Source organism: Strongylocentrotus purpuratus, unplaced genomic scaffold (genome assembly GCF_000002235.5).
Source record: "Strongylocentrotus purpuratus isolate Spur 01 unplaced genomic scaffold, Spur_5.0 spur5_scaffold_19, whole genome shotgun sequence".
Lineage (NCBI taxonomy): Eukaryota > Metazoa > Echinodermata > Echinoidea > Camarodonta > Strongylocentrotidae > Strongylocentrotus > Strongylocentrotus purpuratus.
Window position 1 is genome coordinate 30,654,901 of NW_022145604.1, and position 110,543 is coordinate 30,765,443.

At 39.8% G+C, this 110,543-nt stretch overlaps 2 protein-coding genes and 1 long non-coding RNA gene across 3 annotated transcripts; all 3 read right to left on the reverse strand.

Moving 5' to 3' along the window:
- Positions 1-23,745: 23,745 nt before the first annotated feature.
- LOC100890082 (coagulation factor X) lies at positions 23,746-31,132 on the reverse strand. Its single transcript, XM_011666863.2, has 3 exons — positions 30,185-31,132; positions 27,570-27,722; positions 23,746-23,999 (listed from the first exon to the last, which is right to left on the reverse strand). The coding sequence occupies exons 1-3, from the start codon at positions 31,077-31,079 to the stop codon at positions 23,983-23,985; spliced, it is 1,065 nt and encodes a 354-aa protein (XP_011665165.2). The 5' UTR covers positions 31,080-31,132; the 3' UTR covers positions 23,746-23,982.
- Positions 31,133-31,149: 17 nt separating this feature from the next.
- LOC100890163 lies at positions 31,150-87,497 on the reverse strand. The gene is made up of 33 exons (XM_030989916.1): positions 87,427-87,497; positions 85,107-85,285; positions 83,995-84,237; positions 83,368-83,581; positions 81,502-81,636; positions 80,749-80,875; positions 79,367-79,511; positions 78,784-78,900; positions 77,996-78,268; positions 77,236-77,389; positions 75,212-75,358; positions 74,726-74,843; positions 73,721-73,871; positions 73,016-73,144; positions 71,646-71,891; positions 69,228-69,387; positions 68,642-68,769; positions 67,420-67,692; positions 66,338-66,463; positions 65,323-65,499; positions 61,625-61,810; positions 61,124-61,288; positions 55,562-55,696; positions 54,940-55,094; positions 53,918-54,065; positions 46,989-48,077; positions 45,910-46,062; positions 40,857-41,021; positions 38,050-38,184; positions 36,097-36,251; positions 35,139-35,286; positions 31,197-31,273; positions 31,150-31,158 (listed from the first exon to the last, which is right to left on the reverse strand). Exons 2-33 carry the CDS (start codon positions 85,267-85,269, stop codon positions 31,150-31,152), a joined length of 5,946 nt encoding a protein of 1,981 aa, XP_030845776.1. The 5' UTR covers positions 85,270-85,285; positions 87,427-87,497.
- Positions 87,498-87,527: 30 nt separating this feature from the next.
- On the reverse strand, positions 87,528-91,644 carry LOC115926211. Its single transcript, XR_004065024.1, has 3 exons — positions 91,445-91,644; positions 90,980-91,046; positions 87,528-87,600 (listed from the first exon to the last, which is right to left on the reverse strand). It is a non-coding gene; the product is annotated as an uncharacterized LOC115926211 (long non-coding RNA).
- Between the last annotated feature and the right edge of the window lie 18,899 nt (positions 91,645-110,543).

Consider the following 110,543-nt stretch of genomic DNA (forward strand, 5'->3'; position numbering starts at 1 on the left):
CGACGATAATCAAATGCAAAATGCATGTAATACATTACAAACAATATTATACATGTATAGAAAACAAAATATAGCAAAACAAAATTTAAATAAGCTCGATGTGCCTCGACCCATCAAGATGTACAATACACTTATTTCGTTGCGTGTTCATAACGCGTTCTATCTCATGCTGATATTTTAATTTCTTTTTAAATGATGAAAACGATAAATAACCATTTAAACACCTAGTTGAAAATATATAATATTTAGCATATAAAATATCAAAATTAAAAGAAGAATAATTTCCACCTGGTATGCCAAATACAAAATCATTAAAAGATAACATTATTTCACTTTTGAGAGTGTATTTTTCAAAATCATCTAAAAATCGACGATTGAAGGGGCATTCCCAAAATAAATGGGCAATAGTTTCAGAGTGTTTTGAACAAAAAGAACACAAATTTAATATACCAACAGTTTTCAGATACTTGTTAACACCAAGGATATTATGAAGAATTTTATATTGTAAATATCTAAGTTTTCTTGATAAAGAACATTTAAAAGGAATCATATAAATTTTGTCCCAAGTAACAATTGGTTTTGAAACAATGTTCCTCCATTTGTTTTGTGAAATAGGAGTTTTAAAGATTTTCTCAACACAGATTTTATAAATAAATTTACATCCTTTCGTTTCCTTGTTCAATTTTTTTGTTGTCAAATTTAAGCATCAAGAGTTGCATGATTTGTCTGTTTGTTATGTTTGGCCAACTGCTTAGGCCATGCGCTGCTGCCAGGGAACTGCTCCGGCGGTGCCATTGTAGTAATGCTTGAGGTACAGGCGCTGGCGCTTGGCAATCTTGGTGGTGTAGTTGCCAGCAAGCCTCTGTTGCATGTCATCCAGCACGCCCCCCTCTCTCCATGCACCCGGGATGATGTTGTGCTGGTCGTCCTCTCTGTCCATCATGCCATTCTGCTCAGCGAATGCCTGGTCTCTCAGGAGGTTGTGGATGCACAGGCAGGCGAGGACGATGGTCTCCACTGTGGAAGGCACCTGTGCCATAGCACTCAGAAGACACCGGAATCTGTTTGCAAGAATGCCAAAGGCATTCTCCACACATCTCCTAGCTCTGGAAAGTCTATAGTTAAATATCCTCTCCTCCATGGTCAGTGGCTTGGCACCAAAAGGCTTCATCAGGGTGGTGCGTAGTGCAAATGCAGCGTCAGCAATCACGAAATAAGGGATGTCTCGATCGTCATGAGGCAGTGGCTCATCTGGTGGTATTCCAATGTTCTCATCGTCAATTGCCTCTTTCAGACTGCACGTGTTCCAAATCTGGGCATCAGAACTCGCACCACCTGCTCCCACCTCCACCCACCGGAACTTGTAGTTGCCATCAACCAGGGCAAGGAGTATATCGAGTTGTACCCCTTATAGTTGTAGAACTGGGAGCCACAGTTCGCGGGTGCCTTGATGCGGATGTGCTTGCCATCTAAGGCTCCCAGGCAATGGTGGAAGTTCCACCGGTCGGAGAAGGTCTGGGCAATGCCCTTCCACCCCTCTGGAGTAGATGGGTTGCTGATGGTCTCCTCGCCATACTCAGCGTAGATGGCCTGACACACGTCCAACACCAAGAGTGAGATGGTGTTGTGGGGTACATAGAATAGGTACATCAGGCTGTGGTAGGAGTCCCCACTGGCAAGGTAGCGCATGGTGATGGCGACCTTCAAGCCTACTGGAAGGGCCTTCCTGTACCAGGTATCATACTTCTGTAAGCGAGGAGTGAGGCGGGTGACCATTTCGGCAAACATGGCAGGTGTGATGCGGGTGAAGTTGCGGAAGCCCTGAACATCCTCATTGCGTAGCAGGTGCATCAGATTACCATAGGCACCCTGGTGTGGTCGCAATGTGATCCAGTGACGAACCCAACACATCCTCTCTTTTCTCCTTTCAAGGATGGTTGCATCTTGGCCATCAGGATCTTCATCTGCATCTGATTGTGTTGGATGGCCATCAAACAATCCAGCAACACAAGGCGGCGTTCTCTCTCCATCTTGAGTGACCTGTGAAAGTCTACAGTTGAAGAACTGACAATGATGAGGATGCTGGCAGCATCCAGGGTTGCATACCCAAGTGAAGACCATTTGGCATGGGCGACATCCGCCGAAATGAAAGAAGACATAGGTAAAAATTCCGCATATTATCCGTATCTCAACCGTAACATACATATCCAATCCGTAACATCCGTATCCCATCCGTAATATTCGTATCCCATCCGCAAGCATACGCAATTACCGCAAGTCCTATCGTAAGATCCGCAATATATATGTCAAAAATACGTTAAACATACGTAACTCCTACGTAATAGTGTTTACGTACCCCTATGTATCCGCAGGCATCCGCACACCCGACAAAGTGTGCGGATCAGTTACGTATCTAACGTATCCTGCGGATGAGTTTACGTATCTTACGTATGAGTAACGTATTTTACGTATGGATAACGTATATTCTGCGGATGCTTACGTATATTTCATCCGCAGCAAAATTTTGAGATTTTCAAAATTCCGCTGCGGATCTGCGTATGTCTGCGGATCCTGCGGATTGAATTACGGATGGATACGGATGCTTACGGATGATACGGATCCTTGCGGATGCTTACGGACTTTTATCCGTAAGCATCCGCAGCTACCGTAAGTGGCCGTGTGACTGTGCCATAAGGGGGTGTCGGTGTTAGGCCTCCCGCGCGAAGCGCGGAAGCTTAGACGTTTCCCTAAATTATTAGGAAAAGAAGACGATTTATTGTACCGTTCTCGACTCGTCTAAATGAAGTTTTCCCCTCCTGCGCGAAGCGCTGAAATGTTGGCGTTTCATCAAAATATAGAGAAAGGAAGACGATTCGTCGTATCGTTGTTGACTCTTAATCCTTGTTTGAATTTAGTTTCCCTGAAAATGTTAAATCTCTGATTTCTTTAGCTGATATTATAGGAAAGTGAAACTTCGAGAAAATACAAGTATTGTAGTTGTAGTCACTCTCGAAGTCGTCACAGCGGATACAAAGTCACAGTTCGTAGGGAAAAAAACTTGTTGGCCGACCGACAATATACATCTCACCGACTTCAAACTTCTGCATTGATATAGTACACGAGGATCGAGCAAAAATACCGACACAGCTGACCCGACACAGCAACATATATTTACCCGTGTCTTTTTTGCTTCCTTGACGAGACGACTCCACCCAACGACCCCCCCCCTTTCTTTTACCCCCAATCCTGCTTTCCCAGGCTCTTACCTCCCCCTCCTCTCTTTCACACCCCCCCGTTTCTTTTGTTTCCCTTTTCTCTTTTTTTCCTTTTTTTTCCTTTTCTTTCTTTTCTTTCTTTTCCTTTCTTTTCCTTTCCTCCCTCTTTTTCTTCTTCTCTTTCTTTCTTCTCTTTTTCTTTCTTTTTTTTCTTTTCCTTACTTTCTTTTCTTTTTCTTTTCTTTATTCTTTTCTTTCCCTTGCCCTCTCTTTTTTTCCCCTCCCCCTTTTCTCTTTTTTTCCGACGGCAGCGCAACTTTACCGATAATATCCTGAGAGGTGGGGGGGGGGGGGGGGGTGTCGCACCCCACACCCCCCCCCCTTTGGTTACGCCCCTGTAATGCTTTACTTGCAGATGGTTTGTGCTTGCTTGCATTGAGGTCATTTCAGGTCTTACATATTGATGAGCTGTTTGAAATTAACTAGGAGGTATGCGCGTATTGGGGAATGTGGCTTGCTGCTCTACTTTTTTTTAAAACTTCTCACGACATGGAATGAGTGTTCAGTGTACATCATATGGGACGTACAGTGATAGACGAAAATTATTTCAGTATATTCGACATGACTTCTAGGTAACTCCTTTTTCCTCCCACATCCTTATCCTTTCTTCTTTCTCTTGCGTTTAGAAAAATTGTACGAAGCGCATTATAAATGTAATGTATTATCAGGTGGGCTGTATATAATACAGATCACCTTATGTTTTCGTTAGAATTTTGTCTTATTTCTAACCACTTTTTTGTTAGCACGATAACTTGAAAATGGCTCAATCAAATGCCTTGAAATTTGGCACACATAATATAGGCATGAGGAAAGAGCACAATAAGGTTTTCAACCTTGACCTTGATTGATAACGTCATCCAGGCACCATTTTGTGAAAATCAAAATATGATCATATCTTCATAACGAAAAGACATTTCTCATTCATATTTACCAGGATCAAGGTCAATATCAGTCCGGTCAATTTCACGCTAAAAAACGCGAGCGTATGCCATTATTAGCAAAAGCATTTCATAAAGAATCGCGCGCGTTTTCGTTTGTCACGGCCGAACGCAAAATAATTCATCCTAGATTCTTTTTTGACACAGTATTCCTCATGTTTTCCCGAACAATTTGATACCATGTTTATCTCTTTATGACCATTAATAAGGGAATGAGCGTGCGCGCGTGCCCATGTAATACATAGCATATATGGGCAACAACATGCCTACACAAAACCCTTATGACTCTTTGGGATGGACAGGAACCCACAATTTTTTTTTCTTCATATTTAGATAGAGTATGAGTCGGAGATGTGATTTTATGTCTCATTTGGCCATTAAGTATATCGTGTCATCCAGGCGCGGATCCAGGATTTCTTAGGGGGGGGGGGGCCCAAATTTGAAATTTTGCGAGCCAAATATTGGTACGTAATGGTGACCAACAGTGACATAATGCGGGGGGGGGGGTCGGTGCAGGGAGGGGCGAGTTTCCCCCTCCCTCCTCCGCGAAACGCGGAAGCTTTGACGTTTTATTAAATTATTAGAGAAAGAAGACGATTCGTTGTACCGTTCTCGAAAAAAATTCTCGTCTGAATTAAGTTTTTCACCTCCCGCGCGAAGCGCGGAAAATTTTACGATTTATTTAACTATTAGAGAAAGAAGACGGTTCGTTGTAGAGTTTTCGACTCTTAATCCTCGTCTGAATTCAGGTTCCCCCCCCCCCTCTGCGCGAAGCGCGAAAGCTTTTAAGTTTATTTCAATCATTAGAGAAAGAAGACGATTCGTTGTACCGTTTTCGAAAATAATCCTCGTCTGAATTTAGATTGTCCCCCTCCCGCGCGAAGCGCGGAAGCTTTTACGTTTCATTAAATCATTCGAGAAACAAGACGATGCGTTGTACAGTTCTCGACTCTTAATCCTCGTCTGAATTCAGTTTTCCTCCTTCTGCGCGAAGCGTGGAAGCTTTTACGATTCATTAAAGTATTAAAGAAAGAAGACGATTCGTTGTACCGTTTTTGAAAATAATCCTCGTCTAAATTTAGATTTTCCCCCTTCCGTGCGAAGCGTGGAAGCTTTTACGAATCCTTAAATCATTAGAGAAAGAAGACGATTCGTTGTACCGTTCTCGACTCTTAATCCTTGTCTAAATTCAGTCCCCCCCCCCTCCCCCTCCTGCACGAAGCGCGGAAGCTTTGACGTTTCAATAAAATATTAAAGAAAGAAGACAATTCGTTGTACCGTTTTTGAAAATAATCCTCGTCTGAATTTAGATTTTTCCCCTCCCGCGCGAAGCGCGGAAGCTTTGACGTTTCATCAAAATATTAAAGAAAGAAGACGATTCGTTGTACCGTTCTCGACTCTTATTCCTTGTCTGAATTCAGGTCCCCCCTCCCGCGGAAGCTTTTAATTTTCATTAAATCATTAGAGAAAGAAGACGATTCGTTGTACCGTTCTCGAAAATAATCCACGTCGGAATTTAGTTCCCCCTCTATCTCGCGCGAAGCGCGGAAGCTTTTATGTTTCGTTAAATCATTAAAGATTCGTATTATAGTTTTCGCCTCTGGATCCTCGTTTGAATTCAGGTTCCCCCCCCCCCCTCCCGCGCGCAAAGCGCGGAAGCTTTGACGTTTCATAAGATTAAGAGAGAAAGAAGACGATTTGCTGTACCGTTCTTGATTCTGAATTTCAAAGATATTATTTGTCTGCTCCTTTTTCTTCCTACGCCCCCGCCTGGCTACGTGCCTGCGGTCCCATAAACATATTTTGATACCTTGTCCGACCCCGCAAGCTCAGGGGTTTAAGGCAATAACTTACGGTCAGATAAGCATTCAGGGGCCCGCCTTAGGGCCCCTGGTGGGGTCGAGACGGCGGAGCCGGCCCCGGAAGTTCAGGGGTTTTAGGCGTTTAACTAAGGTCCGATGAGCTTTTTTTTGTATATCTTATTTTTTTTGTGACACTGGCAGGACACTTTTGGCGTGGGGTACAGGGGGCAGAGCCCCCCCCCCCAAATCAGGGGTTTTAGGCATTAAATTACCGTCAGATAAGCATCTATGGGCCCCCGTAGGGCCCTATAGGTGGAGTCCATGGGGGCAGAGCCCCCGGAAGCTTAGGGGTTTTAGGCATTTAATCCAGTTCAGATGAGCATATTTTGATGCCTCATTATTTTTTAACACGGGCAGTTAACTATTCTCTCTTTCTTGCTCTCATTCTATTTTATTTCTCTTTATTACACTTTTTCAAAAAAAGTGTAGGGGAGTGGAGGGAACTCGAGGCTCCCGATTCATGCCGTACCTCGGGCCCTGACATGTAGGAATCTCAAGAATCACATTTCTTGCCTGGCTGTAAATTTAGGAATTTGTCATTTTCCAACAAACACATACAAACGTATAATTTACTAAAAAGTGAGAAAAAATCTCGGAAATTTCAGCATTATTTGTAATCCACGGTTGTGGAATTAGAAATAAACCACGTTTGAATTTGATTTCCCCCATCAGTACGCAAGTATCTCCTCTTTTCCTTTTTTATTTCCCTTTCCTTCCTTCTCTCTTATTTTTTTGATTGGGGGGGGGGGGGGGTCAACAGCCTGGGAGGCAAGGCTCTTTCGGCCCCCCCCCCCGATCTCCTTCTTTCCCCTTTTCTTTTTTCTTCCACTTTTTTCTTTCACTTTCTCTCTTCTTTCCCATTCCCTTCTTTTCCTTTCTTCTCTCTCTTTTTTTTTTTTTTTTTTTTTTTTGCGGGGGGGGGGGGGGGCCAAGGCCCGCTCGGCCCCCCCCCTGGATCCGCGCCTGGTGTCATCATCATATTGACCTTGGAACTCAAAATACGAATTTGCATATTATGACGTCAGCATATTTATGGAAAATTGATTGTATCTCTTTAAATATTGATTGATTCTCTTCTTAATGTTAATATCTTGTAGTTGAGGCAATTGTCTACAAGTTAACTGCATATTATTTTTCATTTTGATGACAACATAGTGAAAATTGCGATTAAAGGTAACTTGACAGATTTTCTTAATTTGCGTGTTAAGCCTGTGGAAGGTACCAATTTAGTTCAAATCATGGATCTACATGACATTAATCTTTGAGCACTATCTAGCTTATTTTGTGCTCTATGTTCTCCCAAATTTTGGTATGTTATAGCTGAGACTATGGGCTATAAAAATTGTGTCTTTTGTTCTTTGATCAGATGGTGGGATCATGTTGAAATTTTCAATTGAAAGTTAAATTCGCAAATGTTGTAGAACATTGTAGGAATTATGCATATGTCACGTTTGTCCTATTTGTGAAATATAAACGTTAGCAGTTTTCTAGTATTCAAATTAAACAAGGAAACCCTTTACTTTCTATACTTTACTGTCAGCCACTATTGAGTGACTGACCAATTATTTTGCTCTGGTAATAAAATACATTATATGAGCTTAAAGGGTACATGAGCATTTGTCCACATCAATAACCCACTTCTTGTTATGGCCCAAAGTAATCCGATTGAATCTATGCGCAGCACAATCTAGGTAAACATGACGGGTAGAGCATTTCATGGAAGAAGATGAAATTGTGAAAATGCATTCTTCGTTATGTCAATTAGGGTCAAAGGTGTAACTGCTTATTGTATGGGGTCAATTGTCATATATCGTCTCAATCTATCTTACATAGATCCATAATGGTCAATATACTACACAGTTGAAACTTTTCATATGGATAGACCTTAAAGGTAAAGACCAGTTATGGTCATGCGATTGCATTGTGACAGAAACGTTGTGGAGTCGATCAGAAAAGGTTGATCATCTAGCATATAAGTATTGGTGTATACTGCAAGGTTTTGGAATCATCAAAATGATAAGAAATTTGGCCCAGTCTTCGTAAAGTTACAAGCACTGTACACAGAAAGATGTATATGGGAATATACGCACACGTGCGCGACATGTGCGTTGGCTCTCACAGACCATGTAGATAAACTAATTTACCAAACATATCAATTAGTAGGCGGTTTCCCGGCAAAATTGTTATCATCATGTATTAGTCAAAACATATTCTTTCACATGATTGGTAATAAGAGCTTCCATTTCATATTTTGAAATTGGGGCGTTTTCAATACTGGTTTTTACCTTTAATAGGAAGAGCATTTTAGAAGATAATATAAAATCGTGAAAATACATTCTTCATTATTTAAAACATTAGCATACGTATAACCTAAATTGTCAAAGTGACAAATTCAAGTTATTGTTATTCCCATTCATTATTCTGCCATTAATTTGTTCGCAGGATATCTCATGAATGAATAAAGCCATTATCATGAAACTTGCCATGATGATTAATATTAGCATAACTTGGAATTGTGACACTTTTCAGTAACTCAAAATCATCGTGACGTCATCCAGGCGCTATTTTGTGGAAATCGACTTTTAATCATATCATAATCATTCATAACGAGTCATCAAAACTGAACCATATTTAAAACACACGAACTTCAGATCAAGGTTCGACATAAAATCTCATCAAAATCCGCGCGCGTCTGAATTTTAAAATGCTCAAATTCACTTTTTAATCAAAACAGAGTATGTTCTAGGCCATTTAAAGAATTTCGAAAATTATGCACGTGCGTTTTTGCGTGTAACGCCATTACACAACAAAGAAACGCAATTTTTTGTTCTTTCATGATATTTCATAACGGAATGCGCGTCCGTTTAAAGTTGAAATTCAAAGAAAATCCCAAATATGTCAACTAATGTATGACTAGAAACTGGTAATCTAACAGATGGCCATCGTACAAGTTATAGGTCAACTACAGATCGGGTGATTTATAAAAAATACAAATACAACCACCTCCATAGCAGCTGGGATATACCAGAGATTTGCCGGAAAAATAACGATGTTTTAATGACGTCACTATATGGACCAACATTGCCCAAGCAGACGACATCCCATAGAGAATGAACATAATTGCAAAGCTATTATTTGTCAAATTATAATGAGTTAAGTGTATATAAATGTAATGGCATGTCAAACCATTCAAAAGGGGATATGACCCGATTCTGATAACTAAAATATTTTGCATGTAAATACACAGGATTGGGGTTAATTAACGATCAAAGAAACCAGACTTTCAAATTGAAAACCCCCTGGAATGATATTAAGGACGGCATTTGTTCCCTCTTGAAACGCCGAACATACTCCGATGTGTACAGCTGAATATACAATGGCGTCTTATTTTGTTTACAAGCGACAGATTCCTTTATTTTTGTATCGCTGCATTTGTCATCAAAATAAAACCATGCGCGGGGTTAAGAGTGAGGCAATAGATTATACATTTAGACTGACGGTAGTGAAGTAAGAGAAATGACTCAAGAAACGATGAAAACACAGGCACTGAAAATGTGTGAGATGTCATGGGGCATCGTCTGCTTGTGCAAGTCATGTCCATACTGTGATCTCACACATCTCAGTAGCGTTCGGAGAGCTCTTCCGGTGCTATGCCCATGCTGTATTTAGGCCCTAAGCGTTTTGTAATTTATAATAATCGTTACTTCGAATATTTCCAAGCATTGAATTTTGATAACCTTGTAGAATCAAAGTTTCAACTTTGCAATAATTGAAATAAATTTAGTTTTTAAAATCAATGAATATCAACTTTAAGATAAATTGCCGTGTGCACGAGCACATGTATAGGCAAAAACATGATTCACAAAATCCATCACAGCTCTTTGGGATGCACCTAGACCCCCAATTGTTCTTTTATTTTGATTATATGAGTCGGAGATATGATTTCATTTCTCATTTGGCCATTAAGTACATTTTAACGTCATCATAATGGCCTTGGAAGTCAAAATACGAATTTGCATATTATGACGTCAACATATTTACAGAAAATGATTGTATCTCTGCAAATATTGATCAATTTTCTTCTAAATTTTGATACGTTGTAGCTGAGACAATTCTTCACAAGATTATTACCAATATTTATCCATTTTGATGACGTCATTAGATTGTTTGCTTAATATGCGTCTTATGCCTATGGGAGGTGAATGATACTACATTCCAGTCTAGACTTGTTCATTATGTTGCGTATGTAGTGCGTCGAAATATCAGTTCAATGATTGGTAGGCTCTGCAATCAGGCGAAGATTTGAGCTTGTTTAGTAAATAAATCATATAACAATTGTCTATCGAATTCATGAAGGGGGCGCTATACCACTTTTAATCATTTTCATTTAAAACAAATAAATCATCATCATCAATATCTTTATTATCGTATTTATGAATATTATCATTAGATCATCATCGGCACACTTTCATGATACAAAAATAGCATACGTATCACCTAATTCGTCAAAGTGACGAATTAAAGTCTAGTTATAATTGTTAATCATATCATTATTATCATCTGTATTATCAGCATATTCTACAATGGCAGTAGTATAGTATAGTCATGTAGAAGTAGGCCTAGTAGTAGAGGTATCATTCTGATCCTTATTATCCTGATTATCTTTTGCAATACGTCTATATAGACGATAAACTCACGACAATTTACAATTGTCATGAATCATTGTCTTTAAGCTTACCATTAAATGTATCTGGTTCGAATTTTGCTCAGGTATTTGGTACGTGATGATTTAAATGGTAGAAATGAACTTATGTCCTATTCATTCTAGTCTTATTCATTTGCATTATGTTTTATTCATTCAAGTTCTAATGTTTCTGACTGTTTTCAAGACAATATTTTTTTGTCGATCATAGTTCTATGTAGCTTGATATCTCACGGTAATTTTGAGAGAAAAGCAATGCAAGCAATGATTTCTGAATTGTAGCGACAATCGCGTTCGCCTTTGCTGTTCTTCAATAATATTTGACAAGCAGTATTAATTAATTTTTCAAGAACTCAATATACATTCGTTTAACAGTTGATTACCCTCGGTTGATTCTTTTGTTCGGATTATTTGGCGGGGAAAATGTATTATTGAAAATGTATTAGTGAATGTAATATTATTCTTATTTGTTCATCGTCTCTACGATGCCCTTTGAATCAAAAACAGCTTTTAGTGTTAGGCTTCCTGAAAGAGATTTCAATTGTTGTTAAGAATTTTTTGGTTGCACTCTGTAGATTATGATCGTGTGTTTGATCTTTTTTTTCAATACAAGATCAAACACATGAAGAAAATCTACTGGCTGCATGCCAATAAGTTCTTGACAACAATAACAACATGTGAGCTAGTGCTATTCGGTGTGGCGTACACTTGGCAATCACATGGTAGATAAAATTATGATCATCAGTACTGGGTCAAATAAATTAAAGAGAACTGAATTTGAACCCGGGCCATAGGCTACCCCCTCTCGTTCTCTCTCCCTCTCTCTCCCTCTTCGTCGCCTTATTTTTCCCTCTCTTACCTCCCTGTGCATTTGTATGCCTCGATAATACAAAAAATAAACAATAAGATTCTTCCTCTCCCCCTCCTTCTTCCTAGTACATGTAGTAGGAGTAGTACTAGAAGCAGTATCACAATAATAATGACAACAATGATTATTATGGTTGGTGGTGTTACTAATGTTATTTTTGTAATTATTATGTTTGTTATTGTGATTATTATCCTCATCATGATTATTATCGTTAATATAAGTTATTATTGTAATTATTATAATCATTACTATTGTTATCTTTATGATGAATACGAACGTGATGATTTTGATGACGATTAGTATAAGTATATAGTATTATTATAATTGTATGGGACATGACTTTTTTCAAAACTGGATTCTACATTCCCGTCTTTCGCGAGCAATATCTCCGTCTTTTCAGCTTCGTTTACGCTGAAATTCGAGTATGTTGTAGCTGAGACAATAAGCTATCTTAAATTTGCCCTTTATTTTGTCTCAAATTTTAGTTAGACCAGCCCACCTATTCTTGTTTAAAACAAGTATTACAAATCTAGTTATTATTATTGTAATCATCATTAAATCATTTCATTTCATCTACATTATTTCATGAAATGCATTCAGAAAATGAAGAAAAAAAAAAACGAAAATAACCCGTGAAAAAAAATATTGTCGGCGAAGCATTTGTCGTAGTACTAGTAGCATTTGTATTTTATGGGACACTTTTTGGGCGGAACAATTGTCGGCGGAGCAAATGTCACCGGAGCAAGTGTCGCTTCAGGCGGAGCAAATGTCGGCGGAGCAACTGTTGGCGGAGCAATTGTCGGCGGAGCAAATGTCACCGGAGCAATTGTCGGCGGAGCAATTGTCAGCGGAGCAAATGTCGGCGGAGCAATTGTCGGCGGAGCAAATGTCGGAGGAGCAACTGTCGTTCGAGGAGCATTTGTCACCGGAGCAATTGTCGCGTTTTGCGGAGCAATTGTCGGCGGAGCAAATGTCGGCGGAGCAATTGTCGGCGGAGCAATTGTCGGCGGAGCAAATGTCGGCGGAGCAAATGTCGGCGGAGCATATGTCGGCGGAGCAAATGTCGCGGAGCAATTGTCGCGTTTTGCGGAGTAAATGTCGGCGGAGCAATCGTCGCCGGAGCATGTGTCGGGTTACCGCCCTTTCCCTCAGAAAGTGCCTTTTTTGTTGGTGTCCCCCCCCCCCCATACACACACACACACACACACTTTGGAAGTCGGCTCTTGGTATAGGGATAGAGTCTCTCAACCTTCCAAATGTCCTCTCTTTTTTATATATTTTTTTATATCATCTAAAGGCTAAGCCATATACTCCACCAAAGGATTGATTAACGTAGCCAGTGTACACACACAGTCAATAAATCCTCACAGCTAGGGGAGCTGGAAAGATTTGAGTTGTCTCAACATGTTAATTCTCCTGCTAGCCTTGGAAAGCATGGTGCTTACATCCGGCTATTCCATATTATGAGATCTGATTGCACTAGGATACCTCGTATTTTACAACAAGTATATTCATTCACAAAGACTAAGATCGATTTTAAGTTGGACTTAACTATGGCAGGCCGTTCATGCCACTGTTTTATCTCAACATTTACTGGCATTGGTCTCTCAATTAGGGACGTACAAATCATGGTCACAAATTTACAGAATTTACATTTGTTGATAAATCATTATTGAAGGAAAACATTATCTAAAGATCATAACTCATGCTGTGACTGAGCGGCCTGTCATAGTTATGTCCAACTTAAGTCGATCTTAGTCTTTGTGAAACACCCCTGCATGTTTGCCTATTTCAACATTCGGTGGTAGTATATCCAAAGGTGACTCCCATCACATGTCACTTACGATAATAGCATTCAACTTCATGTTGTTTGTGTGACACCACGTATATACGTGCTAAGTTCGTAATAATAATAATAGTTCGTTCTTTTATTATAGCGCATTTCAGGACCGAAGGCCTTCTCAAAGCGCTTTACAATGTACTATGTACGTTCATGAAGGCTATTCATGCTTGTATTTTGCTTGTCAAAGTTGCCCTTTATGCAAAGATCGAGGCGTCCGGGATTTGGGAAAAGAGGGGACACAATTTGTTACTTTCCAAACTGCTGAGAAGCAAGCAAAGTAAAGAAAAATAACAAATAACAAAAAGAGGTCATCACCCCAACAATAAAAAAGGAGGAGAAGGACGCTTTGGGCCTTGCAGAAGGGGACAGAGGGTATTCACTTGAGTTCAAAGGTTATTGTTTCTCTCTCTCTATATAATATATATCAATCTGCCACTGCCACTGCTCCCAGCATATGTTGGAATATAATGCAGTCATTATTGGAGGGAACTTGAGCGATTCCCATTTTTTCGAAAGAGAGAGGGAGAAGGAAAGAGAGAGAGAGAGAGAGAGAAAGAAGGTGAGAGAGAGAGAGAGAGAAAAAAAAAGAGGGAAAGAGAGAGGGAAAAAGAAAGAAGGAAAGAGAGATTGTAAGAGATGAGATAGGGAGATGAGGGAGAGAGCTGAGAGAGGCAGCGGGGGGGTGGGGGGGGGGGGGGGGAGGGCTACACAAAATTATATACATTATATTGTGTTGAATTTGAAAAATGTATATATAATATACAGAAATTTTGACAATTAAAATGGGATGGTATATAATTAAGAAATTCTTAATTAAATGTCGAAATACAAGGGGCTGAAGTGAAAGTGGAAGTTTGAATGTTCATATAACTCAACAAAACCGGGGTCCCGTTCAGAAGAGTTCAAAGGTTGGTAAGGGGGGGGGGGGGGGGGGGGGGGTAACAAAAAAAGGGGGTAAACAAATATACATGTACAGTATATTGTGTTGAAGTGACAAATGTATAGGGGCCTATGTTGACAATAAATATGGGATGGTATCTAATAATATCGAAATGCGAGGTACTGAAGTGTAAGAGGGAGATTGAATGTTCATAGAATTCAACAATAGGCCTCGTTCAAAAGAGTTTAATTTAATTGTAGCAATATAATTATGTGCAATATTAACTGTCATGATGATTGGCATAGCGGGTTTCTTCCATTCATTCGTATTTTGATATTGCATGTGCTTTTATCCTTCCTCTCACTCCTTCATCCCTTTTTCTCTATTCGAACTTGCTACTTTTCAAATTTCCTTTTCTCTTCTTCAGTTCTGGTCTTTCCTCTCTATTTTTATTTCACTCCCATTCCCTCTCTCTCTCAGCTCTATGTCTCTCTCTCTGTCTCTTTGCCTCTTTCTCTCTTCTTCCTTCTCTCTGTTTCTCTCTCTCTCTCACTTTCTGTCTCTCCCTCCTCCTCTCAGCCTCTTTCTCGTCTGATGATGTTTTACAGTACAACATTCTATAATCATGTTTTTCTTACTGTGTCCAATAACACCTAAGGAATTCCAATTCTTTTAAATAATGATAAATTAATGATAAATTATAATTGGTAATTATAATTATCAGTATGGTGTATGTCATGTATTTCAGCAATATAATTACGTGCAATATTAACTGTCATGATGATTGGCATAGCGGGTTCTTCCATTCATTCGTATTTTGATATTGCATGTGCTTTTATCCTTCCTCTCACTCCTTCATCCCTTTTTCTCTATTTTAACTTGCTACTTTTCAAATTTCCTTTTCTCTTCTTCAGTTCTGGTCTTTCCTCTCTATTTTTATTTCACTCCCATTCCCTCTCTCTCAGTTCTATGTCTGTCTCTCTCTGTCTCTTTCTCTCTCTCTCTCTCTCTCTCTCTCTTTGCTCTCTCTGCCTCTTCCTCTCTTCTTCCTCTCCACCTCTTTCTCCTCTGATGATGTTTTACAGTACAACATTCTTTAATTATCTGCTATTCTTACTGTGACTAATAATACCTAAGGAATTCCATTGTTTTCATGTGCAATATGTTTATATATTATACTGTACTCATATCACACTTAGCACACTGCCAAGACTCCAGTTTTAATACTTTTGAATACTTTTGAATACTCACTATACCTTCTGAATGGAATTTGTATTGCATTTTATCACAATTTTCCAATGTTACAGTTAATTTAATTGAACTCACGTACAGGCGCGTACGCAGGATTTTTTCAAGGGGGGGGGGGGGTTAACATTTTCAAATCGGGCCGATAATTTCGCACTCGACTCAGCCAGCAGCTGAATAAGCGGGGGGGGGGGGGGGGGGGGGGTTAGTCTCGAAATTTGAAAATTTGACATTTTGCTCCGTTGGGGGTAAGGTCACCTTTTTTAGGTCAGCCATGGGAATATTTTTTTTTTTATAATTTATTTATTTTAAAAAAAAAAAAAAAAAAAAAAAAATGGGGGAGGGGGTTTTTTTTTTAGGGGGGTTTATACACATAAAAATACCAAAAGGGGGGTTTAACCCCCGAACACCCCCCCCCTGGGTACGCGCCTGCTCACGTATCTGTATACACTTTATTTGTTTTTATGTAAACATTTATTCATTTTCGTTAGAAATATTTCATATCTTGTATTTTTTTTTAATCCTTTTTGTTTGTTACTACTTTAATGTTTTGATTTAAACATTTATTCATTGTTATATATTTGTTCTCATTTGCTATGTTATCTTTATATGTATATGTACACATGTTTTTGAATGCTTTTTATATTGATGTAAACTTGCATTTTTAGTCCTTGGACTTTTTGACAAGTCAAGAATAAAACCTTATTTGAATATTGAATCTTGAATCCAGTTTAAAGGTTCATGATATCTATAATGATTATCCAGGGAGGTGAGACTCCCTGGTTTCTCTACATTCTGTCACGTAGCCTATTGTTCCAAAGTGCTGGCGTTGGAATGCGGTGTATACGTGAAGAAACCGCGCTCTCGATCCGCTTCAGTTCAGTAACTGAAAGCATGCTGAAAGCATTATGTTCCTGTTAGAGTTACACTGACTTTGTTACATGGAGTAAGAACTTTTAACACGCTCAACCATTTGTAGGTAACTAGTAAACCGAACATTTGAACCTTTGAATAAATCAACCATGGAAACGCCTTCCATTGGAAGTGAAATAGAAGAAGGTACCCTTGCCAGTGAAGGGCGAGCTGCTCGTGATAGTGGAAGTCGTACAATTATCTGGTGTGTACCTCGCTCTGTTTCTACGGCTCTCACAAAGTGTCTTAGTTTCATTGAAGGTATCCAAGTTTGGCTAGAACCCTACAGCTACTGCCGAACCACCCGAGTGATTATAAAGCAACAGCTAGACCTTGATGTACCGGCCGAATACGAAGGGAATGAAGAGATTTATAAACGAATGGCTGATCACTTAAGAGAGACTGGGCAGGGGAACACAACGATACACGAAAACCTATCGTAAGTTTTCTTTATTTATGCCCCCATGCACCCCTTTCCCCCCACCCCCAATCGAATGTTGAAAGGAGCAGGGGAAAGAATAAAGGGAATACAGGACTGGGACAATTTGAGAGGGCGTAAATTTCCTGTTCTATAACTTTTAAAGACTGTGAGAGCATTAAGGACCACTATTGAGATGGTTCCAAATAAGCTGTTTTCCTCTTTTACAGATTTATCTGTAATATGGTAAAATATGTTTAGTGTGTTGCAGGATTTAGGCCCTGTTTCATAAACTTGTTATCATTAACACATTTCTATGAAAATTACCTCTTAGCCAATCAAATGGCAAGATTTCAGGAAGTCTTAAGACTTATATCTGTTACAGTTATTGTAACTTGTCATTAAGAACAAGTTGTATGAAACAGGGTCCTGGTAGCTAGCCATTTTCAGGCCCGGCCGACGAAAGACTCATTTGGGTGATAGACAAATAGTTTTAAACGTTTTTTTTCGTGCCCCCCTTTTCCCTTCATTTAACAGTTATGCATCGATCGGTCGTTTTTTGGAGCATTCGGTAAGCCGTCATGTCTTGGTGAAGGATATGGCCTTTGCTCTGTCCCCGAACAGTACAAGTTCCTTCCAAAGGGCTTCAAGCATATCTTCTTAATTCGACATCCTCTTAGAGTGTTTAATTCGCTTCAAAAATCGGTATTTGGCCAACTATCAGCCTTGGGGATGTTGAAAGGCGAATCCGCAGTTGAGGAAACGTTCGACCTAGGACGCGACTACCCATTCCCAAACGCAGGAGGTGGCTCAGTGCATAAAGATCTTTATGACATGTGGAAGTATGTCAAAGAAAATCTAGACGCCGAATCCATCGTAGTCGACAGCGACGAGCTTTTGACGAATCCAGCCGAAATACTTCCGAAGATCTGCCTAGCGGCCGGGCTGCCATACGACGAATCGCTCTTGAAGTGGGATGGGTCTTCCGAAGTGACGAAGAGTTGGATGGTTCCTGCGGACGACATCGTAAGTAAGCTGGTGTACTTCTACGACAGAGCTATCAGGAGCAGCGAATTTCTGCCGGCAAGCAAGATGCCATCACGTGACGACGTTCGACCTGACGTCATTAGATGTACCGATCAGGCTATGAAGTATTATGACGTAATGTATGAAGCTAGAATCAAGGTCTAAGTAATGTTTATCCATCATATACCTTGTTCTGAATTGCTAGCTATAAGCGTGAATCTATATACTAATTAGCACATGGGATTTACTTTCTTTCTGCCCACTTTTATTTAGATTCTTCTGAAGAGAAGGGGAAAAAATCTTTATACGTGACTCTAAATTCTCCTACATACTCCTATAACAGCGGCATGTGTACATTATGTCTAATCTAAGCAATTATCATAGAGAGGGCTGTACATCATCAACTTTCTGAGTTCATTGCGGATAATAATATCTTGAACTCTAATCAGTCTGGGTTTCGAGCAAAGCATTCTAAAACAACAGCTCTCATGAAATTTGTAAATAATTTATCATGGAACATTGAAAACAGAAAGATCTCTGGTGTCGCTTTTATCGACCTTCGTAAGGCATTTGACACCGTTGATCATGATCTATTATTATCAAAATTAACTGCTATTGGATGTTCTCATGAATGTGTAAAATGGTTTAGATATTATTTAACCTGTCGTAAACAGACTGTTCAATTTAAAAGTGCTAAATCTAATCAATTAAAAGTATTGATGGGCGTACCAAAGGGATCTATATTGGGACCTTTATTACTTGCCATCTAATACCAAATAGTTTATCTGGTGGTAATGTGGATATGTATGCAGACGATACCACTTTAACCGTAAGTGGAAGTAGCGTAGCTGAGGTTGAACAAAAACTTTATTTCGCCTTGCAAGAATTAATGGTATGGATTAATCAAAACCACCTTGTACTAAACACAGAAAAAAACGTGCGTCATGGTCGTAGCTTCGCGTGCAAATTTGAATAAAATAACAACTTTTAACGTTTCTTTAAATGGAAAGGCATTGAAAAGAATTAACGTCGTCAAATGTCTTGGTATATTAATTGATGAAGAATTGAATTGGTCCAAGCACGTTGACAAAGTAACAAAAGTAACGCAAAGAAATATCAGTGTAATAAAACGAGCTAAGGACTATTTACCAATAACATTTTTAAACTAAATGAAGTTGCTGTATAATGCACTCGTATTGCCTCACTTTGATTATTGTTCCTCTGTGTGGTCAAATCGGTATTAGGAACAACGGATAAACTCAAGAAAGTTCTAAAACGACCTGCTAGAATAATTTCAAACAAAAATTACGAGACTCCATCCAGTGAATTGATTAGCAATCTGAAATGGATGCCAATTGAGAAACGGTTTGAATTTCAGCGTGTTAATATGATGTATAAATGCACATATCATTTGGCACCATCCTATTGACAAGAACGTTTGATTAAAGTAAGTGACATTCATCAGCATATTACGAGGCAGGCAGTTGAAGGTTTACTTTCTGTGCCAAAGTATATAACAGAACGCTTTAAACATAGCCAGGGGCGGATCTAGCTTTTTGCTAAGGGGGGTTTGACCAAAATAATGACGATGCAGAGCATCGTCCACGAGCCGCGTAGCGGCGAGCCGATTTTTTTTGGGGTGTTTATTTGAACCCGTAAGTGATGTTTTCCTGGCATCTATTAACACAATGGAGACCATAAAAAGCAGTGCATGATAACGTCTTTTTAAATCAAGTAAGAGCTTAATACACAGTTATATCCAGCCTTTTTATCATGTGTTTGGTTAAGTTACCAGATGAGTTGAATATCTTCTCACAATATTTGCACTTGAAAGGGTTTCTCTCCAGCGTGCGTTCTTTTTTTTTTTTTTTTTTCTTTCTTTCTTTTTTTTTTTTTTTTTTTTTTTTGGGGCCGCCCAAGGGGGGGGGGGGGGGTTTGAACCCCTAAACCCCCCGTAGATCCGCGCCTGATAGCCCCTCGTTTCTTCAATTATAGCATAGAATCAGTTGGACAGATTATTGGGAATGGCAAGCTCTGGGAACACCTTCAAACACATGTTCAAACAACCTTGCATTATCGATCCCCAATAAGATTTTGTTTAGTGTCTGTTTTCTTAGCACTGAATGTAGGACGATATAATGCTTTTCACACTTAAAGAATGATTTCATACCATGTATTATCAGTTATAAATACATTTTTATTTGTAATGTTATTTAAGAGTGTACATTCAATTGCTATACTAGATTACATGCATTAATTTTTCATATTATCCATTAATTTACTATCCTGTAATATTTTTTGTTGTTGTAAATATGTATATAACAATTGAACTCTCAAAGTATATGTTGCCTTTTTCAAGGAATACTTACCGAAATATGCTAATAGTTACTTTTCATCGGATTTAAAAACTAATTACTGTCTATGCTATAATATTAAATTAAAATATTATAATTTTGCAACAACGTTTTCTTGAATGAAAAAGCAAAGCAAAACAAACAAACAAACAATTCTTCTATTACGAGGATACCAAATACTTCGTATGTATGTTTATACACGTTCTTACTTATTGTTTATTGCTGTTATGAATTTGTATTCAATATTTTGTTATTAATACACTGTCGCTCATATAGGTGGAATATTTTTTTTTACCCCAATTTACGGAATTTTTAAAAAATATTTTAAGAATTATATAATAGATCTAGATAAAAGTATACATTCTCAGATTTTATTGAATAATAAGTTGCAAATGTGTGTTTTGCGCGACTGCTAAAGCATGTGTATGCTTCTATGCTTATCAAATAGGGGACCTACGCCCTTAAGTCATAAATGACAGTAATGAGGATTAATGCCCCCACAAAAGGGGACTAATATAGCACATCGACACGGTTTTGATCCTAGAGCCTCACAGTTACGAGGCCATTGCTTTGTCGCGAACTTTTTTTTCCTACGAACTTTTATACCTGGCGCATGCTCACATACGAACTGTTATCTAAACATTCTTTTTCACTACATATATTCATTGGACCATTTGGAATAAAAATACGACAATTTTTTTTGGAAGAGCCAGCTTATTCCTTATGTTATCTCTTGTTATGATAATTTATTATGTATTTCATTGTTTTTTTAACTTATCATTTTTGTTGTTTTATTTCATTTCTTACTACAATTAAACTATTTTGACTCCCAAAACAACCACCTAAACTTTAAAAAAGACCCAATAACCAATGTTTAATCTATTTTTTGAAAAATGACATTTTTGTACACAAATCACAAAAATGAGCGAGTGACATGCAAAGACAAAAGGTTACGTGACCTTGTAACTGTACGTTCGATTTTCATTTTTTTTTTTTTTAAGATGCGCAAGACTCGAAAGAAAAAAGTCAGCGAGCGGCGGCGCGCCATCCATATGCCTTCCCGAGCAATCGGACAAATCGTGGAGGGGGGGGGGGGGGGCATAATACCCCCGGCCTTATTAGGGTTAAAAAGCAAATTATTTTTGAAGTGGACCTAGCCCATACAGTTATTGGCGGAGATATGACCATCCCAATAAAAAGAGGTCAATAGGAAATCCCTTTTATGTTACTCTGGTTTATAACATTACGAACCAGAGCAAAAAAACAGTGATTTCCCATTGAAATCTATTTCTTCTGATAGTCATATCTCAGCCAATACTTACCATATTCAATCGGTTTTCGAAATTTGGACATTAATTTTGATGCTCTTTCGAAAAATTTGGAAACTCTAGGAATAGTTATTGATGACGTTTACACTTGACCACTCCATGTAGTGATCGCCAAGTTGCCTACTTCGCGAACGACCCACGCATGAATATCTTAATTGTCCCCCGTTGTTTCAGATAAATCTGTGAACGTATATTAATGGCGCCATATATTTTTATACTAGAAAATGGGTAGTGGTTTAGGCTCATGATTAATATCTTCAGTCCATTCTATGGAGAGGGGGGCTGGATCTTAAACAATCCTTAAGTTCTTCAGTTGGTTTAATGAAATCTGTATATCGTCATAATGTAAAGAAATATTACCGTGTCATTCTCTTTCATACAAAGACCCCCCCCCCCTTTCATCCCTCTCTTTCTCTCTCTCTCTCTCTCCCTCTCTCTCCATCTCTCTCTCTATCTCTCTATATCTCAAACACACACAAGCACACACACGCACACGCGCGCGCACACATATACATTTTTTTTTTTGTCTATAGTTTTTTTATTGATTCCAAACAATACAAATCAATCTAAGAAATAAAATACAGTTGTTTTTCCTTGACATGAATTCAAAACATTTTTCATTACATAAAACAAAAATAAAATCAGTTGTAACCCCATCCAACCAAACACACTACTACCCCCCCCCCCCTTCCCACCATGCAGACAGACAAATAGAAATAATCTATTTAAGAAATAAAAATAAATCATTTAAACGAGGCTACAATAGCCACAATGGCCCAGTGGTAAAAATTCATGAAAATTTCATTTGCTAAATATATTACTCATTGCGGATGTAGTATCGAAAATAATATCGCTAGTGATTTTCGTTTGTCTCGCAATGTGGTCAATAAGGAATCTAAAAGATCACGACGTTTCGTGCGCCGCTGCAACACTTCGTCAGGTGATAAAAAACATGCTTGCTTACATTATTTTTTATATTGTGTTTTAAAATACAGCTTTCTAAATGAAACGCAGATGTATGGTTGCATGCATACGTAGTGTTTGTTACTGTTTATATATATATATATATATATACGATACAATACAATACAATAAACATTTAGGGCGCCATTCCCATAAGGCTCAGAGCGCTAACATCAAATAATATTATTGGTCTTTACTACATGTAGTAATTAAAGGCTACAATTAGATATTCCATATAAAATATTAAATTCAATTAATTAAATTAAATAATTAAACATAGAGGAGAATTCATGTAAAGAGATGAGTTTTCAGAGCCTTCTTAAAAATATCGATAGAGGCAGATTGTCTGATGGACATGGGGAGATTATTCCACCCTTTGGATGCTGCTACCGTGAAAGTCCTATCCCCGGCTTGGACACGTGTAATTGGATAATTTAGACGGAGGTTATCATTTGTATATATATAGCCTGTCATATGTAAATAGGCGCACAGTGTCATCATGTATCCCTTTAACAGTATATTTTATTACATAACATATTATGACACTAGTAAAACAATGCACTGCATTTCATTCATTAAAACAAAAACAAGAAATCTAAATCGCAATTCAGAGGTTTTGATTATGATATTGTCATATTTTGTAAAAAAGTTGTCGACGTATTCGATAACTTTATCTAAATATTTTTATAGCATTGTATACATGAGTAAATTGTCATTCACAACTTTACGTCAGTATAATTTTATTCTATCAAAACTACAATTAACACGGTTGTCATTCAAATGAGTTTAATCATAAAGTCTTTGATCACGCAATCGTTTATTTATTTAAAACAGTTAATGAAAAAAATATTTATAACTACATTCGCAGTTTGTGGGCTGAATAAGAGATTCTTTCAAAATGGACATGCATATCAATAATACACAAAGTAGGACAAAGCTAATAAGATAGATCTATGATAAATTTATTTGGAATTAGATATCATAATTTAGATTTAATAATCTGGGATCAATAATAGTTTTGTTTCAATTAAAAAAATATATATTTTGAGAATAAATCGAACGTTCTTACTATCCAAAATCATTGGAGGATAGGATTAGCAATTCATGAGAAGAATTTTTTTTTTTTTTTAATTCGGTGTTTCTCTCAACATTTACGCTCCTGGCTCAATTTTAAGAAGTACAAAATAATTGTGGGCATATATTTATAATTTAAATCACTAATCGTTATATCCAACAATTGTTAATCACACCAAACATACAGTGGTTCGAAATTTAAGTAGATATTTAAGGAATAGAAGTAGAAAAACACAACATCTCTCCTTTCATCCATGATTATTGCATTGTCGAGTTGGGTCGGACTGAACATCATCAAGCTCCAGTAACCTCTGAATACAAAAAATAGAAATATACAGTAATTAGAGGCTAACATACAATTTGATTTTTTGATAGAAACGCAATTTCAGTTTGTAATATTGAAGGCTGCTTTAGAATGTCATAATCTGTTCATGAACAAACAGTCAAATTACTCCGCTATCTTCTCTAAATATCAATAAAAACTAATTTTTAGAATTTCATGGAACTGTACTTTTTAGGTTTGTATTTACGCTGTTGAGCATGTATTCTCTTTTCTTGTTTTTTTTTCACATGTGCGCCTTGAGGATTTGATTCCAAGTGGATTCGATTCTCATACATTAGTATAATCACTAATATTATACTTTAAAATATGAGTGCATATTGCGTGGGAATGTTCCAATTTAAGAAATAGAAATTAATTAAAAATATTTGTTGTGAAACCTTTCTACGAAAATGCATTTTAACACTTGAATTTCACATCGGATTGACCAAAAATGTATTCGGCATTGTCATAGACTCATGATTAATGAGCAATATAATGTTGTTCACCGATATGTGTCCAGGCTACTTTTTAGTCAATGATGACAAATGATTACTGATATGATCATTTCATACAAAATTACGCCAGAATATATAACCACACACGACTTTCAAAGGTGCAAGGTGATTGGTCGAGTAATATTTGAAAAAAAAACTATAGTACCACCCATAGCTGGGAAGAAGAGAGAGAGAAGATTGTATCTGATCTGTCAGTGCTTTAATTCATGGAGTCAGGGGCGTCTCCAAAGGGGGGGGGGGGGGTGCGACACCCCCCCCCCCACCTGTCAGATTATTGTGGGTAAAATTGCGCTGCCGTCGGGAAAAAAGAGAAAAGGGGGAGGGGAAAAAAGAGAGGGAAAGGGAAAGAAAAGAAAAAAGAAAAAGAAAAAGAAAAGAAAAAAAAGGGAAAAAATGGAAAAAAAAGGAAAAGAAAGGAAAGAAAAGAGAAGAAAGAAAGAGAAAAAAGAAAAAGAGGGAGGAGAGGAAAGAAAAGAAAAGAAAGAAGAGGAAATAAACGAAGAATAAAGGGTAAAAGGGAGACAAAAGAAACGGGGGCGAAAGAGAGGAGAGAGAGGGGAGGTAAGAGCCTGAAAGAGGAGGAGTGGGAGTAAAAGAGAGAAGGGGGTTGTTGGGTGGAGTCGTCTCGTCGAGGGAGCAAGAAGGACACGGGTGAATATGTTGCTATGTCGGGTCATCTGTGTCGGTATTCTTGCTTGATCCTCGTGTACTATATCAATGCAGAAGTTTGAAGTCGGTAAGATGTATATTGTCGGTCGGCCGACAAGTTATTTTCCCTATACGAACTGTGACTTTTTATCCGCTGTGACGACATCGAGAGTGGCTACAACTACAATACTTTTCTCGAAGTTTCACTTTCCTATAATATCAGCTTAAGAAATCAGAGGTTTAACATTTTCGGGGAAACTAAATTCAAACAAGGTTTAAGAGTCACCAACGGTACGATGAATCGTCTTCCTTTCTCTATATTGTGATGAAATGCCAAAAAAAAATCCGCGCGGAAGGGGAAACTTCATTTAGACGATTTCATTCTCTAATAATTTAAGGAAACGTCAATGCTTTCGCGCTAAAGGGGGAAACTGAATTCAGACAATTAGGGCTTATTAAGAGTCGAAAACGGTGCAACGAATCGTCTTCTTTCTCTAATAATTTAATGAAACGTCAGAACTTCCGCGCTTCCGCGCTTCGCGCGGGAGGAGAAACTGAATTCAGACAAGGATTAACAGTCGAGAACGGTACAGCAAATCGTCTTCTTTTCATAATAATTTAATGAAACTTCAAAGCTTTCGCGTTGAAGGGGGGGGGGGGGATTCATCTAGACTAGGATTAACAGTCGAGAACGGTACAATAAATCGTCTTCTTTTCCTAATAATTTAAGGAAACGTCTAAGCTTCCGCGCTTCGCGCGGGAGGCCTATCACCCACACTCCCTAATGAGCGCTCTTTAAGTGATTCGCTTGCCCACTACCGCACTCCCTAAAGTAAGATCCTATCTCCGCGCCTGCATTAAAGGTACTATGTCCCTTTTGCAGCCAACCTCAAATTCGGTAGAACTTTGCAGGAATTATGAATATGTCATGTATGTCTTATCTGGGAAACTTAAACGTTAGCAGTGTCCTCATATTCAAATTATGCAAGGAAACCCGTTTACTTGCTAGACTTCACTGTCAGACACTATTGAGTGACTGACTGGCGTTTTTTCTTCTTTGGTAATAACATACATGAACAGAGTTGTAAAGGGTACATGAGCATTTGTCTACATCAATAACCCACTTCTTGTGATGGCCAAGATGAAACTGATTGAATCTTTGAACAGCATAAAACGTATGACCATTCGGTACAATTGTCTGAAAATCAAGACTATTACTTTTGGGCTCTATAGCCCTAAAGTCGATTTGACAACTAATAGTCGTTATTTTCCCACTTGAAGACATTTTCAAGCCCCACCTTTTTTAGGGAAGTTCTAAATTAGTATTATCTTTTAAATGCAGTTGGAATTTAACTTTTTCATTTTTTGGGCCTGCAAATGGGACATAGTACCTTTAAAATATATCAGCTATGATGCTGACTAAGTTGACGAAATAATTCGTATATTTATGTCGTCGAGGAAAATGACCATTTGCGCATATGCAAGTACTACAGATATTCCATAGGAAAACAAATTTAGCCTTCGGCCCCGGGTTTATAGGTTTAAATTTGTAGATATTGGACATTTAATTTTTATCGGTAATTGGTCGCTAGTTTTGTTCATTTGTTATAAAAATATTATAACCCATCAAGACGAATACTGTATTCGTGTTCATGAAAGTTATGCATATAATTTATTCACCGAAAGCACACTCTCTGATACAGGTGTAAATATTCTTTTCAGGGGGCAAACAAAGGGCATTCATGAAGCACCTCCATCGTATCCGGACACCTACCCCTGGACGTCCATACGCATGCACGATCATAGGTTAAATATAAGTTCCGAATAGACAGGTTCGTAGTTAGCTTTGTTACATAATGACCCCCAAATATCCACAGTTTTGTTACACATAGACACGTCCCACTGTGTGCATTTCGGAATGATCACTGCCAACGTCATGAAGGTGGTTCTAGAACAACTACCCCCTGGACAACCACACCCGGATAACCACCCCAGTCAACTACCCTCTAGGACAACTACCCCCAAGGGTAACCACCCTCTAGGACGACTCTCCCCCAGGACAACTACACCCCCCCCCCCCTGCGGACGAGTTGTCCAGGGGTAGTTGACCTAGGGGGTAGTTGTCTTAGGGGGTAGTTGACTGGGGGTGGTTATCCGGGTGTGGATGTCCAGGGGGTAGTTGTTCTAGAACCACCTTCTTGACGTTGGCAGTGATCATTCCGAAATGCACACACTGGGACGTGTCTATGTGTAACAAAACTGTGGATATTTGGGGGTCATTATGTAACAAAACTAACTACGAACCTGTCTATTCGGAACTTAAATTTAACCTATGACCGTGCATGCGTATCAAAACTATCTGTCTTTATTCGCTTTGGTTCCACCGAGCCACTTACGTAGTTGGAAGTTTGCCCTGATGACTTGTTCTCCCTCCTCATCATTGACCCTGGCCTCGCACGAGTAAACTGCAGAGAAACTATTCTCTATGGCGTCAAAGTGTAAGACTAGTCCAGAAGGTAGAAAACGCACTCCTTCCACAAGGTTTCTCACTGCGAATAACAAGAGAGAAATTAAAAGGATTGTATGACTTTTAAAGTCAGATTGGAACATCAAATGTTTATATACAACACTAATCATTATGAAGGGGCAATGGGCATAGTATTATGGTTCAATTAATTTCCCGGTACTATGAAAGGTATTATATTTTTGATCAATGAAATCCTGTTCAGTGATTGGTCAACAAAGCATCATGTGACCAAACATAACATTGCTATGATGTAACCGTGACGTCAGCCATGGTATAGTGCACTATACCATGCCACTATACCATGGATGACGTCATATATATGCGATCGATCAAGATCAATGTGCTATCGGTCACGGTCGCAAAACTGTGCTGCTCTCACTGCACTCTTCACTACTTCAGTGACAGGAAACATTATTACCATTATTATTTATATGAAGGTTGGTTTGAAAAATATAAAACAAATATATCATGCACTATTTCAAGCCACGAGTGAAATTATGGATTCCTCGGCGACATAAATAGCATTATATACCTCACTTAAGTAATCCAGTAATCTGATTGGTCGAAATTGCATTCATAAACTTTAACTGTTCCCGAAAATTCCCGGTAACCATGGTTAAAAAACAGTTCAAAATCCCAATAACCATGCTTATTGGGAAAATAGGTCAGTGTCCATGGTTACCCCATAGGTTTACATGTTAAAAATGGTCTGAGCGATCGAGGATACCGTACGTGTGCGAAGAATTGGTCGGTAATTTCAATACAATTGAATCTCGATCGATCTTACCGACAATTTTATTTTGCATTGTTGACATGAAGACGATAATAAACTTTCAAAAACAAAAAAACAACATCTGCCGATAGATCTTGATCTAAATTCGTGCCAATATGCATTGCAAAAGTAAAAGAAGGGCCTGTTTAATGGAGCAGCCGCGAAGCATCCACCACGCGAAGCCGTTTCAATCCATTTTAATGTATATATAAGAAAAAAATGCTATGAATGGTAACAGAGCGCGATAGACGAGCGGTTTATGGCGCTGATTTTATTTACATCACCTTTTGTACGCAAGAGATCGAATCCCATCTTCGAAAAAAGTTTTTTTCTTTTTTCTTTTTTCTTTTTAATTTTTTTGTTTTTGGCATATAAAAGTATTAATGACTGCTTTAATATTCGAGAAATAGTTGTTTTTATACGCTCTCGGGAAGGTTACAATTGGGCTATCACCCTCGGCACGCCTTGGGTAATAGCACAATTCTAACCTTCCCTTGAGCGTATAAAAACAACTATTTCTCTCAAAGCAGTCATTATACCGGAGTGTTGGCTCAGTCAGTAGAGCGTCCGCCACACAACCGGGAGGTCGTGGGTTCGAACCCCGGCCGCGTCATACCAAAAGACGTTAAAAGATGGGAGTTGTTGCTACCTTGTTTGGCGTTCAACAATATGGGATAGAGCAACGTCGATCTGGCGCTGCTCAGTGGCTGCCGGGCTCACGATCAATTGGGCAAAAAGAATTTCCGTTTCGGTTTAATAAAATTTGGAGTGGACTATTAGGCTATCATTAATACTATACTATTGTCTTCGTGGCTACGCCCCTCAGAATATAGTGCTTTTCCTGCCACTTCTATCCATAATTTCAACTAGAGCCTCTCAGTACATGGTATATTTGTTTATCATGATTTTGCATCAAACTTTAAAGACAAAGTTGAGTACCTGTTATGCGATTACAATCTCGAAGTTATTTTGGACGGTTAAAATGTTGTAGAAAGAAACAATTATTGTGCGGCATTAATTTTTGAATCATCAAAAATTATGACAGATTGACTAAAATCACAAACATTTAAAATCAATGACCACAGACATGGGTGCTTGGGACCACACAGCATTTAGCATTAGACTCTGACCCACAATTATTGTGAATTATTTCTAGTCATATTCGATGCATGAATACACTTCAAATCCAATCTTTTTTTCATTGGACACTGCTTTATTGGGATACAAAACATTGAGAAATGCTCCAAAACACCTTTCACACTTGTACAAGAACTTTCCTTAAAGAAACAAAACCAGACTTAGCATTTCTTTAAAAACTAAAACGCAATAATTATGGGAGTATGTCAGATGCAACGGCGTCAATTCCTCCTCAGTAAATGTTGGCATAATAGACGAATTTATCACTTTACATCTGGGCTTAATACTATAACCAAAAAAACTTCAGGCACTGTCAGTCTGTCAGTGACTCCAAACCGACCACTTTGGGGTGCCATAATTAGGGGTAATTTAAATTTGTATTCGTCTGCACTTGGTGTAGCTGGTGTCGGTCTGGTGAGGTGTCTGCAATACCCTACACATTTGACGGACATGTCGCTGCATGCCTGCATGGACCGAATGTCGGATCACCTGTGTGTGTTGTTACTAAACCCATCTAGTACTGTTTGAAATCAAAACATGTATTCTGATAAGGTATGTAGAGAGTAACATGTTACCTGGTCTGTTATTTATGAACCACTGAACAGACGCATCACCTCTGTTAGGGAAACACTCGAGGTCGACTGCGCTACCTGCTGCAACAGTCAAAGTGCTAGGAGATCTAACTGTAAAGGCCAGTGCCTCAATGGGTTGACTCTCGTTGAACCGTCTCGCCACGTTCGAAGAATATGCAACTGTTACATTCTTAGAACGTAACCAATGAAGATATCTAGAGACGCTTGTGTAGAACCCGTATTCCCCCTCAAAAGCACACCCGATGCCCCAGCTTACAATACCCAGTTGATACCACCGTCCATCATCATGACGGAAAGCAAATGGACCCCCAGTATCACCACTGCAAGCGTCATGCAGCGCAATGGGGTAACCAGCACAGAACATGTTGTCAGTAAACTCTCCTTCATCTTCGTCAACACTCTCCTCGCAAGTTTGCCGGTCAACAATAGGTAACTCCACCTCCTTCATAAACCGACTGGTTGAACTTTTAAGAGACTCTTGTCCCCATCCGGTCACGCGTCCGTTGTTATTGGTCTCCATGATACGACTGGCCAGAAGACTAGGAGCCAGGCATATAGGACGAATGTAAGGAGTAAACTCCCACAGTGGTGGGTCGATCCGTATCAGGGCAATGTCATTATCAAAGTTTGTCTTGTCATAATCCTCATGCACAATAATTTCCGCTGGCTGTCGACTCTTTTCAGACTCTTCTGTAAGGTATGAATCATAATCACCAAAAAATAAATTCATGTTTTCCTTTTGAATCAAGTTTCCATGCTTGTCAAACATGCTATGCGCAGCAGTCAAAATCCACCTCTGGTCCAGGAGTGTCGCACCGCAGATGAAGGTCCATGGATCCCGTGCATTCTCAGGCCTGTATTCCAAGATTCGGACCATGTAGGGCGCCGAACCATGAATTGCTGTATTTCCTCCGACCACACGGCCTGAGCCTCTGCCTGCTGCGGTGTCATCGATGCTGCTCCAGTCGATTGAAGGTTCATCGACAGCGGAGACCACGGAGCGATCAACTACCACTGGGGAGGGAGTAGTTTGAGCTTTGCTCTCTTGCCAGAACGTAATCGTGCCGCAAACTAGAAATAAATCAACAACAGGAAAGTACTTGTGGTCATTTTACTTAGAGAAGTGATCATAAAGCTCTTTACAGCATATCAATATATGACATTCAATAAATAAGTAGCGAGTTATTCCCTTTGAGTGAACAAATATATATAATATATATACCTAATATTAGCTTTCCTTAACTATGTTTATAAATTAATAATAGTAGAGGCTGGTAGTAGTAGTAGAAGTAGTATAGCAGTAGTAAAAATAGTATAAAAATAGTAGAAGAAGCAGTAGTAGTAGAACGCAAGCAATAGCAGTAGTATTAGTACTGGTAGTAGTATAGCAGATGTAGTAGTAGTTAGTAATAGTAGTGGAAGTAGTAGTAGAAGCAGTGGTAGATCCAGGAATTTCCAAAAGGGAGGCCGAAACCAACGTGTGCGCTAGCCAACGGTCGCTCTCGAGTTCTAGCAATTCAGCTTATTTCATGTTTTTCTTCTTCTTCTTCTTATTTAGTAGCGAGTTATTCCCATTGAGTGAACAAATATTTATATCATATAAACATACTATTAGCTTTCCTTAACCATGTATACAATTTAATAAAAGTAGAGACTGATTTAATAGTAGTAGGAGCAATAGTACAAGTAGTAGTAGTATAGGGAGGAGAAGTAGTAGTAGCAGCAGTAACCAGTAATAATAATAATAGCTCGTTCTTATAAAGTAGTAGTAGCAGCAGTAACCAGTAATAATAATAATAGCTCGTTCTTATATAGCGCTTTTCAGGACCGAAGGACCTCTCAAAGCGCTTTACACACACACACACACACATATATATATATATATATATATATATATATATATATATACAGGTATATTTATTATTCCCCCGGTCATCGGATTCAGGCTTACCTGCACACAATGTATGCACATTCTCCACTCACTGGGGAGCATTCCAGCCAGGCGTCATTTTTACAAGCGCACACTTGCTAATCTAAGCACATTAGCTTTCGCATCCTACCGGGTACCCATTAAATATCTGGGTGGAGAGTGGCAAATGTAGATCAATGTCTTGCCAAAGGACATTAGTGCCGCGGTGGGACTTGAACCGCGTAACTTGTGATCCACAGTCCGGTGACATATCCACTCGTCCACGACACCTCTACAGCGGTGGTAGAAATATAGCAGTATTAGAAATAGTAGTAGAAGTAGTAGCAGAAGGATCGGTAGTAGTAGCAGCAGTACGTAAAGCAGTAGCAGTGGTGTTAGTTCTAGTATTAGTACATGTAGTAGTAGTAGTAGCAGTAGTAGTAGTAGTTGTAGTAGTATTAGTAGTTAATAGTAGAGGTAGTAGTAGTAGTAGTAGTAGTAGTAGTAGTGGTAATAGTAGCAGAAGTAGTAGAATCATTAAACAGCAGCGGTAGTAGTAGTATAGCAGTAGAGGAATTATTAGCAGAAGTAGTAGTAGAAGGATCGGGGGTGCTAGTAGTAGTTGTAGTAGTAGTAGTAGTAGCGGTAGTAGTAGTAGCAGCAGCAGAAGTAGTAGTTAGTTGTAGTAGAAGTAGTAGTAGAAGCAGGGGTAGATCCAGGAATTTCCAAAAGGGAGGCCAAAGCCAGCGTGTGCGATGGACAAGTCGCTCTCGAGTTGTAGCAATTCAGCTAATTTCATGATTTTCTTATTTGTGATTTGTTTCTTTCTCCTTTTCTATCTCTCATTCTATCTACGTTTCTTTCCTTTCTCCTTTTTTCCATCGTTCTATCTCTTTCCCTATTCTCTCTTGTCAGGTCCTCACAAAAAGGGGAGGCCTGCGGCTGATTCTCCCCCCCCCCCCCATCCTCCACTGAGCAGTACTGTAATAGTTGAATAGTAGTAGTAGTAGTAGTGATGGTAGTAGTCGAAGTATATGTATTAGGTTTCTACTACGCAGGGGCGTCGATTCCGGGGGGCAGGGGGACACATCCATACCGGAAAATTTGAAAAAGTGCAAAAAGAAAATGTAAAGCAAATACTGACTAAAGACTGCAACGTACTTTTAGGCTCTGGAAGGTCCAAGAGTGCAGCATTTAGACTAATCAAAATGCAAAAATCTTTTCGCTCGGTAGCTACGCCCTTCTCGCATAATATCCTTCAAAATGTACAAGTAAATACTGTAAAAAATCTCTACTCCTTTGGTTACACCGTGATACCCACTCGCCTCCTCCGTAACGTAAAACGTAAAATGCTAAAACTGGTCAATAGTCTTTAGAAAAAAGCCCTAGGGCACTCTACACAAAACTATTGATCAGTTTTGGCATTTTACATATATGCGTGCAATATCAATGGGAAGGATTTTGGCACACAAACTCGAGTGGTGCGTGAGCAGACACCCTGGATTCACAAAGGAGGATTGTCGACAAACCTAGGTTTGTGAGAAAAAAAACGCGTCAAAACGCGTCATATGACGTACATATATAAACCTAGGTTTGTCGACAAACCTCCTTTGTGAATTCGGGCCAATAGGTCTCGATAGCGTAAACAAACTTGATAACCATGATTGGTAAGTCGCACATGTATTCTATGACCCTTTTCGGTATATAAAAGTTATAATGACTGCTTTAATATTCGAGGCGTAGTTGTTTTTATAGGCTCTTGGGGGGGGGGGGTTACACCGTGCCATCACCCCTCGGCACGCCTCGGGGCGATAGCACGATGTAACCTCCCCAAACTGAAATTACTCCATGTCTCTCATAGCAGTAATTATTACTATAATAGAAAGAAAGAAAAAAAAGAATAGTTATCTGTCACAAATGAAGTGTCAAAATATGCTCATCTGACCTTAATTAAATGTCTAAAGCCCCATAACCTGCTGGGGCTCTGCATACAAGACCCCAACAGGGGCCCTAACACCCTGAATGCTCATCTGATCATAATTTAATGCCTATAGAGCTTTTGGGGGCTCCGCCTCCAGGACCCCACACCAACTAATGACCTGCCAGTTTTACAAATAAGGTGTCAAAATATGCTCATCTGACCTTCATTAAATGTCTAAAACCCCTTAGCCTGCAGGGGCTCTGCATCCAAGACCCCAACAGGGGCCCGAACACCCTGGATGCTCATCTGATCCTAATTTAATGCCTATAGAGCTTTTGGGGGCTCCCCCTCCAGTACCCCACACCAACTAATGACCTGCCAGTTTTACAAATAAGGTGTCAAAAATATGGTCATCTGACCTTAATTAAATGTCTAAAACCCCTTAGTCTGCGGGGGCTCTGCATCCAAGACCCCCAACAGGGGCCCTAACACCCTGGATGCTCATCTGATCATAATTTAATGCCTATAGAGCTTTTTGGGGCTCCCCCTCCAGGACCCCACATAAACTAATGACCTGCCAGTTTTACAAATAAGGTGTCAAAATATGATCATCAGACCTTAATTAAATCTCTAAAACCCCTTAGCCTACGGGGGCTCTGCATCCAAGACCCCAACAGGGGCCCTAACACCCTGGATGCTCATCTGATCATAATTTAATGCCTATAAAGCTTTTGGGGGCTCCGCCTCAGGACCCCACACAAACTAATGACCTGCCAGTTCTACAAATAAGGTGTCAAAATATGATCATCTGACCGTAATTAAATGCCTGAAACTCATGACCTTCCGGGGGCTCCCCTCCTCCTCCCCACACTTTGGTAAAAGTTAAGCGGGGCCTGCATGTAACACGTAATAGTGGTGTTGATGCTTTTTTTTCCTTTTATTTGTCTCCCCCCAAAAAACGTTTTTGCTCATTACGCCACTGGTGATACCAACGGATTTTAACTCGCAATTCGCCCCCCCCGGTCATGAAAAAAAAATTGGTGCCCCTGCTAACACGACTATGGGGAATGTTGACATGCATCAAAGGCGTTGATCCTAAGCCCTACCTGTAGTAATGTCAATCTGAGGTGGATCAGTGAAATAAAGCCAGGCATGTACTCGACCCTTGGTTCGTCCGAACTGGTCACGGGCAACGCAGGTGTACTTCCCTTCATTTTCCTCCCTTATGTTTATCAGGTAGAGGTATCCTCGGCGCTGCCAGATTGAAGAATCATATAAATAGAACACATGAATCTATGAAAATACATCTTTAATTATTTATAGGCCTAACTGAATTCATGAGAGAAAAAGGAGCCCAAGAGCCTATTCATAGCAATTTTAGATTTTGTTGTATATAATATTTGTTTAATTGATGAACATAAAAACATTTTGTCGTTATCTTAATAAACATATTTAGATTTTTTCTTGACAACATACAAATTGTGATGGACTTGAACTTGCTTCCTCTCATTCTTTCAAAAGTGACGTGTGTTCATGGATAAAGGAAACTTTTCTCATTAGCGGGGGACAATGCATCAAATATCCTCCAAATACGTCCAACTCCCTGACTGGCATAATCATGGTGTTCGCGGGAGCTTTCAGTTTTGAGAATATGCCTTTTATTCAAGAAACAAATGATAAGAAGAAAAAAAACAGAACAGTTCTTATATATCGCATTATACTTTGGAAAGAGGTCTCAATAGCTAAAGAAAAGTAAGAAAGAGATGAAACAGTTAGAAAAACACTTTTCATCAATTAATCTGGCTCATGAACGATAACGTAAGAAGAAATTTTCTTTAAATATTAATACAAATATATATATAATCAGTGTTTCTTCATTAGCTAATTTAAATTTCAATGTTCTGACCTCGAACAAGCACATAATTAAATTTCTTATCTTAATCTTTCATATGAAAGTAATTCCAGTTCGAAATTGCTACATATATGGGCCATTTACAAAACCTATTGAATTTTTGATATTCCAGTGTACAACTGCCCTTAATTTAAAAAAATTTAGTAACTCACGATGAGAAGGTTTCGTTGTTCCACCGGCCGCCCATCCTTCTCCCAGATGACACTCCATGTGTTTTCTTTGGGGGAGCACTGGAACTGATGACCGTCACCGATATTGACATACGCATTCACGGGAACGATTCCGAAGTAGCTCCTGGAGTTGAAAGCTGTCAGCAATGTAAATGAAAGCAAGGAATGTAATGAAATGAATAAACAGTGGCGTATCTAGACATTGGCGTCGGGGTTGGGGGAGGGGGGGGGGGGGGTTCGGAAAGGGTCCAAAACCAATGATGATCCATGTATTTCAGCAAGAAAATCATTTTTCCCGACCTTGTTCCGTGTGGACGGGCGGAGTTTCTATTGCGACAGACGTTATCATTGTGTATATTATATTATTTTTAACAATTTTTATTTAGGTTTTATTTCCACATTAATTGCATATGAAAAGAATTTACAAAGTAAGGCATATACAAGGTAACAAAACATGTACATAATATTCGATTGATACAACAGTAGTAAAAACGATGTAATGGCAAGTCATTAAATACATATGATGCTAACAATTATCTGCAGTAATGAGGAGGAAACCTTGGAAGCATTATGCTTGTAATTAAGGTTCCCTTTACATAATACATAAAAACAAAACAAAAGAACAAAAACGGGTGTGTGGTGCAGCCAGCCAACACGTGTTGATAATACCGATGGTATCTATCATGATGACTTTAAACATTTTCATACTGGAGTAGAAGTGTATGTTTCAAGTGATGTTTAAAAGTAATTAAACTTGGCAGCTGTTTGAGTCGAAATGTCTAAGGAGTTCCAGTACACAGGACCAGTATAAATCTTTTTTTTTTTTATAGTAAAGTTGTCAGTTTGTGTAAGTAAAAAAAGGAAGACTGTCGGGTTGGATAATTATGAAGTTGTTGATTCTTTTGGAATGTCGACGTGATGGCATGAGGAAGTTCGTTAGAATTTAATTGAAACATAAAACAGCCTAAAAAGATATTATACAGGTCATGAACTTTCAATATTTTATTTTTTTTAAATAAACTATTAGTGTGGCTTAACCTATTAGTGTGGCAGATTATTCGTATGACGCGTTTTTGAAGTATCAATAATTTGTCCAACTGGTAATTAAACGAATTCCCCCATGCAAGTATGCCATAGTTAAGATAAGGCAAGATAAGCGTCGAGTACAAACTTTTCGAAATATACTAAGGAAAAGACATTTTTAATTTATTGATTATTCCAATGTTCCTTGATAGAGTTTTACTTAAATATAAGTTGTGTTCTTTCCAAGAAAGTTGATTGTCAATGATAAAACCAAGGTATTTTGACGAATCAACTAAGTTTATAATTGTTTAATTGATGTAAAAATTGCCAGACAATCCCGAAATAGAGTTGCTGAAGAGCATACATTGAGTTTTATTTAAGTTCAAGGAAAGTTTGTTGGCACAAATCCACTCTTCAACAAGTTTTATTTCAAGATTTACGTTTTCAAGTAGTGTATTGGGGTTTTTGTGCGAGAAAAACACAGAAGAGTCATCAGCAAATAATATAAACGACAAAACATTGGATGAGAATTGAAAGTCATTCATATACAATATAAATAGAAGAGGCCCAAGAAGGAATCCTTGTGGCACTCCACAAATTAACTGTTGAAAGGCTGAGTCTGTTTATGGAAACGTATTGTTTCCTACCCCTGAGGTAGCTTTCGAACCACTCCAAGGCCCTTCCTCGTATACCATATAGAAGTAACTGTGATCATTCTTTTTACTTCTTCCTAATTTGAAGTTGGTCTCGGGTGGCCCCTTCAAATGCACGTGTGTGCAGGAGGTAGAGATGAGAAACTTCATACGATTCACTTCTTTTTGTATGAACAATAAACTTAATTCCTAGTATAGACAAACCAATTCTAAGACATTCTTTTCTATCAGGAACGATGTTTGAGAAGAAGGAACTTACTTATATTGGCCTCAGATCTCATGCATTCCATGTCCCCGGAGAATACAACGCATGCGTAGTGTCCTGCATGTCGTGCATTGAAGCTTGGAATGAGAAGTTGGTTGAGCTGGTCGACGTAGAAACCGTCTACAGCACCTTTGAATTTGATAAAAACCAACCACGTTATGTTTTATTTTTGTTTTTTGTAATTACTTTGAAAATGCATCGCTCTGTAATATCCTTACCAGATTGACATGAACGCAATATAAACACATAATAATAAAGTCACGCCGCCAAACCGACTCCATACCGACTCTTAATACCTCAAATGACACTTAATCGTCTTTAAAAGGTAATTTCCTCATGAAAATATATAGCGGTTTGTATTATCTTGTTTCCACGAAATTGACGTTAATTTCGTATTGGGTGAAAAAAAAAGGATCTTTAATTAATTTCTCATCCGGCACCCCTAGAGATCTTAGAAAAACGCTGCTCTTAACCCTGACACCTTTATATAGGGTAGGTGTAGGAAATTGGACCCTTAAGCATATTTGCATAATTTACATAAACATGAAAAATGTTACATATACAGAAAGTTTTGTATTCTCTTCAGTAACTTCTTCTTTTTATTTGGTAACAAAATTGTGGTCATGATGTAACTGATTAATAAGATAACAATGATTAATGTCGTCATCGCCAAACATGTGTAGGTAATAAAGGCCAGTTACATATCAAGACATTTTAAGTACAATTTGAATGAAAATGGGATTGTTATAGTTAGTTCAAACAGTTTTTGAAAGAGATACATGCAGCCAATGAACTTACTGTAATTGTGAAACGATTTTAAAACAATGTGGCCACTTAGAATACTCCCAAAACCTGTTTTGTATATAAAAAAGGTTTACAGTCTATACAAACCAGCTCGCTGATCTAACATTTTTATTCATATTGTCCAGATACCTCGTGAGTCTTCTCATTCTATAATACATCCCAAGTTGGCCACCCAATATTCAAATGTGCATCTTCTTTTTTTATCTTCATATATTGAATTTAAATCCAACTACATTGTACCACATACATCTGTGAATCTTGATGTACACCCCCTCATTTTTTTTTCTCTCTCTCTTTCTCTCACTCTCTCTCTTTCCCCTTTCACCAATATTTGTTCCACCATATTCGTATAATTATGTATCCATTGAGGGTAGTCATGCTATCAAGCTTTGCTAACTTTGTCAACCCTCCTGTTTGATGTTTTCGATTAGTTACTTTATTCGAATTATATTCTTTTGAAATCTGTAAAATTTGCAACGTTTTGTTTGTTATATATTTGTGAAAATGCAACAGAAAATCAAACAGAAATAAATAAATCAAATGTGGCCCAAAACATTTCTGTACATGGACAATTAACCAACCAGCATTGGGTCATTGACTGTCCTCGGCATACTCGACATTCACAACAAACGACCCCCATCTTGGACCTGGTGTCCCCCATTGCCTGCACACATTTCTAATCAGACACCTTTCATAATGTGCATGGCAACATCCATTCACAACACAAAATGGCCATAGGATTTCTGTGATGTTTGGCACACTTCATAAACTTCCTTTTAACACTACTTTATAAGAGCCACCTCTAAATATCTGCATACACCACAACATTCAGTGAAAATTGTGTTTTTATTTCAGAGGAAGGTTTTACGATCAAAATTTCTTACCTTGGTCAATTTTGCCAATTTTCTCAGAAAAAGAATGCATTTTAGTCTTCGAAATGAATTAGATATATGCAATAGTGTTGTTAGTGGCCACAGATGGCTCTCTATAGCAATATTGACGCCAACACGGAGAGACAATGATGGGTTCAAGCTTGGTGGTCTCCAATTCCCTACGGTCTCCAATTCCCTACACCTACCCTAGGCCTATCTCGTGGGTGTGTGTGGAAAGTGTATAATTATGTGTGCATAGGAATTACTCAGTGTAGAATTATTTGGGACTATTCTCGAGCTTTCACTGGTCTCCTCCTCTCGCTCTCTTTTGTGGGGGAAAATTCAATGAATTCAATATAATTTATTGCATTTTCTTTTCTTTTTTTTATTTGTGGGAACTGCCCCCTACACTAGCCCCCGCTGCGTACAGTCATGGTTCAGTGGCAAAGCAATGGCCTCGTAACTGTGAGGCCCCAGGATCAAAACCGTGTCAATGTGCCATATTAGTGCCCTTTTGTGGGGCATTAATCCTCATTACTGTCATTTATGACTTAAGGGCGTGGGTCCCCTAGTTGATAAGCATAGTAGCATACACATGCTTTAGCAGTCACGCAAAACAAACACTGGCAAGTTTTTATTCAATAACATCTGAGAATGTATGCTATCATCTAAATCTATTAGGAATAAAAAAATTGTCAAAATAGCGGAGACTTTTTTTTTTTTTTTGGTCTCGAAATTTGAAAATTTGACATTTTTTTCGTTGGGGGGGGGGGGGGTTAAGGTCACTTTACGTTAGCCGTGGGTATAATTTTTTTTTTTTTTTTAAAAAAAAAAAATAAAATAAAAAAAAAAAAAAAAAGGGGGGGGGGTTTTAGTTTTTTTTAGGGGGGTTTACATACACAAAAATACCAAAGGGGGGGTTTGAACCCCCAAAATCCCACCCCCCCCCCTGCGTACGCCCCTGGACATAGGCCTACATGGCTCTCACGGACTTTTGTGGACAGCCGACGATTTACTTTTTAATCACTATTTTGAAAGCAAATGAAGTCTCAGGATTACCGTCTTGTACCATGTTACTTAACCTGAAGGGGATTTTTTGTAATCAGTTTTGGATGATGTCCCTACCTGAATCCAACCTTTGCCCGTCTTTGAACCATGTCAATGTCACATCTTGGTCCCTGACCCGGCACCTCAGCTCTAATAGATCTTCTTCAGCTACTTCTAAATTCTGAGGTTCTTCAAGGAAGGCCAGGTCGGGATTACAAAATGAAGCGGTTTGAGTCCCACAATCTGCAGATGATAGATTATTAGAGGTAACGTGAGTTGATAAACAATACTCAAATTCATGGGTGCCGATATGTATCCGTGGTTGAGGGAATGATAGGTGCCAAATATATTTTCCCCACTCCTGTGGTGACAAAAAAAAGGAAAACATAAGACACATAATAATCCTATCATTATTTGTCCCCCTTGTGGGAAATATTGCCCCACAACCCTGCCCCGACTGAGCTTATCCAGGCTATGCCACTGAGACATTAAGTAGAATAAGCTGGCCCATTATCATAGGCACTTAAAGACTGAGATTGATTGCTATTTTAGAAACTAGTAATTGTTTATACGCCAATAATGTTTTTTATTTGTAGAAAGTAGTTTTTAGTAGGACTTATGAAGCTACACATTATATAGCCTTAGCCATATACAGGGACCCAGGCCTAAAGCTCTTCAATTTTAGCCAATGAAGAGTTTCAAGATTTTCGTTTTTCAATGAATTATCATACTTTGGGATACTAGTTAATACCAATATTAATAAACCTACCTTTATTCATCCACAATCTTGATTTGCTGAAACTTTCCTAACACCGGAAACACAATGAACCTAGTTATTACCCGGAGAGGGGTGGGGAGGGAGGCACTTTAGAATTGTGTTTTGTTTGGGGGATAGGGGGCTTGAACACTCTCGGACCTTGAAGGTCTTTGTGTCATGGAGCGTACAAATAGGTAATACAGTTCCAATATGATTTACTGTTTGAGTTTTATAATAATTCAGATATTAAAAACCGATAGTGTTTATATTTCGTACGCTTAAGTATTTATTTATACAACTAAACACTATGTCCTTCTCTGTATTCATATTACGAGCTATAATTCATAGAAAAACGAAAATCTTGAAACTCTTCATTGGCTGAAATTGAAGAGCTTCTGGATGCCTCGATATGGCTACGGCTATATAATTAGTAGATCCACAAGTTCTACTAAAAGCTACTTTCTATACAAGATTTGGAATCTCGCCTTCTCACCTTCTTGAACCTGAGATGTCGAGAAGACGAGATTTGGAATCTCTACTTTTCATCTTCGTAGACCAAAAAAGGCCGAGAAGACCGGCTGCCGGATCACGCCTTAACCTTCTCTGACCAAACAAGTCGAGAAAACGAGGAATTATCTCGTCATCTCGGTGGCACGTTTAAGCTTCCGTACTCCACTAATCGCGCAATCCCCCATATTTCCGTTTAGCCTTAAAAAAAGGGGGCATTCGGTTGTCCTCGGGCGACCGCCCGCTCGTCATTTTCGGGCCGCTCGTATTTTTTATTCTTTTGATAATTATTATATTTTTTTAAAAATAATTATTATAGTTATTATTATTATTATTCCATATTATTAGTATTATTATTATTATTATTTATTTTTAAATTTTTTCAAAAATTTTAATTTTTTTTAAAAATTAATTAATTATTTTTTTTTATTTATTTATTTTTTTAAATTTATTTATTTATTTATTTATTTATTTTTTAATTTTTTTTTTTTTTTTTTTTTTTTTATATTTATTTATTTATTTATTTTTTTTTTTTTGGGGGGGGGGGGGGGGGGGGGGGGGGGGGGGCAATTTTAAAGGTTAAACATACCATTTTCCGTCTGTTGCAAGGATCAATATTTGTCCCGTCGCCATATTGGTCTTTCCAGTAGCCTACGCAATTCTGTCTTACACAATGTTCATTGTATATAATAGACGTCGCACCTTTTACTGAATAAAAATTTACCGCACACCCAACCAAATAAACAATTTTTCTAAAAGAAAGCAAACTGATGAAAGTTTCAATAAAATCTGACTAAATATAAGAAAAGTTTGAATTTTTGAAAGTTGTAATAACTATACGTATGGGCACTTCAAATTGGCTAAAGCGGTAATGTCAATGTGTTCCAACATATAAAATGACTAAAATTTAAATTTTTAAACACTTTATTGCTCAGGATGGTCTTTTCTTTTTAGAGTACCTGTAATAATATGCCGTCTATAATATATTTTGAATAGTGCCCCAAGGGAAAAGGAACTTACATGAAAAACAGAAACTAATGATATTTGTTTACGGTTCGGCAAATGGTAGAGTTATCCAAGTCCTACGTCACAATCCACTGACCAAAATATCAATTTGAGATTCGCTTAAACTTAGACCTCGTTTACAGTGAGCAAAAGGCCTAGCACTGTAAACGCGCAAAAGGCCGCGCATTTGGCCCTGCTCTGGAGGTAGTCTCGGCCGCGGCCAGACCGAGACTGTAAACGCACGCAGGTCACTGTAAACGCAAGTAGGGCCAAATGCGCGGCCAACTGTTACCCCGAAAGTGAAAGCTCGCCGTGTATAGGAAATTGGGGAAAATATTCACTGCAAATCGCGCACGACCGGATCTGCACTATGACCCCCGGCGCCCCCCCCCCCAAACAAAAACAAAATAATAATAATAATAATAATAATCGTTTGTTTACATGCAGAGCGCCACACTGACAAAATATTGAAAGGTTACCATTTAGGCCGCGACCGAGCCTGCCACTGTAAACGCACAGAATTGCGGGGCCGAGTAGGCCTGGCCTAGCACTGTAAACGCGCAAAAGGCCAAATGCGAGGCCAAACTGGCTGCGCATTTGGCCCTGCTCTGGAGGTAGTCTCGGCCGCGGCCTGGCCCGGCTTTTTTCACTGTTTACGCACGCAGGACCAAATGCTTCTCACTATCTTAACTGGCTCTCAACAGAGGGGTTAAATTATATTACATTGTTATGTTATTTATGTTATTTGTACTTACTGTCTATGACATGTTAATGTATTGTTATATTTATACAAATGTGAGCTGTAAAACGATTTTTATGCCTTCATTTTATTTTGTGCATGACAATAAAGAAATTCAATTCAAAATTAAACTCATTTTAAAAGGTGCTGTTCTCAAACTTGTCTTTTACCATATTAAAGCGTTTAAGACTTTGTATGACTTAATGCTTGACATCCAAATGAAATTCTTATTTAAAAAATGGGAAAAATCAAATTGATAACAAAAAGAAAATGAAAATGAAATTGAAAAAAAAAAATGAAAATGAAGAAGAAAAGAAAGAGGTTGCAAAAAAAAAAAAGAATTCGCCCACCCACCCGCTCCTCCCCCAGGAGAGTAATCGATGATAACCAAATAACTTTTTTTTTTTTGGGGGGGGGGGGGGGGGGGCCTTATCGGGATACAGAATGAGAGGAATGGCTAGGTCTACTTTCAACGTTGAGGGTGTGTTATTTTATCAGCTGATTGGGCGCGCGACGCGGAAACGGTATAGAGGCTTGACTACCAATGACCGCGAACGCGTATTACAACTATCTTTATTTATTTAATGAATCCAACCTTTGCCCGTCTTTGCACCATGTCAAAGTCGCATCTTGGTCGCTGACCCAGCACCGCGGCTCTAATAGATCTCCTTCTTGCCCGCATTGCTAAAGCCCAACAACTGACCTGGTTCGAATGTTTTTATTTCCTATTTCAATGTCATGCTTTTGATGTCTTTTTATACATGATTTTAATGTAAACGCAATATGTAAAATCCCACAATGAATTTTCATGTCATTATTGGACGAAATAAAATTGAATTGAATTGAATTAAATTAAATTCGTTCACGTTTCCAGCGGGAACAGCGTACGCTAATTTCGCTAAACGCTTATGCCTAGGTCACATTTGCACTACGGCTAGGATACGGCGGCCGTACGCCCCCGAAATCGAGTGATACTTGCGGCGGCCGCCGAAAATGTGCGGTGGCCTTAGGGTCACCCTGGGGCGTATCCCTATCTTAACAGGCCGTTCGGGCCGACGTTGGATTATAACTAGGGGTTATAACTGTTTTCAATTCAAGTGATTAGACACGTCGTAGCCATGCCGCAGAGAGTTCAACGGCAACGGTACGTAGAGCGTACGATAGCCTTGCGTTTTATATACTCTAGGGATGGGCAGCATCAGTCTGGCCAAACGGTCACATTGCGGGCATCTTGCGGCTACCTTGCGTCTGCCTTAGTATTTGTTAAAAAGCTACGGCCGCCGCAGGGACGCCCTAATGCGACCGTGCGTCATCACTTCAAAAGCCGAACGGCAGTTGCAGATTTTCTTTTTCCACAAATTCAAAGAAAGCCTTGCGGCTACCCTAACATTTGTGACCACTACCGTATGTGACCGTAGGAATGCTGCGGCCAGGCGCGTACACAGAAGGGGGTTTTGGGGGGGGTTAAACCCTCCCTTTGGTATTATTCTGTGTGTAAACCCCCCCCCCCTTAACCCCCCAAAACCCTTCCCCCTTTGCAATTTTTTTTTTAATTTATTTTTTTTTAATTAAAAAAAATAAAATAAAAATAAATAAAAATATTCCCATGGCTGACCTAAAAAAGCTGACCTAACCCCCCCCCCCAACGGAGCAAAATGTTAAATTTTCAAATTTCGAGACCCCCCCCCCCCCCCCCCCCCAAAAAAAAAAAAAAAAAAAAAAAAAAAGTGTCCTCTTACCCCTGGCCGAGTCTTTGCGAAATTTTCGCCCCGATTTATAAATGTTAACCCCCCCCCCCCCTTGAAAAAATCCTGCGTACGCGCCTGGCTGCGGCATTCCTATAATTGCTATTTGCCGTAGTTATTTTAGACCGCACGGCTGCCGCGGCAAATGTGACTAGGCATTACTTATAGAGACTCATGTTGGAACAAATAGGCAAGAAAGACTAAGGAAGAGACGGGAAAGTGACATCCTAGAAGCACCTACCAGAAGGCATGTAGAATTGCTCAAGATAGGAAATGTTTTTTTCTTGAACATGTTTTTGGAGCCAACGTCCTCAGGGACATAGTGACAGCTTAGCTTAGCTCAGTATTTATTCGCTATGGTTCCACAGAGCCACTTACGTAGTTGGAAGTTTGCTCTAATGACTTGCTCTCCATTCTCATCATTGACCCTGGCCTCGCACGAGTATAATGCAGAAAAACTATATTCTATGGCGTCAAAGTGTAAGACTAGTCCAGAATTTTGGATACGCACTCCTTCCACAAGGTTTTTCACTGCGAATAACAAGTGAGAAATTAAAAGGATTGTATGACTTTTAAAATCAGATTGGAACAGCAAATGTGTAGATACAACACTAATCATTACAAGGGTCAATGGGCATAGTATGATCGAATGTTCAATTACTTTCCCGGTACTATAAAAGGCATCATGATTTTGCAACAAAAGTTGAGTACCTGTTATAAGATTACAATCTAGAAGTTATTTGGGACGGTTAATGGTGTTGTAAAAAGAACAATTATTGTGCGGCATTAATTTTTGAATCATCAAAAATTGACTAAAATCCCAAACATTTAAAATAAATGGCCAAAAACATGGGTACTTGGGACCACACATCATTTAGCATTAGACTCTGATCCAAAATTATTATGAATCATTTCTAGTCATATTCGATGCATGAATACACTTTAAATTTTTTTTTCATGGGACACTGCTTTATTGGGATAAAAGCATTGAGAAATGCTCCATAACGCGTACAAAAACTTTCCTTAAAGGAACAAAACCAAACATAGCATTTCTCTAAAACTAAAACGCAATGACTAAACTCTTGTGGTAGTATGTCACATGCATCGGCGTCAATTCCTCCTCAATTTTGTTGGCATACTAGATGAATTTATCACTTTACATCTGGACTTAATACTATAACCAAAACAACTTCAGGCACTGTCACTGACCCCAAACCGACCACTTTGGGGTGCCATAATTAGGGGTAATTTAAATGTTTATTCGTCTGCACTTGGTGTAGCTGGTGTCGGTCTGGTGAGGTGTCTGCAATACCCTACACATTTGACGGACATATGTCGCTGCATGGACCAAATGTCAGATCACATGACTGTGTGTGTGTTGTTACCAAACCCATCTAGTATACTGTATGGAATCAAAACATGTATTCTGATAAGGTATGTAGAGAGTAACATGTTACCTGGTCTGTTATTTATGAACCACTGAACAGACGCATCACCTCTGTTAGGGAAACACTCCAGGTCGACTGCGCTACCTGCTGCAACAGTCAAAGTGCTAGGAGATCTCACTGTAAAGGCCAGTGCCTCACTGGGTTGACTCTCGTTGAACCGTCTCGCCACGTCCGGAAAATATGCAACTGTTACATTCTTAGAACGTAACCAATGAAGATATCTAGAGACGCTTGTGTAGAACCCGTATTCCCCCTCAAAAGCACACCCGATGCCCCAGCTTACAATACCCAGTTGATACCACCGTCCATCATCATGACGAAAAGCAAATGGACCCCCAGTATCACCACTGCAAGCGTCATGCAGCGCACTGTGGTAACCAGCACAGAACATGTTGTCAGTAAACTCTCCTTCATCCTCGTCAATACTCTCCTCGCAAGTTTGCCGATCAACTAAAGGTAACTCCACCTCCTTCATAAACCGACTGGTTGAACTTTTAAGAGACTCTTGTCCCCATCCGGTCACGCGTCCGTTGATATTGGTCTCCATGATACGACTGGCCAGAACCCCAGGAGCCAGGCATATAGGACGAATGTAAGGAGTAAACTCCCACAGTGGTGGGTCGATACGTATCAGGGCAATGTCATTATTATAGTTCGTCTTGTCATAATCCTCATGCACAATCATTTCCGCTGGCTGTCGACTCTTTTCCGTCTCTTCTGTAAAGTCTGAATCATAATCACCAAAAAATAAATTCATGTTTTCCTTTTGAATCAAGTTTCCATGCTTGTCAAACATGCAATGCGCAGCAGTCAAAATCCACCTTTGGTCCAGGAGTGTCGCACCGCAGATGAAGGTCCAGGGATCCCATGCATTCTCAGTCCTGTATACCCAGATTCGGACCATGTAGGGCGCCGAACCATGATTTGCTGTATTTCCTCCGACCACACGGCCTGAGCCTCTGCCTGCTGCGGTGTCATCGATGCTGCTCCAGTCGATTGAAGATTCATCGACATCGGGGACCACGGTGCGATCAACTACCACTGGGGAGGGAGTAGTTTGAGCTTTGCTCTCTTGCCAGAACGTAATCGTGCCGCAAACTAGAAATAAATCAACAACAGGAAAGTACTTGTGGTCATTTTACTTAGAGAAGTGATCATAAAGCTCTTTACAGCATATCAATATGTGACATTCAATAAATAAGTACCGAGTTATTCCCTTTGAGTGAACAAATACATATAATATATATACCTAATATTAGCTTTCCTTAACTATGTTTATAAGTTAATAATAGTAGAGGCTGGTAGTAGTAGTAGAAGTAGTATAGCAGTAGTAAAAATAGTATACAAAATAGTAGAAGAAGCAGTAGTAGTAGTACGCAAGCAGTAGCAGTAGTATTAGTACTGGTAGTAGTATAGCAGACGTAGTAAATTGACAAAAGACTTAACTCCGTTTCGTTGACAATCAGCCATGCATGAAGTCTTTCGTCCACGGCTGAATGTCAACGAAACGGAGTTTAGTCTTTTGTTAATTTCGTTTGTTGATACGGCAGGCAGCCAGTGAATTCGACTTCGTTTAATCAAATTATGGAAATGCAAGCACTTCTTTAAACAAACATAACTTTGTTATTCCTAGCTCATTTTTCCTGATTGAGGTGTCATATGAAAGGGCAGAAACTCAACTTTCTAGAAATGGGATTTTCTTCTTGAAATTCGGATATCGTCCGCCAAATGATTTTTTGTTTTCCTCTCTTTTCAAATTGATTTAAATCAATCATGCAGAAAATGAACTTCTAGAAATCTGATTTTCTCTTTGAAAATCTGCTACCGTCTGACTTTTTATTACCCTTTGTTCAAATTCATTTTTATCACCAATGTATGAAATATGCATCCGATGAGTCCCATCAAATGAAAGAGGAGGATCTAAGCTTTACAAATATGTGTCATTTATCAATTATAATCGTGATTAAGTTATGATAAAACATCGATAATTCTCGGTTTCGTTTTTTTCTGGGACGCACTGTATATACCTAATATTTGCTTTCCTTAACCATGTTTATAATTTGGTAATAGTAGAGGCTGGTAGTAGTAGTATAGCAGTAGTAAAAATAGTATCAAAAGTAGTAGAAAAGGGATCGGGGGTAGTAGTAGTAGTAGTAGTAGCAGCAGCAATACGCAAGCAGGAGCAGTGAAATTTAGTACTGGTAGTAGTATAGCAGATGTAGTAGTTAATAGTAGTAGTAGTGGAAGTAGTAGTAGAAGCAGTGGTAGATCCAGGCATTTCCAAACGGGAGGCCGAAACCAACGTGTTCGCTAGCCATCGGTCGCTCTCGAGTTGTAGCAATTCAGCTAATTTCATGATTTCCTTTTTTGTGATTTGTTTCTTTCTCTTTTTCTATCTCTCATTCTATCTACGTTTCTTTCCTTTCTCGTTTTTTCCATCGTTCTATCTTTTTCCCTATTTTCTCTTGTCAGGTCCCCACAAAAAGGGGAGGCCCGCGGCTGATTCGCCCCCCCCCCCCCCCCATCCTCCACTGAGCAGTCTATATAAGTAATACGCTAAGGCTCCGCGGGGGGCGCGACGTCTCCGCGAGCCTTTGTATTCTATTGTTTTTTAATGAGATCGCCGACCGAAGTTGGCGCGGCTATCTCCTCCTGAACCCTCCCCTCGGGGGACCCGTGCCCGGTGCCATCGTCCGCGGGAGAGTCTACTCTGTGGAATTGGCTATACTCCGCCCGAGGTCCTCCTCCGTGTCGACGTCCAGGGCGAAAACAGACGCGATATGCATAATGCAGGATATGCGTGACGACAGAGATACCTCATGGATATTCAACATAACATCCGTAGACACACGACCGATGACTATATGACTATCCACTCACATCAAGTTGCGTATTAAATGCACTATGCACAGGGTCGGGATTACCCGAATGACTATCCACTCACATCAAGTTGCGTATTAAATGCACTATGCACAGGGTCGGGATTACCCGAATAAAGCATCTTTCTATAGGATGGGCTTTGTACTAGCTGCATGCGCTGCACTGCACAAGCGAGATACACGGGGCTAATTCCCGTCGACGTCCAAACTTAGAGACCTATTTCCATCATGATTGCAGCGATTTTTATATAGTTTTCGTGAATGGAGGTATGAAATCAAAGCTTATTTTGTGATTATTACGGCAATCTTTACTGAATTTTGATTATCATTTTCTAAAGGAAAGTTTTCACAAGAAAACCATTGGACTGACAGTTCAGTCGCAAGCTGCCTTCTATCATACAGTACACACAGTGCAGCTGCGCTGTTCGGGAAGTTCCAACACCTGCACCGCAGGCGTCCGACGCCTGCGGCGCCGGTGTTTGAGTCTCCTGGAGTTACGATGCAGTGTGTGTGAGTTCAGCTGAACTGAGCTAGAGTCGAAGAAATTTGACACTTTGAAATTGTTATGTGTTGGTTTGCATCATTATTGCCGCGATTTCAATATAGTTTCGTGAATAGATTTACGAAGCCTGAGCTTAGAATTAGTAAAAGTATTACTAATGTCTACGTATTTAAACGACTGTCTGATTTTCTTGTGAAAATTTTACTTTGAAAAATGATTATCGAAATTCATGGTCAGAAATAATCACAATCTAGGGTCTATTATGTTACAGTTCTTGCATCAAATCAATGCATGAAAACTTAGTTATTGAACTAGAATTTTTTTATTTTTTAAATAGTCTAGGCAATTATGAAGTAGGAAGCCTGAAACCTTAGCCTACTAAACAAATCTCAACAAAGTGTAGGCCTATCCTTTAAAAGAGCCCCCGAAAGTTGAAAAAGTAGCCCCCGAAAATTTCCCAAAAATTTGAAATGGAGCCCCCGAAATGAAAAACTTAATTTTTTGCCTGCGCCCCCCTCTAGAATCCCGCAGATTTCCGCGGGTCCTGAGTTGAGTGTATATATAATATAGGCGTGGGGTCCACGGGTTTCAAGGGGCCATAAACCCCCAAATTCCAAAAGCTCGGGGGTTACGTTCTTCAAAGTTGGGGGGGGGGGGGAGATCAGATCGCAGCGAGTTGAGCGTATATATAATATAGGCGTGGGGTCCACGGGTTTCAAGGGGCCATAAACCCCCGAAAGCTTGGGGGGTTTAGGCGTTTAATTAGGGTCAGATGAGCATATTTTTAATACTTTATTTGTGACACTTGCGGGACACTAATTGGCGTGGGGTCAATACGTAGAGTTGCGTAGTGTTGCGTACCAACTACGCTGGCCTACGTTACTATATGCTGGGGGACGGAAAGGGGTACGCAAGATGAACGAAAACAATTCAACATGTTTAATTTTTTTCGCGTACTTTCGACGTAGAAACTTGACGCAGAAAGTACGCCTTTTTACGCAACACTACGCTACATGACTACGCAACAGTACGCTACCCTACGCCAGATCGACAAAGCAGTAAAAGCTTTCCACACAGTAAGCAACCATAAGCAAACATGTACGCCAGCCTTCGCATAACCTACGCATGGACTATTTTCCCATTAATACGCAGCCTAATTTCTGCGTAGTCGGTATGCCACACTACGGAACTCTACGCAGTTCAAGTGGCTTAAAAAATAACTACCGGCACAGTTGGATCTTTTTTTAATTTTTTATATAAGGCCAAATTAAAAAAAAAACATGTTTAGCGTCCTGTTTTTTTGAAAAATGGGAAGGAGGAGGCCCTTTTTTTTTTTTTTTCTTTCAAAATGGCCGCTCCGTACATTTTCCCTGACATTTGGGCTATTTTTCAAGATGGCGGCCAACAATTTTTTTTTCTTTTTTTAAATCAGAATACATTTTAGCAGTGCTTTTCATGTTTTTTTTCTTTCAAAAAAAAAATGAATAAAAAAAAAAAAAAAAAAAAAAAAATAGGAGGCGGCCCCCAAAAAGGAAGCAGGCGACGCGGGGACGCTGTTTTTTTTCTTTAAAAAAATAAAAAAAATAAAAAAATAAATAAAAAAAATAAAAAAAAATAGGAGGCCCCCAAAAAGGAAGCGGGCGGGGACGCTAAACATGTATATTTTTTTAATGGCCTGAATGGCAAATAAAGTTCTTGGTGGTTTTAATTTAGACAGTCTCTATGTATCTATTTACACCCCCCGCCCCCCTCTAGAATCCCGCGGATTTCCGCGGGTCCTGCTAGTACTGTTATAGTTGAATAGTATTAGTAGTAGTAGTGATGGTAGTAGTCGAAGTATATGTAGTAGGTTTCTACTACGCAGTGGCGACGATTCCGGGGGGCAGGGGGACACATCCACACCGGAAAATTTGAAAAAGTGCAAAAAGAAAATGTAAAGCAAATACTGACTAAAGACTGCAACGTACTTTTAGGCCCTGGAAGCTCCAAGAGTGCAGCATTTAGACTAATAAAATCTGTACTCTGTTGGTATCACCGTGATACCCACTCGCCTCCTCCGTAAAGTAAAACGTAAAATGCTAAAACCGGTCAATAGTCTTTTGAAAAAAGCCCTAGAGCACTCTTCACAAAATAATTGATCGGTTTTGGCATTTTACGATGGGAATGGCTCTAATCACGACTCAAAATTCGATTAATCAGATGGCTGGATTAGCAAACTTTTTCTAAAAAAAGTGTTGGGGGTTGGAGCCCGAGCCCCCTAGCCCCGCCGCTCCGTGGGCCCTTACATGTTGGCTTCTAAATAAGCATATTCTAACACATTTGTAAATCACTGGTATTGAATTAGAAATAAACCACATAAATAGTCTTTTGAAAAAAGCCCTTGGGCACTCTTCAAAAGAATGACCGGTTTTGGCATTTTACATATATGCGTGCAATCTCAATGGGAAGGATTTTGGCACACAAACTCGAATGGTGCGTGAGCAGACACCCTGGATTCACAAAGGAGGATTGTCGACAAACCTAGGTTTTCGTGCGTCAGACCAATGTATCAAATAAAATGACACTTTGATGTCAGCGCGCATCGTGCATATTCTCTTTTCGTGGGTCACGTTTCGACGCGTTTTTCCAGGTTTGTAAAAAAAAAAAAACAACGCGTCAAAACGCGTCATATGACGTACATATATATATAAACCTAGGTTTGTCGACAAACCTCCTTTGTGAATTCGGGCCAATATGTCTCGATAGCGTAAACAAACTTGATTACCATGATTGGTAAGTCGCACATGTATTCTATGACCCTTTTCGGTATATAAAAGTTATAATGACTGCTTTAATATTCGAGGCGTAGTTGTTTTTATTGGCTCTTGGGGAGGTTACACCGTGCCATCACCCCTCGGCATGCCTCGGGCGATAGCACGATGTAACCTCCTCAATCTGAAATCACTCCATGTCTCTCATAGCAGTAATTATTGCTATAATAGAAAGAAAGAAAAAAAAGAATAGTGATCTGCTAGTGTCACAACTGAAGTGTCAAAATATGCTCATCTGGCCTTAATTAAATGTCTAAAACCCCTGAGCCTGCGAGGGCCCTGCCTCCAAGACCCCAACAGGGGCCCTAACACCCTGGATGCTCATCTTATTATAATTTAATGCCTAATACTCCTGAGCTTTTGGGGGCTCCGCCTCCAGGACCCCACACCAACTAATGACCTGCCAGTTTTACAAATAAGGTGTCAAAATATGATCATCTGACCGTAATTAAATGCCTGAAACTCCTGAGCTTCCGGGGCTCCCCTCCTCCTCCCCACACTTTGGTAAAAGTTAAGCGGGGCCTGCATGTAACAGGTAAAAGTGGTGGTGATGCTTTTTTTTCCTTTTTTTTTTCTCCCCCAAAAAACGTTTTTGCTCATTACGCCACTGGTGATACCAACGGAATACCGATTTTAACTCGCAATTCGCCCCCCCCCCCCGGTCATGAAAAAAAAAAATTGGTGCCCCTGCTAACACGACTATGGGGAATGCTGACATGCATCAAAGGCGTTGATCCTAAGCCCTACCTGTAGCAATGTCAATCTGAGGTGGATCAGTCAAATAAAGCCAGGCATGTACTCGACCCTTGGTTCGTCCGAACTGGTCACGGGCAACGCAGGTGTACTTCCCTTCATTTTCCTCCCTTATATTTGTCAGGTAGAGGTATCCTCGGCGCTGCCAGATAAAGAATCATATAAATAGAACCACTTGAATCTATGAAAATACATCTTTAATATGTATAGGCCTAACTGAATTCATGAAAGGAAAAGGGGCCCAAGTTCATTCATAACAATTTTATCCTCTTTTTGTATATAATATTTCGGATAAGTTAAAAAGAAAAAGAAGAATGTATTTACCTTCACAGAATAAGTAATAAACCAAAATGGATTGTTTAATAAATGAACATAAACATTTTGTCTTAAACTTAATATACATATTTAGATTTTTGGCTTGACAAGGAAAACAATTGTGATGGACTTGAACTTTTCTTCCTCTCATTAATTTCAAAAGTGACGTGTGTTCATGGATATATGTGGAACTTTTCTCATTAACGTGGGACAATACATCAAATATCCTCCGAATACTTCCAACTCCCTGACTGACTAATAGAAAGTCACTGTTTGTGCAGAATCATGGTATTCGCGGGAGCTTTCAGTTATGAGACAATGTCTTTTATACAAGAAACAAATAATAAGAAAAAATGACAGAACAGTTCTTATATATCGTATTATACCTTTGAAAAAAAAGGTCTCATCAGCTTAGGAAAAACGTAAGAAAGAGATAAAAACAATTAGAAAAATGCTTTGCATCAATCAATCTCGCTCATGAACGAAAACAAAAATTATTTGGATATTAATAAAAATAGAAATATTGAGTCTTTCTTTATTGGCTAATTTTAATTTTCACGTTCTGACCTCGAATAAGCACATAAATGAATTACTCTTATTCTTTCATAAAAAAGTAACTCTAGTTCGAAATTGCTACATTATATGGGCCATTCACAAAACCTATTGTGCAACTGCTCTAATTTAGGAAATTATTAACTCACGATGTGAAGGTCTCCTTGTTCCAGCGGTCGCCCATCCTTCTCCCAGATGACACTCCATGTGTTTTCTATGGGAGAGCACTGGAACTGATGACCCTCATCGATATTGACATACGCATTCACGGGAACGATTCCGAAGTAGCTCCTGGAGTTGAAAGCTGTCAGCAATGTAAATGAAAGCAAGGAATGGAATGAAATGAATAAACAGTGGCGTATCTAGACATTGGCGTCGGGTTTCGGGGGAGGGGGGGGGGTCGGAAAGGGTCCAAAACCAATGATGATCCATGTATTTCAGCAAGAAAATCATTTTTCCCGACCTTGTTCCGTGTGGACGGGTGGAGTTTCTATTGTGAAGGACGTTATCATTGTGATTTGTACAATTTTAGATTTGATGTATGATATAAAAGTAACTGTGATCATTTTGTTTTTTTCCTGACTTGAAGTTGTTCTGGGGTGGCTCTCCCTTTGCCCCTTTAAATGCACATGTGTGGTTGAGGTAGAAATGAGAAATTTCATACAATTAACTTCTTTTTGTATGAACAATAATCTTAATTCCTAGTATAGACAAACCAATTCTAAGACACTCTTTTCTATCAGGAACGATATTTGAAAAGAAGGAACTTACTTATGTTGGCCTCAGATCTCATGCATTCCCTGTCCCCGGAGAATACAACGCATGCGTAGTGTCCTGCGTGTCGTTCATTGAAGCTTGGAATGAGAAGCTGGTTGAGCTGGTCGATGAAGATACCGTTTACAGCACCTTAGAGCGAATTTGATAGAAACCAACCACGTTATGTTTTTTTTATGGTCTCTTGTTACTTTGAATATGTATTGCTATGTAACATCTTATACCAGATTGGCAGGAAAGCAAGATAAACACATAATACCTACAACGTAGTCACGCCGCCAAACCGACATCATGCCGACTCTTGATATCCCAAATGACACTAAATTGTCTTTAAAGGTAAAGACCAGTTTTGGAAACGCCCCACTCTCAAAAAAATGAAATGAAAGCTCTTATTACCAATCATGTGAAAGAATATGATTTTACTAATACATGATCATACAAAATTTGCTGAGAAACCGCCTACTAATTGATACATTTGGTACATTATTATATCTATTTGGACCTGATAGATATAACGCATGTGCGCGCACGTGTGGGGGTAGTCTCATATACATCTTTCTGTGTACAGTGCTTGTAACTTGATTTCTTATCATTTACATGATTCCAGAATCTTGCAGTACACACCAGTGCTTATGCTAGATGATCAACCTTTTCTGATCGATTCCACAACGTTTCTTTCACAATGCAATTGCATGACCATAACTGGTCCTTATCTTTAAAATATCTTTTATTCGTGAAAATACATAGCGGTTTGTATTATCTTGTTTCTACAAAATTTACGTTAATTTCATAATGGATAAAGAAATCGTCTGTTCAGAGCCAGAAGGGCATTTGCTCTGTGTAACAGTATATGAAATAACGCCCTTCTGGCTCCAAACAGACGAAATGATTTTCAATTAATTTCTCACCCGGCACCCCTAGAAATGTTGAAAAAAAGCTGCACTAGACCACGACACCTTTTCATATATATCATGGGTGTGTGAGGAAAGTGTGTACGTGTGTATAGGAATTACCTGTCGGTGTACAAATATCTGGGAATATTATGGTTACAATTGTTCCTCCCCCTTTTTGAAATGTTATCGGGCTTTCACTGGTCTGCTTCTCCCTCTCTCTCTCTCTCTCTCTCTTGTAGGGGTATTTTTTCTTCTTCATTCTCAAATATTCGAACTTACGAAACAGTATTTGCAATAATATTTTCGTTCGATTCTGGTTCTGGTTCTGGTTCTGGATTTTACTCCGACAAAGCGGGATCCCGCATCACGTCAGAGGGCTGACCTGGGGGTTGACCTGGTGGAGTTATTTCCGATTGGTGTTTGTGAAAAAATCGCAGAGCCTTTTCTTAAAAATGTCTATGTTTGGGGCGTCTAGGATGTCATGAGGCAGGTCGTTCCAATATTTAACAGTCCATGGGAAAAAGCTATTTGAGTAAATTGTTGTGTTGGTTCTAGGTCTCTGGAAGGATGATGGGTGTGTGCGTCTAAGTTGGCGAGATGGTCTGATTAAGTAGGGGTTCCAGTCAACGTCTACGAGGTTTGCGTTGATTTTGTACATCATATTGAGTCTGGCAATCTTTCGTCTGGTCTCAAGGTCAGTCCACTGGAGAGAGGTTATCATGGCTGTCACGCTGGATTCTCTTGAGTAGTCGGTGAGGCACATTCTTGCAGCAGCTCTTTGGACCATATCAAGCTGATGTTTTTCCTTTTGTGTGCTAGGGTACCATGCAGTCGTGCCGTACTCTAGTTTGGGTTGTACAAGTGTTAGATAAAGTCGTGATTTGACGTCAACAGTACATGCTTTAAAGTTGCGTCGGATGACTCCCAGAACCTTCTTAGAGCTCTTTGTGATGTTGTTAATGTGAGAGTTCCATTTTAGATCGCTGCTGAAGGTGATGCCCAGGTAGGGGTGGCTGGAAGTCACCTGTAGAGAGTTGTTACATAGTTTATAGGGGGTAATGTTTGGAGATTTCTTTGATGTGAAATGCATGGTAAAACATTTGTCCGTATTAAAAGCCATCTGCCAGTCGGAGCCCCATTTGGAGAGGGCGTCAAGATCCTTTTGAAGGATTTGGGGGTCCATTTCCGAATTTATTTCCCGGTAAATTAATGCATCGTCAGCGAATAGACGTATCTTGGTACCTTTGGATATACAGTCAGGCATGTTGTTAATGTAGATTAAGAAGCACAGAGGGCCGATGACAGTTCCCTGGGGGACACTTGATGTAACCTCTGCGGCTGAAGACAGTTTCCCATCAAGTATAACTCGTTGTTTTCTTTGTGTTAGAAAGGTTTTAATCCAGCCAAGTTCTTTTCCTCTTATCCCGTAGTGGTGGAGCTTCTTGAGAAGTCGTGTATGCGGAACACGATCAAACGCTTTTGAAAAGTCCAATAGAACAGCATCGACTTGCTTATTTATATCAAAGTATTTTGCGATGTCGCTGATTGTAGTTACTAGTTGAGTATCACACCCCCTTCTTTTACGAAAGCCGTGTTGAGAGTCCACAAGAATATCAAGTTGATCTAGATGTGACATGATATTACTAGTAAGGATATGTTCAAAGATCTTACAGCAGATTGAGGTTAGTGCGATCGGTCTATAGTTACCGGGTGAGTTTTTGTTGCCCTTTTTGAAGATAGGTGTGATGTGGGACATAAGCCAGTCGGTCGGTAGATCACCTGAGTTAAGGCTTTGGTTAAAGATTGCTGATAAAATGGGAGCCAGCTCCTTGGCACACTCTTTGAGGAATCTAGCTGGCAATTGATCAGGTCCAGATGCTTTATTGGGTTTTAAGTCGGACAGAAGCTTTTTCACACCTTCTGGTGTGATTGTGATGGAAGGCATTTCCGGATGGGGATCTCCAGACATATCAGGGATATTTTCAAGGTCCTCTCGTGTATAGACTGATTTGAAGTAGCTATTCAAAATTTCAGCTTTTTCTTGGCTGTCGTCAGTTGTATTCCCGTCGTTGGTAGACAATGGAGGGACACCTCCGTTGTCAATACGTTTTGATTTAACAATTTTCCAGAATTGTTTAGTGTTTTGGTGCAAGTTTCCAGACATAGTGTTTTTAATATAGTCGCCTTGAGCATGTCGAAGTTCTTTTTTGTAGTTAGTTCTGTGGGCTTTGAAGGCTAATTCGTCGCTTTCAAGTTGGGTCCTTTTTTGTTTGTTATACAGTTTCTGAAGTTTGCGTCTCATTCGTCTAATCCTGCCATTGAACCAGGGTAAGTTGTGTCTGCTTGAAGTCATCTTTGTGGGGATATGCTTGTTCATCAAAGTCGTTATGTGCTCAGTGAAGTTAATCCAATTTTCTTGAACAGATTTTTGGTTTAAGTTATCAATCATGGTTTTCCCAAAGGAAACTAAGCTTTCACGCACAGATATAAAATCTCCTTTTGTGTACTGGAAGATCTTTCGCTTCGGTGGGAGCTTTCTACGTGGTTTTACATCACATAAGATTTCAACTACTTCATGATCACCCAACTTTGGTAGAGTTCTCACATGAGTCACAAGAGTGGGGTTGGTAGTAAAGAATAAGTCCAAGGTCTTGTCGCGACGTGTGGGGATTTTGACCGTCTGAGTAAGGTGAAATTTGGTGCTGATGTCCAAAAGAAGGTGACACTGGGTAGAAATATTGCTACCAGGTGCGACTGTGATGTTCTTCCAGTCAATATCTCTCATGTTGAAATCACCTCCTAACCAAACAGAACAGTTACTGCCGTAGCTGGAGTGAAGTTTGGAGATTGACCTGTCAAGCTCGTCAAGTGATTCTGTGGAGGAGTTCGGATTATAGTATGCACCGACGTACCTAACTGTGTTTTTTCCTAGGTCAAGTTTGATCCATAATAATTCGGCGTTAACTGAGAGTTCGTCTAAGATCTGAGCAGTCATGTTTTTGACTGCGATCATAACTCCGCCATAACCATCAGCTCGATCTTTACGGAAGATTTGGTAGTGATCAGGAAAAATTTCACAGTTCTTTATATCTGCATTTAGCCACGTCTCAGTACATATCAAAATATCGGGTTGTTCAGCTTCCAGTAGAACTTGAAATTCTTCAACTTTGCTTTTGATGCTTTGGAAGTTGATGTTAAGTATCTTCAGGCCAGATCTTTTTTGGTTTAGGTCACGTTGTTGTTGGGGCCTGGTGTCGTTGTCACATGTCAGTGGTCTACTCTGTGTTGGTTTCTTTTTAGAAGAAATTGTTTTAGGTGTTTCGCTGTCGTCAATTTCAGTATTATCCGAAATATTAAGAGATGAGTCGTCTATGTTAGGGTTCACGGTGACGCAGGCAGGGCATAGCCATGCAAAGTCACCTATTTCGGTGAGTTTAGTATATTCCTCGTTACTGATGTTGCTACAAATGGTGTGGGTCCACCTACTACAGCCGTCGCAGCTTAGCGCACGTTGGTTGTCACGAACCTCTTCATCGCACTGGGTGCAGGGAAATTTTATTTTATTTGTAGAATTTCTAGATCTAGTTCTAGACTTCGAAGGCCCTGGGTGGGGGTGCACGTCACCACAAAGTCCCAAAAGTGAAAGTAAATTGGCAGCAGTAGTTGAGTTTTTTCCAGGTTGAAAATTGATCAACATGGAGGAATATATCCCTCTGTTGGCAAGCTGTTGTTTTCTGAACTTGCATGAAGAATACAGCAAGATAGCATTGTCAAATTGTTTACTGAATGAATTCACAACATTACTGACGACATTGCTAGCGTTGCCAGGAAAGATTGAATTTGATCCAGAAAATAAATGGTTGGATCCTACCTTACTGTGGCGCAGAATCAATTCCTTGTTGTCATCTAATTGATGATATTCCTGTTCAATCCACATAGAAAGCAAGAAGACGGCTAAGGTAGTTAGCGTACGTAGGGAATGCATGGTTGTAAAAAATGGCGGCCAGGCCTGGCGGCTAATTTATTTTATTTTAGTATAAAAATGTTAAAAATACATCGAAAAGTACGAAAATAACAACACAATTTGCTGACGGGCTGGCGAGCTTTTAGCGAAGCCGATGCAAGACCTCTGCCGTAAGTATAGCGTTGAAGAAAGATGGGCTCTCCGTCGCGTCGCTTGCCGGTGTGATGCACTGTGCCCAGTCAACTACGTAGATATACATGTACACGGGTGCGAAAGTTTTAGCTAAAAATATCCAACGTTAAAAATCACAAATTGTCGTAAAAAACATAAAACATCGAAGAAACACTATTAAAGATTCATATATATCGAGGATAGGTGCGGATGGTAAAAAATAACCGAAGATTCAGGTGATTAAAAACCGCGAAGGCTCCGCGAAAAAAAATTCACGTTTACACCGTTCGGAGGGTCAGAGGGTCGATTTATTTCTCTCCAGTTTATTTCGTCGGCTTCCCACAATAAGGCTATAACTGTCACGGAAAATACATGGCTCTTACTCTTAGGGACTTTTTGTGGACTTCTTGTAGACAGCCGACGATTTACTTTGTCATCACTTTTTTGAAAGCAAATGAAGTCTCCGGATTACCGTCTTGTACCATATTACTAAACCTTTTTTTTTTAATCGGTTTTGGATGATGTCCCTACCTGAATCCAACCTTTGCCCATCTTTGAACCATGTCAAGGTCGCATCTTGGTCGCTGACCCGGCACATCAGCTCTAAAAGATCTCCGTCAGCTACTTCTAGATTATGAGGTTCTTCAAGGAAAGCCAGGTTGGGATTACAAGATGAAACGATTCTCGTCCCATAATCTGCAGAGGATAGATTATCAGAAGTAGGTGAGTTGATAAGCAATATTAGGATTATCACAATCATCCAAATATGATTCCTTTTTTTCCTTCAGCCAAATCTGTATAAATCCAAGGCATTGCACTTGTATTTAATGTCGATGTATCATTTAAGATACGACATTAAAAAGATGTCTCATACACCGCGAAGCGATGACAAAGAAACCAGACAGTTCATTAATGCAGTTATCTTTGTTTTGTTTCGGTTTGCCAGAAGTTCACATAGTCACTGCATGCAAATCGTCAGGTATATCTTTGAAATTAAGGTCGCTATCTATGATTAGGGATTGAAAAACTAACCCTGTTCACAGCGTATTGGACTCCCAATCCATTCACCATGCTCATCACACATTCTCCTGTCATCTCCTCCAGTCTTCGTGTATCCTGCCATGCAGGAATATGTGCACATCTTGCCGGTGTTGTACGGAGGAGAGCACGGTCCAGGGAGAACCTGCGGTAGTGTTTCAAGTCGACGACACTGAACAGCTGAGGAGAAAATGATGAAATCAAAATTAAACTGTGCTTGAATTTGTCACTTGACAAATTAGGTGATACGCATTCTAATTTACATAATGAAGAACGCATTATGTACGTATTATAGAGTACCGAAGCTGTGACATAAAAATCTATTTTTATAATTTCTCATTTTTGTCTTTATTTTCCAAAAGAGCATCAAAAATATTGTACGAATGTCGAAAACCAATTGAATATGCTAAGTATTGGCTGAGATATGACCATCTGAATAAATAGATGTCCTATAGAAACTCAGTGTTGTATTGCTCTGGCTTGTAATAGGGACTTTTAGATTTGCGTGGACTGATACGTTTGGCGTCCATTCAAGGCAGTGCATTAAAAGGACGTCGATCGTAGCAATCCACGTTGTGGTTGTGCAAATCTAAAAGTTGGAACTTTACGGCAGTCGGCCGGACACCGGCCGAAAATTCCCAAAATGTCTGTTTTTACTCGCCGTACGGGCCACGAAGTGTATATGTAAAAGCCATATAAGGGTGCCGGCCAGTAAGCTTACGGACTCCGTCCGATGAGCAAGCGCATATACTGGCTCCCGGAGGACGGCCGGGGTCGTCAAGGCGGCCGGCTGGGTGCCGTGCGGGTCTGAACTTTGTGTCCTCTGACATCCGTGCCTCCTTGAGATTTGACAGAAAAATCGTGGGACCCTGTCCGAGCACCGTCCGGAGCCCGCACGGTGCCCACAGGCTCTTTACTGGCCTTCTACGGCCTTACGATCAGATAAAAACGCCGGGAGAATTAAGAGCAGCCAACTCAGTACCACGGCGCCCGTACGGCTGGTGAAAAATGTCCCGGCTGAAAATTCTCCAAAAGTCTGTTTTTACTCGCCTTTCGGGCCACTGAGTGTATATGCCCCATTAACATTGTGCTCGATTTTGGTGAACACAATCTTGACGGTATAGCATCTACATTGAATTTATACGAACATGACAATGACGTATTACGTAATCCAAACATGAATAGTTGAATACTGAATAATTTCTTTAAAAATGTTTTATTCGTGATTTACATACACCACAGAGAATATATCGAAAGTAATTGGGATCGTCTTGGTTGTGTATGACAGGCGCGGATCCAGGATTTCTTAGGGGGGGGGGCCCACTTTTTTTTTTGGTCCGAAAAAAAATCGTAACGACTCAGCCAGCCGCTAAATAAGCGGGGGGGGGGGAAGAGGAGAAAAAAAATCACAGAAAAGGGGGGGGGGGGTTGCTCCAAAATACACACATAAAAAAAACCGAAGGGGGGAGGGTCAACCCCCTAACCCCCTCCCCCCCCCCCTTTCCGTACATGCCTACTCGTCTGAAAATAGTTTTTCCCCTCCTTTTACGTTTCATTAAATCATCAGAAAAGAAGACGATTCGTTGTACAGTTTTTTACTCTTAATCCTCGTCTTAATTCATCCCCCTCTCCCGCGCAAAGCTCGGAAGCTTTTACGTTTCATTAAATCATTAGAGAAAGAAGAGATTCGTTGTACCGTTCTCGACTCTTAATCCTCATCTGAATTCAGTTTTCCCCTCCTCCCTCCCGCGCGAAGCGCGGAAGCTTCTACGTTTCATTAAATCATTAGAGAAAGAAGACGATTCGTTGTACCGTTCTCGAAAATAATCCTCGTCTGAATACAGCTTTTACGTTTCATTTAATTATTAGAGAAAGAAGACGATTCGTTGTACCGTTCTTGACTCTTAATCCTTGTCTAAATCAATTCCCCCCCCCCCTTCCGCGCGAAGCGCGGAAGCTTCGACGTTTCATTAAATTATTATAGAAAGAAGACGATTTGTTGTACCGTTCCCGAAAATTATCCTCGTCTGAATTAAGTTCCCCCTGCTCTCCCCCGCGCGTAACGCGGAAGCTTTGACGTTTCATTAATTTATTAGAGAAAGAAGACGATTCGTTGTACCGTTCTCGACTCTTAATCCTTGTCTGAATTTCAAATATGTTCTTTGTCTATTCCCTTTTCTTCCTACGTCCTCTTCCTTTACACTCCTCTCTTTTTTGACCGGCGTTTATTGGGGGACCACCCCACCGCCCCCCTGGCTACGCGCCTACTGTCAGATGAACACATGTTGATACCTTGTCCGCCCCGGAAGCTCAGGGGTTTAAGGTTTTAATTTACGGTCAGATTAGCATTCAGGGCTCCGCCTTAGCGCCCTTGACGGGGTCCAGGGGGCATAGCTCCGGAAGTTCAGGAGTTTAGGCATTTAATTACGGTCAGATGAACATTATTTTGATACCTAATTGTTACAATGGCAGGTCACTAATTGGCTTGGGGTTCAGGGGCCTGAGCCCTGGAATCTCAAGGGTTTTAGGCACTCAATTACGGTCAGATGAGTATCGAGGGGCCTGCCTAAGGGCTCTTGGTTGGGTCCAGGGGGCAGATCCCCCAGAAGCTCAGGGGTTTTAGGCGTTTAATTACGGTCAGATGAGCATTTTTGATACCTTATTATTTGTGACACTAGCAGGACACTATGTGGCGTGGGGTCCAGGGGGCAGAGCCCCCAGAAATCAGGGGTTTTAGGCATTAAATGACCGTCATATGAGCATCTAAGGGCCCGCTTTAGGGCCCTAGGTGGAATCCAGGGGGCAGAGCACTTAGGATTTTAGGCATTAATTTTAATCGTGGTCAGATGAGCATATTTTGATACCCCATTATAATGTGACACTGGCAGTTAACTATTTTTTCTTTCTCGCTCTCTTTCTTTCTATTTCTCTTTAATATACTTTTTAAAGAAAGTGTGGGGGAGGGGCTCGAGGATCCCGATCCCCGCCGTTCCGCGGGCACTGATAATGTAGGCATCTCAAGAAGCATTTTCTTGCATGGCTGTAAATTTAGGAATTTGTCATTTTCCAACAAACGCATGAAGTGAGGAAAATTATCTCATTTCAGCATTATTTGTTAACCCCCGTTATGGAATTATAAATAAACCACGTTTGAATTCTATTTCTCCAATCCCCCCCCCTCCCCTATCAGTATGCCAGTGCCCACCCCCCTCCGATCTACACCTTGTTGGCGGGAAAATTGCAACTGATATCCCCCTTCTTTTCTTTTCTTCTTCCTATTTTGTCATTCCCTTATATCTCCTCTTTATCTTTCTTCTTTCCCTTTCCTTCCTTCTCTTTTATTTTTTTATTGGGGGGGGGGGGGAGGGGAGGCAAGTCCTCCCCCCGATCTCCTTCTTCCCTCTTTTATTTTCTTCTTCCTCTTCTTTTTTTCCCCTTTCTCTCCTCTTTCCCTTCTTTCCCTTCTCTCTCTCTCCTTTTTTTTTTTTTTGCGGGGGGGGGGGGGGGCCGAGGCACGCTCGCCCCCCCCCCCCCGCTGGATCCGCGCCTGGTGTATGATATGAAAATATGACAAAAATGATCTACAAAATGAGATGGTAGAAAGCAGTACAAACTTCAAAGCATTATTTCAATAATAGTGTAATACACAAGTGCTCTAATATGCCGATATGGATCAAACATGGATAACTTACCCATGCAAATTCTGCTGACGTCAAGGTCCCATGTCCCGGATGCTTGGCAGATGATGGCATCCGAAGAAGGGGAAAAACCTGGATGACACTGGACATCACAAAATTGTCCTGGCCGCGGGTCGCATGATTCGTCAATAAAACCATTGTGAAAGACCCGTGGACATTCAGTAACTTGATCTGTGGGAATTAACGGAGGGATGACAGAATACGCAATGAATGTCTACCGACTTTAGCCATTTAAACATTCTCTTTTTTTCTCGCCTGATGTCTGTGTGCAAATCAGTTGGCAGGTCGGGTCGCATGTTTGTGATTCACACGGGACATTCTGCAACCGTTAGTAGGCTACTATATCAGGAAGCCTGTGAATACACGGTATATCGAGCATAATTATATTCAATTTTCCGCATGTAAAATAGCGCACTGTAAAGAAACAGACAAATGACAAGATGAGCCAAGGAGAAAAAGACAACAATAACAGATATTAGCTTCACACATTCTCCAGAATCTGCTCACTTCTCAGTTTGCTTATATCCACAAGGGATTGTGATCAAGGCGCCTGAACTTTACCATGACTTTAGCTAGTCTAGCGATATAACGGTGCTCTCAAAATTCAAGAAACCCTTTCCTACTAACTTACCATTTGCTCGACATGGAAAAAAGAGCATTAAGGATCAAAGTAGCCAATTTCAAGAGCATTAAAAAACGAATGAAGAGTGTATTAATAATAATAATAGCTAATTCTCATGAAGCGCTTTTCAGGACCGAAGGTCCTCTCAAAGCCCCCTTTGCAGATATATTTATATTTTACGCGGATTCACTCCCGTATATTTGGCAAAATCCAACTTGAAGCAGGATCTTTGCATTCTTGGCAAGGGCATTTTTTGGAGGGCCGGGATATGAGAGCCTTGGGGTTTCTGGCATACATGTTCTACATGTGCCTCTCTAAATTCAATTATAATGAAGGAAATAGGGGGATTCGGCCCCTCAAACCTCCTCTTGAACCGCTACTAATTACCTGAGACACACGTTGTTTCATCATAATCAAATTGGAATCCATCTGCGCATGTGCAGTTTCGATCAAAGCCGACTGGAAGGCAAAGTCCTGTGCAGCCTCCGTTGTCAATTGAGCACTGGTTGTCACCTGGAAGAGAGAAGATTGAAAAAAAACATTGCGCTTAGTACAATCTATCCTCTACACAATAGACTGTAATTACAGCATTTTGTGAACTTCCATTCTCAATCTCACTTATGATCGGCATGGTGGCAGTGGAAAGGTCTGAAACGCTCCGTCACTGTTTTCGGATGACTTGTGCAATTTAGCGTCATCTTTGAGAAATAAATTATGATTTTGAGTTGTCACTCTAACTAGAAAAAATAACAGCAAGCCCGGATAAGACTTACTTTTAAGTCCGAATTTTCTATGTTTAAGTCCAAGAATATTTGAACCGGCACAAAACTTGTGTATTTAAAACAAGACCATAATTAGACTTACAATTTAAGTGCAAGAAAGAGTACGGATATTTCTTTTCATTTTGTTAAACGTAAACCGTAGTAGATTGCTATTTAGCATGTGCTGTTTAAAAATCTCTCCCAAAATTGTTTAAGTTCTATGTTTAAGTCCAAGAAGGTTTTGAACCGGCACAAAGCTTGTGTGTTTAAAACGAGACATTCAAAAAAAAAATTCAAAGATTTATTTGCAGAAGTCAATTTCGTTAACATTTTTAATCGTATATTTAGTTAAATACATTTCAAGGATCAAAATATGTTTTAAGTCTTATTAAGAAGGGTTTAAAACTTAAGTGCTAGAAACGAAGAGAGTACTGAACTTTTTTTCTTCATTTTTTTTAAGCGTAAACCTTAATAGAGTGCTATTTAGCATGTTTTGTTTAAAAAACCTCTCCCCAAATGGTAAAATAACCATTCACCCGATTTTTGTATTCAATTTAGATCTTGCTGTTACTCTATCTGAGTACATTATAAGGAGCTCCATCATATTCATCGCTCCCCATCTTGCCTTGTCTATTTTAGGTGAAGCAGGATTTAGAAAGATCTACTTTAAGTAAATAATGGAAGGACAAAAAATGAGAGTAGTTATACCTGATGGCAGAGTATCGTCGGACACCATGTATATTCCATTTGGTCTGAGGTAATCACTGGGTCCTACTGTCGCGATACCGCTACCAGTATCTTTGTCCATCTTGAGGACACTCTGCATTGTCCAGTCTGTCCAGTAAAGAAACTGACCACGTACAGCCACGTCATAGGCATGGACGTTACGTCCAAACGTAAAGAGAAGACGGCGGTCACGACCGTTAAAATCAGCCGTCTCCAGTCGCTCAAGACCAGCGTCGCACCAGTATAGCCGATTACCTGACAAAGAGGCAGTTCATTCAAGAGAAAATCATGTTGGGACATATAGTAGACCGACAGCCTACGAGACCGACATGTTCGTGGTAGTGAATCTTTATGAAAGCTGTCAGAAGGTCCACAATACTACTACTATGTCTGTCTAGTGGGCTATCGTCTCGTGGAATGTAGCTACAAAGTGATGTTACAGGAACGAGGGGAAGTTCGTAACTCATCTTTTCTCACACCAATCATGGCAATACATAATTCTTTCGTCACCAACTTTAACAAATGTTTTATGGATGTCTCAAAAAGTTAAAGGGCATTGCCTATACGAAGTTTTTTTTTCTTCTTCCAGATTTCAGATTTCTTGAAAAAGAGCATTTCGGAGGTTGTGTGTTTGTTGTTATTATGTTCTAGATACGATTGTTCGTAATTAAGTTTCAGAAGAGTTTCAAATGCGAAGATAATATGAAAGACAATAGTGCTGTACCATTGCATTACAATTTTAATAATGACGAGGTACATCAATTAATATAATTTACGCCATTGAATAAGTTTATTAATAGTGGATGCGGGATTATGGTTTTAGAATATATACTATTATTTAAAAACTAAGTTTGTTTTTTAATGGACCTGAAATGTAAATTATAATTTTTAATTTTTTTTAAATGGATTCCAAACAAAGTTTACGAGTAGTGACGAATACCAATTCACTCTATCAACTGAAATGTTAAAGCATCATTTAAAAGGACCGAGGAGTGACCACTTTCTCAAAATGTCAAACTAACAATTTGAATTTGCTAGATTTCATCTTTATCGTGTAGGATCCAGTAATCTACCATTTGATAAAGAGAAAAAAGGGAACAACCCTCGGACATTTAAAATGGCTATTTAACATATTGGTTTTTAGAGTGTTCTTTAAAAATTGATAAGTTGGCGTTCGTCATCGTTAATTTGAAGATGTCCTTACCATCATAGTCGATCGTGAGTCCGTTTGGCCATACCAGTGATCCAGACACAATTATTGATCGCTCTGTTCCGTCCATGAAAGCTCGTTCAATGACAGCATTGTCACCACAGTCTGTCCAAAACATTGTCCTGTTTTTTTAGATCAGATAATGTTTTAGAGACTATCGACATTTGACATGGCAGAAACATATGGATAACACTTCCAAGTTCCAAGATGAAATTAAAAGACATACTCTTCTACCGTCTATTATGTCGTCGAACTTTAATGGGATGAAGGCGGCATACGCCCCACCCCTTAAATGCTCATGAAAAGAAAATCAAGTGGGTTTACTCAAACAGAGGTTTCTAGACAAACTGCCCCTCCCCCCAGTCCCACCATGTTTCCCAGTCATGAGAGAACTCCACCTCTCGTTTATCAACATCTCAATACACCACTTCAAGAGGGTGATTGTTTTCAATGATGAAGGCTTTTTTAAATATAAATTATGTAAGTAATACCAAATATCTTAAGCTCATACTCAGCATCAGAGTATTATGTAATATTATTATTATTTTCCAGTCTCTTAACACCCAGGATAGTGTATTACCCTTCCACAGGATGCAACACAAGTGCTCTAGGCTTGTCTAAGCCTCGAATCAGTATCTTCCTGTTTGATCCGTCCAGGTGAGATACAGAGATGCCATGGGTGCCAAAATCTGTCCAGTACACAAGCCTGGAAATGGAGTCTACCGCAATGCCATCGTGGCCTGAGAGAAATAGAGAGCATTTTATATATTTAGCTAAATGATGTTAGCATCAAGGGTGTCGATTTGTATCCGTGGTTGGGGGGGGGGGGGGGGGGCTGATAGGTGCCAAAATATTTTCGGCGATGGATCAAAGCAACCAAGAGGTAGAAGCGTGTGGCAGGTTGCACCCCCTCCCCCGCGAAGCGCGGAAGCTTTGGCGTTACATTATGTTATTAGAGAAAGAAGACGACTCGCTGGACCATTCTCGACTCTTAGCCCTTGTCTGAATTCAGTTTTCCCCACCCTCCTGTGCGAAGCGCGGAAGCTTTGAAGTTTCATTAGATTATTAAAGAAAGAAGACGATTCGATGTACCATTCTCGACTCTTAATCCTTGTTTGAATCAAGCTCCCCTTCCTCCGCGCGTAGCGCGGAAGCTCTGACGTTTCATTTGATTATTAAAGAAAGAAGACGATTCGATGTACCATTCTCGACTCTTAATCCTTGTCTGAATTCAGTACCCCCCCCCCCCCCCTCGCGCGCGAAGCGCGGACGCTCTGGCGTTTCATTAGATAATTAGAAAAAGAAGACGATTCGTTGTACTGTTCTCGACTCAAAATCCTTGTCTGAATTCAGTTTTCCCGCTCCCGCGCAAAGCGCGTAAGCTGTCTCCTTGTCTCCGATCTCATCACGAATTCGTCACAGAGTTCATCTATGTTTATACTGTCCAGGATTGTCTGATGTGCATTGCAGATTGCTATTTTTGCGCTTCGCGCTTAACATTTAGCTCGATGCTTTTTAACGCTGCGTCTTTGCATTTGGCGCACTGCATTTCTATGATGCTGTTGATTGAACAAATTGAATAAATTCATCAATTTCTGACGAAGCCGTATGAGCGAGAATTCAATTTATTCTCAACTCATATACGGTTGTCTCATTTACTTCGTATATATGTATGTAATATGAAAATGAGATAGCAAAATGTGTGTGTTGATGGTCATCTTGCGAGTAATAACCATTAACTACTCTCATTGGGCTCTTATCATTAATTTTTCTCTTGATTTTTTCTTTATGGTGAATTATTGGGGGGATGATTGTACAGGCCATCCCCCCACCTGAAATATTTGGGGGATATATCCCCCATCCCCTCCGGGATCGACACCCATGGTTATCATTTTTTTAAATATTTTTATCCCGCAGTTATATGAACAAGACCGACACCAGCCAGTAAAAATAATTACGTTACCCCGAATGGTCAAGAATCGTTCGGTTTGGAGTCAGTGTGGAATCGGTTTGGCACTGTGACTAAAGTATTAATACGACACTAAAAGATTTGTTCCTTATTGGTCATATTCGAATGCATGAACTGAATGACATTGTACTTGGCCACGTACCATGTCACGAATATAGAGTCATATAGCGAAGCCGAATAGTTTCGAAACTAAACCCTACACGTCATTCGTAATACAAATAAATGTCTGATTAAAAATGTATTACATTATACGTGTAAACTGTTTATTATGGGATGTATGCATATGCTGGAAATTGGGTTATAGGCCTATATGTTTTCTTCAGCTTGCACAGATAACCCTGAAAGAATCAAACCCGTACTCCTTAATTACCCCTGCCGTTAACACTTTTATGTGCTCTTTATTACTATTTCGTCATTTTACATGAATATCATCCCGTCAAACTGGTTTCACACCATGGATCTGTTGACTTGATATACATGTAACTATGCTATATTCGACACATAGAAGTCTCCAAGTCGAGTAGTGTAAGCACTTGACTTGAAATTCATAGGTCGTGGTTCGATCCCCGACACGGCAATAATGTCCTTTGGCAAGGCATTAATCTACATTTGCCACACTCGACCCAGGTGAGGTAAATGAAATGGGTACCTGGCAGGAATTAATTCCTTGAAATGCTAGAGCGCTGTAATGGCAGCTAGGCTAAAGCGCCTCGGAATATAATTTCTAGATAGACTGAGCTATATAAATGCCTTTTAATATTATTATTATATATAAGTTAAATTAAATTAATCTTTTTAGTTCAACATAAGTCATTAAAATCAAATTGAAGAACGGTAAAGTATGTCCATACAAACTAATCATGACAAAAGACATCAAAATATTACGGCAAAAACATAAACCTGGAATGAATATAACGGTACATACTATCTATGAAATTACATGTAAATATGAAGGGGTTAATACAGATGCAAGGCCTATCTAGGGCTAATCAACTGGGAGATTGTGATATAGGAGAAAAACAAACTTACCTTCAATGCCATCCCTAGCAATGACCTGGTAGTCGTTGCCGTCCAACGAGGCACGGCTGAGTGTCTTGGAAGTTACGTCGGTCCAGTAGACCTTCCTGTCTATGGGATCAAAGCTCACCGCTACAGGGTTCTGAATGCTTGGAAGGAACAGGGCTTTGGGTTCGAAGGTGGTGGACTGCATATCGACCTGAAAGATGGCCCGTCGGTAGGTGTCCGTGACCAGAAAGAAGTTGTCTCGGACAAGGTCTACAAAAAACGACATATAAAACTCATTATGACAGTAGAAATATGGGAAGTAAATATACACAGAATGTTTAAAGGGGAATTAACCTCAAACTACATGTTAATTTCAGTTTTTAAGCCATTTAAAGCACTATCTGAAAAATATAGTACATGATACATTTGACGAAAGGGAGGACGTAACTCTTCTTCAGAATCCTTAGTCTTTCGCGGCTATCAGAATTTTCAGAACGTTGCCATTGTGTCTTTGCGCACGGCCCTTTCTGTGACGTATCGCATGGATTCGACCGATATTGCGTACGTAAGTTTCCCTGCTGTAAACTGTAAAATGATCACTGCAGATCACATCGTTTTTCCTGTCTACTTGTACTTTTTGTCCAGAAATTTCTCCACCGTCAGAGCTGTACCTATATAGCTTGAATATTTCATTCCGACTGTGATGGTTTGGAAACCAATGAAACGATTTCCCCTTGGTTTTCGAGGAACAATTATCACTACCAAACACTTGGAAGTACACCATGTTTGACGTGTATCGCTTATAACGCGCGCGCTACATCAGTTCTCCTTACGATACGTCACAACCCGGAAGATTTTAAGGGGAATTTTGACAAAATGGCAGCTTCCTTGGGGAGCAGACGATGTCTTAAATATGGCGAAATAGGGTCACTTTATTGTACTTGCAAGACGATATTATTTGGCCTACAGCAATGTTTTTCATAACAAATGAGAAACTTTGTTTTACTCTCTATGTCACGATAATGTTTCATATTCGAGAGGTTAATTCCCCTTTAAAAGTAAGCTCTAGAACATCACAGGTGTGTACTTTTAATATCATATAGCTGGTGAAATCAGATACATATTTTGGGAACGGGCGTACCCTATCTGTGCCTACTCTTAAAATAGAAAACATTTTGGAAAGAATTATATAACTATGTATACAACTCTTATTCCATCGACTTGAAAACACGCCTTTCTATTTGGTGCAAGGTGAACAATGCAATGGGAAATCAAAATGAAATAAGGATGGGCAAAGATTTATTGGATAAATGGTGTTTTGATTTTATGAGCACCCTAAAAGCAATTCTTCATAATGCAAAGAAATCTGCAAAGAAAGGTTGGACGATATTTACCTGACACACAAGAGTTTCCATTGTCCGCCAAGTAGAACCCGAGAGTGCAAACACATACGAATCCTTGTCGACTAGAAGATGAGCTGAGACACAGCTGATCACATCCTCCGTTCTGGTAACGACATGGATCTTAGAAGAAAAAATTAAGAGGAATAAATGAGACGCAATATTCTACATGAAAAGTCATGTATCTATACCATTTTCTGAAATCGAACGTAGGCCTAGAATGTATTATATGCTTTGTAGTATATACAAATCTTATATTTGGTCGGTAAGGTATCCCGCCCCCCCCCCCCCCCACTCTGTGTTATTTAGGATACGCATATGCTCGGTCCCTATTTTTGAAAGCACCACCTATCTGAGGAGTGCCAACATTTCCGAACCCCCTTTCACGGGCTTTTTGCGGGCTTTTCCTGCCTTGGAGACCCCCCTAAATCATGAAAAATGCTCAATGAACCCCCCTAAATTCGGAATAATTTCTCAGGAGTCCAAAGAAATGAGAGGAAAAAAAGAAAAACACCCTCTTTTTAAAGAAATCTCCGGGTGAAAAGTTAATATACCCCTTTTTTTTTACAATTCTCGGGCCGGACTTTGTCGCACGAAAACTGCCCCTTTACCGGACATTTTGGTAACACGCATGGGGTCATTCCGACCCCGGAGGGGGGGGGGGGCGGGTAAGGTATGAGACTTGTTTAGCTGCCTTACGATGCATGATCTTCTGACGGGTGTCCGCGTAAGTTGTAATGCCATACACCTGCTCTCCTCGGTTATGATACACTAGTTCTATCTCTCCAGTGTGGCGGTTGCTTGCGTAGATACCATTGTTCCCTCCATCCTCCGTCCATAGAATGTAGTCCTTCATACAAAAATAGATAATACCTTCATGAATTGGCTGATTCATAAGGGACTCTGCCCCCTCTCTATATACACTGTCGCTCATATAGTTGGAATATTTGTTTAAATTTATGGAATTATTTTGAGATTCTCAGATTTTATTGAATAATAATTTGCCAGTGTTTGTTTTGCGTGACTGCTAAAGCATGTGTATGCTACTATGCTTATCAACTAGGAAACCTACGCCCTTAAGTCATAAATGACAGTAATGGGGATTAATGCCCCACAAAAGGGCACTAATATAGACATCGGCACGTTTTTTTTTAATCCTGGGGCCTCACAGTTGCGAGGCCATTGCTTTGCCACTGAACCATGACCGTACGCAGCAGGGGCTAGGGTAGGGGGCAGTTCCCCCGGTCCCCAACATCAAAAATATTCTGTGTGCCCATGCCTTGAGCCATAATGCATGGTCATACAGAGGATTTGTTTATGTTGGGGACCGGGGTAAAATTCAATGAATTATTGAAAAATTATTGCATTTTTTTTTCTTCATTTGTGGGAACTGCGGTATACATTACTGCTATACGTTTGGTGTGACAGGGCCATTAGATGGGAAAATCCAGATAAAGTCTACCACAGCATGCGCTGAAAACCTTTTACAAGCCTAAAGCGTTTTTACCCATGACCTTATGCAAGTACTTTGTTTCGTATCAGACAACGACAACGACGAATGTATGTCAAAGTATGGTCGTATCACAAACCGTCTTTGGACGAACTATATCGAACTAGGTCTACATTATTTTGAGTGTGATAACGACTTTTTAACTTATATCAAAATTCGAGAAAACGTAAATCTGTGGCAAATGCATTTTCTACCTTGTAGAGAGCAACATCAAAGAAGATGGCGCCATTTTTCCTCAGTAGCTGTCTTTTATTGTTTCCGAAATAATCGACTTTATTGATAGTACGGGTTGAAAGATCTGCGTAGTACAACCTATAGAAAAAAATGAAAAAAAAACATTATCAATTACTTCATTCAGACTTGGGATAATGAATTTTAGAAAATGAGAGCAAAGTAAAAGGTAAACTTATTATTAGAGAAAAGAAATTACTTTTGTTTGTAATTAGTAAGCGAATCTTTCAAACAAGTTTTATAGAAATTGATAATTTGATTGAAATTAAGGATTTCTTTGTCACTCAGTGAATATGTATAAAAGAATTATCTTTCCATCATCATGATAGATAGATAGACATCTGTTGTGGAATGAACGCCTGTAAAAATAACACATATTTTATTTTGGTTTTTCTAATTCTTTAAGTAAAACACTTGATATATGTTCATGAAAGGTTTCCTGATTTTACCTTTGTTCTTCGGTGTCGATAGCTAACCCAGTAGGGATAAAGAATGGCAGACCATGTGGCGCCGTCATTATGACGACACGTTCAGTTCCATCCAATGAAGCACGCTCGATCTGATTAGGTGGGCCAAATTCAGTCCAGAACATGTACCTGTTGCAACGACATAAACAAAAGGGCTTACTCACAAAGGTCGAGCATACCTCCCTGGTTTAACCTGGCCTACCTAGTCCAGTGATTTAAGGAGCTTCAGATGTCACTCCTTTTCTTGTTGTTGCATTACTGTAATTCGGTAACAATCTGAATACATGAAATGAATCCGGTCATTCGCCATGAAATCATTCCGTTTATTTTCGTCACATATTTATGGTAAATTTTGACGTTTGACACTCCCGAAATGAATGGACTAACTCCCTAACTCCATTCACTTTAGTCGGGGTTTCACCTGGAATAAAGTTAAAGTGATCCGTGTGAATACCTGCCTAAAGTACGTAGGTTAAATTGATGCTGTATAAAGTATCAATTGTAATTATCAGATCTACACACAGAGAAATAAAAGGTGTTCTTGGGGAGTAAAACGAAATTGGAAAAATAGGGCGCCCCCTATTACACCTTTTAGGGAGTAAAACACGGAAATACGCAAGGGTGTACAGAATAGTAATTTGAGGGATGTAATTCTACACCCTATTATAGTCAGATGAAGGAAAATAAGCATAATTTACATATTTTAGTCATGTTGGGGGAACTATCATGTTTCATTTGGGCTTATTATTTTTGTGAAAGTTATCTGATCAAGAATAAGGGGTTGTACCGAAGGTTATATTTGATAATTTAATGAAATTAGCAGAAGTGTTGTTTTACTAACTAGTACATAATATACGTGTAAGTAAAGGGAAAATATTTGGGGAGGCAGGATTGTGTAATTAGGTATTTCTACTACATTTGATCCGATACGTCCATCCAGGCCAGCCTCACCGAGGCTAACTTTAAGTTGGTTCTTACAGTCTTCACTTGTTATGAGTTCACACTAACTGTTGTTTAGGTAAGCATTAAAGCTTTTCGACATAATATAACTCGAGATTCTGGTCTTATTATATACGAAGCATGGATGATTGATTGCTCGAGGGATGATCAATTGGTTGATGCTGTGCATAAAAAGAGTGTAGATTTACTCCCCACAGGATGTGGAATCGATCTTATTGGGTATAAAATTCAACCCCACAGGTGTAAATTTGAACCCATTTTTTCATGAAAACGGAACCAAAAGGTGTTAATTAAGCACCATTGGGTGCAAATTTCACTCCTTAAAGGGAGTAAAATCATAACCTTGGGGAGTAAATTTACTCCCTGGTGGGTGCCACTTATGCGACAAGCATTTACTCCCTATAATAATAATAATATAATAATATTATGAAAAATTTATATACCGCTTGTGAAAAAAGTTTCAAAGCGCTGTACATGTACACAAATCAAAATTACTTCAAACAAAAAATCAATACTACTAATGGAATTAACATTACTCAAATTACCAAGAAAACGAAATATTACTAACATAACTTAACAAATTAACATTACTTAAATTACCAAGAAGATCAAACATTACTTACATTACTAACGAAATTAACAAAACATGTAAATTCCTTGGAAATTAACACATTATATCATTATATCAGTATTAGCAATAATTTGAAAAGACATAATGAAGGCATGGTAATATTTATTCGAACTTATTTTATAGTTATTTGGGTTGCTTTTGGAATAGATGAGTTTTTAGATTCTTTTTTAAAATGTCAATGGTGAGTGAGTCCTGAATATGGGCGGGGAGAGTGTTCCAAAGAGTGGGGGCACAGACTGAGAAGGCCCTGTCACCATAGCGGTTGTGGGTGCGAGGACCAAGTGCGAGCTGGGGTCTGGATGATGATTTAAGGTTGATGCCGGTATTTGGGTGAGATCAGTTCAATCACTCTAAATTCACGTATCTAATTTACTGACAACTTCTTTGAGCGCCGTGAATTAGAAAAGGAACCTACTTTCTTTCTGGATCGATGGCGATGCTCCTAGGCTTGATGACATTGTCCTTGATGAGTGTTGTTCGGTAAGATCCGTCGTACTTGGATACCTCAATGGTACCCCTGGCATGGTCCGTCCAATACAAATGTTTCGTCATCCAGTCTAAGGCTAAACCTGAAGAAAGAAATGTAATGAAAGCAAACGTGCCAATCTAAGGACTGCCCTTGATCATGTTGATTAAAAAAAATTAATGGTACCCATTTCTTGATACTAAATAGTCACGTACACGTTTTATAGATATCCATATGCATACACTATTAATCATACACTGATTTAGGGGAAAACGTTACGAATACTGCTTGTAATAGATTAAAAGATCATATCCATATCTACTTTCCCCCACCAAAATAGCCATCGACGAAGTGTCTCGACAAGGTTTAAGATTCCAAATTATAATCGTATGAGCCTAAAATGACATGAGATATAAAACAAACATTATTTTCTACTGTTCGATAATATGTGATGGTGACAGTAGTGATGGTGATGATGATGGTGGTGATTGGTGATGATGATGGTGATGATAGTGATGATGATGGTGATGATGAGAAGGATGATGATGATGATGATGATGATGGTGGTGGGGATAATGATGAGGATGATTACACCGATAAAGATGATCATGATGATGATGATGGTGACCGGATGATGACGATGGAGATGAAAGGGCTTATGATAACAATGATAAAACCCATGTCATTAAGAGATACGTTATAGTCCTACCTTGTACATCCCGTACCCCACCCATAATAATTTGCACCGGTGCTCCATCTCTGAGAGTGGTCATCCCTATTTCCTTCGTCTCAAAGTCACTGAAGAACGAGAGTCCGTCTTCCACATCGACGGCGATAGCTACGGCATGGATCCGCTCTTCTAAGAAGCAGGATGCGTTAAAGTTTGTGACCATGGAGAAAGCAATGTCATGAAAGTTGATGGGATATCGACAAAGCTTGGAGCGCGAGGCAACGAAGTACTGCGGTGGGTCTATAGTACCCTCTGGAATAAAGAAGAAATATGTAAAACGCTTGGGTCTAATAAGCGTGATCTGGGGCCAAGATATACAAATGATATATCACTGAACATACACATGTTCAAAGAGGGAATGCTATCACAAATCATCAAGGAACAGGCTCGACAACGAGTACAAGTAAGACTAACTCGTGGAGCCCGGAGCCCTCTAGCTGATCCGTTCACTGACAATTCAAGGGATTAGCCCAATCAGCACATTATTCACAGGATTTCTAGCATCTGAGGCCACCAGGCCCCAACCGTGCAGCCTATGATACTAAAGGATGATAACTAATTGATTTCAAACGTTTATACAAATAAAATATCAATTATGTATTTAGTAAAATAAACTTACACACACTTACAAGAAATACTGGGTTACAGATGGAATAGATAAGTCTTAAGACGATTTAATATATCTAATTACATGTATCACACATCATCTTACTGAGAAGAAACACACAAATCAATCCACAACAGAGAGCTTGCGCTTGAAGCCTTACCCTTCTCGCATGTACGACCATCTTCCTTTAAGAGGAAACCGTTTCCACAGAGACAGGTGTAACCGTTGGGTCCTCCCCCGACACAAAGGAAGCTACAAGGGTTACTGCTACACGGTGCTATAAGCATAACGAAATCGTAATTTTAGAGACAAAAAAATTATAATTTGTATTCTCGTAAGTTTAGAATCAAAGAATATTACGATGATGATATCTGTAACTAAATTCAATCATCACATTCCTGTCCTCTTTCGACATGATCAGTGAGTAATTCTAATTTGTCCTTTACAAATATGCATCACCAATGCACCAATGTTCTCTTCCCGCATTTTATAGTTAAATGATGAAATAATTCTTGATTCCATGGTCCTTATTGTAAATAGTTGCAATCCGGATTGATCATATGTCATCCAGTCTATCGTAGAAAATTAAAATGTACACATTTATCTCTCTCTTACGGTCAGACCGACGATTGACATTGATCTTTACTTCAGGTTTCGATTGATTTAGACGACACGTGACATGTCTTGATAAGATGGCGCCAGTATCTAATGTTCTTTCTATAGAATATTGTAAAAAGACTTACAATATTCCTGAGGTTGTACATCCGGTGCGTAGGTCACGATGCTGTATGGAGTATATTGGAGGTCATGATTGAATAGTTGTTGACCACTGTCTTTCACTAGCACTATCAGTTTCTGGGACTCTTTTGCCGTTGTGTAGATGTAGTTCTTTGAAGAGGAGAAACAGATGCCTCGATATCAACACTGACCAAGACAGCCCGATCTACAAGGGCAAATCCAATCTATTGTTCTATTCCTAATATTTTAGTGTATCTGAGTAGTGATAAAGCCCTGCTAGACCTTATATCAGGCAGAATATTCCCCAAAGTTGGCCACGTCAGTATCAATACTGTTCTTCCTGTCCTTTAATTATCATTAACCCATCAATTGCCTGGCACCAATTTGTACCTGGATGGATAATGGCAAATGTGGATAAGCGTTTGCCAAAAGACGTTAGTGTCGGGCAGGGAATCGAACCCTCACCCATTTGAATGAGAGTCAAGTGAATGAGCCACTACACCACAACACATCGAAGTGCATTGACACATCGGATGTTACGTTATGTCCAAAACATGAAAGACATAAAATTACTCAAAACCTTGTACTCGTCGTTCAATGCCTATCTTTCTTTGCTATTTAGTTGATATTGTTTTGTTTGGACAAGATTAAATGTCGATCTTAAATTCAACCCTCAATATAAAATGACGCAAATAATTCCTTTTGTGTTACAGAAAGGAATAATACTAAGAACATACTTTTTATTTTTTTAGCAATTTTGTTCTATTTCTCCAAATGTCTCGTACAAACAATAACATACAATTAAATAAAATAAACATTTTCAATATTGATTGCTTATATATAAACATAATTAAACAAAAACTTATTTGCAGTATATATATATAACTTAGCAACAAAGTAAACGTGTAAGTACCTGAACATTATTCACTTATATAAAAATATATAAAAACTTTAACAAATCTGGAGGTAATTTTACTGGAACAATGCCTGCTCCTCCCTGCCCCCCTCACTGACCCCTCCCTCACACGCACACACACGCACACACAGCCACACACACAAAAAAAGTTTTTTTTTTTTTTTTTTTAAAGAATAAAGTTTGCAGATAATGATAGTTCATTGCAATGTTGCCAAACGGGTGGAGTAGGTTCAAGAAGAGACTAGTTTTATGATTTTCAAATATTTCTGCTCAACAAAGTGGACTTGATGTAATGCTTACATGTCTAACGTGGTTGTGACGGAACTTATGAGGTTACATCTAAATTAGTATTCGTATGACTGTATATGTATTTGATAGAGATCCTTTTGTAATTTGGGTATCCAAACGAAACATGTAATAATTTGTTTGACATCTCGTCGATGATTAATGCTAATTTACACTCGCACTTACCCCGGAGATGGTCAAGTCGAAAAGGCCTAGATTGATAGGAGAGAACATCAGTGTTCTGCGATTTGCCCCTTCAAGATTGCAGACTTCCATGTGGTTGTAGGATGGATCGGAATCCACCCAATACACTCTAAGATCATCAAAAAGTCCAATGATTTAAATTACACTCAGTGAAGCCATACGCAGTCTCAGTGGAACATATCCTCGAATGAAAAAATGCTATTTTGTCACTTAAGCTACTAATCAGCATATCTAATATTTTGGTAAATCTAGTGCGTCCCAGAAAAAAAAACGAAACAGAGAACTATCGATGGACGCACTGTATTTCAAGTACCCATACGCTAGAGGATATAACTTTATGAAAATAAGTTCAAACATTCATGAATATTACGATTTGAGGGTAGAATCCCCTGGCCTCACTCGAAATTGGCAATTAAAAGTCTAAAAAGTGCAGTATAAATGTATAATTGGGATAGTGAAGTTTGATTGAAAAATTAATTGTTTTTTTCTTTTCACGGTGGCTACAGTTGCCAGTTTGTATTTTATCATCATTTACTGCCTTTTAGTTAATCTTGAACAGTATTTTGTAACACAACATGTTAAATCTACTTTTCAAAATGAAACAACTCAATCAATTAGGGGAGACTTGAGCAATTTTGGGAAGGACTTGAGCTACCAATGAGCCCAAGCACTCCATCAGTGTAGATTTACACCTGTCTGACTAGTTATTCGTGTACTTCTGTTTTCCATACTTACAAGTCAGTTTCATAATCAACTGTTATTCCAGAGGGACGAAGGATGTTTGTGGAAACCAGCTGAAGACGACCTCCTCCTGCAAGATTACTCCTCTCTACCTTTGGCCTGGATCCTGAGTCAGTCAAGAATAGGTATCTGATGGGGAAAACATTAAACTTGAAAACTAAGAATTTACGTAGGATTTTTTTCTCAAAGATGACATCTTTGTAGAAGGTTCCTGTTTCCCGACAACCATAATGGAATGATCAGTAGCTTTAAGCGAAGGTTGAGTTCTGGGAAGAGGTAAAAAATAATTTGTGAGCGTTATCATGGTATTATGCAAGCGTGGAAAACATCAGATAAAAAATGTTCCCTGAAAAGCACGGCTCTTCAAATGCCTTAATTTTCTAAATATGGCATATAATACCCCTCATACAAATCGGGACAGATTTTAATGCCACATGTTCGTGTAGTCCCATATACATTTTTCTGTGTATAGTGCTTGTAACTAATACCAAGACTGGGCCAAATTTCTTATCATTTTGTTGTTTCCAGAACCTTGCAGTACACACCTATACTGATATGCTAGATGGTCAACCTTTACTGATCGATTCCCCAACGTGTCTTTCATAATGCAATCGCATGACCAGAACTCAACTTTATCTTTCAGCTTAGATCATCGTCATCGGTTTGCTAAACAAACATACAAACATACATATTAATATTTATATAGCGCCTTTACAAAAACAAATACAGGAGCTCCGCCATGTCTTGAACCTGCGGGTTTGGACTTAGAAAGAGCATTAACATATGAACAACTAAGCAACGTACTTGGACCAGATATTATGCTTAACCACTACTATTATTGGTTGCTTTATGTCATCCTCGGACGACATCTGTATTGACTATTGAAACCATTCGAATGTATTTAAGTGATTAAAATTGCGACAAGCGCGTAGCCAGGATTTCATTTTAGGGGGGCGGTAGTGAGCACGCGAAGCGTGCAAATAATTTAAAGAGCGCGCGTAGCGCGCTCCCTAGGGGGGGTGGGTGCAGGGAGGGGGGAGTTTCCCCCCTCCCGCGCGAAGCGCGGAAGCTGCGAAAGAAGACGATTCGTTGTACCTTTCTCGACTCATAATCCTTGTCTGAATTCAGTCCGCCCCTCCTGCGCATAGCGCGGAAGCTTAGACGTATTTTGACAAATCTTTGACAAAGAAGACGATTCGTTGTACCTTTCTTGATCTTAATCCTTATCTGTATTCGAAGCGCGGAAGCTTTGACGTTTTATTAATTTATTAGAGAAAGAAGACGATTCGATTAATCCTTATCTGTATTCAGTCCCCAGCCCTCTTTCGAAGCGCGGAAGCTTTGACGTTTCATCAAATTATAAGAGAAAGAAGACTATTCGTTTTCCCGTTCCCGACTCTTAATCCTTAATTTGAACTCAGTTTCTCCCTTTCCGCGCGAAGCGCGGAAGCTTTGACGTTTCATTAAATTATTAGAGAAAGAAGACGATTCGTTGTACTGTTCTCGACTCCTCTTCCCTTTTTCTTCCTACGTCCTCTTAATTTTTTTCTTCTCTTTCTCTCTCTTTTTTTTTTTGGCCGGCGTTTTGGGGGTGGGGCGACCGCCCCCACCGCCCCCCCCCCTGGCTACGCGCCTGAATTGCGATATCTTATAAAGAGCGACCTTGTAGACGAAGTCCTTTAAAATACCCCCCCCCCTACCACTTACTACCACCACCACCAATCCTCTTTGAGAAAAAAAATAACAACTATCTGTGCCACTCTTCCACAGGTTCATGAACTTCAGCCATTTCCAAACATTTGCTCTCAACTGAATTCCCAGATCTGCTTTCGGAAAGAAACTGGAGACAAATTAATATACCCCCTGGATGGATGAATGGCTAGGCCTGTAGGAATATCCAGGTCCTCATCAATAATCAGCACGTTACGCGTCCCGCTTGCGTCATGCATTATTATCCAATCATACGCTGCATCTGTCCAATACACGTTGCCCGTCAGCCAATCAACTGCGACTCCCAGAACGCTGGGTGATGTAGATGCGTAGGTTTTCACCGATCGGTCGCTTCCCATTGACCCTGAAGAAAAATAAAAATTTAAGTTAATGTATGAACTTGGCAACTGGTTAAAATAACATATATGAAACGATCCAAAATCTGCAATGGTTTTAATCATTTGCAGGTTGTAGAGGTGACATAAGGATATTAACATGATTGAGACACATCCTTGTAGATCCATGCACTTACGCAGGCGCAAAGACACAAAGGCCAACTGAGCGCATACATTCAAATTTAACCAGTAATTTCGATTGCGTTATACTGCTTCAATACACCCGCTATTCAACACGTTGTTTTAGCTGGCCATTTATATACTTTCAGTTTTTTTCTTCGCTCATATGGCGTGTCAAAGACTGCGTCACCCACAGTCAAGCCGCAATGGACATCTCGTATGCAACCGAATTAAAAGAAACGATAATTTTTTGATGACGTACCCTTGATCATGACATTCCGAAGACCATCACTCCAAATCAGTTCGCGCTCACCATACCGGGTTTCTAGAGCGGTCCAGTTACCACTTGGGGCCATGAAGTAGAAATCGGTCACGATGGTGTCCTGAACTGTGCCATCTGGTTTCAACATCACAACGGGGTCTGCCGGTACACTGTTTAATCGAACCGAACCTGTGGATGGTTCAATCTCGCTCCAAATGACTCGAGAACCTAGAGCTACATCGACTTGAAGTAAGATGGGGTAACCGAAGGACAAATGAAAAATATCATACATTTATTTTTCCCCATATTTTTCCCTCCACAGGGATTTTTATTGATTTTCATTTGAAACAAATTAACAAATATATATTCAAGGTAATTTACATTTATAACATAAAAAATATTTATAACATAAATATATTTATATTGTCAAGGAAAGAAAACGGGATAGCCAATTTAGCAAGAATGCTCGAAAAATAATGGTATTTTTTTTTAAAGAAATCCGTAGAATACTTACCCAAGAGAGTGCACCTAGACCTACTTTCCCTCATTTTGTAAATATTCAAGAAGGTGTTCCTGGATAATTACCAAAGGGTCTTACTGTCCTTAGTCTTACGGAACACTTCTACATAGCCAATGATAATTTTCGAATTTTCTGATTTTAGGGTAGTCTACATCCCTGAAAATGTTGGCTCTGAAATGTATGGATTTTCGGGTATTTCATTAAATATTCATTTCGTTTTACTCATCATCTAGTGACAATTTGGTAATGTTACAACGGATTTACTCGAAATAATTGAGCCATCTTAAAGATTAGCTGTATCTGAGCTTCCAATTTACAAATGAGCTTCAGCGTATGAAATCATTAATATCCTAGGGAGAGCAGTGTGTTTAAAAGGAGAAAACATATAAGCTGATTGTGAAGAAAATAGATTACCGATGTGGTCATAAACCACATGGAAAGGGAACCATGGGAAACCTTTTTTTTTCTTCAATCATATCTCTTACCATGAATAACATTATGTATTACCGTAAAATAGACCAAGATAACAAGGATGCGGCTAAGTGTGTGCCAAAAAACAAAATCTGCGAAATACATCACACCAAAAGCTTACTCGATTCATAGGATATGACAAAGCCTTGGTTGTTTTCCGCTCCTCCCACGGACATAAACCTGATTGTCACGAACCGTCCACTAGAGTCAATAGATGTGGGCGGAACTGTCGAACAGTATTGGCCCAGTAGTGGTACTCCAACAGTCCCGTCTCCATCATACATCCAAAGTGAATCTCCGCTAAAAATTACACATAGGAATAAACGCTTACAGCATTAACGCTATTTCAAAGCTTTTTACAGAGTTGGGCTAAGGCCAAACGTTTTGAAATAGTATACCGCACATTTTTGCAATGATGCATACTTAAAACAATATGATATAAAGTCCCTGTGCGCTTCAAAGGAGCTTTGGAAATTATTATTCTAGCTTTTGCTCAGGCAGCCGTTATCGCACACAGTGCATTTCAAGGAATAATCCTACCAGGTACCCATTTCTCTCACCTGGGTGAGGTGTGGCAAAGTAGATTAACATCTTAACAAAGGACGTAAGTGGTGCGGCTGGGGTTCGAACCCCGCACCTCTTTTGCTCTTTTAAAAGTTTCCACTAAAGAAAATGCCCGGGTCGAGATAAAAAAAACAGTATTGTTTGGAAACCTAAAAACCTAGGAAGAGATTTGAAACCTCATACCCTTAGATAGTCTTTTGCATTCAAACCCTGTGCTGGTAAGCATATAGCCTACATACATGTTATGGCAAAAATAGATACCCAGCCATACCCATGAAACCGACATCAGACCGAACATAAAATATATTACCGCAATTGGCCGAGAATTGGTCATTTTAGGGAGTTGGGCTGGTGTGACTGGTATGAATTCAACATTCAAGATTTAAGATTCAAGATTCAAGATAATTTATTGTCATGTAAAAAATACATACAATTTGCCTTCGGACATTTAAGGTGCTATGCATGTACATACAAATATAAATACATACAAAATAATTACATTTCAACATAACATTTAACAATCATCACAATTTTAAGAAAGTTTGCATTAAAAGAATAAGATAAAACTGAGGAAAAGGCAGTGCATTTTAAAAAGCTTGTTTTGTTTTGTTATTGATCTCGTCCATCCAGGCCAGGGCTCTGGAAACGATTTTGTCACCGGGGGTGCTGCAGGTCCCTGGGAACGATTTTTCCACCGGGGCTGCTGAGATATATATACTGCGAAATTTTCGCAACGACTCAGCCAGCCGTTGAATAAGCGGGGGGGGGGGGGGTGAGAGGACTTTTTTTGGGTCCCAAAATTTCGCTACGACTCAGCTAGCCGCTGGATAAGCGGGGAGGGGGGGGGGGGTAAGAGGACATATTTTGTTGTTGTGTGTCCCATAATTTGAAAATTTGGTCGTTCGGTATTGGGGGGGGGGGGGGGTAAGGTCTGTCATTTTCATTTTGGGTCACCAATTACCACAATTAAAAAAAAAAAAATTATCATATAAAAAAATTAAAAACAAAAAAATGTCTTCGAGGGATACATTTTATAGGATTTTGTGAAAGAAACGTTATAATTGTCTTCTTTCTAATCTTCATTTGTAGCTGTCGGCTGTGTGACAATTTTGTAAACGAAGCACATAATAATATACGTTAAACATATCATACCAATTTTTTTTTTGCTGGGGGTGCTGTGCCCCCCCCCCCCTGGAAAAATTCCGGGGGTGCTGCAGCACCCCCAGCACCCCCGCTTCCCAGGGCCATGATCCAGGCACCTCCACGCCGGAACACCTTTCCAGCTATGACACATCAACACACATACAAAGACACCCACGACAGGCCCCTATACACATCTCTTACACACACGCAAAATATAATCGTACACGCCCTACACACACACACGGACACTGCAATCAACATGAGAAGTGCTCCGGCATAGAATGCCTGGATGGAGATGATTGAGACAATAAATTATCGGAGTATAAAATAGCTATTACGCAACGGCGACTTTGAAAGAAGAGAGAAGAGAAAGGAAGAAAGAGAGGAGAAGAAGAGACATTCATGCAAATTACTAAGTACTAAGCTGATGTGTGAAGGGCAGTGTAACGCATTTGCAGATGACAGATGAGTTATTTGTTATTGTTTTGTTTAATTTTTATTTAAAAAACATTATATGTTCAGTATATGATAACAAAACCAAATCATTTTATTGCAGAATTCAAATGTTTGTGTTCATTATTGAAAAGGCAAGCTATTTGGCTCTGAGTAGTTGTCATAGGATAAATTTCCTACGAAAGAGAAATCTGCAAATGCGTTACACTGCCGTCATTAAAATTAAATACATACGCAAATTACACGTGTATAAATTAAAACATACATAAAGATGGTCATACCTGCAGTCGCGGACCTGGAACTTGAGTCTTATCCTGTTCTCGGCGCCAGAGTCAATTATCCAAACACAGTCCGATGCTGGATACCGGTCAGGGTAGTTCGAAGAGCGTATCACACCAGCTCCGGCTTCTATGGAACCCCCACATCTCTGGCTGCTGCCGAGGGTTAACAATGTGCTGGATAATCAAAAGAAGTATATACGATTAGGGTAAAAAGAGAGATGGTTTTTGGCCCTGTGCACACGAGGCGTTATTTCACTTTTAGTCTTTTACGCCACTCCAGGACAATCAGGCACATGCACAGATCATGCAGGTCCGGGCGCAATTTCAAGCCACAGACGCAACCCCTTGAAGCAGGGCGCGATAGAGATTTGCAAAGTTTCGGATTTGTCAAAAAACAGACTTCCTGTGGAAAACTGGCTAGAACTCACCCGATAGAGAGTGGAGAATGTACATACAGTGTACATGAACACGTCTGACTCCGATGACCGTTATAATTTGTAAAACGCTAATGTATTAAAAGGTATATCAACCCAGAATACTGATATTATCATCATTGTTATTAGTAGTAGCATAAGCATTATTATCATTAGTACTACAAGTATTTAATATCATTATCATTATTATACTTATCATTATCATAACAATCTACATAAATAAAAACATTCACAGAAAAAAATAATTTCGGTGACAATTCCAGGCGCAACCGTCATTATTTCTAGGTTCCTATTGTAAACTGCTTAGTGAGGCATCAAATCTATTGAATGAAACAATCAATTTTGAAATAAGCGGTAGTAGATTAACGCCTCGTGTGCCTTGGACACCATGTTCGACAAGGGGAAGAAAAATTATTCATGTTCACCATTAGCGTATATGGCTCGCCATTTACCCAATAATTCAGATAAACAGTATTTTTCTGAATTATTAGACATATGGCGAGCTTTAAACTATGTTTATCGACTGATAAACGGTGTTTATCGAAAGCGATATGTATATCACTGGGTAAACATATTTTATCGCACGCCATTCGTCCAATGATTCAGATAAACAGACCTTATCTGAACTATTGGGCAAATGGCGCGCCATACGGGCTTTTTACCCAATAATACACCCTTTCATGGATAAAAGAGTGTGCATGCGCCAACATGGGCGCCATTCGTCGATATGCGTATCCGGACACCTACCCCCTGGACATCCATCCCCCGGATAACCACCTCCAGTCGACTACTCCCTAGGACAACTACCCCCTAGGACAACTACCTCTAGGGCAACCACCCTCTAGGACAACTACCCCCTAGGACAACTACCCCAGGACAACTTCTCAAAGAAAAATTCCCCTAGGACAACTAACGCCGGACAACTACCACCCGGACAACTACCCTCTAGGATGGCTGTCGTAGGTGTATTTTTCTGGGGGTAGTTGTCCGAGGGTAAATGTCCGTGGTTAGTTGTCCGGGGTAGTTGTCCAAGGGGTAGTTGCCCGGGGGTAGTTGTCCAGGGGGTAGTCGTCATACGGAGTAGTTTTCCTAGGGGGTATTGGTCTTAGGGGGTAGTTAACAGGGGTGGTTATCCGGGGGTTGATGTCCAGGGGGTAGGTGTCCTGGAACCGTCGATATGAGCGTGCAGCGCAGGCAGTGACGCAACAATATGAGCACGTCTGACAACATGGATGACGCAATGTTTACTCGCAAATTAAAATGGCGGCCTTAACTGTGAAAGGGTGTTTTTCCGATAAACACTGGTTAGGCCGATGAAACTCGATGGCGAGTTTCCTGTTAAATTTTGTCAAAATGAGGCAACTAGGCCTATTTCATTATTCATTATTTGCAAAGATTCCTTTATGTTAACCTCTTACGAACTCTTGATCACCTGTGTTGGTTCAACGTGTTCAACTTCAACTTGTGATTCAGAAGTCGCACACTAAAACAACGACAACAGATTTTGTTTTAATTAAACATATTAAAAATCTGATTTTCGATCTATTTTGGATTTATAGCATGTATATGTGTGGTTTATTTTGACAATATTTGATGTTTGTATTAATGAAAATAACCAAGATGTACTAACAATGTGTATTAATCAGATGTTCATACATGCATTAAGTTAACAAACTGGTAATACACAAGTTGAACCAATAAAAGTGACTCAAGTGTTCGCTTTTAAGTATGATTTTTACAATTTAACCATTAGAGATATAGCGTCTTTCTTTCTTTCTATTTCTCTTTTTCTCTATTCTCTATTTATTTTTAAAAAAAGTGAGGGGCTCGAGCCTCCCTCCCCCCGAGCCCCGCTCTTCTGCGGGCCCTGCCATAAAGAATCATTGGAGCCTACTGTTTACAGGAAGTGATGCAGTAGGAAGATCGGTACCGGATTTCTCGCACAAGGGAAATAATACCACATTAAAAATATCACCTAAACTGATCAATCCATTGTCTCCTGTAAAAATAACAATGGCAACATATTTGTGAAATTGTATTGATCAACAACAAAAACAGAAATTCAAAGATTAAAAAAAAAACTACTTTGGGAAGGATTCCTCTTCCTCTATTGCTCCCTCTCCCCCCCCCCCCCCTCTCTCTCTCTCTACTATCTTATTTTCCTTCATCCATGTTTCATCTACGACTGTGACCCTGTGTACACACATTTAATGGATTAAAATCAATTAAAACTAAGGGAACCAAGAAGTCATTTGGCGGACGGTATCTGAATTTCAAAGAGAAAACATATTTCTAGAAAGTTCATTTTCTGCCCCTTCATAATGACACCTCATTTTTTTTTTCTTTGAAAATCGGCTACCGTCTGACTTTTTATTACCCTTTGTTCAAATTCATTTTAATCACCAAAGTGTGAAATATGCATCCGATCAGTCACATCAAATGAAAGAATAGGACCTAAGCTTTACAAATGTGTGTCATTTATTAATTATAGTTGTGATAAAGTTATGATAAAACATCGATAATTCTCGGTTTCGTTCCTTTCTGGGACGTACTGTATAATGTCGGTCGGCCGGCGAATTATCTTATCCTAAGAACTGTGTATCCGCTGTGACGACTTCGAGAGAGACTATACCTATAATATTAGTATTTTCTCGAAGTTTCATCAGCAATCATTAAAAATCATTGTCGATCGTCATTATCAACCTTACTTTAATATCAGCAAATGATTGGTTGCACTTCATGGTTGCACATTTGTTATAGAGCTACGATGCTGACCGTATATTGATGAGGTCAAGAAAAATGACCATGTGCGCATGCGTAAGTATAAATAGTTCGTAGGCAAATTAGCCCCCAGTCACCGGCCCGGGGTTTGTAGGGTTAAATGTGTAGACATTGACACATTGGCATTAATGTTTTAATCGGTGGTCCGTGGCTTCTACATCCCCCCCCCCCCCCCCCCCACTGAAAAAGGTCTAACGACGCCCCTGTATGCAAGCTATTACACTATTACTCTATTACCTCATCAACATAAGAATATCATCAATCAGCATAGTCGAAAGCTGTGGTAGAATCTATTTCTAATTAGAATCCTCTTTGTTTAATACAAGTTCAATAATTACCTTAGGATTAAGAAGATTGTCGACCAAACGGATGAGCTCACCAACATGGTGCTAAAATGTCATTAGCCTTTATCATCGAATGTTGTGGAATAGAAGAAAGAAAAAGTATTATTGATGGTCAATAGTTATACGTTAATCATTATTTCTACCCCCTTCCCATAATTATTAAACTTCACCTTTACGCCTACACTGCACAATACTTGCCATTTCAGTTTATACAATTATTTAATGAGAAAATATACTATTTTCTTCTTGTGTTCACAAGTAAAAGGTGAAAAACTATACTTTGCTTAGAAAATTGGGCAGGAAAGTTTATGCAACATTCTTCACATTTTTATGAGAAGGTGGAAAAATGAAGTCAGATCGTTATGAAAAGAAGCAAGAAGTTATATGCAAAATAATAAAATATATATATATTCAATATATTCATACATTGTATAACGAAAAGGTTTATAATAAACTTACCTTTGCTTAGAAGGTGAGTGTTTGGTAGAGTTTTAAAATAACAAACAGGTTGCTCTGCCTACTGAAACAAGAGAAGTGAGTTGAGCGAATCTCAACCCGCCGAATGACTATACCTCGGATACGAATACCACTTCCATTAAAAAAAGGGACTTTCTATATCTCCGATTAAACAATGCTCCAGAATTGTATCACTCTTACTATCCGCGAAAGAAGGAACTTTATCTGTGACCGAAGTATAATGTTCTTCAGCTTAATACCACTTTACCGTAAAAGGGAACTATGGGTTCATGTAAAGGAAATGCGTGCAACGGGATCCGGGCTCATCCCTCAATACCCCACCCCCCCCCCCCCACCTGCGTAAATAGACTACGTTTATGTGTCCATATATCCATGATGGCCTACTGAAGTAACCTTAAAGTGACTCGGTAACAGTGTTGAAGGCTTATGAAAAAAACTGCGTTTTTTATGAAATGTTACTTATTATATTTCTTCTTCTGTATTAACCCTCTAACATGCAAAAAGATCATTTAAACAATTTTCAAACCACAAAGGTATTTATGGTTTTCGTTGAAGACGTCACTGTGCGACACCCTTTAACAATACATTCTCCCTCCCAACCATTTTTGAACTTTCCCAACCGTTTTCCATGAAAATAAGACGTAAAACAGGCTCTTGACAATATGTTAACATTTAAATGTCTGGAAGGGTATATAGAGCCAATTTATTGCTTTGTGACGATTCTCATTCACCTAAAATGTACTAAATTGTAATAATATAGTTGGGAGAATTAAGGAATCGATCAGATCAGTTATTCCCAATTTGTATCATTAATAATGGTCTGTTTTTACTAACATTTTCAGATTATCTTTAATTGTACATTTACAATTAAAGTCACTACCTAAGCACCATTTTGTTTCATATGAAAAATGTTACCAAGTCCCTTTAAACAACAACAATTGTAAGGATGAACAATTACATCACGACGCCTTTGAAAGAATTATATTCTCCAAGAGCAGAGAAACTTTATTTCAAACTCTGAATGTAAGATTAATCATGTGGTTTCATGTTCAACGTTATGCTGCTCATGATCAGTTCATGTACAGTTTTCCTGAATAACTTTAAGATGCTAAGTTTCAGATAATAATGTACTGGAACGTAATGAAAAAGAATCAAATGATATGTCCAAAACATAATGGAAAGGAGAAATGACCTAGACTCCATTTTTAGTAATGTTTGTGCAAACGACAAGATTGTGCATTTAAAGTTCGCAAAAGTGCGCTATAAAGGCATTTGTCTTTGATATTTCGATTATCCAACCATACTGATGTTAATGACATTAAGTACCTTTAAATCAATATAAGCAGGATTTTTTTTTTAACTCCATCAATGTATAACAAATATATATAATTACAAATAATCTTTATTCCTACAATGTTTTTATTTTAAACTTCTCTCAATTTGTTGTTCACCTTTTAGATAAATTATTCCCATATATTATACTATATATTATATCTAATATTTGCTTTTAATATGAAATGGCGAGAGGTTATTTCTTATTTTTCTTGGTAGGAATTGTCGAATGGCTTGACATAAAATTTGGCCGACACCTTCTCCCCCGATTTGAAATGTTCTTACAATGCCCCCTGGATATTCAACAGCGAAAGTATAGTTTGATCCAAACACTCAATAAGGATAATGATTTATCAATGTACATTGTTCGTAACTTGATCCAAACAAAATACTCTGAGCTGTTATCTCTCCGGTGAACGAGGCACATTTCCTTCCTTTTAAGGGTGCGTTCAATCGAATTTTCGAAGCTATAATCACAAACATGAATCACAAATCAAAACGCCATTACAATAAACAAGGTCACTGCGGTTAGCGTTCAAGCGATTTTCCATCAACGCTGATTCTAGCTCATTTCTTGCCCAGCCACTCGCATCACACTCGCAGTTTGACCCAGGAAGTCTAGGTCAACTTCGGCGCGCGCTTTTTGGAATTGTTTACGGCCGACTGTCGACTGCTGTTTTTAGCATAGATCGCAATAATAAAACAAAGAATGAGAAGGTGATGGAAGGAAGAAACAAAAAATTACATAAGGAAAGACAGAAAGAGAAAGTGATAGAGTTATTAAAACAAAGAATAACGTAAGAGAAGGTGATATAAGGAAGAAACAAAGAATGACATAAGGAAAGGCAGAAAGAGAAAACGATAGAATGCTTAAAACAACGAATTACATAAAAGGTGATAGAAGTAAAAAACAAAGAATAACATAAGAATAGAAGGAAGAAACAAAGAATAACAAAAGAGAAAATGATAGAATTAAAACAAAGAATAATATATACGAGAAGGTGATAGAAGGAAAAAACAAAGAATAACATAAGAATAAAAGGAAGAAACAAAGAATAACATAATAAAAGAGAAAAAGAGAATGTGATACAAGGAAGAAACAAAGAATAACATAAGGAAAGACAGAAAGAGAAAGTGATAGAATGATTAAAACAAAGAATAACATATAAGAGAATGTGAGTGAAGGGAAAAAAACAAAGATTAACATAAGAATAGAAAGAAGAAACAAAGAATAACAAAAGAGAAAGTGATAGAATTATAAAAACAAAGAATAACATAAGATAAGGTGATAGAAGGAAAAAAAACAAAGAATAACAAGGATAGAAGGAAGAAACAAAGAACAACATAAGGAAAGACAGAAAGAGAAAAAGATAGTGAGAAAACAAGGTATAACATAATGGAACAGGCCACGATGAAGAGCATGGTATAGTAAACGCAAAATGCATGAAAAGCAGGCGCGCGGTTTTTGGCCAAACCGGAACAGGTTCCGTCATACAATCATGATTGAGAACTCCGTCCGTTCAATCGAATTTTAGCGACCGTGATTCTGCAGAATCATGATACAAAACGCATCTTTTTCAGCATTTCATGTTTGTGTTTCCAAACACGTTTATTTTTACGACCGACGAAAAAATCGCTCGAACGCATTGCGTTTTAAACTAAACGTCTTTAGAAACCGTGATTCTAGGGTGAAAAAGTGTCGATTAAACGCACCCTTAGAATGAGGAAATTTCTGAGGGAGCGTCCCCGTATTTTCTTTTATTATGCTATCAGAACTTTCTATTTTTTGGCACAACAACCAATTATTTGATAAATTGATTATTTTCCTACAATCGAGAAAAAGGACAACGTTACATTAACACCATGATTCACATTGGCGCATACACTTCACAGGAAAACATATATATCTTACTTTAACGTACATAACAAATCATTTATTTATTTTAAAGAATAGTTAGGATACATTGCCCAGGAGTATCTTGGTCTCTCAATACATGTTTCTACTTTCTGTACAGGTCTGTTAATGATCTGATTCATAGAACATTTTTAAAGAAGAATATTTCATTCCAACAATTATGTTCCCATACACGTAAGTCTGCCAAACGTTAATGTAGAAAACAAAATTAAAGAGCATTTATTTTGTTTTAATTAAGCACAATTTACAATGACTAGTTGGTCAACAATACGTAAAAATTGTGTGGGTGTGCGTGTGTGTGCGTGTGTGTGTGTGTGTGTGCGTTGGTAAACGCCATCAACCGCGGACCACTCCATGGAAAACTACCGCAAACCGCGGACGTATGTTGAGGTCTTAAAGTGTAACATGGTCTTAAAGTGTAACACGGTGCCTAAGTTCCTGAAAAATTAGTCGATGCGCACAGCGCCTTGGCATAATACATCTAGCTAAGTGTTTGCTGTTCACTCGAACTAACCAGCTGGCCGCAGCAATGTCTCGCCGAATTAACTAACTAATCAATATATTCAGGGGGGGGGGGGACAAAAAAAGACACTTTCTGGGGGGGGGGGGGGAGGGCACATACAAAGGGAAATCTCAAAGCAAAAATATAAAATTGTTTACATTGTGGTCACAATAATGAGGGATGATTTCAATATTTGTTTCTCAGACTCTTTTAACTGAACATGCATGGTCCAATTAGCTACTGTTTAAGCATCATGTTACTTTGCACAATCTGAATATTCACTTACATGACATGGAAGCAAAAGTTTCAAGATAAGTGAGGTCGCTGTGCGAAAAATTACAGCTTGGGATTTTAATCACGATGATGAAAGACTGAAAACTATATAACACACTTATATCAACTGTAAATGCGATCTAGCGTAGACACAAGCTTGGGGGGGGGGGGGGGGGGGGGGGGGGGGGGGGGGGGGGGGTAAAGAAAAAGAGTTGCTCTTAGTCGCTTAAAAAATAGGGGCACATGTTATGGATAAATGAAAATGGAGCACTCAGATGGAAAAAGGACATTTATTTGAAAAGAAAAGGAACATGTGTCTAAGTAAAAGAGGCAGTAATCAGTGGTGAAAACGGGGCATTTCTCGCACCTGACAAGGGGCACTCAACAGAGATTTTTAAAAGGGGCACTAATGATAATGAAAAATGGGCATTTGTCACAGGAAAAGGGGAACCTATAAGATTTTAATAGGGGCATTTATCAAAGATGAAAAGGGGTATTTATGAAAAGGAGAGGGGCCGTATAAAAAAGGGAAAAGGGGCACCCATTAGGAGGGAAAGGGTACTTACAAGAAAGGAAAAGGAGGCATGTGTCAAAGAGGAATTTATGAGAAAGGGAAGGGGCTCTTATTAAAAAGGGGAAAGTGGCACATATCAAAAAGTAAAAGGGCACTTATTAGAGGGGACGCGTGTCAAGGTAAACAATAAAAAGGGCTATCAGATATCATAAGGGGCACTTATGAACTTGTGACAAACATACAATCCAGATGAAATACGCCATAGGATGAAATCATTTCTTCACAGTATACGAGTAAGGAAAGAAAAATATAAGAAACCAAGATTACTTTTAAAATTAGAGAAAAAAATAAGAAAAAGATAAAGGAAAGAAGGGAAAAAAAGGTAGCCAGGCCTATAAAAAAAAACAAGAGGTTGACTAGAAGTGAAGACATGATATCAATATTATCTTGCTCCTTTCCCTTCTTCTTTCGTCTTCTTTTCATTTCAATTTTCGTTCAATTTATTTCTATCTTTCTTGGTTTCTTTTTCCTATATTCTATTCATTTATTATTTATATTTATTTTCTTTTTTTACTTTTTCTTTTTTCTTTCTTATCCCATTTTCTTTCTTCCTTTCCTTCCTTCTGCTTCTTCAATTTCTTTTTCATTTGTTTTCTTTTCTTTGCGGCTTACTTTCCGGCATATTTTCATCATCAAGAGAAGTTAAATGTGCTAGATAGATGTAATCAGAAACAATGATATCTCCAAATTCTAATGGCAACTGGTATTGCTATCAGACTGAAGTCACTTGATGAAACACGCCAGAATTACGTAGTAGGTAGGTGATGGCTTTGTCCCCCCATAACGAATGGCGATTAACACGGCCTGCTGTGCATGTAGCGCAGTCGGAGCGCAGTCTATAAATGCTTCGCGGTAATGACAATCTTCGGCCTTTTCCACTTGAATCTCTCCCTCTCTCTCTCTCTCTCTTTATGGGATAAAAGAAAGCTTACGAAGCTACTCATGTAAGGCATAATCTTTCCTATCGGTCTGTATTAAGCTTTAAATGTTGAATTGGTACACTTTAGTCGAACAATTGCAGCAACTAGCTAGTTAGCTGGAACGAAAGCGAGCAGTATACTGCTGTTTGCATGCATGATAACTACAGCTAGCTATAGGTAAGCGCCGCGCGCACGCAGCGACTCTTTTTTCAGGAGCTAGGGGGTCGTGTTACACTTTAAGACCATGTTACACTTTAAGACCTCAACAGACGTACCTGCAATGGGGGACCGTCCACGGTTGCGATCCTGGTTTTCGCCGTATAAAATTTACGACGTAGGGGGCGTTTGAATATTAGATGTCACAGCGTGTAGCAAACATCGAGTGGATCAATCCTATGTGTATCGCGAAATGTCACAGCGCCCCCTTCGATGACTGCGCGGGAAAGGCGCGCTACCTGCTATCATCCCATAGCAGGTACGTCCGCGGTTGAATGTAGTTTTCTATGGAGTGGTCCGCGGATGAAGGCAATTACCCATGCACACACACACAAGCAGGCGCGCCGGAAGCAGTTTGGGATTGGGGGGGGGGCAAACATTCCAGGGGGCTCACTTTCCAGGGGCAGTGACGTAATGAGAAAAAAAGTTCGGAAGGGGGGGGGGGGCAGACGAAAAATCTGCATCACCACCAGTCTTACACGTTACATGCAGGTCCCGCGGAACGTTTTTTCAAAGTGGAGTATTATCGATCAGGTAGAGCGTAAATTGGCGTGGGGTCCAGGGCATGAGCCTCAGCAGGGGGTCAAGGGGCTGAGCCCCCAGAAGCTCAGGGGTTTTAGGTATTGAATTACGGTTAGATGAGCATCCAGGGGCCCTCTGTAAGGCAATTGATGTGTTCCAAGGGGGGGGGGGGCAGAGCCCCCTGAAGCTCAGGGGTTTTAGGTATTCAAATAACGGTCAGATGAGCATCCAGGGCCCGCCTTAGGGCCCTTGGTGAGGTCCAGGGGGCAGAGCCCCCGGAAGCTCAGGGGTTTTAGGTATTTAATTACGGTCAGATAGGCATCCAGGGGCCTGCCTTAGGGCCCTTGGTGGGGTCCAGGGGGCAGAGCCCCCGGAAGCTCAGGGGTTTAGGTATTCAAATAACGGTCAGATGAGCATCCAGGGGCCCGCCTTAGGGCCCTTGGTGAGGTCCAGGGGCAGAGCCCCCGGAAGCTCAGGGGTTTTAGGTATTTAATAACGGTCAGATGAGCATCCAGGGGCCCGCCTTAGGTCCCTTGGTGGGGTCCAGGGGGCAGAGCCCCCAGAAGCTCAGGGGTTTTAGGTATTTAATTAAGGTCAGATAAGCATCAAGGGGGCCGCCTTAGGGCCCTTGGTGGGGTCCAGGGGGCAAAGCCCCGGAAGCTCGGGGGTTTTAGGTATTAAATTACGGTCAGATGAGCATCCAGGGGCTAGCCTTAGGTCTCTTGGTGGGGTCCGGGGGTGGAGCCCCCGTAAGCTGTGGGGTTTTAAGCATTTAATTACGGTCAGATCAGCATTTTTTATACCTTATTTGTGACATTGGCAGGTCACTTTTTTTTTCGGCAGCCCAGCCACTTTGCAGACCATGACATAAAGGCTTCTGAATAAGCGTATTTCGCCTGACTGTAATGTGGGAATTTCTTATTTTCCAACAAACGCATAAAAAGGTATGACTTACAAAAAAAATGGAGAAAAAATGCCGGAAATCATGTCACAACATCAACATTTGTAAATCACTTGTTTCGAATAAGAAATACGTAACCCCCCCCCCCCCCCCCCCATGTACGCCAGTGTTCAGGGGCTCATGTCTTTCTCACCCCTATAACAAAAAAACGGACACGCTTTCCCATTCTCGCACAATGTGTCCACGATATGCGCGTATCGCTATTATAGAGACCTCCATTTAAAATACCGTATAGGTGGCATGCGCAATGTTTATGAAATTTAATTCCTGTGAACTTTCCTTTTTCTTTGAATGGAATTGTATATGTGATTTAATTCAAGTTTTTATTATTGTTACGTTCTTTTGGATTAAAAATACAAACCATGTTTACTCCTTTACTGTTTTTTTTTTTTTTTTTTGGAGGGGGGGGGGGGGGCGTTTTGGGGGGGCAAAAATGCGTTTTGCCCCCCCACTTTTTTGACTGGGGGGGGCAACTGCCCCCCCTGCCCCCCCACTTCCGGCGCCTATGCACACAAGTACTAAACTTGGTCCTCGTTTGACGCCATAAACGTGTAGTGGTGAGTGTGTGAGAGAGAGAGAGAGAGAGAGAGACTTCTTTCTTGTGATTGAGATAATCTACTCCCCTGAAAGCAAGATATATAATGCAAAATGATATTCTACTTCACATGTCATGAAGTCGGATGAAGAACACAAATAAATACGAAGAAAACGAAAAGATTGTGAAATTTTATGTACAAAAGGCATGGAGAGTTGTCCACAGATGATGTCATCAAATTGAATACCGCCCTCTAGTGACTAGTCATTTCAAAAAGCTCTAACTTCCTTATTCCTTGCCCGATTTTGTTCAAATTTTCACTGATTTTATTCAAATCTCTTAAACTTTACAATAAAAGTAACTTAGTATGAAGGTTTTGGTTCCCTTTAAGCTCTAGCTGTCATTACTATTCCGTTCTACAGTTTCTGATCTGCAATCAACTTGTGACCTTGATATTTTATTATCTCTAGGGGTAATTAGCAGCCAATCTTTGAAGATGTGAAATATGGAGCGTTTTTGTAAATCTGGCATAAAATCAGATACCACGTCTCCTTCCTTCCGTCCAGTGATTTGAGAGATTGATTTGTTGAACGAGTATCTTACAGTACAGAATGATGCTGTTTGTGATATGGCTCATGAGGCTGATGATTATATGTTGCCCGCATTCCACTGCTCCAGGTTTCTTGGGAAGTGTAATAACTATCGATTTGCACAGGTCCTCTGGAAACTTTACATCATCATAGATCTTATTGATGACTTCAGTTAGTTTCATGACACCATAGTTCTCCAATGCTTCGACCATCTCCATTACTACTCCATCAGGACCATCAGCTTTGTTCCTCTTCATCATATATAAAACAACTTTGAAATAAGATGAAATCATTCTTCGGACTTATATCGCGTATTTGATTGTACATACATTATAACTCAAATTGAAATTATTGAATTGAAAATGCCTTCATCAGATTTATACACTGAGGTCCAGGGATGAGAGATGTGTTTTGAGGCTTTGTTTCCAATTGACGACGTTTACTATAATAAGTTCGTTTCGTAAGCTACATGTAATAGGCAAACTGTCCCATACAATGGGAAAAAGGTAATATAGTGCATCATTAGCTAAACGCTGAGTGCAAGCACGAAGATGTCTAAAACGAAGATCATCCAGATGCGAAAAACATCCAACGACGATGGAAAACGCCTTTTATTTCAACAACAACAACAACAGCGCCTTGCAACCAAGTGTATGCTAGCAACCACGTGTGTCCACAACAATAGGATGTATCGGATAAAACTACAAATATATTAGCGATTCATCGCTAGAGATAGAGGTAGAGCCATCATCGGCTTCTCCTCCGTTATCTTAATTAGAGACAGGTCCATCCGTCTCTGAAAATGGGAAGGTATACATGGCGTAAGTAAATCTTGATAGAGAGTTCATTCTCGGCCAGATTTGTTTCACTACATAATTATAAGGAGCCCCGTGCAGGGGGCGTGCTCACTATACTGTGCGCAGAGCCATCTATACACAGAGTTATACAAAGCAGTAGTTGCCATGTTGTGTCCAACTCGAACCGGGTTGGCCAAACCCGATCCTAATCAATGGCACCGACTGTGCGGTAAGGAGATTCTTCCCATATTTTGTCAGCGATCTTATGGCGACTACGCAATGCTCTGTTGGCTACCAGAACAATGTCTCCCTTTGGAGAATGTAACCTCTCTTGCCCGTTTGTCGTGCTTGCATATCCTTCCGTTTCCTTCTGGCCTCTTCTGCATTGTGATTAGCCTGTTGATATGGCTCCTGTAGAACAACACGAAGCCTGGCTGCATACTCCTCCTATCTCTTTAACATGGTCATCAATGGGACCATCTCTGCATAAGATGAGATCTGTAAGGATACGAGCCACTCTCACAAACATCAAGTAAACAGGTGAGAATCTTGTGGTGGAGTGTTCCGTACAGTTATAGGCATGAGTGAGAGTATCCCCATATGGTTCTCCCAGTTACCCTTAAGTACCTATCGTGTTCAGAAGGGTCCTGTTAAATCGTTCAGTCATGCCGTCCTCCCTTGTGGATGTTAGCTAGAGTGACGTACGTCCTAGCTACTCTTGGCCATTCCAATGAGCTTGCAAAACTCTTGAATGACTGCAGATTCAAAGCATTGCCCCCTGATTACTATGGATATGCTCGGGGATTCCATAGTGGCCGGTGTAGCGCTTCCAATGCGTCTGGGCCACTGTGGATGCTCTTTGGTCACGGGTCGGGAAGGCCTGGGCATGTCGAGTGAAGTGATCTGTAATCACCAACATGTTTTCAATGCCCACCCCCCCCCCCCCCCAATAAATGTCTCAAGACTCAGGAAATATAAGCATACCAGCTCTAGAGGGCGATATATACGAATACTCACAAGAGCGATCACGCATTAGGTGTTGCTGTCTGCGTCAATGTACAGCGCTTGCAGCGATGTATGTGACGCCTCGGTATTCCCGACCAGTAGAAACGGCTCCTTGCTAGGTCCAATGTTCTTTCATACCAAAAGTGACCCATCTCATCATGAACACCTTGAAGTTCTCTTCTCCTATAACACCGAGGAAGGACGCTGAGCTGAGCTTCTAAGTTTAGTAGGATTACCCCTAACATGCGGTACAATATTCATGAATACCAGCCCCTTCAATTATGACATCACACGGGAGCAACTCCTGATTACGAAGACAGTGTTGGGCCGTGTTGGTGCACATAGTCAGAGCTGATGGTGGTTACCTGTGAACCTGTATCTAAGATGGCGATACAGGGCTGCTTGCTTAACACTACAGTTGTGCTGGTCACTGGTCCAACAAGCTCACCATAATTATGTTGGTCGCTTCATGCACTGTCTTATGTATCGTGTGGTAGTATTATGGCTCTCTGGGCATTAAATTTTTTGCCATACCTCCAGTTTGCCCATTGTCTAAGGCGTTTAAAGGACGGGTTGGTGCCTTTGGCTATCTTTGTTGTTGTGGTGTACGCCACTGAGGTGTTGGGTCCTGCTGGAGGCTTGGCTTGGCTGGGGCCCTGCTGGCGCCTTCTTGGTTGACGTTGTGGACACAAACAGGAAAATGTCCTGGTTGGTGGCATGTGTAGCAGACGTCATTACCTATTGGAGGAGGTGGCCCCATGACTAGGGCCCCAAGCCTGTCTAACTAATCTTGCTCTTGATCGTTGTTGATTATCAAGGATTCGATGCAGGAGACCAGATGTTTGTTCTTGGAACGCATGCATCTCTTTAAAGGCCATCTGTACTAGTTTGCATGAGGGATTAGACCACCCTGCAAGTTCACTGACAGGTGGTTATCTCATCAAATCAGCTCTCACTTCACTTAGAGGGCGCAAGTAGCTATACGTAGTGCAGAGGGGCTTTAAGAGTTGTTGTAATTTCATCCATCTGATTGTGGGGAGTAGCAGGAGTAGGTCTAACTCCATCCTCTAGGAGTTGGCCCCTTTCCGCTGCTTCTGTTCCTCATCTATAACCTTCAGTTCCCGCCTGAGCTCTCTAAAGGCCATATCCCTGGGCCTCATTGTGCCCAGGCGACTTCTCACATCTTGGTCGCGAAGACTACATATGAACCGGGTAGTCAGTATGACGTCTCCAGCACCCTTCTCCTAGCTGTGTCACTGTCAATTCGGACTCCAGGGCGATGGCATAATCAGATGGTGACTCATTCGGACGTTGCATCCTAGCGTAGAATGCCGCCATTGGAGATGCCGTCCACTCTCTCTCCCCATACTCTTCGAGGAGCTCGTCGAACGCGGCCTTTGGGGGTGCATCTGGATGGTCCCCCCCCCCCCCAAATCTAGGTTTAATAACGAATCTCGCGCCCTTCCCCCAGTGTGCATAAAAAATACCATTAATCTCGGCATTAATTGGCATTGTTCCCTTAGAATCAATAACATACCTCAAATCCCGTACCCAATCCTCAACCTTTACTCCGCCTCTACCTGAAAATGTCCAAACAGTTTTAATCTGAGTATATTGCCATTGTTGCTGGGTAGGTTCAGGCATCGGGTCCATACCAGCGATCTGAAGGGGCGTCGTAATAGGCCTACCGATGCTCCGAGATAGGGGGGTGGCGTTCCAAGGGGGGTCGTTCCATCTGCTCTATCAGGGTGACGTTGCCCACTGGCCGGAACCTTGACGTCACAGGGTACAGGTGTCTCCATTTCTCGCTGCCGCCTCGACGATGCTGTGTTGATTTTCTTTGATTTGTTGAAATATATACTAATATCGGTATTATATAGTTGCTATTGGTTTCTTCTATTTTCGTTTGATATGTTAAGGTAAGCTAGGACCAAACTCCCCTTGTACAAAAAGCCCCACTGTCCTACTTGTAGCTACTTGCTCCCTCTAAATAGAAAACTTCCCCAATCAGTGCCTGTTGGTCCCCCATGATCCTGTATTTCTTATGTTATTTGAGAGCTGAGTTGATGAGATAGCCACCTGTCAGTGACCTCGTTGCGTGGTCTAATCCCTCCTAGCCACACTAGTGTTGATAAGCTTTAAGCCTTCCCGGGTTTCGGCACCAACAGTATGTGACATTCTATAATTATGTGTACATGTATATGTATTTAAAATGTATATAATTGATAATCATGTCGAAATGCGAGGGACTGGAGAGACAGGGGGGTTGAGTGTTCAAAGAATTCAACATAGGCCCCGTTGTCATTCATGTTAGAGTCTAAAGGGTCAGTCATGTTTCCCTAATGTTCCGAGGTGCGTGCGTTAGAATGCGGTAGCATGGGAAGGAAATTCACTTCCCGTTTCAGTAACTGAAAGTAACTATGTACATGTTGAAGTTACATTGTTACACTGTATAATAACTTTCAACGTATGAAACCATTTTTTGAATAGATTAAACCGATCATTTTAACCTTATATACCTTGAATATCAATCATGGAATCGCCTTGCATTGGAAGTAAACTAGCAGAAGATACCCTTGCAAGTGAAGGGCGAGCTGCTCGTGATGATGGAAGTCGTACAATTATCTGGTGTGTACCTCGCTCTGTTTCTACGGCTCTCACCAAGTGTCTTAGCTTCATTGAAGGCATTCAAATGTGGTTCGAACCCTACACCTACTGCAGATTCGCCCAAGTGATTACAAAGGAACAGCTAGACCTTGATTTACCCCCCGAATACGAAGGGAATGAAGAGATTTATAAACGAATGACTGATCAATTGAGGGAGATCGGGCTGATGAACACAACGACTCAAGAGAACCTGTCGTAAGTTTTCTATTTTCACAAAGTGTATCACAAAATATAAATGCATTCAAACATAACGAATGCTTCTACCTACTCAAGTAAGTGATGAACAATTGCATTAACCCAAAGGGGGTGGGGGAGGGGGGGGGGGGGGGGTACTCAGATTTGGTGTGGACGGGGGTGTACGGCTGAAGCGTCTGAACCCATACCCAGTTTAGGGTCATTTTGACAGAAAATGGTACCCATTATTAGGGACCATTCAAAACGTAACCCATGTTTAAGGTTTTGTCGTATTCTATTTACATGAATGATTTACGCTTTCACATAACGTAATCCCTTAATTTACTTTTTAACAGCTTTCCCAGTTTCAGCTGTTTGTTCCCCACCCCCCCCCCCCCCCCGAGGCCCTAAAGCAAGTTTCCTGCTGATTTCAGAAGGTTGTACCCGGAAGTTTTAGTGGCATATGTAGGCTAAGTTGTGATCCTTCGTTTATTACTTACACATAATTTGGTTTTGCGTATATACGCCCTAGGGGAGGTGTGGGATTTCCCATTTATAGATTAGTCAGAAGCGGAATGCAAATTAATGAAATTGATACATCATTTTGGATGAAAAAGTGAAATGATTTCATTTATTTTTGCAGGATTTCGCATCTGGAATTCTCATTTTAGCGAGATTATGGGTGAGATGTTATCCAAAAGAAAATAGCAACTTATGTTTAAGGCCAAGATCTGAAAAGTGGGGGCACACTATTAGGGATTTCGCAGCACAAAATCATTAGTTTTTAGTTTTTAGTTTAATATAAAAATTGTTATCAGTAACAAATTTATTTGACACATTTCCTCTTAGCCAATCAAAAGCCACGATTTCAGTAGCTTATAACAGTTATTGTCACTTGTTATTGATAACAAGGTTTATGAAACAGGTCCGTGATAAGCCATGACTAGACCCGACGAAAGACTTATTTTGGTGATAGACAAGTAGTTTTAAACTTTTATTTAATGCCCCGTTTTTTCTCCTTCTGTTTACAGTTATGCATCAATCGGTCGTTTTTTGGAGCAGTCGGTTAGCCGTCATGTCTTGGTGAAGGATATGTCATTTGCTATGTCACCCGAAAAGTACAAGTTCCTCCCAAAGGGCTTCAAGCATATCTTCTTAATTCGACATCCCCTTAGAGTGTTTAATTCGCTTCGAAAATCAATATTTGGCCAACTATCAGCCTTGGGGATGTTAAAAGGTGAATCCGCAGTTGAGGAAACGTTCGACGTAGGACGTGACAACCCTTTCCGAAACGCAGGAGATGGCTCGATGTATAAAGATGTTTATGACATTTGGAAGTATGTCAATGAAAATCTAGACGCCGAATCCATTGTTGTTGACAGCGACGATCTGTTGTCGAATCCAGCCGAGATACTACCGAAGATCTGCCGAGCGGCCGGGCTGCCATACAACGAATCGCTCTTGAAGTGGGATGGGTCTTCCGAAGTGACGAAGAGTTGGATGGTTCCTGCGGATGACATCGTAGAGAGGATGGTGTACTTCTACGAAATTGCTATCAAGAGTAGCAAATTTCTGCCGGCAAGCAATATGCCATCACGTGACGATGTTCGACCTGACGTCATTAGATGTACCGATCAGGCTATGAAGCATTATGACGAAATGTATGAAGTTAGAATCAAGGTCTAAGTAATTTATACATCTTATACCTTGTTCTGAGTTGCTAGTTAGGACACCAATATGCTTGAATCTATATTTAGCAGCCGTGGGACAGGGGTGCACAATATTGGTAATGACGTATTTTTTAGTTAATGAACCCGATGACCGGGGTAATGATTACATCTGTATATTATTAGCGCTTTTAATTTCGTATACACACTAAGAAATAGACGTACCAATTTGCACCCTCAGGGGTACAGACCTCTGCTGCAAGCCAATATAGCAGCACCCCATAGGGTGCAATTCTGCACCACTTTTGGGTGCAAACTTGCCCCCTCGAGGGAGCAGATGTGCACCCTTGTGTGTGCACTCACGGAAAGCGTTCGATTCTGTCAACCATGATTTGTTATTGTAAAAACTGGCCAAAAATGGTTGTTCGCAGCAGAGTTTAAATTCGATCCATTCTTTAACCTTACAAATAGGAATCAATGTGTGCATAAAAAAGTCTAAATCATTATATCGGAACACAACTACAGGTGTTCCACAGGGATCGGTCATAGGTCCCCTCCTTGTTATACTTTGATTAACGACCTATAGACTATCATCAAATCTGAAGAACTGCACTCTTTACATGTACGCTGACGACGCAACCTTGTCAGTAACGGGCCAATGGCTCTAGACACAAATGAACGCAACCTAAATAGGTCAAACCCTTCGGGAAGCGAACAGATCAGTGAATATGAATTTTAGCACAATTTAGCCAACTCCTTTTCAATTTCAGTCGCTGATTTTAAAGATGAAGTTGAGTTCTGGTCATGCGATTGCATTGTGAAAGAATCGTTGTAGAATCGATCAGAAAGGGTTGATCATCTAGAATATTGTATCTAAGTATTGGTGTGTACTGCAAGGTTCTGGAATCATTAAAATGATAAGAAATTTGGGCACTATTTTTTTTTTGGCCGGGGGGGGGGGGCACGTGCACGTGCCCCCTGTGCCCCCCCCCCCTGGATCCGTCCCTGCAGATGCTTATAGGAGTAAAAATAGACCGAAGTCTTACATTTAAAGGCCACGTAGAAAGTAAAGCGTTGACAATGAAACAAAAATTGGGGGTCTTAAAGCCCCTCTGAACTACGTGTAGCTACTTGCTCTCTCTATATAGAAAGCAAGGCCTAAGCGGTGCCCGTTGGTTCCCCATGATCCTCTTTTTATTACGTTAATTGAGAGCTGAGTTGATGAGATAACCACCATGCTGGGTGGTCTAATTCCTCCTGGCCAAACCTATATACACGGGCTTAAAATTTATCGTACCCCAAGCAACCTATTCTGGCACAGTTTGGGCTATACGATCAGAGTGTAACCACACTATACACTTGTCACATTTTCTGTAAATCAATAATATTAGAATATTTTGTATTTAATTTTTCAATAAATGCAGAAGCATCTGCTAATTTCTTTTTTGTGTGTGTGCAGTTGACTGATTGTACACAATTGCTGACTTTGTAGAACGCACAATTTTGCCACCGTGACGAAAACTGCTACACTTCTAAAAAATATATCTAGTTGTGAATTTAAAAGCACATAATAATAGTAATAAAGGCTATTAACAGCTGCTACTTGTTTCCTTTTAGTGAAGTTCGAAAGCACATCAAGGTTTATTCTAATAAAATATTTTTAACAGCCATTATTCTTTTGTGTTATGTGAAGTTTGAAAAGTAATTGATGTAGTTTTGGACCTTTGAACCTGAATGATAGGAGAAAAGGCGTATGTGTGTGTGTGTGTGTGTGCGTGTGTGTACAATTGACATATATATTATCTTTAGGTACTTATACGTTTACTTCGTTGCTAAGTTATATATACTGCAAATAAGTTTTTGTTTAACTATGTTTATGTAAAAGCAATCAATATTGAATACGTTTATTTTATTCAATTGTATGTTATGGTTTGTATTGCACATTTGGAGAAATAAAGCAAAATTGCTTTAAAAAAGTGTATGTGTGTGTGTGTGTGTGTGAGTGGGGCGAGTACCAACTTTAGAAAAGATGAAAAAAAAGCATTTTTAAGTATAGGGATGAGGAAAAGAAAATAGCAATTAAAATGGGAAAGCTGGGATCACAATTCTTAAAGTGGGAGCAGCTTAAGATTAATTAAGATTTGTTTTCTTCTCCACCGTGAGCCTGTTAAAAGCGTAACACTATTTTTGCGGCCTGGATAACTTATTTAGTATATTTTTCTTGAGTTGAGAATGTTGGCAGACATCCACTGAGTGAGTAGTGTGTGTGGGGGTAGGTGGGTGGGTGGGTGAGTATGTTTGTGTGATGGAGGGGGCATGGAGGGGGCAGGATTGTTCCAGTAAAATTACTTCCAGATTTGTTTAAGTTTTTTTGTAATATATAAGTGAATAACATTTACAATTGACATATTATGTTTAGGTACTTATACTTTTACTTTGTTGCTAAGTTTTATGATACTGCAAATAAATTTGTGTTTAATTATGTTTATGTAAAAGCATCAATATTGAACACGGTTATTTTATTCAATTGTATGTTATGGTTTGTATAAACACATTTGGAGAAATAAAACAAAATTGTTAAAAAAAAAGTGTGTGTGTATTCTTTTGCATGTGTAGGGTGATTGTTTGTTTCGTGTTGGGTAGTAAGGGAATGGGTTATATAATTGTTTCGATATTATAACTGATTTCACTCACAAAGAAATCGATCGTAATTTGTGAATTAGATATGTATTAAGTGAATCGAATTATGTTATTACGATGAAAAAGAGTTATATTTTGAAGAAATATTGGTATTGGTCTAATATTGAATAAAAAGAATTATGAAAACTATAAAACAAAAATTGTGTGTGTGTGTGTGTGTGTGTGTGTGTGTGTGTGTGTGTGTGTGTGTGTAGAGAGAGACAAAGAGAGAGAGATGACAATGACACAGAGCAGGGGCGTAAATCCGTACCGAGGGGTGGGGGGGATGATCGGCGATAGCCATCGCATAATAGCACGAGCACACGCGCGCCCACACTAATTTACTCAAGCGCGCGCGATCGCGCACGCACAAACACACAACACACACACACGCACACACACACACACACAATAAACGAACTCAGTTTCCCCCTCTCGCGCGAAGCGCGGAAGCCTTGACGTTTCCTTAAATTATTAGAGAAAGCAAACCATTGGGTCTACTGTTCTCGACTCTTGATTCTCGTCTGAATTCAGTTTCCCTTCCCGCGCGAAAAGCTTAGACGTTTGATTTAATTATTATAGAAAGAAGACGATTCGTTGCACCGTTTTCAACTCTAAATAAGCCCTAATTATCTGAATCCAGTTTCCCCCTCTCCCGAAAAGCGCGGAAGCCCTGACGTTTCCTTAAATTATTAAAAAAAAGCAGACGATTGGGTGTACTGTTCTCCACTCTTAATTCTCGTCTGAATTCAGTTTCCCCTTCCCGCGCGAAGCACGGAAGTTTTGACGTTTCATTAAATTATTAGAGAAAGCAGACGATTCGCTGTACCGTTTTCGACTCTTAATAAGCCCTATTTATCTTAATACAGTTTCCCCCTCTCGCGCAAAGCGCGGAAGCCTTAACGTTTCCTTAAATTATTAGAGAAAGCAGACGATTGGGTGTACTGTTTTCGACTCTTAATTCTCGTCTGAATTTAGTTTTCCCTTCCCGCGCGAAGCGCGAAAAGCTTAGACGTTTGATTTAATTATTATATATAGAAAGAAGACGATTCGTTGCACCGTTTTCGACTCTTAATAAGCCCTATTTATCTGAGTTCAGTTTCCCCCTCTCGCGCGAAGCGCGGAAGCCTTGACATTTCCTTAAATTATTAGAGAAAGCAGACGATTTGGTGTACTGTTCTCGACTCTTAATTCTCGTCTGAATTCAGTTTCCCCTTCCGCGCGAAAAGCTTAGACGTTTGATTTAATTATTATAGAAAGAAGACTACTCGTTGCACCGTTTTCGACTCTTAATCCCTGTTTATCTGAATTCAGTTTCCCCCTCTCGCGCGAAGCGCGGAAGCCTTGACGTTTCCTTAAATTATCAGAGAAAGCAGACGATTGGGTGTACTGTTCTCGACTCTTAAATTTCCTCAGCCAAATCCTTTCTCAAATATAAAAATAATAAGAATGTGTACAGGCTTACCTTGAAATAACTGAAGAGACAAACGGCCACTGTAAGTCTTGAACACGCCAGGTCTGGAACTTCAGTCTTCATCTACCCCCCCCCCCCCACACACACACACACACACTCCGGGGTCGGAGGGACCGCATGCGCGTTCCTAAAATCTTCAGGAAAGGGTTTTTTTTTCGCGCGACAAAATCCAGCCCGAGAATTGTAAAAAAAAAGGGAGTGTATTTGACTTTTCACCCGGAGATTTCTTTAAAAAGGGGGTAGGTTTTTCTCTCTCTCTCTTTGGACTCCTGAGAAAT

Bases quoted from the DNA above. Each gene is read 5' to 3' on its own strand.
- LOC100890082 (XM_011666863.2), bottom strand. From the start codon at position 31,079: ATGGTCCGAATCTTGGAATACAGGCCTGAGAATGCACGGGATCCATGG. The intron at 27,723-30,184 runs GTAACATGTTAC...TGTTATTCGCAG, and splicing joins GTTCATAAATAACAGACCAG to TGAGAAACCTTGTGGAAGGA.
- LOC100890163 (XM_030989916.1), bottom strand. From the start codon at position 85,269: ATGTATGATGGAGACGGGACTGTTGGAGTACCACTACTGGGCCAATAC. The intron at 83,582-83,994 runs GTACGTCATCAA...ATTTTTCTTCAG, and splicing joins TCGGAATGTCATGATCAAGG to GGTCAATGGGAAGCGACCGA. The intron at 54,066-54,939 runs GTGAGTTAATAA...TTTATCTGGCAG, and splicing joins AACAAGGAGACCTTCACATC to CGCCGAGGATACCTCTACCT.